The sequence below is a fragment of the Zingiber officinale genome, chromosome 2A, assembly GCF_018446385.1.
Source record: "Zingiber officinale cultivar Zhangliang chromosome 2A, Zo_v1.1, whole genome shotgun sequence".
Taxonomy (NCBI): Eukaryota; Viridiplantae; Streptophyta; class Magnoliopsida; order Zingiberales; family Zingiberaceae; genus Zingiber; species Zingiber officinale.
In genome coordinates, this window is record NC_055988.1 from 20,863,750 (window position 1) to 21,007,928 (window position 144,179).

At 38.6% G+C, this 144,179-nt stretch overlaps 3 protein-coding genes across 4 annotated transcripts; 1 reads left to right on the forward strand and 2 right to left on the reverse strand.

Moving 5' to 3' along the window:
* Positions 1 to 1,693: 1,693 nt before the first annotated feature.
* LOC122044448 (putative phytosulfokines 6) lies at positions 1,694 to 2,429 on the reverse strand. Its single transcript, XM_042604925.1, has 3 exons — positions 2,220 to 2,429; positions 2,028 to 2,095; positions 1,694 to 1,939 (listed from the first exon to the last, which is right to left on the reverse strand). The coding sequence occupies exons 1-3, from the start codon at positions 2,305 to 2,307 to the stop codon at positions 1,826 to 1,828; spliced, it is 270 nt and encodes an 89-aa protein (XP_042460859.1). The 5' UTR covers positions 2,308 to 2,429; the 3' UTR covers positions 1,694 to 1,825.
* An 11,926-nt stretch (positions 2,430 to 14,355) lies between these two features.
* On the forward strand, positions 14,356 to 91,980 carry LOC122040915 (DExH-box ATP-dependent RNA helicase DExH14-like). The gene is made up of 49 exons (XM_042600406.1): positions 14,356 to 14,736; positions 14,904 to 14,956; positions 23,332 to 23,500; positions 24,183 to 24,639; positions 24,772 to 24,837; positions 25,558 to 25,662; positions 25,738 to 26,040; positions 30,539 to 30,655; positions 30,764 to 30,823; positions 30,988 to 31,059; positions 31,132 to 31,248; positions 31,328 to 31,489; positions 34,173 to 34,238; positions 34,334 to 34,486; positions 34,566 to 34,649; positions 37,307 to 37,381; positions 37,455 to 37,586; positions 37,655 to 37,720; positions 42,263 to 42,328; positions 42,420 to 42,542; positions 43,615 to 43,764; positions 44,298 to 44,510; positions 44,596 to 44,751; positions 44,836 to 45,060; positions 45,137 to 45,238; positions 45,325 to 45,405; positions 45,489 to 45,569; positions 54,189 to 54,392; positions 54,473 to 54,589; positions 54,670 to 54,792; positions 55,002 to 55,091; positions 55,154 to 55,279; positions 55,353 to 55,415; positions 60,715 to 60,803; positions 69,927 to 70,017; positions 70,934 to 71,083; positions 71,162 to 71,353; positions 71,440 to 71,505; positions 71,576 to 71,731; positions 71,807 to 71,950; positions 79,802 to 79,869; positions 79,949 to 80,114; positions 80,205 to 80,267; positions 83,294 to 83,389; positions 83,490 to 83,657; positions 87,213 to 87,380; positions 89,836 to 89,979; positions 91,318 to 91,449; positions 91,554 to 91,980. Exons 1-49 carry the CDS (start codon positions 14,630 to 14,632, stop codon positions 91,623 to 91,625), a joined length of 6,249 nt encoding a protein of 2,082 aa, XP_042456340.1. The 5' UTR covers positions 14,356 to 14,629; the 3' UTR covers positions 91,626 to 91,980.
* Positions 91,981 to 92,345: 365 nt separating this feature from the next.
* On the reverse strand, positions 92,346 to 98,357 carry LOC122040916 (probable sucrose-phosphate synthase 4). 2 transcript variants are annotated; one of them, XM_042600408.1, is made up of 13 exons: positions 97,919 to 98,357; positions 97,762 to 97,851; positions 97,452 to 97,672; positions 97,323 to 97,386; positions 97,022 to 97,236; positions 95,477 to 96,101; positions 95,032 to 95,163; positions 94,788 to 94,964; positions 94,666 to 94,719; positions 94,536 to 94,598; positions 93,609 to 94,448; positions 92,981 to 93,108; positions 92,346 to 92,910 (listed from the first exon to the last, which is right to left on the reverse strand). In XM_042600408.1, the coding sequence occupies exons 2-13, from the start codon at positions 97,801 to 97,803 to the stop codon at positions 92,646 to 92,648; spliced, it is 2,826 nt and encodes a 941-aa protein (XP_042456342.1). In that variant the 5' UTR covers positions 97,804 to 97,851; positions 97,919 to 98,357; the 3' UTR covers positions 92,346 to 92,645. The 2 variants fall into 2 exon arrangements, with proteins under 2 accessions (XP_042456342.1, XP_042456341.1); XM_042600407.1 differs by having other exon boundaries at positions 97,909 to 98,333.
* Between the last annotated feature and the right edge of the window lie 45,822 nt (positions 98,358 to 144,179).

Sequence of the window (144,179 nt, forward strand, 5' to 3'; positions counted from 1 at the left end):
TCTGGGGCGTGACACATGGTTTCATCATCTATCTACCTAGCTTCATATTCAGGGATTTTCTGACTCAAAAACTGACTCTTCACTATTCTACAAATGTAATGCGGAGTTTTCAATATTTATTCTGATTTATATGGATGATATATTAATAACTGGTAGTGATCAAAACGACATTACTACTTTACTCCATCTTCTTCGTCAGGAGTTTCCTATTCGAGATCTTGGCAATGCTCGATTTTTCCTTGGCATAGAGTTTATCTCACATTTTAAAGATTGTCTTCTCTCTCAGAGCAAATAAATTACTGAACTTCTACAATGAGCTAAAATGGATGGTGCACGTCCTATCTCCACACCGATCATTGAAGGTGGTTTCATTGCACCTTCATCCTCTTCTTCAATATATGATCCCCGGATCTACCAAAGCATTGTTGGTGCCTTACAATATGTCACTATTACAGACCCGATATCATTTTCGCTATGAATCGTGTCTGTCAATTTATGCATACACCTATTGAACACCATTGGGAATGTGTTAAGAGAATTCTTCGATATCTCAAAGGCACTATTCTATATGGTATTCTTTTGTATCGTAAGTTCTCACGAGAGTTGATTGCCTATAGTGATGCAAATTGGGTTGGATCTTCCGAAGATAAACGTTCTACTAGTGGTTATGACATATTTCTTAGACGAAATCTTGTTTCTTGGCTTTCAAAGAATCAACCTACAGTCTCTTGCTCAAGTACTGAAGTTGTATATAAAGCTATAGCTAGCATGACATCAGAAATTATTTGGCTACAATCTCTTCTTTCGGAATTACACTTTTTCCCAACTGCTACGCCTAAAATCTGGTGTGATAATATTAGAGCAACTTATCTTGCAGCAAATCCTATTTTTCATGCTCGTACCAAGCATGTAGAAATTGATTTTCATTTTGTTCGTGAGTGTGTGGCGACTCAACAACTTTCAGTTTCTTACCTCTCAACTGAAGATCAAATTGCTGATATATTTACTAAGCCATTATCCATACAACATTTCACCAAGTTAGCACTCAAACTCAACATTCAATCACTCCCGTTAAATTTGTCGAGAGATAATGATAATAATGAAAAATAATCTCAAATTGATTTTAATCAATTGAGATTTATTATATTTGACATCACAATCAATTGAGATTTATTATATTTGACATCACAATCAAGGTCACATAAATCAAATATCAAAAATAATAATATTTTCAAATCTGTTATATTTATTGCTATGCTTATAAATTGTATGTCATATTTAATCTTTTCATTATTATTTAAATAATTTATATAAATAAATCTATTGATTTAATAAATATTAATCAAAAATTTATTTTCTATTTTATTTCTTTTCTTCAGCTATTAATTTCAAAACACACCGATCTTAATAAGCTTTTGAATACATGATTGAATGATGTATCCACTATATTGCACTGCCCTCTGCCCACGACTAAAAGCAAGCTATTGATGGAACCTTCAAATTGGCCGTTCAACAACTCGAGAGTCACTTAATGATTACTTGAGCTTTGCACTTTTTTCATGGAAAGACTCATGTTTATGGATATTTTGTTCAGCGTTTCTTTAGGTGGTCACCATCAAAATCACTTTTCTCTTCTTTGTTTACGTGAAATAGAGTTGATCTGTTGGATCTGTCCACACCATTGGTCGCTTCATTGTCGACTCAGAATATGAATCAATATCATGATTTCAACAAAGACAGAAAAGCAGTTCGTGTAACATACAACGAACTAGTCATAATGATAATTAGTTTTTCTAGTAGAGTACTCCTTAATTTCTTGGCCTTGCTATGGCTTAGGGTGGTGCTGCGTGTAGATGTAGTCCAAATGTGCCTCGTACAATAATACTCTTCTCTTTAGACATTCCTCATTTCCATCCTCGCATTTCTCCATTTCTATCAACTGAAGAAGAAGAAGAAAATGATAATAATTTCTTGGTTCACAATTAGTCAAGAAGTATAAACAATTTCAGGATGAAGTCTGCACTCACATTTTCCCAATTGGAGTCCTCTTCCTCCAGTTCCCCTGCATGCTTCACTTGCTGAAGCTTTGTAGCTTCTGTTTGCCAATGAAAGATACATTTGATGAGAAGCCGTTAAGGAGAGATTATATATTACCAGGCAAATTTGAAGACCGATCTGGTGCTCTTCGATTATAAGTATACAGTTAGTTGATTAACAACCTAGTCCAGGACTTGGCGGCCCAAGGAAACGAGAAGCCGTCGTTGTGGTGAGGAGGAAGAAGAAGAAGAAAGGAGTGTAAAAACGCATAGCGCCTGAAGGTGGGAAATGGGAGGGCAGAGAGGAAAGAGCAGGAGCAGACAATATATATAAAAGCCGAAGACAAAGCTAACGGGACAGGGAAGACGACAGCTTTGCAAGGGGTCATTCTCCACTCACTGGGTTAATGTCTATCTATCATATAAGCCAAGTATACATGCATCTGAATATGATAATTGGCGTTGATCTCCAGTCTACATACGTACATGAAATACCCTACCCTAGTTGTGTCCCCTTTAGGGGTACCGCGGTTAAAATATAAGGTGTTATCATATGAGATATTGAGGTCGAAATTTAATTTATCTGAGTATGTCTTCCTCCGTGTCTTGACCATCTACACTGATGACTAATAGTCACTCCTAATTTACCTCCTCCGTGTTGGTATAGGGACGGATTGGTGGGGGCGCTGAAGAGAGTAAATCACATTTTTTGCCGGGAGTAGATCTTCTGATCCATACAAAAATGGACCAGGGGATGGACCACTAGCAATTGCGGCTGGATTATGGCCGTGATTCGATCGTAATTGGTTGTGATCCCTTTCTGGGTTCACCGCCCCCACCAGGTTATAGTTTAGGTCAGAGTGGATCGCCTGAGGCCGCCACCGCTTAGCGTCCGACAACCTAGACACTTGCCCACTTCTGGTGGCCTCCGGCCGTCCACGCCGACCCAAACTATAATTTGGTGGGATGGTAAACTCAAGGAAGGATAACAACCAATTACAGCCGAATCATCGCCACAATCTAGCCGCAATTGCAAGTGGTCTATCCCGTGGTCCTCTTTTTCATGGGCCAGAAGATCTGGTATACATGAAATACCCCTAGTTGTTCCTTCGTGGTTGTGTGATGGTTAAGACATAGAGTATTACCACATGAAGTCTCAAGGTCAAAACTCAGTGTGTTCGAGCATGTCTTCCCATGTGTCTTGGCCACCTACACTAATGACTAGTAATCACCCATAATTTACCTTCTCCGTATTGGCATAGGGATGGGTTGGCGAAAGCCAGATCCTCTGGTCCAGAATTTTCTGAACAAGAAGAGGTCTTATTCATTTATTAGTTGGATGGATTGGACTCTATCTATTTAACAGGTGGGATCCAGTCCACTCAACCAATGGATAAGCAAGGGACCAGGACTGGTCCAGAAATCTTGGACCGAGGATCCCTACCTAGATTGGCGAGGGTATGGGATGAATGAATCATCTTTTATCATATAAAATATCCCTAATTGATACTTACTTGAATATTCATTTATTTCATGATCAATTCTAATATAAAATTTTTAATATAAAATATCACATTGGATATTTGATGTTTTTCATATTAAAAAGTTATTGTGCGAAGATAAAATATCTTTCCTGATTTAGTTGTTCGTATTTTATTATCTAACTGATAATACTGGATCGTTAAGAATGAGTGATATTATTTTTTTCTCCAATGATCGAGTAGGACATGAGAATTAGTGGAGGATAAAATTAATGCTTTGGATGATACTTCACACCCCGGATTAGAAAAACGTGAGTGTTTGGCTTAATTATTGGACGTGCAGGAACCATCACTTTTTCTCCTTTAAAGAAACAAACCCCTTTTTAAAGGTTCAGTCGGATGTCTGTGAGTCCTTTTAGGGAATTCAGCTTTTTTTCCCTTCATCATTTAAATATGGTATTATAGAAAAATGCAAGATAATTAGAACAACACGCTGAAATAATTAATGTTTAGTCCTACTAGCTATTCTCTTTTTCTGTTGTAGTCATGATTGCTGCAATAATAGAAGGATAATATGATATGGGAAACATATTAATAAGTTGGAACTAATTTCTAATTTATGAACATATCGGTGTAATTTAACAAAAGGTTGATAAATAAAAAAGTATATTGAATCTGCTAGCATCGAATCTAAGATTATTGATTTAATTTTATGAAAAATTTTTATTGATCATTAGAGTAAATTGAAAAGTATTTATGATGGATGACTCATAAGTTCAATATCCCATGATTACATGCTCCATTGGGAAAACAAAAGGTTCATAAAAAAAAGATAGATCCGCTATGAATTGATGTGATGGTAATGGGCTTGACACTAGCAGTATGATTCTTCATGCACATACTCATGATGTCAACTCATATGATAAGTTGATGTGACAAATACATACAAACATTAAAGTCTAGCAGTTAATGGGAAATAATATATTATTTTTCATATAATATTTTAATTCTTCTTTCTTAGTATGCGATTACGATTCTTATAACGAGGGTGAATACATATTTTGTATTCAATCAGTTCACTATCTTCATTCTAAAATATCATACAATTATTTATACAACAATCAATTTTCGTTATAAGTAAATTTAAACCCTTGACTAATCTCTCTGTACTATAGAATTTATAAGTTATTAGGTAATCAGCAGAGAATAATTATGACATCAATTGACAAATGTTAACATCGTTATGAGAAATGATATTCTACCTTAATGTTCAATAACTTTGTAGTAATTGATAGTTGAGAATGACAAAATGGAATGTTTTTTCACACTTCTCTTTCATTAGCCTCTAACATGTCATATAGTTGTCAAACTTCATGTGTTGATATTTCATCTATATTAGAATTATCAGCTGCATTTATCGCGTCATGAATCATTGATTGCATTGTATTCTCATTAGATGATAATTCCCCTATATCAATTGTGTCAGATGAAAAAGCAAACGAAGCTCCAAATGAATGCAACAAATAAGGCTCTCAATGATAACTCACAATCATAATAATAGTGCGAAGAGCGAAACACAGCGGTTCGATGGTCGTCACACAATGGCTCGACGGTGGCACACAACAATGGTCGGATCTGCGATGAAAACGGTAGATACAACAGTTGTAAAGCCGCCAGAGTCGCTTGTAGGGATGTCGGAGTCGTCTGTAGAGACATTGAAGGTTGCTGTAGGGGCGTCAGAGAGGACATACAGTGGAGGCAGGAAGAGGGCAATGAAGGTGGTGCTATGAAGCCGACAAAGATCGTGGATCGACCAAGGGTTGCTGTGGGAGACGACAACCAAAGAGGGAGTGTAGCCGGCAGTAGCGACCCGGAGGCTTGCAGCAACGACGAGATTTGACCCGCAGGGGGTGCACGACGGCAGCGACCCGGAGGCTTGTGGCAACAACGGGATTTGACCGTGACTGCTCAAAATGCTGGCCGCTCGCGCACAGGAGGGGAGAGGGGAGCTACGACGCGCGGCGCGTGCCGACGAGAGGAGAGGGAGAGAGGAGAAGGCGATCTCGCTAACCAGGAATAGCCGGCGCCGAAGGCGATGAGTAGAAACAGTGTCGAGGGTGGGGTTGTCGTGGAGAAGGAGAAGATGACGACTCCCTCGTGCATGCCCTCAAGGAAAAAAATTTCTTCTATATCTTATCTAATTTGACGATCAATTATAAATTGATTTATTTATTTTTATATAAATTGGGATGGACTGTGAGATGCTTGATATGAGCATAATAACCTTTATTATAATGGTTATTGAAGAATGAATATTCAATTATACATTAAAAAAAGTGACATAATAAAAATGTTTTAGGTTTTTCGGATTTATGAAACTTAAAAAGTAAAATGAGTAATATGATAATAAAACGTGGAATCTGTCATTCAACGGCTCCACATGCTTGACCCACTATGGTAAAAAGGTGAATATGTTTGCCCCCAGCGCCCCCGTCAATCCGTCTGTCGTTCACTTGGCTACTAAGATTCATAAACTCTAGTACTTACCCTGGAAGTCTAGAGGTCGAATCCTGGGGAAGGCAAAAATCTACTGGCCAGGGATGGGAAGACCTAGTGAGTAACGGCACGGCCGAGGGTCGTCGGTCGACGACATAAGGGGTTGCCAGTTGGGCCGCCCAAGGGCCCGCCAAATGGGCCGCCAGTTGGGCAACCCAAGGGGACGTGTCATTACAATAAAAAGGTCCAACTGGCAGCCCATTTGGCGGTCCCTTGGGCGGCCCAACTGGCGAGCCCTTATGTCGTCGACTGACGACCCTCGGTCGTGCCGTTACTCACTAGGACTTCTCATCCCTGGCCAGTGGATTTTTGCCTTCCCCAGGATTCGAACTCTAGACCTCCAGGCTAAGTACTAGAGTTTATAAATCCTAGTAGCCAAGTGAGTGTCACTGGCCAGGGGTGGGAAGTCCTAGTGAGTAATGACACGGTCGAGGGTCGTCGGTCGACGATATAAGGGGTCGCCAGTTGGGTCGCCCAAGGGGCCGAGGGGCCGGGTCGTTACAATAAAAAGGCCTTTTATTGTAACGACCCGCCCCCTTGGGCGGCCTAACTGACGGCCCATTTAGTGGCCCCTTATGTCGTCGACCTACGATCCTTGGCCGTGTCGTTAATCACTAAGTCTTCCCACCCCTAACCGGTGGATTTTTGTCTTCCCCAGGATTCGAACTTTAGACCTCCAGGCCAAGTACTAGAGTTTATGAATCATAGTAGCCAAGTGAGTGCCTCACTTGGCTACTAAGATTCATAAACTCTAGTACTTAGCCTGGAGGTCTAGAGTTCGAATCCTTGGGAAGGCAAAAATCCACTGGCCAGGGATGGGAAGTCCTAGTGAGTAACGACACGACCAAGGGTCGTCGGTCGACGACATAAGGGGCCGCCCAAGTGGCCGAGGGGTCCGGTCGTTACAATTGCAAATAAATTGTCACACCCCAGGTAGTTCCTACCGATAAAATTTCGGCAGCATCTCCCTTGTATAGGTGACAATATGAATTTCAGAATACATATATCAAGCCATCGACCCACACGACCGGAACAATACAATACAAACACTATAACAATCCACGCAGTTTAATATACAGCCTCTGGCTGTCAACAAAATGTATAAAAAGGAAAGACGATCTAGAAATTATCGTAGATATATGTAAACTCCTACTTCACTACAACAAAGAAAACACAATCAACAAAATAATGGAAATATCGCAGCGGAAAACATAAGAAGCAAACCTAAAGAGTCAAACATAAAGTCCTCAATACAAGAACTCACATCACCGGTATATAACGACATAGAAAGAATACAAAACATCTACTACCGAAAATCGTCGCAACAATGGGGGGCTAGCGACTGGAATCTCCCGACGACCTCAGCCTGAAAAGTGGTAATATAACGGTGTGAGTCCAAGAACTCAGCAGGTAACCAATATATATGTACAGTAACATATAACTACCAGCAATAACCTATGGTATAGTCTCCTAAACCATAGAACCTATAGTACAGTCTCCTAACAGTATAACAGATATGCATAGCTGAATAAACTGTAGTAACTAACAATAAGCATGTAATACAGTCTACAGCAAGAATAATAAGAAATCCATAACTGAAATAAACTGTACTCACTTGCAAATCCTCTAAGCTGTAACTGTGAACATACACAGGTAAAAATAGTCAGAGCAAATAAGTATGTATCCTGTATGCATGTCAATCATATGCAGTCACCAAAATGCATCATCCAATATGCAACAATCACAATAAATGCAATATGTGCATATGATGTCATATGATATGGTCACCCCTGACGCCAGTCAGCTATCTCACACGCGATGGTGAGACCGAGTGGGTAGGGATGTGACACCGTGCACTCTACCGTCACTACCCCTGATGAGTGATCGAGTGGACGGGATGTTGTCGGAGTACACCTATCCTCCTCCCTCATATCATAGTGAGGGAGCGCAATGCTCTCATCTCCCGGTACGCTATGACGGGAGGGACCCCGGGGTGCTACCACGCTGCAGTCACACTACCCATAAGCGGACCAGCGAGCACTACAGAGCAACTGTCATACACACCCTGAGTGCTGTGCCACTACCCATGCAGTGGTCACGTTGTGTGCAGGCCCATGTAACTGGCCGACGAGCTCAACAATAATGGAGTCGTCAATCGCCCAGCATGCAATCATGCGGGATGGTGCATGATGCTACAGTATGTCATACCTGAACATATCCTCCTCCATATACATAGGTGCCGAAAAGATAAACACGTATATAACAAGGATAATAACTATAGGAATCCAACATCACATATCCAACATGTCAATATACTATTCCAGTATCAAGAGAAACACAATAAATAGCTTTATCTCTATGAACACAGATAAGCATAGCGAGAAAGAAAAGCATACTAAGGTATAACAGCTAACAGTAGAAGCATGTATCAGGTATCAACTAAACTAAAATCAGGGAAGTACTAAAACTACCAATCACTAGTAATTATATATAAACTGCACGTATCATAAGACAATATCAACAAGATAAGTCAAAGGGTACCCACCTCAAATATAGGGTCGTATCAATACAAATCAGATTTGTCACTTCATCAAAATTAAATAATATATATATATATATATATATATATATATATATATATATATATATATATATATATATATATATATATATATATATATATATATATATAATTTAGCTAAATCAAATAAATAGCTAAATAAAATCCCTAAAACTAAATTAGGGCAAAACCCTAATCACATCAATCTCACCTACCTAATAAATCTAACGGTTAATTAGAGTTAGTTACCTAATCCATAATCACAAATTAGATTAGTAATCTAAAACCTAAATCCCATTACACATGATCTACAACTAAGATCAATTATCTAAAACAAAGAACAAAACCTATACACCTTACCTCGATCAAGCTGCTGTAAATTGCTGAAACCAAGCAAATCTGCTAGATGAGGTTGCTGCCGGAACTAGAAACGCTGCTGGAAACCAAGCTCACCTTCACAGATCCTCACTGGATTCAATCCTTCCTACTGATCGGATGCAAATAACATCTCAGGCGATCAAGAATCAACACCACAGAATAGAATCAGATGCTCGGCTTTGCTCCCTAGCGAGCACTTGGTGATCTCGGCCAAGAATCTGTAGCCGACAGCCAAGATCCCTCTCCGACGATGGTTCTAGAGCACAGATCAAAGAGAGAGCGAGGATAAATATAGAGAAGAGCCCTAATCTAGCCAATACATAGATCTAGCGACACCCTACCTCCAAGATCGCTCCTCGATGGTGTCTCTTGATCCAAATCCGATCGTGAAGAGGTGGATCACACTGTGAGCAGTGCGAGGAGAGGAAACAGGAAGTTGATTGGTTGGGAGACGACGCGAGATCTGGTCCTTCACCGTGCCCTAGCCACAGCACCTTCGGCGATCGACTACAAACTCCACCGATCAGCAACTCCTCGACCGAAGACAGCCTGAGCTCCGTTGGTTTCCGTTGTGCTCTAGCAAGCTTCGGCGAATGAAGATGATCGTCGAAGGTAGAAGCTCTACTCCCGTCGACGTCGGTTCGTCCGTGAGAGAGGCAGAGAGAAGAGTCGAGGAGAAAGGCCGGGGAAGAGGAGTGGATCGACGATTTGGGGAAGAAAAGTAAAAGAAAATGAATTTATAAATAAAACATTTCCTCACTTAAACGAGTATCCCAAACAGGCCTAATCCGAACCCATTAATTCATCCCCACAAAACCCGTCGTACGAGTTCCGAAAAATTCCCAGAAAATTTCTAAAATTTTCGAAAAGATTCTATAAGGCTATTTCTCAAATAACCCTAATAATTAAATTTTTCGATATCTTACATCCTCCCCTACTAATAAAAATTTGGTCCCCAAATTTCGCTATAACCAACAGTAAACACTAAAATATAACCAAACAGTATAAATGCTGAAAGGAACTCTAACCCACATACCTCAAGTAAACATACGAGGGTATCGAGCTCGGATCGTATCCTCCAGCTCCCAAGTAGCCTCCTCGTCAGAATGATGCAGCCATCCGACTTTAACCAGCGGGGTCGTCTTGTTCCGCAGCTGACGCTCTCTATGGTCCAGAATCTGTACCGGAATCTCCTCATATGTAACGTCAGGCTGAATAGGAACTAATATATCTGACAGAACATGGGATGGGTCGGATACGTATCTCCTCAGCATAGATACAAGGAATACATCATGAATGCCTGCTAGAGATGGTGGTAGCGCCAATCGGTAAGCTACTACTCCAATCCTCTCCAAGATTTGGAACGACCCAATATATCGTGGAGCTAACTTACCTCGAAGACAAAATCTCTTCACCCCTTTCCTGGGTGAAACTCTCAGAAATATATGATCATCAATAGAGAACTCCAGGGGTCTCCGTCTCCGGTCAGCATAACTCTTCTGACGGTCCTGCGCCTCTGACATCCTCCGTCTGATAGTACGAACCAACTCTGTCTCTTGCTGAGCTCTCTTAGGGCCTAACAGCTGGGCCTCCCCAACCTCCTCCCAGAGGATGGGTGTCCGACAAGGTTTACCATACAACGCTTCAAACGGTGCCATCTGAATAGCCGAATGATAGCTGTTGTTGTAGGCGAACTCCACCAATGGCAGGTGGTCCTCCCAGCTGCCTCCGAAGTCCATAACACAAGACCTCAGCAAGTCCTCCAAAGTCTGAATAGTCCGCTCTGACTGTCCATTTGTCTGCGAATAGAATGCCATACTGAAACGGAGCTGCGTGCCCAAGGCCTGCCGCAGACTCTGCCAGAATCGGGACATAAACCGTAGGTCTCTATCCGATATAATGCTCAACGGAACACCATGCAATCTGATAATATCTCGATAGTATAACTCTACTAATCGATCCAGAGAAGCAGTCTTCCAGATCGCTAAAAAGTGTGCGGATTTGGCTAATCGGTCAACAATTACCCAAACCGCATCATGGCCTCATTGAGTCCTAGGCAATCCTACCACAAAATCCATAGTAATGTGCTCCCATTTCTACTCTGGAATAGGGATCCTCTGAAGTACACCAGCAGGTCTCTGGTGCTCAGCCTTCACCTGCTGACATGCAAGACATCTAGCTATAAACTCTGTGATGTCTTTCTTCATACCGTTCCACCAATAGGAACGCCTCAAATCGCGATACATACGAGTTCCACCTGGGTGGATAGCAAATCTAGAGCGATGAGCCTCCTGAAGTAACTCCTCCATGACCGGGTGAGACTGAGACACATATAATCTACCTCGGAAATAAACAATACCCTCATCATCTCGTGTAAACTCGGTCTGCTACCCGGAAGCTATCGGGCTGCCAATGAACTGTAAATGCTGATCTCCGGCCTGGGCCTCTCGGATCCTCATCATAATCGACGACTGAGCAACCATGGTAACAAGAATACCCTGCTCCGTCCGTCCCTGCTCCTCAATGCTTAAATCGGAGAATCCCTGAATCAAGTCCGTGACTAAAACTCGGTGACAAGATAAAGTCCCTCTGGACTTCCTGCTAAGTGCATCAGCAACCACATTAGCTTTACCCGGATGATAGCTAATAGTACAATCATAATCCTTCAGGAACTCCATCCATCTCTTCTGTCGGAGATTGAGTTCCTTCTGTGTGAAAATATATTTGAGACTCTGATAATCAGTAAGAATCTTAAAAGCAATACCATAAAGATGATGTCGTCAAATCTTCAAAACAAAGATAATAGCGGCTAGCTCTAAATCATGTACTGGGTAATTCTTCTCATGCTCCTTCAACTGACGAGAAACATAGGAGACTACCCTACCTGCTGCATCAAAACAGCGCCCAAGCCCTGCAAAGATGCGTCTGTGTAAAGTACAAATCCGTCCTCTCTGGAAGGTAAAACTAAAATTGGTGCCGATACTAATCTCCGCTTTAGCTCCTGAAAGCTGGTCTCACAGGCCTCTGACCAAGTGAATTTCACGCCTTTCCTGGTCAGACGTGTCAACGGCATGGCAATGCTGGAGAAACCCTCAATAAATCGTTTGTAATATCCAGCCAATCCTAAGAAACTACGGATCTCCTAGACTGACTTCGGCTGCTACCAGTTAGTGATAGCCTCGATCTTTTAAGGATCTACTAAAATACCTCAGCTTGACACCACGTGTCCCAAAAAACCAACTGAGGATAGTCAAAAAGCACACTTGTTGTACTTCGCATACAGATGATGTCATCGTAGAGTCTCCAAGACTATGCGAAGATGCTGCGCATGCTCCTCCTCGAAACGTGAATAGATTAATATATCATCGATAAACACAATAACAAACTGATCTAAGTACTCCAGAAAGATACGGTTCTTCAGATCCATAAATACTGCAAGAGCATTGGTAAGCCCAAGTGACATTACCAAAAACTCGTAATATCTGTATCTGGTGCGGAATGCTGTCTTCTGAATATCAGAATCTTTGACTCTCAACTGATGATATCCAGACCACAGATCAATCTTATAATACACTGATGTATCTCTGTGTTGATCAAATAAATCCTCAATCCGTGGCAAGGGGTACTTATTTCTGATAGTCATTGCATTCAGCTGCCTATAATCGATGCACAACTTCAGAGTACTATCCTTCTTCTTGGCGAATAATACCGGAGAATACTAAGGCGGAATACCATGGGGTTCTCCACAAGGACACCGGAATGCTCCTGCCCATGCATGCCATATGCAGCTGCTGCAGGAGGAGCTGTCCTCTGCCGACGATGCGAAGATGGGTTTTCGACCCGCCTCGCTGAGTCCCGGACTGACCAAACTGTCCTCCCAGAACAGAAATCCCGGAAGCTACATGTTGAGCCTTCAGCGAACAATCTCGGCTCAAGTGCCCAGGTAGTTTGTAATAATGACAAACTGACTGTCCCAGGGTGCATGCAGAGGTGATGTGATATCGGGGTCCGCATCAGGTGCAGTAAGGGTCACCAGTGGGTTGTTTCCGGTTCTGCTGAGAAGACCGAGAACGTCCAGATGAAGATCGTCCTGACTTTTGGGGTCGTCTAGATGACCCAGAAGTATCCTGACCCATTTGAGTACGACTGCTCTGCTGCTGTCCCGTAGTTTGTGGTTGCTGGATCTGTCAGGAAGTCCAATCAGTCTACTTCCTCTTCTTGTCTGCATTCATTCTCTGATGAGCAGACTCAATCATAAGAGTTCTATCCAGTGCCTATGTGTATGATGAACTACCAAAACCGACAAACTTCACCTGAAGATGCCCGTCCAGTCCCTGGACAAACTGAAGCATACGAGATCTATCCTCGGCAACTAACTCAGGACAGAATCTGGCCAACCGATTAAATTCGGCATTATACTCCATCACTGAGCAGTTATTCTGCCGAAGACGCAGAAAATCCTGCCGATGTGTCATCTGATACGCACGGGGAAAATACTGACTCTCAAATGTCTCCCTAAATCTCGTCTAGGTAATATGCTGATCGTCTATAATCGAGCACTGTATGTCCCACCAGATCTCTGCCTCATCTCGTACCTCAAGTACGCAGTAGTAGGCACGACTGGAGGGGGTGCCGGGTATACTGAAGGTGATACTACTAGTGGTACAATCGAGGTATGTACCTCTGAAGTCGGAACCATCGAGGTCTTATAATCCGACGTGCCTATAATAACCTGACGAGTCTATCCCTGACAAACAGGCTCGACCCTAGCAGATTTCTCTGGAGACTCTGTCTCCAAAGAATCTATCGACCTCTTACGGGGACGACCACGTCTCAGTACCGGAACACGTGTAGGTGTTATATCTATAAACAAAATGTTACCCAGATATCACTACAGGTATGAGAACTATAAAATTTCCTAATTTACCTATTTACCGTTTGGAGATGTCCTGTCGCTGCTTAATCCCCAAATAGAACCTCGTTAAAATATACCTCGGAATTCCAAAACGAGAAAATCGATGAAAATCCATACAAATCCGAAAATATCCAGATAAGCTCGCAAGACTCGTAAAAACATACCGATATCGCAAACGATGCTCTGATACCAAAAATATTGGTATCAGATAAACTCACAAATCACAAACACGAAGGAGATAAATTACGGGTAACTACTAACCTTTGAAATAATGACTAACATATAAGGAAGATATTTATATCGACTTTATCGAGATTCGAACCCTAAATCATAATAACACCTCATGCATTAATTACTAGACCCATTCGCTAGCAGAAGGTAAATCAGAAAATTATAAACCATTTTATAACCTCCCTAATTCTTTCCTACTCCTCCGTCTGACATATCGATCGGATATCGGATGCATAGGGTTCGGAGGAAATTGCATCCCCAGTGAAAAAGCGCTGCTTCAGAGCATCTCCGCCGTAAACTCTTCGCGTCCACGTTCCTCCGCTTGCTTCTGTCGCAGCGCATTAGCCGCAGTGATCGCAGGAATCCGGCAGCGGTGCGGGTCGTGCACAGCGCCTCTTTGTGTGGCAGCTCACCTGGATCGTCCGAATTCACTCTCTGGCGAAGAAGAAACGGGAAGTTGACCAGGGTAGAGATGTTGGTTCCTTTGCCGCGGTTGACGAGTTCTTTCAGGGCTCCCTACGACGTTGATCAGGCGTACCTCCGCCGCAAGAGGATACTACGGAACCTAAAGTCGAGAAGGTAGATTGGATTTATGCCATCCACCTCTGAACTCAACAGTATATTATGCGTGTCAATTATATACGAGTCTGATTGAATAGCGCGCTTCGATCTGGGGTATTGTGGTGTGGTTGATTGACTTGTTTCTGTTGCTGAGTATAGTTGCTTTCTTTTGCCTCTTCTGTTAGGGCCAACGATGAACCTGAACTTGCTCGGAAGCTGATTCCTCACTGGGACGAAGGTAAAAACTGGTACCATTTGGCTGTAATTTTTTCTTCTTAGTCCGTCTTCCTTCTCAATATAGTTGTCCAATTCGAATTCCTTCCAGATATTGTTAAATCTCTTTGGTAAGGTTGATACCAGGGATGCTTGTATGAGTTGTACTTTATAAGTCTAGGGATTGATCTCCAATCATTGATGAGGAATTTAACATCTTGTGTCTATACCGCTCTTAAACTGGTGTGTATTTATTTATTATGCTCGACTTGTTAACAAAATTGTAAATTGACTCCCACCAAGTGATGTGGTAAAATTTTCAACAATGATTTTTCAAATAAGGAGACAGAAAGATCAATTAAGATTGACATGGGTTCTGATGTATTATTGGTTGAGTTTGTTGGTAGAGGTAACCAAGTAATACAAGAAAATGACTAGAGTGATAAAGATCCTTTGGTGAGAAGACAACCTGATTAACGAGGTAACTCATTAAGGAGAGATAACATCAGGTGAGAACTGCATCTCCCAAGCTTGGGTACATTCATATTTAACATCATAGTGCATGTAATATCAAGTAGATGTATGCTTGCTAACACCATTTTGTTGAAAGTTGTAAACATATATGGTTTGGTGAATAATGTCTTGTGAAGCACAAAAAATGGAAAAGCTAATTCTGTGCAACATGCAAAAATATAACAAGTTGAAAATGCTTTTTTTTGGAATGCATCAAGAACCTTAGAATCAATTTTCATGTAAATTTGTCATACATGTGGAATCATTGATAAAGGTAAAGAAATAATGAAATTAACCATGTATAGAAATTAGACTTGATTTGTGAGATTGAACTATGCTAAAGGAGAAATAAGTACTTTCATGATTATTAGAAGGAAATGATGTGCGCCAATGTTAACCAATCTCATAGATTCACATTGGAGTTTAGTTTGGTGGAATAATAATAAAATCTCTTATTTTGAATATAGAAGGATGGCCAATCTAACAATTACATGGTATAAAGTTATGCTTTTGGTAGAAAAAGTCCTAGCAAAGAGCTGTTTGTCTAAGTAGTAGACTTCACCAAATATTCTCTTCCTCGGCAAATCCTAAACAATACAATGGAATGAGGGATGGAAAGAACCCAAAGCGGAGGCAATCATAACAAAGTTAAATAAATCATTTTTTAATAAAGTTTAGAATTGTTCATACTTGAATAAATTGAAATTCAATTGTTGTTGTTGAGGGAGTTGTAAAAGAGAAAGAGATAATATATTTCAATAATCTAATTTGCTTACATATACGTATTTATATACATAAGGAGGGAAAGAGGATCCTATACTTATGGTATGTCTATCAATCATTAATTACAATAAATCTGAATCCCTATAATCAAGCTAAGCTAAATCAATCGTAATCCCTACAATTAAGGGAATCTTTGAAAGTATTCAACACTCCCCCTCAAGCTGGAGCATATATGTCAATCATATCTAGCTTGTCACAAAGTTCTGAGAATTGTTTTTCTCCTAATGCTTTAGTGACGACATCGACAACTTGGTTGGATGATGATGTGAATAGAGTGACAATTTTCTAACTCATTACACACGAATAAAGAGTGACAGTGAACCTCAATATGCTTAGTCCTCTCATGAGAAACTATGTTTATGTGAATAAGCTGCTTGATTATCACAGTACATTGGAACCTAATTCTTCAAGCAAATTTTGCAGCCATAACATATCGGCTACAATCTATACTTGGCTTCGGCAGTCGATCTAGCAATAATAGTTTGTTTCTTACTATGCTATATTACTAAATTTTCCTCTACATAAGTACAATACCTAGAAGTAGACCGTCTATTGGTCTTATCCAACATAGTCGACATGAGAATAAGCTTCGATCTTTAGGTGCCCATTTCTCTTAAATGACAATCCTTTACATGGAGATTTCTTAATGTACTTGAGAATCCTGATAACGATATCCCAGTGAACTTGCTTCGACTTATCCCAGTGAACTTGCTTCGACTTAATGTAACTTGGCCAGAACACATGAATGACTACGCCAGGTGGTATCAGTTCCACGATCACGACTACTATTATAATGAAAGAACCCACAATCGTCGCGAGCCGCCATAGCCGAAGTGTCAGAAGATGAGGAAAAACTGGTGTCAGGACAGTATGTGGTCACACGAAGAACTCGAGATAGAGTATTCGATAACGTGAGAATGTTATCACTTGCCAGTAGATTATTCACAACCGGTCATAGAGTGGAATCCAAACCGGATAGGAACTTCACAACCAAGAATTCCTCCTATTGGTTCTTTCGAGTCTGAGCGTCACAAGAGAACAGATGGTATAGCGGAATTTCATCGACAACCCCCTTAAGAGTAGCAAAATAGTTACTAACAGATTGACCATCCCGACGAAGAGAGAAGAGCTTTTCATATAATTCGAAAACTCGAGAAACGTTCTTGTCATTCGAATACAGGCCCCGTAAGACATCTCACATCTCCTTAGCACTTTCCACAAAGATAATATTACTACTCATGAACTCCTCCATGCCGTTGAGAAGCTAAGCCATAACATAACAATCGTCTGAAACCTAATTTGAATATTTCAAATCTTTAGGGTCAGGACAGTCTGTAGTCACACGAAGAACCCGAGATAGAGTATTCGATAACGTGAGAATGTTATCACTTGCCAGTAGATTATCCACAACCGGTCGTAGAGTGGAATCCAAACCGGATAGGAACTTCGCAACCAAGAATTCCTCCTATTGGTTCTTTCGAGTCTGAGCATCACAAGAGAACAGATGGTATAGCGGAATTTCATCGACAACCCCCTTAAGAGTAGCAAAATAGTTACTAACAGATTGACCATCCTGGCGAAGAGAGAAGAGCTTTTCATATAATTCGAAAACTCAAGAAACATTCTTGTCATTCGAATACAGGCCTCGTAAGACATCTCACATCTCCTTAGCACTTTCCACAAAGATAACATTAGTGCTCACGAACTCCTCCATGCCGTTGAGAAGCCAAGCCATAACATAACAATCGTCTGAAACCTAATTTGAATATTTCAAATCTTTAGGGTCAGGACAGTCTGTGGTCACACGAAGAACCCGAGATAGAATATTCGATAACGTGATAATATTATCACTTGCCAGTAGATTATCCACAATCGGTCGTAGAGTGGAATCCAAACTGGATAGGAACTTCGCAACCAAGAATTCCTCCCACTGATTCTTTCGAGTCTGAGCGTCACAAGAGAGCAGATGGTATAGCAGAATTTCATCGACAACCCCCTTAAGAGTAGCAAAATAGTTACTAACAGATTGACCATCCTGGCGAAGAGAGAACTTTTCATATAATTTGAAAACTTGAGAAACGTTCTTGTCATTCGAATACAGGCCTCGTAAGACATCTCGCATCTCCTTAGCACTTTCCATAAAGATAACATTAGTGCTCATGAACTCTTCCATGTTGTTGAAAAGCCAAGCCATAACATAACAATCGTCTAAAACCCAATCTGAATATTTTGAATCTTTAGGGTCAGGAGGAGTGGACAGAATATGTTTTTTATTCTTGTGAAATCCTATGAATAATTCAAATGAACGTAACCACAAGAGATAGTTGGTCCATTCAATTTAATAGTGGTAGCCAAGTTGGGTTTAGAATCTGAAGACTTCATCGTAGGAAGAAATTAGAGGCCGAACCTGAGTAGTAGCAGATTAGGGCCGCGCTGGTTGATCCACTAGTGGTAGCCGCAGTAGAAGGCGGCAGCAAGGGACGTCGACGTCGAAATTGGCAGCAAAGGACGTCGGTACCAAAATTGGCAGCAAGGGATTTCAGTGCCGAAATCGGCAACAAAGGACATCAACATTGAATTCAGCAGTAAGTAGGGGTGTAATCGAGCCGAGTCGAACTTTTGAATGTTTGGGATTGACTCGTTTATAATCGAGCCGAGCTTGAGCTTTATTTAACGAATATATTCATGACTCACAAGCTTATTCGATCTTTTATCGAGCCTGAACGAGCTTAATAAATATAAATTATAAATTTAAATATTCATTAAAAATTAAATTATATATTTAGAGAAAATTATAATATTCTTATTAAAATTTATAATTTTATTCTAATAAATAAATTTAATATATTTGTCTATATGTTTCATAAGTAGAGTGTAAAATTTATAAATTCAATATCAAAACTATTATTTTTATATTTAACGAACATGCTCACGAGCTAATGAGCTGAATATTGTGAAGCTTGAGCTTGACTTGTTTATCTTAACTAACCTCATTAAACGAGCTCAAGCGAGCTTTTATCGAATCGAGCTTCGAATAGCTCATGAGCGACTTGATTCATTTACACCCCTAGCAACAAGGGACGTCAGCACCGAAATCGGTAGGGGGCGTCGGTAGTACCGGAGGCGCAACAATAGTAGTGGTGGCAAAAAAAAAAACCTAATTTGCTACCATGTAGAAGAGAAGGAGAAGGAGAACTTGTTGGGATACCATATAAAAGAGAGAGATAATATATTCCAATAATCTAATTTGCTTACATATAGGCATTTATATACATAAGGAGGAAAAGATGATCCTATAATTATGGTATGCCTATCAATATTAATTACAACCAATCTTAATCCCTATAATCAAGTTAATCTAAATCAATCATAATCCCTACAATTAAGGGAATTTTTGGAAGTATTCAACAGGAGTAAACTCAGAAGGTGAAGTGGCTATGGTGGTTTCTTAGAGTAGCTTTTGCATTGAGTGGTTGCTAATTTTTTTTCTCAACAATTTTATGACAGATGGTTAGTGCGACCACAATGAATGTTAGGAGAGTATAAAAGAACTTCTATGTTTACATCTTTGGATCTTTAGCTCCTTGAATTTGTCCAGCTGAGCTACAACTTGATAAGGGGTGGTAGCACATGCTAGAGGTGCATGAAGAACTCATGCCAAGACATTCGAGATTCTTTGTATGATGTTTCAGAATCTTTGGGTCTGTAAAAATAGGATGATATATGTCCTATTTATCTTAAAGTGTAGCACTTTATTTGTTCATAGAACACTCATTTTATTTTAAATTGAAGATGCCTTTGTATTCCTAATATGTGGGAGGCATTTTGCATGTATGAGTACATCCTCTGAACAACATTCTATATTCTTTTAAAGGAAAGAGCCATGCAAAAATAGTAAGTTGCAAACTTTGCCATGCTAAGTAGGTGACATCTTTCTCATTTGGGAGACATGAGATGACTTTCATTTCCATAAGAGCTAACAACAACTTCAAATGCTTGAATTTAGAGGAGATAATTGGGACCATTGAATTTAATATTGATTTCAATAGTACTATTGGATTTAGAAATCATTGGTAGACGAGGATGCCATCATGATAAGAAGATAACAAGAACAAGTTTGTAGATTTCCAAGAAGCATAACAATGGACAAGGAATTAGGTTTAATTTTACATGGTGTGCTAGGGTGTGGATTGAGGGTTATGAAATGTCACATGTGCTGAGGTGGGTTGCTCTTGCTCAGGAGGGGGAAGATAGGAGAAGGGTTAAGGCAGTGATGATCGAGGAAAGGGGTTAGGATGAGAGATGGGCAAGCAAGAAGCGATCTCGGTGAGGTAAGGGTGGAGCCGAGTAGTCTCTAATATTAAATATTAGTTAAATGAAAGTTAAAAGAAAGCTTGATTGTTTTTATTGTAGCAAGTAGTATTATAGTCCATGTAGTTATAAATTCAAGAGTAACTAACTAATTACTAGGAAAATATATTAGGTAAACATGAGACTAAGTTATTTGTACCTATTGTTTTTAACAACAAAAAAGCAATTAAAGTAGGGCTAAAATTTAATGATTTACATACTCATTGTCTCGAAATAGGTAAGTTATGTTGAATAAAAAGAGAGTAGCAGTAAGCGTAGAAGTAGTGGAAGAGGGTTGACTATCATTGTGGTGGAAGAGGGAGGATAGTAAGTTAATGTGGTGAAAGGTTGTTGAGGTTTGTGAATTGTAGTAGAAGATAAAAGAAAGATATGAAAAATGATGAGGGAAGGGAGGCTAGTAAAGATTGACATAGGAAAGTGAGGTTGTTGAAGGGTTGTGATTGAATGGCTGAGTTCTCTTGTCATAATATTGTTGCTACGGTTTGTTGTAGAAGATATGTATTGATGGAAAATTGACAAGTTCCATAAGATTTTTTATCTTGAATTATGTGATAGGTCTAGGAGGACAAGCACCTCGCTCCTTGCTAGACACATGCAAGATTGTTGGTACAATTGTGTCTCGAGTAGTCTAGTGTGACTTTGGATTTTGATGTTTGGATAAAGAGTTTAAGTTATGCCCTTGCCTTGTTATTTGACATGTATGTTTGAGTGTGCAAGGATTTGCAAGAACACATATGAAGCTTGGAGAGCTTGTGCTTGATGAGATCGAACGATGATATGGATAATGACTAGCAAGACCAAGGCGATACTCAGTGGCTTTGAAGTTTGCAACTGATTGGAGAAGGTTGAATGGGGCTATCGAGAGACCGTGGGACGAGAAGCACTAAAGTTGTGTTGGAGCAACTTTGGAGCATGACTTGGCACAAGATTGGCAACTTGATGACTCAAGGTCCTAAGGGATAAGAGAAGGTTGCACAAGTGATCGAGGGGCTGTAGGATGAGAAGCATTGAGGAGCAACAATGACAATAGCCATAGGAGGCAAACTACTTAGGTGGAGCGTAAAGGATGACATGTGGAGTAGCCAAGGGCTTTGCTGCATTTAAGAGATGAAAATTTGATGGGAACAACTTTAGGGCGAAGTCAAGTTGCAATGATAAGGCTTTATGGTGAATTATGAGAGTTGAGTGACCTGTACGAATGGGGTGAGGTTAACTTTCAACTTAGGAAACACTCTATCATTGGGATTATTGTAGTCTGGAATATAGTTGACTGGAACTAGAATTAATCGAATGGTGAATGAATTGACATATGGAATCATTCAGGAGACTAATAAACTCAAAACCCCCAAAGTCACTTTGGAGTTTATGGTTTGGTTCAGTCGATTGATGGCTGAGTTGATTGGTGGAAACATTCATTTGCCTGATAAACCCTGAATTCTCTTCTGGGTTTATGGTTCAACTCATGTGGAATACAGTCAACTGGTGGCTGAGTTGACTAGTGGATGAGTGGACTGATGAAAACATTCACTCGACTCATAAACCTAAAACTCCAAATCTTGTTCGTGGTTTGTGGTGGTTTGTTTTAATTGACTAATGTGGAATCTAATCCATTGATGATTGAGTTGATTGGGCAGTCGATTCAGGCCGAGGAGTTAGGAACAAAATGTTTCTATTCATGCTAAATTGATTGGGTAGACAATTGATGGTAGATCAATTGATTGATGCTGGGATCTAGTGGGTTCATGCTACAGATGGAAACTAGGAAGAGCCATTGATTAGAGGCTGCAGTGCAACAGTCAGATACTCTTCTGTATATAGTCAGATACCGTACTGTATATCAGGCTTTCAGTCCTCGATAGATCAGTGACAGACCAAGTGGAGTATGAAGAGGAGTTAAGGCTATAAAAGGGGAGCTCATCAGAGGCTTGAAGGTTGGAGATATAGAGTTGGTTAAACCCTATTAGAAGCCTTTTGTAATTCCTTGACCTTCATCTTCTATTTTTTTTAATTCTTGAGATTGTAAGAGGGTTCTCTACCTCCAATAGTTGACCGAGAAGGAGAAAGATAGTGACTTTCTTGGAGTAATATATCAACGGAACATTGGCTGTAGTTTAGGAGTGTTGGGGCCGCCAAACCATGTAAACACCTTGTATTAGCGAATGGTATGTGTTCACTTGTGTCAATGCTTTTATTTCACTCTTAATTGTTTGTGACCTTGCTAAGTAAATAGCAAGAGTAGTTTAGGATCACATTTTCAGGTTAGTTTGCTATTTAACCCCCTCTAGCATTTGGCCATCTATACTTCACGGCCCCTACAAGGATGTGGTGTTGAGGGAGAAGGGCAAAGGTTACTAGACATAGGATGTTTGATAATACGTTAGGAGGAAGTGTTTCCAAGTGGTTCTCCATCAGTTTCATTTGGAACTTTCTTGAACTTAGTGTTGTTTTTTAGTGCATCTTCATGTAAGAACAAAATGATGTTTCTGGGTGACTTGACTTTCCATCCTGTTTCCTGACTGAATCAATTATCAAGTATATAGACTGTGTTTCATGATTTATTTCTAGATAGTTTTGGTCTATTGTCTTTTCCCATCAGAATTTTTATGGCGACTAAACTGACAAAAGCTATTCAACTTTTCATTATTAGGCTTCATCTGTTTGAAGTTGTGTATCTTCGAGTTCATTCACTATCATTTTGTTTTTTTTGCAACACCTTTTCTATTCTTTATGCAGCTTCAGCTGAATTGCATCAAGCATATAGGCAATTTGTTGGTTCTGTTGTTGAGTTGGTAAATGGCGAGGTGTCCTCAGAGGAATTCCGGGAGGTGGCAAAGACTGCTTATGATCTTTTTGGTCACTTTCACATGGATAATGATTTGACCAAGAGTGTTACCCAGAAAAAGTAACTGTTTCTGATTCACTCATTATCTTACTTTTTCTTTTGTTGTCTCTGCTATTGCACATCTTGATGTTGTCTCTCCATAATTTATTGTTGATATTGGAACTTAATGAACTGGCTCTTTTCTTTCTTATCAACAGCCATTTTGCATAACTAGGAGAAATAATTAATCATGTTTATTTTGCATAGATCAAAACTGACAGTTAAAAGAATAGAGAAATGATGCAGGATTCATTTTTTTAGTTTAAAAAGGGCAGTCCGGTGCACGAAGCTCCCGCTATACGAGGTCCCGGGGAAGGATCTATTGTACGCAGCCTTACCTTATTTTTTTGCAAGAGGCTGTTTCCAGGATTCGAAGATCTTTTGGTTACAAAGCAACAACTTTACCGTTGCATCAAGGCTCCCTTTCAATCCATTTTTTTAGTTTCCAACTTGATAAACCGGAAATACAGACAACAAAACTATTATGAACTCAACCCTTAATTTTTTTTTTTTGCCTGAAATATCAAATTCCTACAACTAATTTACAATAGTTATTTTGATGCACTGAGATATTAATATTCAGATGTGTAAAATCCAATAGTTCATTAGCCTGTGCATTCATTAATGCATACCTGAAAATCCATTAGTTTTATATCTACTGCACCAACTGGTGGATATTTTCTGAAAGACTCTTGTTCTTCAGGATTGAATTGCAACGACTTATTGGTTACAATATTGAAGATGCAATCCTACAGAAAATGGCTTCTCTAGCTCAGAGGCTATATGTTCTTCAGCATTCACCCAATAATGCTCTAGTTGCCCAGGAAATTGGAGCAGATGGATGTGGTGACAGTACCATTGAATTTGGTTCTGATCTTAGTTTCCAGGTTCCTTCTCGCTTTGTTTTGGATGTGCCATCGGAAAATGTTACAACTTTGTCAAGCGATTTTCTGCCAACCTCTGCATTTGATGACAATCATTACAGTCACACACACTTTGCTAATCATGATTCAACTACTGACCAAAGAACTGGTAGCTTAAAATGGCTAAAAGATGCTTGTGATATGATAGTGCAACATGATGGTGCATCACAGATATCTGGAGATGAGCTTGCAATGGCTTTGTGCCGTGTGCTCCTGTCTAATAAAGCTGGCGATGAGGTGCCTTTTGTCTTGTGTTTTTTACCTCAATTACTCAATTGAACATGTGTACATATTAGTCTGTGCTGATATACAATATCTTTCATGCACTTTGTATATTGTCTTTGACATCTTTGAACTTTCTTTTTTAAGATAGCTGGTGATTTGCTGGACCTTGTTGGTGATGGTTCCTTTGAAACAGTTCAGGATCTATTATTGGTAAGAGCTATAAACAACCTTGTTCCTGTATATTTAATACTGCATCCTTCTGATCATTACTGGTCCCTCTTGATTTGATTAGCTGATTCTATATTCCACGATTTTTGGAATTGACTCTTAAGTAATTATATCATAAACAATTGATAGTGTCAGACCCTTTTCATTACATTGTGAGAATAGTTTCTTTCTTTGTATAATAACTAGGTAGCTTCTATGAGCCATATATTGAGTTTCACATATAACTTCTCCTCATGGCAGTTTGGGAATCATGAGCTTACTATGGTCTTAGAAAGTGAAAAAAAAATCCAAGTTACTGGTTGTGTCTTGTTTTCTTGTATCTTATGTTACAGGATCTATGTGTAACCTACACATATAATGCCATTATTCTTTTCCATTACTTGGTGGGCTTATAAGTGTATGATATAAGGAGAATCCTCTATTGATATTACACTTTTCAAAGCACTTGTTACAATCTTTGGGTTCTATTTCTCTTGATTTTTGGACATGGTATGAGTCTAGAACAGTAGCTTTGACTGTGCCTCTGAAGTCATTGTTTGGGGTTTCAAACTTGTCTATACAACACACTTCTTCTCTTTGGCTTCTTGTAGCTGAGAAACAGTTTGTTGCTGCTGTTATAACTTTCTTTTGGCATGTATCTTTTGCAGCATCCAAATGTTGTTATCTTCTGCTGTCCTTGATAAGTTTGCTCTCGTTTTGTAGCATCGCAAAGAGCTTGTGAATGCAATTCAACATGGGTTGTTTATATTAAAGTCTGAGAAGATATCCTCAAACAATCAACCTAAAATGCCTAGTTATGGCACCCAGGTAACCTGATGCAGCAATAGTTTTTCTTCATTCGATTTCCCTCATTTCATCAATAATTTTGAAATTTCCTTCCAGGTTATTGTACAAACTGAATCAGAAAGACAAATGGATAAACTTCGGCGTAAGGAGGAAAAACGTAATAAACGGTTGGGAGAATATGGAAACACACTAGATTTTCCGGTTGAAAGCTTTTATTCTCTTCTTTTGGCAAGTCAGAAGAAACAACCTTTAGATGATTTAATTGGAATTGGCCATGGGCTTAATTCTGTTTTGATCAGTGCTCTTCCTGAAGGAACTATAAGATTGCATAATAGCGGTTATGAAGAAGTTAGAATTCCACCCACTCCAACTGCTGCTATGAAACCGCATGAAAAACTGGTATTTTTCTCCTTAGTGGTGGAGCTCTTTATTTGTTTAGATGTTTGCCAAAGCCTACTGTTGCTTAGTGAGTGATCAAGGAATTGACATCAATAACATGTTCATGGTTTAAAATCTCGTGCCGTACCGAACGGCATGGGCGAAACATCTCGTTCCGCTAATCGATCGGCACAGTGGCAACACCGGCACACCCCGCGGCCGTGCATGGCTGCATTTTTTTTTTTCAAATTTTTTAATTGTTAATTTTTTATGATTAATTTTTTCTTCTTCTTCCCTATATTTTAATTTATTATTTTATTTCTTTTATCCTTAAACACATGAAAAAAATTCCTTTTTAATTTTTTTATTCCTTTTCTCCTTCAATACATAGGAAAAATTTTTCTCCTAAATTAAATTCAATTTAATTTAAACCTACTTGATCTTGATCATTATGTTTAGACTTTAGTTAATCCTAAATTCATTTTTACTCAATTATAATTTTTAAAATATTAGTTTAACTTAATAATACGTATTTATAATAATCAAATATAATAATAATATTTTTTAAATAATATATTTTATATTTAAAAAAGTATCGAAATCATATAAGCATGACACGATACTATTCCGAAATCGTATTGTTCCGGTCATAAATCGAAACTTTGATATGGTTCAACATTTTAAACCATGAACATGCTATGTTAAAGCATCCCATTGGAACATAAAAATGCTAAATAGGAAAATGTGAAGACATGAATAAATAACTCATAAATCATCTCGATCTGATTTGTTGGGACCCATATAAATGAAACTTAGGGGTGAGTTTGTAATATTTCATATTTTATCAATGACATCTCTATAGTTGATCAACCTATTTTGATAGCTAATTCGTTCTCTAGATTGTTGCACAGGGGCCGAGAAGGCAGATAGAAGTGGAGTAGTGGCCTATTTGAGAACTAAAATGGGCTCTTCTTTTGATGCCATATTTGGACATATTACTGATATTTGTTGTGCTGTTCATGGATTCTCGTAAGTCACCAACTTTATATTACACATACCATTCAATTTAACATCACACCACCACTAGGACTTCTCTGTTAGGGTCATTAGACTCCATCACATCCATTGATGAGGACTCTCAACTTCTTTAGCTTCAAGCGATCACCAATGGATTATTCTAGCCTGTTACCTCCCTTATTTATGTAAGTTCCAATTCTGCTTGCGTAACTCACACTTTTAGATTATCACCTTTGATCTTAGATCTGTGGGCCTCCGAGCACATTTCTGATTAAACATCTTTCTTTTACGTACCTAAGTTTCATTTGAGCTTACTATGTAGTAGTAGCTCACTACATCTTCCTTTATCATATTTGACTCCACTTCTGTGTTATTCACGATTTGTGAATGGGATAGGTGATTCTTTTCAGACATGAGTCTTGTGGACTTTCTAAGTTGGATGTACCTATAACATCCTTGACATTTTTGGCTACACCCTCTTCAAATCTATAGCTTTAATATTTGAAGATTATGGTTCTTCAAACTCTTGAATGTGAGTCCTGTACCTTAGGCAAACATGTTACTTCCTTTTCTAACAGGATTCATAACATGCATGTACACCCTTTTGATCCATTTTGATGTCTATGGTCCTATTCGTGGCTACTCTATTTTTTGGTTTTAAATACTTTGTAACCTTTATCGATGACTATTCTAGAATAACATGGTGTATTTTGATGAGAGAGCATTCAAAGTTCTTTGTTTTTTGTTATCATTATTATTTGTTCCCTCAATCACATTCCATTCTTCACACTTTATGTTCAGATTCCCTTTTCTATCCTCTCAAGATGCTATATACTTTGTTTCACTATGGGTGCTCGGTTGTACTTGTTTGATCCATCTCGTATCCCCTAGGCGGGATAAATAATCTCTTGGGATGTATTTTTATTGGTTACTCTCGTCTACAGAAGGGTTATCAATGTCACTGTCATTTATCACGCCCCACCTTTATTTCGGTATATATAAACTTCTTTGAGGACTCCCTTCTTGTCTTCCCTTTTCCCTTCATTAGAAATTTAGAATCAATCTGGGAGCTTCCCTCTGTTCGTACACCACTATCGGTTCACCCATCATTGTGATTGATCCTTCACCTCCTTCAACTCCACGTACATCACTTCTCCTTGCACCTCCTCCAGCTACCCTCCTTTAAATGGGTATAAACACACACAATAATGTGATGATGCTCTGGTGACTCCTCTCAACTCTGTCGTGCCCTAGTCACCTCCTGCCTTTGTCTTGGTCCCATTGCCTTCTATGGCACGCCTTCTCTCTCAATTTATATCTATGCTTCATTTATCACCAAAATAATTTACTTTTTTGTTTTCCTTATCCTCACAACTTGTTCTTAGAAATATCTCAGATGCCCTCTCAAATCTTGGATGCATGTAGGCTATGCAGGATGAGATGGATGCACTTCACTCTAACATACTTGGGAAATTGTCACTCTTCCTCAAGGAGAATCTACCATGGGGGTGCAAATGAATGTTAATAGTTAGTTGATCCTAATGACATCATCGACTACCTCAAGGCTTGTTTGGTGGAAAATTGACGACTATCTAAACACCTTTTCTCTAGTGATAAAAATTATTTTGGTTTGGATATTTGATATTAAAAATGCTTTTCTTCATGGAGATCTATTATAGGAACTTATATGGAGTAATTTCATGAGTTTGTTGCTAGGAAAAGAGTGTGCAAGTTGAAATCATGATATGACTTAAAACAATTACCATGAGCTTGTTTGGGTCTTCTTTAGTATGATATGACCAAGAGTCCGACATGTTATTTGATGTTTTATATATTTTTTGGTTCAAGGGATATATGGTTACTCAACAATACAAGTGTTAAAAAAATATTTATGTTGATCATAAATGGCATACATATATGTCTATGAGAAACACATTAATCAATCAAAACAAGGTTAGAAGTAAACAAGTTACAGATAAAGACATTGCAAAAAATACATAATGTAGCATTGTAGTTAACAAATAAATTATACTGAATTGAAACAAGTCCTGAGTAAATATGCATACAATTCATAAATCACATCACAAGAAAACAATTAATGTGACAATGTAGTATGCATTTAATGTTTTTAACTACAACAAAACAAATACTTAAATTAACAATTATGCTTCCATAACAAAAAGTCTTGATCTGCATATTCTGTCTAATTTGATCTCCTATCTCACATTTGAAATGAACCATACATCATATATGTGATGTGGTCCCCTTTATGAATCGTCTATATGTAGAAATGTAGATGGATAACCATGAGAATTGGGCAATTTGATACGGGAGTTACTGATGTGAATTTAGTTTTTATCAGCAGCATCCAACATTAGAAACTTATTATCACTTGATTATCCAATTTGTCTGATCATAGAGTTCGATACGACAGTCAGATCAACCCCGCGCATAGTGAGCTTTAGCCTAGCTTCATGATAATCAAACATTTGGAAAGAGATATTGTGATGACTATAACATTCACTTAGGAATTTTTATTTTACTAACATGGATACTTGAGTTGCATTGGCATAGCTTTTGTTTGATTATTTTCTCCTTTTTTACTCTCTGAGTTTGTCTTACTACAAAGTTTCATTGTATATTTTTTTATAATGATAATTTGAATGAATAATTAGCTTATTCTCTGTTTTGAAGAAGAATTTTTTGGTGTTTCTTGAGCAAGGTGGATTTCTTTTCTCTCTTGAAGGTGGATTCCTCCATAGCTATTCCTTTTTTTCTCTTCTTTGAAGATTCCTTATAAGAAAGAACAAACTTTCCCTTGATACCGTCGTTCTATCTAGTATGTGCCAACTACCTTCCTAATAGTCAAGTTCTTCCTCCATCCAATGTCAATCTGGTATCTGAGCATAGTTTGGAATAGTTAGGTGTGACTGATTTCACATAACTTATGATTTCCTATTTGTTTCTCATGGATAAGGTTTGACTTAACAGCATCATTTCGTAGTTTCGTTTTCAATATATTTGACCTATCCCATACCAGCAGAATTACTAATATGATAATATATGCCTTCTTTTTATCCATCACAGAAGAAAATGGACTAACTGCTTTCTTTTTTATTCAAGTTATTCTAATGCAACACGAACATGGCCTGTGTCTTAGTTGGCAATCTCATGAGATTCAACGCAAAGGAATCATTCCAAGGCAATATTGTCTTTGGTCTGTATGCGTTAATCAGCTACCTAACAATAGAATGTACCAAGTCTCTAAATATAAATCTGTTATTAATTGAAGGAATGAAACAATAGGAAGGGATGCTTATTGTAAACCAGTTTTTCTTCAACATGAACTTCATTTTTTTGGTTTGTAATTTGCATGCTATCTGGAAAGCTTGTCCAAACTGATATACATTCTCCATTACTAACAAGGTATATGGACAATTTATTGTTCATCTTTGACTATCTTATTTTAACTAACAGCGACCATGACCTTCTTATGCTTCAGATTGAAATCAAAGAACTGGATGATTTTGCGCAAGCTGCTTTCCAGGGTTACAAATCCCTGAATCGCATCCAGAGCCATATTTATCAAACAACTTATAATACCAATGAAAATATTCTGGTTATCAGCGTTTCCTCTTGTTCTACTGTACTCCTTTATGTAAATTTCATAATTTTTTTGTTTGGAAGAACAAATGAGTGTAAAAGAATTTTTTTCTCCTGTTGACAGGTTTGTGCGCCTACTGGTGCTGGAAAGACGAATATTGCTATGATATCTATTCTTCACGAGGTTATTTTCAGTAGAATCTGTCTGATAATGGTCTTTTTTAGACTAGGCTAGACTTTTTATGAAGGGAAAAATTATTAACAATTGCTACATTCTTTCGTCTTTATCATAAATGTTCTTTTTCCCCAGAATATTTCTTCCTTTAGTAATACTAACTTTTCTTGTAGATCAAACAACACTTCAGGGATGGTTTTTTACACAAAGATGAGTTCAAGATAGTATATGTTGCTCCAATGAAGGTATTCTTCCCTTACAGGCAAGCTAGATCTTTCTTCACATCTCAGCCTGTTCTTACAAACGTGTTCTAATAGGCTTTGGCTGCTGAGGTGACAACCACATTCAGTCGCAGGTTATCCCCATTGAATCTGGCTGTAAGGGAACTTACAGGTGACATGCAATTGTCAAAAAATGAGCTCGAGGAGACCCAGGTAACTCTTTTTGGTGACTCTTCTTTTTGATACATGAAGGTCTTGTATGGGTACAGTATCTAACATGGCATCATATTAGATGATAGTGACTACACCTGAAAAATGGGACGTGATTACACGCAAAAGCAGTGACATGTCATTGTCAATGCTGGTAAAACTCTTAATCATTGATGAAGTGCATCTGCTTAATGATGATAGAGGTCCAGTAATAGAAGCTCTAGTTGCCCGAACACTTCGACAGGTAAGTTTTTGGTGATGTACAAACTGTTTATTAGTTGACCATTTTAATGCATTTTCTACATATTTGAAAAATAACATATCATAATAAATTGCTTTAACAATGGGGTTTTACTTCATCTAGGATGTGAGTCTGTCTATTCTATAAGGATTAAATGCTAATAAACCAGTTCATAATTGTTCTGTCTACCAGTGGATTGTTCTATTTTGCCGTATCTCATTTGTTTCATGTTATATGCACTATTTGAAACTATTTACCGTGCCGGATGTCACAGTCAAAATTAATTGTTTCAGTAAATTATCAAAACTCTATATTATCTTGTGTTATGTCAAGTATGTTGATGAGCTTTGTATCATATGGACATTAAAGATTCTCTCAACATACTACAAAACATGTCAAGATGAATTGAAATAATGTTTGTTATATTTTGGTAACTTGTGCCCCCTATAATACAATGTTAAAATTTGTATCATTTTAGATGAGAAACAAAGTTTGAACTTAGGTATAGTTGTGCTCTCTTATTTATTTATTTTTATTTCCTTCCTCCTACCCTTCCAATTCTCCATTGACACCATACGTCAAAACATTGACATGGTACCTAATCATCATCGTTTTAGTCAAAGTCTAAAACTCCATCATGGTTTGAAATTTTAAAGTGTACTTGGATACTTATCCATAGACAATGTACTTGTTTGAGTAGGTGCAAACATGTTTAAAATAACCATTCTGTACCAATCGACTAGGGAAAACTTATCGCTTTGCTCCAATCAGCATGTAGAATGAATCAAGACTCATGCTTTAAAATGTAGGCATGAGGCTTCTTTTGAGAAAATCTTCAGCTCCGACAATATGAGGCTCCATGCTAGGTGAGCTTCCATGACTCCTAAGTGCTTTGGCTTCTCGCGAGGCTAGCTTGTGCGACTCTGTAGTGCTGACATTACCAGAAGCAAGCTTCTGCAATGGACAACAATATGTTTGGTATTGCAAGGCGAGAATTAAGCCTTCCTCCCCTCTCCTTCTCTTCTATAGTCAAGATTTAGCTACAATCTCTTCATTATCATCTTCATCTTATATTTCTACAACAGTTAGGCTCAAACAAGAATCGATGACAGACTCAATAATGCTGACACAAAACTGGTATATCTCATTCCAATTAGGGGTTTATACCATGGTTTAAAATCTCGTACTGTGCCCGGGTGAAATAGTTGAAACGTATTGTTCCGATAAATTACCAAAATTCGATGCACTTGGCACAAATAATATCTCCTTCCTCTTTCGACCTCTAGTCCATCTCTAGTACCATGCATCAAAATAGGGGTACAATACCAAAGCCATATCATTCACCGAAATTCCAACATAGCTTGAGATTTTGAACCTTATTTTTACATTCCTGCCAACCCCTTCGTTCGAAGGAAACATGGCATTAATATTTCCCTTTTTTGTATTGTTTAGTTCAACATGTTATATAGTGATATTGTGTTTATCCTGATATTTCCTTACGAGTACTCAAAAGCTTGAGACAGGACATGTAGGTCGTAGAAATCTGTAGATAGAGTTACACACAATTGTTTGGCCTATGGTGAGATGGATTTGGAGGTCAGTGTCTAGAGGTTCAAATCTGTATAATAATATTGTTGGGTGAGGTTTAACCTTTTTGCTCATATCCTCTATTGTGTATAACATCCAAAATCTAATGCTAGTGAAAGGAGACTATAATATCTAAACTCCTGCTACTTCAGTCAATAAACTCAGTATCTTCTGTTTTGCATTTTTGAACTCGATATGAACGTCTAATTCTATTGTCTGTCTTACAAACACATGCTGTTTTGATTTTTCATTCTGTTCATTAAGAATTCTGGTGACTTAAAGTGCACATTATGACCCACTTATCTTTGAATTAATTGCTTATTGTATTCGTAGCTTGTTTGTTTTCATTGGTAGATTTGGTGTGTTTGTTTATGAAAATAGTTTCACAATTTTTTATCTTGAATATTCATTTTTTAGCAAATAAGATTTTTTTTTTTAAATTGAAAGAAAATTTGATATCATTTTCTACATAACTTTTTTTTTTCTATACATAGGATGCTTGATGTTCCCCCAAGGCAAGTAAAAATTTTATTCACAAAAAAATGGAAAATGAACAATTTTTAAGAACATAATATAATTTTGGTTTTCATAAACCATGTGGAAATTACCGAAACTTTTATCTTATGTCCTTGTGTTAATCTTGTTGATGAGGATTGTGTTATATTGACATTTGACATACCTCGACATACCACCAATGCGTCTAGATAAATTAAAATAGTGTTTGTTATTTATTTTAACTTGTATCTGTACAATATAATGCCAAAAATTTTCAAATGGGACACCAAGTAGAGCTATAATTGTGTGTTTTTTTTCTTCATCTCCATCTTCCTTCCCCTCCATTCTCCACCAGCATTATATTAAAATACTGGCATGGTACTAGAAATAGTACAGTTCAAAATCTTGAATGAAACTATTGCCACCTTAATTATCTGATGGTAACTCATATAACTTGTTTCTTCAATGGTAGTTGGCATGCTTAAATAATTGATATTGTGCAATATTATTATTCTTTGCATCTCAGTTATGCAACATCTATGTTTGAATTGTATTAGGTATCTCAATTCAATTATCACTGTTAAACATTTACTACTTTTGACAGGTTGAGTCAACACAATCAATGATAAGAATTGTGGGATTATCTGCCACCTTACCAAATTACTTAGAGGTACTTTTGCAATATCACCATATGGATGGTTGAATCCTCAACTTATATATCTTTTCTCTTGTTTCTTATATAACATCTTGATGTACAATTACTAGGTCGGACAATTTTTGCACGTTAATCCAGACAATGGACTGTTCTTTTTTGATTCAAGCTATCGTCCAGTTCCCCTAGCTCAACAATACATTGGGATCACTGAGAAAGATTTCTATAAAAAGAATGCTTTATTTAACTCAATTTGTTATGAAAAGGTTTTACTTGGACTTTTATAATGATAATTAACTTTACTAATAATGTTATCATGGCATTCACTGTGGTTATTCGTAGCAGGTATTGGATTCAATAAAGCAAGGTCATCAAGCAATGGTATTTGTCCATTCACGTAAAGACACTGGGAAAACTGCAAGAACTTTGGTAATCATCTTTATATTATTGTTTTTGTTTAAAAAACATTTTCAATTTGTAATACTTGTCCTAGAATATCTTATTTATTGTTGTGTGTGATCAGCAGGTTTAGTATATCATTGTAGAAAAATGTAAGAGATTTTAAATGTGATTAAAGAATAAAAAGGGATATTATAAATTTTACTAACCAAATGTTTGCTCAAAAAGAGTATTTTGACACATTTCGGTTTCTCATTTTTCCAATGATGTTGATGTAGGACTTGCACTTGGAAAGATAAGAATATTTTTTTCAGTGTTTTCTAGTCATGAATTGAATGGTCGACATAATCCGTCTATTTGTTGCCCACATCAACTTTTCATAATCGTACATAAATTGGCTCAATGACATCTATATTTTTTGATCTTTCAAAAATCAGCTCAAGGGATTTGCCTTCTTAACATCCCTCCCATCCATCTCATATGCTTTTTCTCATTTTTTTTCATAAAAATGAGGTGGTAGGATGTGTACTAGATTGACAAGGAATATATATATAAAAGGTTTTAAATCTTGAGTTGAGCCAAAGTTTCACTCCTAGGTTGCATGAGACATGCTGCTCATGTCGAATCTCGAAGGTGTGCCCAAACTGAATTCTAGAAGACGAGATGAGCGAAGGAGGAATACATGCAGAGCACTCATTTTCAAACACCAATAGGAGGAAGATCTAGGGGTTGTTTCAGGTGGAAACAAAGTCGACGAGGGTAGTGGGAATGGTCATGTGCCTCTTGAGAGCTTACAGAATGGTTGTTGAGTGGTCACCTACATCTTGGAAACTTACGACAGTTACTGGAAGTCTCAAGAACTCATGATTTCTTTGCTAACATTGAACAAAATCACTGTGGACCTCAAGCTAAACTATTGTTGCTGGAAGGCTCGCAAAAGCATTGTTGCAGTGTAGAAGCTTTGTTGTTATCTCAAGAGTCTTGCAAAGAAGTCACCACATTTCAAGGTGTTGCTTGGTAGGGTTTTGTTGGCTCAAGCTTGCCTTGCATTCTGCAGGTTGACCAGTGGAACAAGAAGTTTCACTTGTGTAGGAATAAAATTTAAATCCTTATATAATAAAGTGGTTGGTTGGCATAATACATGCAATGTTTGTTGCATATGTCATTTTTGCATAACACTATATTAATTGATTTTTTTGATAATTGACAGCTATAGTCTCTACTATCCTCCCGAACATAACTTGAAAGGATTTTCTAACTTCCCTCCGTCCATCATTATGCAAATTTAGTCTAAAAATTAGTCGTCTTTTTGTTTGTCTATTTTCATTGGAATAACTCTAATGAGATGAATCGTGAATCTTTGGGTATGTTTGGTGCTCTCACCTTCATCTTGTTGGTTTTGACACTTTCTTTGTATTGTTGTAGCTAATGTTAGTTATTATTATTGGCACAATGAGATATGCCTTACAATTTGTCCAAAGCATGTGCAATAATCCTTAGACTAATTACTCAACATCTCTCTTGCACTTGACCACTGCCATCCTAGTTTTGTCTCCCATGTAGAATTTTGGGCTAAGAACAAAGGCTATTGGCTTGAACAAGGCAATTATTAATGACTTAAGCTTAAGTAATTGGGCTATTGATTATGATAAAGTTCATGTCAATTCCAGCGGTTGAAGTGCTGAGCTGTGCCAATCAACACAAGTAGAATTTACCATTCCACTCACAGACTCGCACGTGAAATGGTTTCAAACTAGAGCTTTGCGTGGCAGAAATTGCTTCAACACTAGATTGGCATAACTTAAAAAAAGCAAAGAGAGACTAGAGATAAGGGAGATTGAGGGAGAGGAGAGAAGGAAGGAGAGGAGAGAAGAAACTAAAGACGAATTTTTACTATGGAGAGAGGGAGACAGGTAGTTGGCGGCACTGTTTGAGATTTTAAACTTCTCATATTAAATTATCTCCCTCTTTGATTTTTAATCAAAAGGGCGCTCCACCCCACTAGCAACCCATGTATAATTACCCAATTGCCCTCTAGTTTTCTACATTATTATTTCCGCCTACTCAGTTCCATCAGCTAGTTGTATTAACAAGACAAGTCTGTCTTGTAGCAACTATGTAGCTGCTACAATGCTGTAGCAGCTATAGTAGCTACAGTTCATAATTGCTACAACGTGAATGCTGTTGAACTAGACAAGTCTGTGTTGTAATGTTACAATATTGTAGTAGCTACGAATCCGTAGTTGCTGCCATATAAATGTTGTTGAATAAGACAAGTTTGTGTTGTAGCAGCTATAAAATCATAACTACTACAATGTGAATGTTGTTGAACATGTCAAATCTTGACACTGTATTTAATGTATGTGGCAGGAGATAATTATACTGAACACTGTATTTGAGGGCAATGGGCAATCTTGTCATTTTACATTGGGGGTGGTGGGGTGGGGCACCCTTTTGATTAAAAATAAAAAAGGGGTGCCCCTTTGATGATTCTGAAAAAATTGAGTGCCCCTTATGATTTTTTTTCTTTTCCTTTTCTAACAAACTCTATAAGGAACTCTTGAGAAGAATATTGTTATTGTGCAAAAAAGAAGAATATTTTTTTGGAGGACTTAATTGTTTAAACCTGTAATGACTTGGTGATGTCCCCTTGGTATATTTCTTTTTGACCATGCTGTGTAATGCAGAATGAGTTAGCACTAAATTCTGGTGACCTGGAGTTATTTGGGAACGATACACATCCTCAATTTGCTTTGATCAAGGTAAAATTTCATATATATACATAGATTAATTTATAGTTTTGCTCTGATTATTGATTGGAATTTCTTGCATTAGAAAGAGGTTAGTAAATCCAGAAACCGGGAACTTGTTGAGTTATTTGAATCTGGTTTCGGCATTCACCATGCTGGAATGCTTCGTTCTGATAGAGCTCTCACAGAACGTCTATTTTCTGATGGATTACTTAAAGTAAGTACAGCTCACAGTTATAGTCTTTGGTTAAAATTGAACTATGCACGCTAACTTTTGTGCTTCAGGTCCTTGTGTGTACTGCAACTTTGGCATGGGGAGTGAATTTACCAGCACATACAGTTATCATCAAGGTTAGTGGCTATCAGATTATCATGTTTTTGGAAATGAAAGCTTCCAAACAATCATATGGTTTGCCTTAAGTAAATGGAAGTGAACACTTGAGTAAAAATATAAATTGAACTGATCTACCATGCACAAGTCTATGTTTCTCCGCTTATACATACTGAAGAACTTGTCAAATAAATTTTTATACTTGGTTTTCCTTTTGCCTACTTGTTAAAGAAAATGGAATAGCAGAGAGCAGGTTGGAGATCTATTCCAGATATAGGTGGATTTGCTTGTTACTTGGAAGAACTCAAAATTATTCTGTCAATCCTCATAATTTTTTTTTTAATTTTACCTTCAGTCTTTAGCTTTTACCGATTATGTAACTCGAACTCAGGTACAAATTGTCAACATGGAAATGAATCTGAATCTCAAATATCTGATTGTTTTTCCCAATACGGGGACACGAAGGCTTAGTAGAAAAGCATCCAAATTTTATACAGATTAGGGACATACAAAGAAAGGAATTAATACAAGAAGGGGCTTTTGGAATGACAATAAATCTTTTTTCCAGCATTTGCAAGCTAAACCCATTTGCTCATTTCCCTTGTAGATTGTTTCTTTTTTGTAGATTATGGAGTGAGCTTTTATTGGCCCCTTAATTCATTAAAGCATTTTTTTTTTTTTTGCTTCAACTTTTTTTTTCATCTCTTCCTCTCAATCTTAAAATTATAACTTCCTCTTTTGGCATCTGGTCTTCCTCTTCTCCACAACATCACATTGTCTTTATGTTGTGACCTCACTGCTTCTTGCTTGTCAAGACAGAGCAGTGTTGGGCTGCTTCTTTGTTGCACAATAGAAAGGTAAGTCTCATCCTCCAGTTCTTCCTCTTTTCTTCCCCTCTGTTTCCTCTTCTTCCCTTCTAGCTCCTCAATCTCTGTTTTTTCCCTTGCTCTTCCTGTCCTTTTTCTCCTCCTCCTGCTCGTTCCTTTCTTCCTACTACATCGAGGTTGTTTTCCTCTTCTGCTTCATTTTTTCCACTGCACCATTTCTATTTCAGGAAATAGATGAGTTTGGTTTGTCGGGCTCATTTGTCATACTCATTCATGTTGTATTGCCACATTTATGAGAAGGGAAAATGTCAAGTCTGAGTAATTTTTGATATTATTGTGTATAGTTCTTGTGCACAAACATATTTCTCTTTAATGTTCTACCAAATTTTAGGTAGCTCTATCTAAACAAAAAGTCATTTTACTCTTCTTTTTATATATATATATATAAAAGGGCAGCTCGGTGCACGAAGCTCCCGCCATGCGGGGTCCCCGGGAAGGATTCATTGTATGCAGCCTTACCCTGTTTTTTGCAAGAGGCTGTTTCCAGGATTCGAACTCGTGACCTTTTGGTCACATGGCAACAATTTTACCGTTGCGCCAAGGCGCCCCTTCATATATATATATATATATATATTTATTTATTTATTTATTTTGTTAATGGATAAATTATTGGGCAAATTCCCAAGTAGTGGTTTATTTTTCATTACTACCTCGCCAAGGTATTCTTTGCAAAAAATGCCAAATAAGCCCCTTTTTTTTCCAAATTTGAAAATATCCTTGTCTGCAATAGAAAATTCATTGAGAGGACAGCTAGTTGAAATGCCATTCAAAATGTTTACTGGATAACATTCTTGATTCTAGTTGGTATATTGGCCATTTAGATATATCTGCCAATATATATAAAAAAAGACAAACTAAGGCAATCTTAGTCACATCATAGAATGTAACTATAGACTCAACTCTCTGTCTTTGTATATCCTTTTGGCACTAATTATGCTTCAAGTCTGTCAATGGAGCCGTTAGGGGAAGCTTTGATAGTAAACACTTATTTGCAACCATTAAGAGTCTTATATTATAATCTCATTCATTAGAGTCCATTTCACCTTTGATCAGATAGAAACCTCTGAGATATTTTGGGGAACACTGGTAGAATCCAATATGCCAAACAAAGTAGAATACAATGGAGTTAGGAAACATAAGAGATGTAATGAGAAAGTTAAGAGGTTCCACTTATAAGTACCTTTCTTTATAACAATAGGAAGGATAAGGTCCACTATTGGATCTGAGACCACAGAAAGTTCTGATAGGGAAAAATTTTGTGAAGCTACTGCAATTGGTTCATAACTTGGACATTTGATGCATGCCTTTAGTGATTGAGACTTTGAGGAGGACAATGAAGTAGACGTGGAAGTACCTCAGGAGAAAAAAATAGATTTGAAGGACATCACATACATCAACAAAGACTCAATGTAACTCAAGAGATAGCAATACTAGTCCTTTAACTAGAATATTTGAAAGACACTTGACAAATTTAGAGAACACATATCATTCCCTGATGGCAAGAAACAAATGAAAGTGTAAACCCAAATAGATGTTGTTTAAGGCTATATAGTTCAACATGAGGAAAGATAATAGAGAATGGATCTGACCATGAAGAATGAAAAAAGCATGCAACTGATAAGTAAGATGATTTGTGAGAATCACATTATCCCAAAATTGCAGCGGATCCATTCTTTATTATATGTAGAAGGGTTATTGTAGTGGTTTCCAAATACCTATTTTTCCTATCTGTAATGCCATTATTTTGAGGTGTATATGAGCAAAATTATTAACAGTGACTGCTTTGATTATAATGGAAGGACTGAAAGATAATGTAGATTTTGGCTTTTTCACTTCTCAGAATCTCAGTACATGAATAGGAGTTGAAAATTGTGTTTTAATTTTCATACAAAAGGTAAAGAAATATAAAATTTCATACTGTTCTTTCACTAAAAGATATTTTGTGTGAATAGGCATGAACAAAAGTAACAAATATTGCAAAAACCCATGAGGAATTTAGCTAGGACACCAAACATCAAATTGAACCAAAGAAAAAGGTTCTGATGAATGGTTTGTAATTAATGAGAGCCAGAAGTGTTACTCAGTTGACAAGATTCACACTCAAGACTGTTTGGTTGATAGGATAGGAATATTGATTCTGCAAGCTAAGATGCCACAAATACTGGTTGCCAATTGATGGAGTTAGGCTATCAACTATTTGGCAACTTAGTGAGTTTTGCTACGGATAGTAGGCTTATAGAAAATTTGATTATATTGAAAATTCAAGAAGGTGGTAAAGATATAGGAATGACCTGACCAATACACTCATTTACAGATGAGATGGGAGTGATGCATCTGTTAGGGCAGAATGGATAGGATTAGATAGTGGTTAAGGCCAGAGAAAAGGGAAATGCTACTAGTGCATCTAGTAATCCAAGTGTTTGGCTAGTGATGACATGTTGGTAGTCTGATGTGTGCCTTATTAGCAGTAGGATTACTTCCATGAACCGTGGATGATGCAGGCTAAGGTGATCCATTCTCAAGTTGCTTCCTACTGAAACAACAAAATCATTTAAACAAAATATCAAATGAATAGAATGGAAATACATCAAAATAAAATCCAAACCAAGAATTAGCATGCCATGGGTCTCTGAGCAACTCTATGTACGAGTTGAAAAGCCGAAACTAGCTATCATATCATAAGAGTGTCTGTACTTGCAAAACTGGAGGTTAAGGGATGAGACAGTAAGCACAAATTGCTAAGTAATTGGCTGAAGAAAGAGGAAATACTATGGAGGTGGTGCTGGAATACTGGCCTTGCTGATGGAAAAATAAAAACAGCAATAAGATGTGTCACTGTTGGCTGGAATTTAGAAAGAGAAGCAGTTGTTAGTGGCTGAAACCAGTCCTTACTGTTATTATTGCTGTTATTGGGTGGTTGGATTTGCTGAAGAAAAGGAAGAAGGAAAAATAACCTACTTGCTGTTGCTGGAAAAGGCAGCAATTAAATTGCTGATGCTTCCGCAAAGAGAATAAGGAGATGGGAAGCTGCTGTGCCTGTTGCTTGCTGGAAAAAGAGGAAGGAGAAGGGGCTGCTGTTGCTGGGAGAGAGCTCAGAAGAGAAGGAAAAAAAAACCATTACTGTCGGTGGCTTGAATCAGCCCTTGCTGCAGTTTTGGAGAAGAGGGAGAGCTGCAGTTTTGCTGCTGGAAGAAAAGAAGAGGAAATAAGGATTAGGGCTGCAGGTGCTGGAAAAGTATAAAGACAGGAAGATGAGGAAGGGAAGAGTTGGTGCGTGGAAAGAAGAAGAGGAGGTGGCGGCCAGCATGCGTGGAAGAGAAAAAGAAAAACAGAGGAGAGAAAAAAGTTTTCCTGAAATTTGTTAATTCCTTTTAAACCTATTGAATCGGTTTAACCCATTTAAAATTTGGTTCAGTTATGATTTGGCCAAATCAAGCCCAGTTTAAACCAATGTAATCTTAATCTCTGTGCCTATTGTTGGATTTTATCCAAACTTAATTAGGTTTCAACTCAACAACCAAATTCTGATTTTACAATTCCGTTAATTTATTTTGTCGATTCAAAATTCTTGAAAATTTTAATTTTACTTTTTTTTTTTATAAAATTCAATATTTAACATTGGTCCTCAACATGTGTTTTTAGAATTTGTCGGTGTTTGAATTGGTCTAACTACAGGGCACACAACTTTATGACCCTAAGGCTGGTGGATGGCGAGACTTGGGTATGCTTGATGTCATGCAGGTACTATTTACTGCAGTTTCACATTAAAGCAATCCTTAAAGATATTTTGCTGATCTGAATTTTTTGATATATTCCTTGCATCTTATGCTAGATCTTTGGTCGCGCTGGGAGACCACAGTTTGACAAGAGCGGTGAAGGCATTATACTTACAACTCATGACAAACTGGCATATTATTTGAGGCTGCTTACTAGTCAATTACCTATAGAAAGTCAGGTGAATTCCTCATTTGCCCTATTTTTTTTTGTTCTTTACACACTTCTTTTAATTAGAACTATTTTGGTACCCTCACATTGCAGATTTCCTAAAGTGTATTTCGGCTATCAACAAATTCAACCTGAAAATTTGAAAACTAATTTTAGTCTCAATAAGATGGAAAAGACTGAAGTAGTCTCACCTTTGAACATGAATTGAACCAGTGAGAGGAATTGGTTATGCTTATCTAAAAATCAAAACTCTGAGAAATCAAATGTTCTTTACTTTTCTTTAGTAGCTATTGCCATGGGCTATCAATCTTGCTTTCTCAGCTTGGTTGAGCAAAATAAGTGAGATGGCATGAGAAAAAAATAAACCTACAAAACTTTTAAAAAGATTTGATATAAAGTACTGGAAGGTAGCCTGCGTCATCAATTGCCATCAACATTGACTGTGGTGGGCACTGCCTTGAGGAGTGATGCCTTGTAGTTGGCAGGGATGCATTCTTGGCCCATTGTTGTGGACGGTCATGGCAGCTGGCTATGAAAGAAGATTTCTGGATGTTGCAACTTGCAAGTGCAATTTTTGACAATTTGTTAATGGATTCACTGGGTTGCTATTGTATTGATGATGCAATTGGAAAATACTCTGTTAGTTCTAAAAATAAAAATGAAACCAACTTGCAAATATGGAGAGTATTGCTACATAATCAAAATTCACCTTTTGAAATCACTCCATATCTTAGCAGTATGTGAATTCTGCCTGTTGCTATTAATTAGCTAACAAATGGCAAGCATGGATGGAATTGATCATTAGTTTAAATTCGTCAGCGACATATTGTTTGCTGCATACTGGTTATATATTTTTAAAATTAGTGATTGAAACTAGGTATATCCCAATTTGCTCTTAGATATTTAACGGAATTAAAATATCGATGCCATAATATAATTAGCTATTAATTGAGTTCGTGTAACAAGGGGTATATTATTGTTTCTTCTGAACTATCTCATGTTATCAGTTTCTTGTTTTGGCTACCAAATACTTATTGGTAGCGTGTGTTTTTAGCATGATCTTTATTGGTTCTCTTTTGCAGTTTATTAACTCAATGAAGGATAACTTGAATGCTGAGGTGGTGTTAGGGACCGTCACAAACATCAAAGAGGCTTGTGCTTGGCTTGGTTACACATATTTGTTTATAAGAATGAAGACCAACCCTCTGGTGTATGGAATACCATGGGATGAGGTATTAAATATATTGAATTTCTTAGATTTCAAACTGTTTCTTGTATACCTTTTACAACGGCTTCTTGTTTTCTAAATAATGCAAAATTTTATTGGTTGTTTAGTTTAGTGTTTAATAGGAAAGGAGAGGAGGGGGAGAGAAAGGAATTAGAAAATCACATAAAATACTGAAATAATCAACAGTTATTTATAAAAATAAAGAATATAGAAAAGAAAATATGATAAACTTATTATCAAAATATTCAAAACCAAGTTACAAGGTTAACTCTCAATCCTAGTTTATGCAAAATGGGTCTCAAGAAAAAAAGGGGCAGCTCGGTGCACGAAGCTCCCGCCATGCAGGGTCTTGGGGAAGGATCGATTGTACGCAGCCTTACCTTGCTTTTTGCAAGAGGCTGTTTCTAGGATTCGAACCTGTGAGCTTTTGGTCACATGGCAAAATGGGTCTCAAGAGAGAATTTATAATGTTACAACATCAGTTTCTTATGGTCCTATTATTTTATCTTTGTTGATATAACACTTTCTCTTTTGTAGGTGATTGCTGATCCATCCTTAGTTTCCAAGCAAAGATCTCTTATAACCGATGCTGCACGTGCTCTGGACAAGGCAAAAATGATGCGTTTTGATGAGAAGAGTGGCAACTTCTACTGCACAGAGCTTGGCCGAATAGCCAGCCACTTTTATCTTCAGTACTCTAGTGTTGAAACTTACAATGAGATGCTTCGGCGGCATATGAGTGACAGTGAAGTATGATAATTTCATGTTGGGATCTTTTTATCTGAATTTTTCTTCTTTCTGATTTATTATTTAGAACCTTCACAATTCTTTTCAGGTGATTAACATGGTTGCTCATTCTTCTGAGTTTGAGAACATTGTTGTTAGAGAGGAAGAGCAGGACGAGCTGGAAAATTTGTTTAAAATGTTATGTCCATTAGAAGTTAAAGGTGGACCAACAGACAAGCATGGAAAAATTGCAATCCTTATTCAGGTGCCTACCTTTAGTGTGATTACTTGATTTTTTTACAAGTGAGCTGAAGCCTTCTTTTTAATTCACAATGCTGGCATTCTGTAGGTGTACATTTCACGTGGTTCAATTGAGAGCTTCTCTCTTATTTCAGATGCTGCATATATTAGTGCTAGCTTGGGTCGTATTATGCGTGCTCTATTTGAGATTTGTTTGCGCAGAGGCTGGTGTGAAATGTCCGCTTTAATGTTGCAATATTGCAAGGCTGTTGATCTGCAAATTTGGCCTCATCAGCATCCTCTTAGACAGTTTGAGCGAGACCTCTCAGCAGCAGTTAGTTTGATGATCTTTTTAAATATCTCATATAATATTAACTAAGTTGGAAGTATCATGAATCCTGCTTTTTTAGGTTCTGAAAAAACTTGAAGAAAGAGGCACAGATTTGGACCATCTATTTGAGATGGAAGAGAAAGATATAAGTGCTTTGATACGCTATGCTCCAGGAGGAAAGGTTTATTGTTAGTTAAATTTGTTAATGCTGATGCTCTTCATTTGATACCAAGTTTAGCATACATTGCATTTCTTTTGCTGTTGTAGTTGGTCAAGCAGTATCTGAGTTACTTTCCAATTATTAACTTATCTGCTACGGTTAGCCCAATTACCAGAACCGTTTTAAAGGTAAAATTTATTTCTGTAACCTGTTCCACTGCCTACACTTGCTAGAAGTGTAACACTATCATCTTGTTATTTCATATCTCCAGGTTGATCTTCTTATAACTCCAGAATTTAATTGGAAGGATCGGTTTCATGGTACTTCCAAACGCTGGTGGATTCTTGTTGAGGTGCATATATCAGTTATACAATTTACTCAAACTAGTGAACTTAAGAGGATCCATATAGTTGACCTCACTAAGTGGATAAAAGCTGATTGTTGTTGTACTATTTTTTTCTTCAGTATTAGTTGCTTTTGTCATGATTTTAGAGGATCGTTTTCAGGTAGTGGAAGGACACGGCTAGATATATAACAATTTACAATTTAAAGATTTCATCAAAATGTCGAAGTACATAAAAAGTTCGGATAAACCACCGCTCATCCATAACAGTGCATGAAAGACATACCATGCTGCACAAATTTTGAACTATTTTAACACTATTGAACATAACCAAATATTACGTTAGACATTTAGAGAAAACATACCTTTTAATTAGGTATTATCAAGAGGACATAACATAACAATACTGTATCTTATAAAACAAAATTTATATCTCAAGAACCCTTTTTACACCTCTATCTGACCTCTGAAAAATAACATTAAGAGAAACTCGAAGAATGTCTACTTGAATGGAAACATAGGTTTTCTTGCTAACACTAGTAAAGAAAGCAATATGGAAATGAGAATGGCTGAAATAAAATTGAGAAATAAGAAATTTAGTAGGTTGAGTGATCCTTTCAAGCCAACTAAAATACCAACCTCTTCTATGAGCCAGCTTTATGCCTATTGATCTGTAGGGAAAATGGGATGAGCATTGAAAATGCTAGTAGGTTGTAGAAGGTAGGAAGATTCAAAAAATACAGATAGAAGAAATTGCACAAAATCTGTCTTTTATGAGTGCACATTGTTATTCCATTAAATGTAGGCATGCTATAGCCATATCAATTCAAACATTACTGCATCTAGACAAGTAGGATTTAGCTACACTCTTGCCACTGAGCAGATAAGGAACATACTACTTTTTCGCTTAAAAACATGTATGACTACCAAAGAACTGTGTAGATTTAGTCATGTTTCGGCCAATATTCCTACACCTGATTACTAGTCTGTCTGATCAAAATAAATACTTTTTTTTGGAATACCAGAGTTTAATGTGTTGACAAGTATATTGATTAGCCAAACCCCCTCATCTTCATGATTCAACTAAATCTCCAATCTTGAACCCCTAATTTCTTTTACCTATATCATATGATCAGGTCAATCATCAATATTTTTATGTTGTAATGTAACACAACAGGATCAACATTACAACAAGCATAACAATTTTAGTATGTAAATTTCACCGTACAGTAAATGTACCAAATATAGTACACATTTGATCTCATGCCTAACAACTAAATCATGCATGTGAACATGTCTCATGAGCAGAGAAATTATAATGGATTCCAAGTGGTAGAATGAATCAAGACAAGCAACAAAGGAACAACATAGTATCATGTTATAATTATTAGAAGGGATTTTAAGTTGTTAACCACCAAGATACCAACCCTTTTTCAAAGATTTAGTTATACCTTGACTCTACAAATTTCTTATAGTAGGAACTGTAACTGAACAAAGGCTCTTGTCACAGGCAACAATTAGGTGAAAGATCCACCTACCATTCATTATCTTAAATTGAATTCCGACATTGTCAAGGGTTTAATCAACCTTTTACTACCACACTAACTCTTAACTCTCTTTAGAATTTAACCTTATTGGTGATGTATCATGATATTTTACTTCTTCAGCTCTTTCATTTAACACCATCTGCCTAATTATCTGTATGTTACTTAGAACTAACCCCTGTATACATGTAGCTCATGAATTACAGAGTTAAACCAGCTGATATTCATACTCTCAGCTCACATGTAGCTCATGAATTACACTATGTTTCGACCTATGATACCCTTTATGGAAACTAGGGACAACTTAAGAACAGATTCAACTTATCTTCTCATGACTCGACTCCCGCCTGCATGCAACACAACCTAACCCTTGACAATTTCCAAATTACAATCCTACTGTTGCTTGGGAATAAAATTGTGCATCACCCTAATTTATTCCATAAAATGTATCAGCACTATAAAGAATACATTCTAGAACACATGCATACATACTCAAGACAGGTATTTCTATTAAATTCCTTGCCTCTCTAGAACACAGCACAATTCTAATACTTTTATATGCAAAAACCATGCCTATGAAGTATATTTTCTTAAACAAAAATTATCTAAGAACACATTCCTATGAATAAAAAACTAAGCTCTTATTAATCAATAAACCATATGTTAAACACATTTTCAATACCCCTGTGAACCTTTCTATTAAAATACAACCAAGGAAATACTACAACCAAACTAACGAGCCTCAGTAACACTTCAAGGTCTTGTCTCTCCCTGCAAGTTTGTAGGCCAAAGAAAAATAATAGGTGAGCACAAATGTGCAGTGAGATTTACAATAGATGTGCATGGTAAAGAATAATTCAAATAGCTTAGCAAGTTTGTGTTTTTTTTTCTGATTCTCATCATTAAAATGGACAATATTCAACAAGAGAAAATTTAACATCCGTTTATCATCTTTAAGATTATCGACATCTTAGCAACTTTTATGTCATCAATGGTTGTATCATAATCAGATGAACTCTGCTTTCAATACTACCAATAGTGTGAATACTAGATCTGATACATGAACCTAAGCCCCATCAATATAATATAAAGTCTGAAACCGCACTTGGGTGCAAATAGGACGAGGCTCCACCTGGAGCATTTGGTTGAAGCTACAATAGATAATGATTATTTGGGTTGATGACCCACCTGCAAGCGAAGAGGCTATATCCCTGCTTGACATGCTTTGAGCGAACACTCAAAATTATGTAGTTTGACTAGTAGTGTTAGCCTTCCAGTTTTATTTCTTTTTAATAATTATCACCATGATATAAACTTTTTTGTTGCTTCTTTAAGTTTTAGTCCACTTATACTCTGTTCCACCTGATTCCAACTTTGGACAAATTAACAAGGGCTAACCAAAGTCATCCATCATTTTGGTTTCACTAAAATTTACCAATGCATTATGAATCATTTTATAAATAGTCAAGAGGATATAACAATCTAATAAAATATATTATCTATAATTTAGATTATTTATCAAGTACTAATCATGCACATTGTCTTGTAAACAAAGTTCTAAAATTCGCTAGGCTTTAGTCGGGCGCCAGACCCGCGCCTAGGCCACCTAGGCGAAGACTAGGCGCTGCTAGATGGATTGAATTAATATAAATTACATAATAAATCACATACTACAACTCTATCACAATAACATCAAATTTAAAATGAGTTCAAAATTACACAACTAATCAAATATCATATATTTATTCTACTTCTTCATAATTTTTAACAATTTGTTCTTCATCGGATACAAACTCAATATCATTATTGTGGTCCTCTTCTTCTTCGGATGCAAAATCATCCTTGTGAAGTTCTCTCACTATAGAGCTTCTTCGGGTTATAGATTTTCATCTACTCCACTCGCTTCATCAACGATTTTCCATGTGAGCCTGGAACCTAGTTCAACTTCATCATCTTCCCCGCCATCCACAATCCAACTTTGTCCATTTGAAGCATTTTTTGCAAGAATAATATCTACATTCCTTTCTTTTTCTCTTTTTTGTTTGTTCAACAATCAAACATTAAATTGGACAAATACTAGATTGTTCAACCTGTTGACATCCAACTTATTTCTTTTCTTTGTATGAATCTTAAAAAAAAAGAGAAGTAAATATTCTAGTTAATAACATGAATATAAACTTTAAAAATAATACTTTACTTTTAATTAAAGACTTAAAGTTTAAAACCTACTCCTTTAAATGCTCCTAGATAAACTTATAGTTAATGAAAGTATCCTCAACGCCATGCTTAGCAAGTTCGGTGTGTGAGCACCGTATGTACTCCATGCACATGGATCAAATGTATCATTATTTTTTTCACATGCTTTTGCTGTCAATTTTTTCCAAAGAACCGAGTCTTATCTCTGTATTTTGCAAATTCCTTTTTAATAATTGTATCTAACTCGTTGATATGTAAAATTTTCATGCATGCAAAAATCTCCATCACGGCCTCCTCATAAAGAGCAATAGAACTATCTTTATAGTAAAAATAGTGATTCGACAAAAAGGCAATGATATGAAATGATGTATTAAATCTATCCTTTATTTTTTTAACTCAATAATCATTATGATAGGCTGATAATTTGATTCCACATTGTTTAGGGCCACCTTGATGTCTTCTTTAGCTTAAAGAAGTTCCTCATATAGAAACCCCATGGATGACTTTCTATTTCCATCTATCAATCGAAGAACTCTTACCAATGGAGCAAATATTTTCAATTAAAGTGTCACCCCATTCCAATAACTCCTGCCAATTTTCATTTGTTTGTTTTTGACCATTTACATTTCTCTCACATATCACTTGTAAACATGACCCTTAAACTTGATTTTTTTTCAATCAAACTTTGCAATGTGAGGAAATTTGATGTAAACCTAGTTACTCTTGGCCGGACTATGTCTCTCTTCTTCATGAAACTTCTCATTAATGACAAAATCTTATGCTGAGCATAAATGAAAATGGTAAAAGACTTGGATTGTTGAATAATCTTTTTATATCGTGGAAGCTTGCCAATACTTTCAAGCATGAGATTAACAGTGTGTGTTGCACATGAACTCCAAAAGATCCTAGGTCGTTTTTCTTTCATCAATTTAGCTGCAGTTATATTATTGGTGACATTGTTATAATCTGAATAATATTATGAGCTCTTACTTGTTCAACACACTTGTCAACATGCTCAATGCCTCGTCTGAAGACTCCTTGGACTCTAAAAATGTAGACACTCTTTGTAATTAACACACAAATTTTAAGATTCTTCTTTTTTCTCACTCTATGCATCTGTCATGATCGAACACCTATTCTTTACCCATTTTTCTTCATGTTTCTTCAGCAGTTGCTTTGTTCTTTTAACTTCGGCTTTCAACAATGGCTCCCTAAGTTGATATTGAATTAGAAGCTTGAATGCTGGTCCAAATTGACCCACTAGCTCCATTAGTTGTTTGAAGCTATCATTATCAACAGTATTGAATGAGATTCCATTTCCATATACCCATCTCCTAATATATTGTTGAACTTGTTGAGTTCTCTCTTTGAAAAGAGTCTCATTTATATTTTTTTTGGCGAAGCATTTTACTCCCATTTAAACCTACATTTTCTAGAGCAATGACAGATGCATATTTATCCATGGGGCCAAGTGGAAGATATTTCTTAAGTCCATCTATCCCTTCAATTTCATTGCTACCTTCTTCATCTAGAGGAATATTCACCTCTGCTCTACAACTCTCTTCTTCCATTCTTTTGTTCTTCTTTCTGTTTCTTCCTTCTAAAATAGTCTGTTTGTCCTTATTTTTATATTCTTGAGATGCTTTTTGACAACTAGATATATTTCCAGGTATATTTCATGTGCTCCTTGATCCTATACACTCCTCGAACATCATTTTTTCACACCACTTGCATTTCATTTTGTCGAGGTTCTTAGGATCAATCAAGATCCCAAACTCCCATCCGGTGTCATTTGACTTTTTCCTAAGAATCCCGGATTCGGGTTGAGTGATAGATGTTGAAATGGATTGCTTGCCATTGTGATAAATGAAAATTGATTTAAGAATAAATTTAGGAACTTTGGAATAATTAACAAGTCTGCGAAAAAAATTACATATATATTAAGATATAATTATATGGCACAAAATAGCATTAAAAAGCTTGAGAATATATTTTTATATATCTTAATCTAATAAATAAAATTTATTAGAGTTTTAAAAGAATTTTTTAAATTTTAAATATATTTTTTATATATTTAAATCTGATTTATATAAATTAATAATATTTATTACATTTTTTAAATTTTAAATATATTTTTTATATATTTAAATCTGATTTATATAAATTAATAATATTTATTAGATTTTTTAATTTTAAATATATTTAAATCTGAGTTATATAAATTAATATATATTTTATTGGGATAATTTAATTAGACTTTATGAAAGCCTATGGGAACTATCCTAGTTGGGAGTTGTTAGAATTAATTAAATAAAAAATTTTATCTGCAGTACCCCACGGGGGCTCATGATGCGATGCTATCGGCGATTGCGAATGCATTGCGAGAGGCGTCCAGCGGTGTCGGAAGCATCGTCGGACGCATTCGGCGACATCTTACGACAGCTGCGGACGCCTCCCATGACACGTCTGGTGCCGTTGGAGGCATCCTGGACGTCCGGGATGACGGAAAATTGAAAAAAAAAATACTTACTAGTTACTAGAATGATCAAAGAGATGAAAAGGCAAATGTAGACCTTTCGCGGCGGTGAGAAGACGAAGAGGCAGACCAATTAAAGATGAATTAAAGCTTTTAATTGGTAGGGCATACCTCGTTTTTTATTAGGATTTTAGATTTAAAAGCCCAAAACGTGCAGCGTACAGGGACACGCCTAGCAGATCCCAAGCCGCTTAGTGCTGCATAGGGCTGCCTAGGTGGCTGGGCCGCCTTCTACCTTTCCGGTGCGGCTGATGTCCACCTAGCACCTAGGCGGTCGCCTAGGCCAAAATTTAAAACATTGCTTGTAAGGGAAGGCAAACAAGAGACACCAACCTTGAGGTCGAATTCTCAATTAACCTACACCATCATGAACATTTAACTACTTACTAGAGTCCCAACAGAACAAGGCAAAACTAATCTAAAGAAACTTACCACAAGGAAAATGGGATACCGGATTTGGATTGGCCTCTTCAATTATGAAAGAGAACTTCTATCAAGCTGATGGAATCACATCCAAGGAGGGAAAACTCCGTCAAGGCTGCTGCTCAGGAGGAGTACTGGATGCTTCTCCCTTACTATCCAATCCCAATTATCATAGAAGTTGAAAAGCCAGACGTTGCTGAGAAAAGATGAGAGGGCTCATGTCAGGAGCGAGGGAGAGAGATCAAGAGTAAGAGAAGATACCTAGAGGGATGTTTGGCGCTGGGGGATTTATGCTCCTATGAACTGATGAAATTAACCTTGTCCAACTTTGGATTGACCCAAACTCAACCAATTTGTGCCCTACTCAGAACCAATGTATACCCTATTGGAGCTGTTCCTATAAGGACCAAATTACTCCCCTAATAAAATCAATTGATGTCCAAACCACCTGAAAATTTATTTGATTTAGCCCCTGATTAGAAAATATAATTGCAGTTAACCCTGGTTTTATATCAATGTCAGGTCATTAACAGATCGATCATTAAATTCAATTTTATCAGTGTATCATGATTTTGAAGGAAATGAGTTGAAAAATCCTATCTTAGGCACACAAATATGACCAGTTTAGCATCAAATAGAACTGAACTGATTAATTCAAATCATTCCCAAACAACTATCCAAATCAGTTTCCCACAAATCCTGATTGATGAGGTCACTCTTTAGAAGATTTAAACAAGATAAAAATCTGAAAAAAAAAAAGAAATAGTAGGTGAGCATTACCTCACAGAAGAGTGAAGTACACCACCACAACTTGTTATTCCCTTTTGACACAGCCATAAACCACGATCCTTACACTAGTTCCAAGACCATTTAAACCAAAACAAAGGATGCACCAAAGCCAGCCACATTATATAGAAAAGGAAAGAAGAGAAGTAACGAAGGAAATAGACAATGAAGAGAACGAATGTTATCTCAACCCTCACCTAGATCTTCCACAAGATCAGGTTGAGCATCAAATGGAGTTGGACAAGTCTGTTCATAGCAAAATGACCCCCAATTGATATCCTTATAAAGGGACCCCAAAAGAACATCTTAACCAGTTTGGCCCAGAGTGTTCATTCACAGGTGCGAACAAAACACGTCCAAGACTCTTAACATGCCTTCCATTTGGAGTTAATGGCTCCAGTTTTTTAAAGTTTATGATGTTAAACTAAACATTTTGCTTCCTTTGTTGTGGTCTTTCATAAAAAGATAAACAATCTGATATGTGTATAATAATGATCTCAATTGTCCTAACCACAAGTGCTAATGGTTTGATGTGTCACATAGCTGTAGAAGCTCAATGATGTTCTGGTTCAATTGACTAGAGGATGGTAGATTTGCTATAATGGGGTAAGGGATTAATTCCCGACGGGCGCATGCCCTCGGAGAAAAAACCCCTCCCACCCTCTAGTCTAACTTGATGGTCGGTTATATGTTGACCCCGTGATTTACCCCCTCATATAACCTGGAGACGGGTTGTGAGGGGCGCTTGGCGTGTGCATAATCACTCTTTGCTACAATCAATGATGTTTTGGAGATTTTGGCATTGCATTTGAATTGTTATTATGATATGTCCTATCCAAGTTCACATTTGCAACTTAACAATGTTGCCAACAGTTAGTGGCTTATATTAAATAACTTTTATGTCTTTATCTACTCTATTATTGTAATATTTAACAAAATTTATTTAGTTACAATTTAGCATGTTCCGGTGTTGTGCCCCTGTTAATATTGTAGGCAATTGTTTTTTGCTCATTTTTAAATGTGTTTAATAAGTCAGCATTCTCCCTTTTTTTTGCTTTTAAAAATTTATATGCACATGTATAACCATTATAGTAACAATCATATACAACCCAGAAGCAAATTAACTTTCCATTTTATTATCAGGATTCAGAGAATGATCACATTTATCATTCAGAGCTTTTCACATTGACTAAACGAATGGCAAGGCCTGAACCACAGAAGCTTTCATTCACTGTTCCAATATTTGAACCACATCCTCCACAGTACTACATACGTGCTGTTTCTGATTCTTGGTTGCATGCTGAATCACTCTATACTGTGTCCTTCCACAATCTCACATTGCCAGAGGTATGAGTTATGAAATTACTTGCATTCATTAAGAACTAGTAATGGGTTTTTGGTGATACTATGAAGGTTGTCACTTGTAGATGCAAATATCACACACAGAACTTCTTGATCTGAAACCTCTTCCTGTTGGTTCACTTGGCAACAAGACTTACAAAAATCTTTATAAATTTTCTCACTTCAATCCGATACAAACACAGGTTCTGTTTCTCAACCATTATGTTTTATTACTCTTTGTTCTCTAGTTACTCTATGATAGTAATATTATGTAATATTTCAGGCTTTTCATGTCCTATATCACTTGGATAACAATGTACTTTTGGGAGCTCCAACAGGCAGCGGAAAGACAATATCAGCAGAGTTAGCTATGTTGCATCTATTTGACACTCAGCCAGATATGAAGGTTCACTACAATCCAATTGCAGAAAAAGACTCGAACTTTCTTTATGTTCCATCTTTTTTATCTGGCTTGATGGAACCATAGTTTGTACCCCATCTGCATGCCTTTTATGGCTTATTTTTCTGTTACACTTTGTATGCCCATGTGAATAATCATCTGTGACTTGTTTTTTACTTGATTTAGTATCGTTTTTTAATACTTTTATACTCTAGGTTGTTTACATAGCTCCTCTCAAAGCAATTGTTCGAGAAAGAATGAATGACTGGAAAAGGCGTCTTGTTTCTCCACTTGGGAAGAAAATGGTATTGTATTTTTGGGTTGTTAAATTCTTATAATTTTGAGTGCTGTAATGGTTCTATTTTAGGTTGAGATGACTGGCGACTTTACTCCTGATCTTATGGCATTATTGTCAGCTGATATTATTATTTCTACTCCTGAAAAATGGGATGGTATCAGTCGTAGCTGGAAAAACCGCAGCTATGTGATGAAGGTATTTACTTTTACCCAGTGCTACTTTGTCATCCTGTTTAATCTTGCTACTTAGACCTTTAGCTAACTATTAGGTCGGGCTGATGATATTGGATGAGATACATCTTCTAGGAGCTGATCGAGGACCAATTCTTGAGGTACTTATTGAAACAATCATCCCATCGGTGCACAATTACCATTTCATTTTGCTTCAATACATTATTTCATTTGCAATTTGTAGCATTCCTATTTTTCAAGTTTTTGTCTTAATACAAATAAATCTGTTATATTATCAATGTAAAAGTAATACATTGTAGCTGCACCAGAGCAGTGCATGATTTTAGGAGCATCTAGATTCTAATATCTTGTTTCTCTACATCAATGATTGAAGTCTTGTTCTAGTGTCTGGTTTTTTGCCCACGAAGGTTGTCTTTGAGCCAACTGCCAGCTTATGTAACCATGGGTTAGTACTAGAATTTGAAGCATTGATCTGGATTGCTTACCACGCTCAGTAATTGTTTGCTCCACGAGAGATTGGTTACCAAAACCACCCAATTTTGGATCAGCACGAGAAAATGTACTGTATTTCAAGTGGCATACAATATTTTTCCTTGTATCAAGAGAGATGCCATTTAGTACCAAGTGGTACTACCAATTAATAAAGTTGTCGGATTTTTTAAACTAGCAGAATGATCCGCACAAATGCGAGGAAACAATAGACTTCAATTTGGATATAAATTAAATCTGTACAAATATTAACACTATTATATTATACTATCCACATGTACACTGAAAACTTTTCGCTTTTCTAATAATACTAACAAAAAAGGAATTGTCAAGAATAATGTTCAAATAGATGGGCTCACAAGAAGAAATGGATGTAACATGAGACAAATGCATCAAATCAAATAGAGTTGGTGGTAGAGGTTGGTGTGTACCACACCAATATTAGGAAAAAGCTGATGGAGGATGTGATCAAACTAAGTTGAAACTTGTACACAGAATGTCACGTGGTGTAAGGATGTCATCTTTTTTGCTTGTCTGATAACATAGAATGGATAGATAAAGGATGAAGGACCCATGCATTGCTTTCAATTGTTGCCTGATTGGGTAGATCAATCAAATCGAATGGAGGATGGTGAATCCAAGCATTCTCTCTTGATGCCTCCATGTGTAGCATGTGAAATGACCCAAGCAATGCCTTTTGAAGGTACATATATAATACAATTTATTTATATTGTAATGGTTAACTTTAAACAACATTTATCATGTGAATCTCTCAAGGTTGAGCCCACAAAGCAAATAACAAAAACACCTGAAAATCTACAACTATGTTTTAGTGTTACTTTTATAATAAAATTGAAGAATATTTTTACATTATGTGAGTTGAAAATATAGTGCACCCTTTTCTTGATCGTGGTAACGGAAGGAGTTGTCTCTTGCTAATCACTTAACAAAATTAAATCAAACAAACATGCAACGAAAAGTAAATTCAAAGAAAAACACAGGCTAACACCTTAATGTGGTTTTGTTGCCTCCAACTCATACTCCATGACCTATGATCCATCAATAGTTCGTCCCTGAATTCCCACTACTTTTTCTCCTTCTTGGACAACATTCAGTGGTGTAAAAACCTCTTACAAGCATTGAAAGTTACCATTGAGAGCACAAGAATGAGGAGATTATGATTACAATATCTAGGAATGTTTGCCTTCCAATCTCCTCCAAGACCTCCTTATATTAGCCTTCAACTAGCTTCACTTTGTTCTTGACCATTTGCTATGTTGATGCCAATCAGTCGACTAGAATGCCCCATCAGCTGATTGATGTATTGTAGTCGTTAGCTGATTTGACTATTGTTGTGTAACGTTTTCTCATTAATGACTTAACTTTTTTTTATTGTAATAGCAGTTGACTGGATCTGATCATTAGTCAACTGTTTAATTGACTCAATCACGAAAAGAAATATTCTACTCTCCGATTAATTAACTTGAGTTGACTGCCTAGTCAACTCAACCCTCATCAATCGATAGACCTGTAGAATGACACCAACTATAGCCCCTAACAAAAACATTTTGTTCATGAGTGGACTACTCAATTGACTTAGTTATGTATTGACTGAAGGCACCCTTCAGTAGATTGATACATCGACAATGACCATTCTAATGGTCAAGTCGGCCTATATTGAGATCTACCCTCTCCTAGGTACATGGTCTTTCAACACTTGACTCACCAAAAGTTATACCTTTGACTCGAAGTCATCTTTTGTCAAGCTACTCGTTCCTCTGGCCCTCTGCTCGATCTTCATGAATTTTGAGCCATCAATTCATCAATATACTTGGACATGCCATGTCTTCATGCGTATCTCGATCAAGTCTTGCTCAACTTCATACACATATTAAATACAAATATATCCTAACTTAAACTATTTTCCCAAATATCAAAACCCAATGTTCGGTCTGATCACAAATGGCCCAGTTGTATCAACAATTACAATATGGCTTGAATGAGCAACACATAGTATTATAACAATGCAACTAACATTCGATTCGACAATGTAAGATGCAGGTAAAACTTCGAAGTCTAGGGTGGCTTTTGATCTTTTAATTGGTATTTTGAAAAGCACATGTTTTTATTAGTATGGATTCAACTAAATAACCAAATCTTATTTTCAGCTACACTTTTGATTATTCTTTTCTTCAAGAATATTAGCTTTTTTTACTGATAATATAACCAAGTGGTCTCCATAAATATACTTTCACAAGCACCCCCTTGGAGCACTATGATATTATGTGTTTATGCTGACGTTCTCTCTAGGAGGATTGCCAACAAGCTCAGAATTCATCCAATTGACCTTTTCTACAACATTCAGAATTTTATGATAGTGGATTTTTGTTGTGGATTACAATGATGGGCAGGCAGAGACCTACAAAAAGAAACCATCAGAACAAATATAGCAAGTGAGAAATATTTGTCAATCCTATTCCCTTACAAGGTAGGACATCACTGTATGTTTAAAAACATCCCTCATACTAAGAGGATGTTTGGAAATTGTGATAATTTTGAGAATTCAATCCATTTGAATTTATTTCATTGTGGATGAAGTAGTCAATTTGTAGATAATTAGTGTCTGCCATGTCGGACTATCTATTCCCAAAACGGATTAATAGGGCCACAAGTTTACATGACATAGTAAGAATAACAGGCTCAGCTATGTAAAGTTGGTCTACAATTTCATATTTGCTACATAACTTAAATCTATTATAGAGCTTATCTCAATACTTATAATATTAAATTGTTTATTGACATATAAGGGAAATACACTGGTTGACAGGCAATGAACCAGCTTGACAATGTGCCTGATTGTACCATTTGCCAATACAATATGGTTCTAAATCAGCATTCTACCAATATTTTAATCATGGTTTAAAGTGTCATGCCGAGACGGTCGAAACGGGCGAAATATCTCGTTCCGCTCGGCGACTGACACCGACACGACCTTGACATCAGACCCACAACAGCTGCGACTTGTTGCGCGACCCCGTGGCCGTAGCAGAGGGGTCCCTCGACCCCACAACAGCAGCAGAGGGGTCGCATAACCCTTCTGTTGTCGCTACGTAGGCGTCATGTGACCCTGCGACCGTTGTAGAGGGGTCGCATGATCACCGCAGTAGCGCCGGAGGAGTCACGCGATCCCCGCGGCCATGGATGAGGGATCGCGCAATCTCGCAGCAACGCCGAAGTCGCGTGAGCTTGCGAGTGGTGTCGGATTTAAGATATTTTTAATTAAAGTTAGGTTAATTATTTTAATCAACTCATAGCTATGATGGATATAATCTAAAGAGACTTTATTAAACCCTAATAAAATTATCTAATTAATTTTATATTTCATTTATTTTAATTTAAAAATTATAATAAATTTTTTTTTAAATTTATTTATCTATTTTCATATCTTTTCCTTTTTTAAAGATTATTTTTTATATTATTTATTTTTTAAATATTTATGTTAAATATTTTATTTTTAATTAATATATTTTATATTTAAAAAATACCGAAACTATATCGGCACGGCATGATATGGTACCGAAATCGTATCGTTTCTGTTTAGGACCGAAACCTCGGCACGGGTCGAAATTTTAAACCTTGATTTTAATATCTGAATAGTATATGTTGATTTTGGTTGACACCAAACAGGAGGGGAAGCAAAAGAACAAGAGATGACAAATACAAAAAAGAAGAGATGGAAAATGAACAAATGCCACCATTTGTTGCAACTAGTGTAGGATCTTCTGTTTTCTGGTCGCTGATTTAGTAAGCTAACACTGTCGTGATGCAACTTCAGGGAGATCATTGCCTAAGATTCCCTTCTAACCAAGATGGGATGAGATCTAAAAACTTGGTCTACACTGTCACCTTTCTTAGCTTTATAGTGGGTCTCAAGTTGCTAAGTGTGGGAATTGTTTATTAGAGTATTGCACATAACCTGAATGATATTTGAAATGTGACACTGAGAGCTCAGGTAACTCAGTGGTGTGAGCAGGTTTGCTTCAAAAATATTTCTGACAAATCACTTGATGAATTGAATGAGTTTTCCTTGCTCACTGATGACTGACTACAGTATGATTCTTCATTGACAATGAACCATTTGCCTTGAAGAACCATGGTAATAATTCCAGGATGTGATCTACATCCCAATTTTGCTCTATGTACTTGGTGAAGCTTCTTCATTTTGCAATCTCACTCTGAGGAGCTCTTTTATTTTTTAATTTTTTTTGAAAAGTTGGCATAGAGTGAACAACGAACGAATAAAGGATTTAGAAAGACACAGCTGCTGAAACTTGAATATTATTTGATTTGTTAATATATAGATAAGATGGAAACTTGATATAGTCACACAATTGTCTGATGTTTTTTCTTCCAATTGTTCGAGTGTTTCTTGTTGTCTACCTATACTAGTATTGCTTAAATAGCCATTTCACATTAGTAATTGCAGGGATCACACTGCCTGATAAGATGTGACAATGAAGGGTTGCTTGACTCTATTTTGGTATCATATTAATCAGTGCATGATTCCATTTATCAACAGCTATTGCATGTTAACATTGCTTGTACGGTTTCACTTTTCATAATGTTTCTGATTTTTTTTCTATATTTCTTCTTTTGTCAATATGAAGCACAAAGTAATAAAGTATACATTGAGCATGTTTCCAATCCTACCTTTTATGTTTTCTAACTTATCATTATGTTCATAATAACATTGCATTGAGAAGTTTAGATTTGAGTATCTTACCTATATCATTGTTGAGTGCTTATAGGTAATTTTATTTGCTATAGGACTTCAAAAATCCTACTCATGCTATGTCGCTCTAATATGAGACTCTTGTTGACCATATAACTATATGATTGTGCTGTCAAGATTGACTTGTAGTGCTCAATTTATTTTTTCATCACTTTCAGGTTATAGTTTCTAGGATGCGATACATTTCATCACAGACAACACGTTCAATCCGCTTTGTAGGTCTTTCAACAGCTTTAGCAAATGCCTGGTAGGTTTTATGGATGCTTTTGTTTGATGATCTGCTAATTCCTTATTTCAATGTATAATTTGTTAAGCAAGTCTCTGAATTCACGACCTCAAGAAATAAAGGAAACCTTGCCACTAACCTTGCTTGCTTTGATCTATTTGACAAGTTTATTTATAATTTTTTTCTGAATGATTTTAAAAATATCTACTGTGAATAAAAATCTTTCATTTATGTCGTTATTCCTGACTAGTTTTTAAATCTTTGTTTCTGATCCACGATCAAAATGATTCATGTTCCTCTGATGGCAGATTGAGATTGAATCACCTCAGCATCTCTAGCCAAAATGGATTTATCTTGACTTAATTGGTTGAGACATTTTTTAACATTTCAATCTTGATGGGTGAAAAAGGCCATGTTTGCAAAGCTATCAGGATCAAGATCCCAAGTAGCATACCAAAGAATCAAACTCAAGGATCAAAAGATTCTGCAAACTAATTGAAATATATGTTAGGAGTAATATGGTTAAATTGCCATCATGCTGATCTTTGTCAGTGTCTATATGGTTAGGGATGTTATACTCGAAACTTAAACAGTCAGTATAAACTATTCAAAAATCAAGCATCAATTCGTGCATTGCAATATTTCTCATGACATTTCTTCTCTCTGATAATATCTCAAATAACATAACATTGCAGTTTGAAAGTTCAGGGAAGTGTCAACCACCTACCGCCTAGAACTACTTTTTAATGCCATTGGTTAAACATTTCTTCGGACATCAAGATTGGGTCGTAGTGATTCCTTCTATGTCGCTACAGGAATAAAGGAGAATTCCTCAGTCTTTTTTTTATTCCTCTTAGCCACAAATTGCGTTTTCTAGTTTCTAGTGGCCTTGATAGTCTACTTCCATTTCCCACATTATTCAAACTGTGGATTCCTCTCAGCCACGAGTCCTGTTCCTCTCATGTAGTCTAATCCACTTCCATGTTCTGCAAAAAGCAACTTCAATACCTTCATCTTTTCATTAACATATGTCCTCTGGGTTTCTCCGTCTATCTTTCTTGGTCAGATTTGTATCCATCTTATTCCCATGTGTATGATGCTTTGTCCACTACATTAGGTTCTCAACGTTAAGTGTGCATGTTGGATGTGTTATAACCGTAAGTGCTCGGTCGTGGTCAAGTAATAAAAAACATCGATCCCGCAAAGATTGTAAAATCGAATATTGATCAAATTAGTGGAACAAGTTATCTATAGAATCGCAGGCTATGTGAGTTAGAGAGAGAGAGAGAGAGAGAGAGAGAGAGAGAGAGAGAGAGAGAGAGTCAAGAGCACAACATGCAAGAAGTCGAGGGTGAAAGCTAAAATTAGGAGAACGATTCTAGGATTTCGGTTTCGCCGCGATGATTGACATTCTAAGTATTGTCTACTTTCCTATCTATTTTGTTCTTATGTAGGTGGTCTATTCTGAGATACCGGTATAGACTTTTGGATTATATTGGTGTGGCGCCTACTTTCAAGGTGGCGTTGCTAGTATGACCATTTTCTCAGGGAGGCTTATGTTATGATGCCCCACGATCCCCTAGTTGCCCTCCTCTACTACGTGACACCGAATCGGAGCAAACCTATTAAGTTCTGTGATAGCCAATGCTTCTCTTGGCTGCCACAAACCCTCGTGGAGTTCTAGCCTACTTTCATGGTTGACTCCTCACGTCTCGATCATTTATGGGTCGAAGATTTGGGTTCATCTTTTGGTCCTTCCCTATGTCCCGTGAGATGCGAAGGTGCAGGTTAGTGTCACAATTGTGTATGTGCAATAAAGACGGATCATGGAATAAACATGCAATGCAATAGAGAAAGATAAACAAATACTTAATTCAAATGTCAACAATTACATCGGGCGATTATGGAGAACTACTCCATAGAGATGGAGTTACAACCGGAAGACATGAAAGAAAGCATCTAACAATTCCAAACAGAGAAAGAGGAAAAGAGAAAGCTTAGTGAGATAGTTGTCGGTCTTGGAAGGAACTCTAAGCTCCAATCGATTGACGGATCGCTTAGACGACTCTTGGAACGACAGCTCTAGGGTTACCTGTGGTAGGGAAAACCCTACTCTAAGGGAAGGGGGCGGAGCCCCAAATCCCAGATGCCCTAACAAGAGTTCCATTAGTTCTTTTATAGCTTCCCCAAGCCTTCTAAATCTATTAGACCCTACTTAAATCGTCAGGCCCTGCCAAAATGAGATTTTTGGCCCTTAGACTAGGTTTTTACAGCCCTGAACCAAACTTGTAGATCTTGAAATTATCTTCAATTTGAGATGCCGTACATCTCGTGGCTTGATCCAAGATAAATGTTATGCCCATTCGAAGTTTGGTCTGCTGCTTGGGCTGCCTTGGGATAGAATGACACGGTCGTGCCAGAATCGGAATTTTCTTCGCTTATTTTTTTGCATAATGTGCAATGCTTTCTTTTTGAACACGATCTTTTTCTCATTTTTTTGGGATTTGAATTTTTCCCAATAAGTACTATGATCCAGTCACTAAAATGTAGTGGGTGGTCACCTAGGAAATAAGAGTACTTGAATCATAACTATTTTCAGATATATCAACTATAAAAAATCAAGTATGATGTGAATAAAAATCCTAAATAACTAGGCCAACACTAATACTCTAACAACGGAAACACTGCTCAAGTCATGCTACTATTGATAGATAAAAAGAGATGCATACTAGCAAATTACACAAGAACATAAAGTTTATCATGCTAATGTTATGCATTAAGTAATGCAATATTAAAAACTAACAAAATCTAAACTAAAAACTAAGCTAACAAAACATCACCCCTACTGAATAAAGCATTGCCCTCAATGATTTCAAACATTATTCTAGAGGATGTGGAAAAGGGGGTTACCAAGTAATGCATGCCAAGCATATAAGTCATTTAATTGCCGACAATACTCCTCCGTCTCGTGGTCGCACTCCTCATGACGATAACGATTCATCGACTCTCTAATAGTACAGCTCCACCATCCGTTTCTGAATGCTCTACAGAAGAACTAACAAAAGAAAGCAAAGAACGTCTAGGTGTGGCAACTCGTGTGGATGAGTGAGGTGGGGGTTTAGGATATGGGGTAGATGGTCCTTAAGAAGCAAGTAGTAAAATTACCATCCCTAACAATCATATGTATAGCAAGGCAATCCTCCATATCCATCCTAGAGCTACCTCTAGCGTGCTCAAGTCATAATCAAATCATACTCAAGGGCTCAGGTTATGGTGGTGATCAATCCTCAAATGATAATATTCCTCCACTACAAGGTAATTTAAAATCAAATCAAATTTCTTTCATATAATGATAATTCAAAAATTTAAGGGTAATCCTAAGATAAGTAGAATATGTCATACTCATCAATTCATTCTATTCTACTCGATGTATCATTCATTCAATATCATCCTTAAGGCCTAGACTACTCAAAATATGACCGCTTGACCCCCTAAATACCAAGAATTGCAATAGCAAGTATACCATAATGAATTTTATGATTAGCAATCCCAAAAACAATAATGCCAAAGGGGTTAGAATCGTTACCCTTGTCCCGTACTTTGTCCTTGTCTTTGTTACGCGAGCTTAAGCTCTTCCTACGTCATTTGAACATCTTTATCCTAAACAAAATTCTTCCGAACTTCTAAAAGGTCTTTTAAATAATATTTTTTGGGTTTGAAACTCGGTCATTATAGATTGAATTTGGTATTAAATTGTAGATTTTCGAAACAACTTTGATTTGAGTGGTTGTACGCCGCGTAGTTCATCTCAGATCAAAAGTTATGACTGTTTGAAAATTCGTTTGTAGTGAGACACAGGCGTGCCTTCCTAGCCATGTTGGATGTTGTCTGTGCGGACACGGTGATGCTCGAGGGCACGAACAACCTGTGTTGCTTGAGGTTTTTGATGTTTTTATGGCCAGAATCTGGCACGACCTTGGTTGTTGACATGGCCTACTTGTGCACATCACTAAAAAGCTCCCCACACCCATGGCAATTGCCACGACCAGCTCATAGATCTCTCTAACCCAAGTGATTGCTTTCGGAAGTCCATCTTGCCTATTAAAAAATAACGCAACATTCAAAAAGAAAGGTTAGGATTATTGGTGGAAGGGGAGAAGAAAAAGTGGAAGAGTAGAGAGGCTCTCATAAAGTAAGAGAAGGTGGTTTTTGAGGAAGAACGACGGTGGGCACGACTTGGAAGTGGGGGAAGACACGGTAGGCTTAAAAACCTGACGGAGTTGAGGCACGACCGTGCTCTATGGCATGACCTGGCACGGTCGTGCCCGGGAGTTGCAAATTTTCAGCCAGGGATGGGCACTGTCGTGCTTGGTAGCATGACCTGCTCGTGTTTGGATCGGGTCAAAGGCATGACCTGCCTCGTTCTTTGCCGATCTTTCTCCCACACCCGTGGCGGTTGCCACGGATAGCTCATGGGTGCTCCTAACCCTGAAATGAGTTAAAATAAAAGCTAAGACTATTAAATAAAAGAAAAACTTAAATGAAAACAAAGAAAGTAACTTGGTATACCTTCCAAGAAGTGCTTGTTTATGGCCATAAGCTTGACCCCGGTCAATCTCAATTGGGAGAGCATGGTTTGAGGTGGTCGCACTTCCCCTCTTCTCTTATTGGGTTCATCAACGGAGTGTCTTTTAAACCTCGCTTGTGTCAGAGTAAAATACTTCTGAACTCTTTTGCCAAGGGTTATTGACTTTTCATTAAATATGTTCATCTCTGTGAAAAATCTTTCCTACCACAAAAAATACTTGAGAAAAGGTTGGTTAGAAATCTTAGATAGATCAAATGAAATTTTACCTTCACCAATCACCTAAGGGAGTATAACATCGATCAATGTCTCAGCTGTGGATAGGAAAGACTCTTTTGAATTCTTTAGATTTGGATGTAATTGAATTAAGTAGTCCACTCCTTTGTTCTCAATTTCATATCCCTCGAGCTCCTTTTCATGTGACATCTAAGTGGCTTACATCTCTTTATTTCTAGTGTCGTCCACATTATCCTCGCTCATTCTAGGCACCTCCCAAGTTGAAAGTATTATTGAAACTCTAGCATATGATGAGGCTACTTCATCCAACCTAGCACCTACTTGTTTGATTTCCTTGCTTTGCTCGGTTTGTTACATGATGAGGTTCTCTAGTAATGTTTCCAAATTGTGTAACCTCCTGTAATTTTATGTGGCAAAAAGGTGAAACCTACTGTAATTATCGATTGTATGTTTATTGCTTTGCAAATCTCAAAATAAAATTGTTTTGTAGTCGGAGAGGACACCCTATTTTTCCCCATGTACTCCATATGCAGGGCCAATTAGTAGTAGACAATTATCGACTACATGCCTTACTGCACCACAAAGCTCATAATAACAGTCAGCAAAATTCACAACATTAAATTGGTTGAACCATTGAGTTTGAGCGTCTATCTTGCTTATAAGGGAACTTATCCACCTGAAATAGAAAGGTCAGACATGTAGAAAAGTAGTAAAAGATAGAAAGAGAGAAATTGTAAGAAAGAAATAAAGAAATTTAGATTAACCAAACTACTATCCAATCAATATCAATCTTGAGCGATGCTAAAAACTTGATGTGTTACAACCGAAAGTGCACGGTAGTCGTCAAGTAATAAAAAACATCAATCCCACGAGGACCGTAAAATCGAGTATTGATCGGATTAGTGGAACATGTTATCTAGAGAATGTTGTGTGAGTCGAAGAGAGAGAGAGAGAGAGAGAGAGAGTGAGAGAGAGAGAGAGAGTCTAGAGCACAACATGCAAGAAGTCGAGGGTGAAAGCCGAAATTGGGGGAATGATCCTAGGATTTCGGTTTTACCACAATGATTGACATCCTTAGTATTGTTTACTTTCCTATCTCTATGTTTCTTCTCATGCAGATGGTCTATTTCGAGATACTGATATACACAGTTGGAATTATATCGGCGTGCTTACCTAAACATGAAGCCTACTTTCAAGGCGACATTGCTAGTATGACCGTTTTCTTGGGGAGACTTCTGTTATGATGCCCCACGATCCCCTAGTTTTCCTCTTGTACTTCGTAATGCCGAATTGGGGCAAACCCATTAAGCTCTGTGATAGCCAATGGCTTCCTGTTTGTGTTTCGACTTAGTTTCATAGTCGACTCCCCGCGTGGTCATTTATGGGTTGGAGATTTGGGTTCACCTTTCGGTACTTCCCTGCATCTTGTAAGATAAGAAGGTGTAGATTAGTGTTATAATCGTGTACGTGCAATAAAGCCGGATCATGGAATAAACATGTCATGCAATAGAGAGAGCTAAACAAATACTCAAATGTCAACAATTTCATCGGGCTACTCCCGTATCATAGAATTTGGAGAACTACTCCATAGAGATGGAGTTACAATCGGAAGATATGAATGAAAGCTTCTAACAACTCTAAACAGAGAAAGAGAAGAAGAGAAAGCTTAGTGAGATGATTGTCGATCTTCGGAAGGAACTCCAAGCTCCAATTAGTGGGCGGATCGCTTCGACGGCCCTTCGAATAAAACCCTCCTCCAAGAGAAGGGGGTGGAGCTTCAAATCCCAATTTCCCTAACAAGAATTTCATTGGTTCTTCTATAGCTTCCCCAAGACTTCCAAATCTGTTAGACCTTGCCTAAATCATCGGGGCGCTGCCAAATCGAGGTTTTCGGCCCTTAGACTAGGTTTTTATAGGTTCGACCTTGAGCAAAACTTGTAGATCTTGAAATTATCTTCAATTTGATAGGTCGTAGGCCTCGTGGCACGACTCGAGCTAAAAGTTATGCCTGTTTGAAGTTTGGTTTGCTACTTGGGCTGCCTCAGGACAGAATGACATAACCGTGTCAGAATCGGGATTTTCAGACACAGACGTGCCTGGGGCACGGGGAGGTTGTGTCGGAGGCTGTGGATTCCGTTTTTACTCCGTTTGTGTCTAATTTCATTTGGAGGAACACACCCATGTCATGGGACAGGGCTAGAGGGTGTTCCTTACTGTGAGCTCTTGTATCAAGGCTTTTTAACTTCGTATTTGCTTCGAATTTGTGTCCTATCAACAAAATCATGCAAAGAGCAGTTTTCCGAACAAGAAGTATAAAAATAGTAAAAAGATGTGAGTATGCAAAATATGCTTGAGATGACACAGAATGTATGTAAAATAATACTAAAAATCACGTATGAAACACATACATCAATGTGTCATGAAGTATGGCATCCAAGTGGTAATAATTCTTGCACCCACTCTAGTAGCCATTTTATTTTTTGTGAAATCTACTTCTTTCAACACAGTTTGCCTTTGGCTATTTCAGTAGAGTCTATATAGTTTCAGCAGCCACAAAGTTCTTGCAGCACAAGTTCTGGCTCTCTGCCTTGAATCTATCTTCTAATAGATTTGCATCTTTCATGCCTTCCTTTAGTATATTTTGCCAGATTTCTTTCCTCCTGACTTTCTTCATCGTCTTCCATTATCTACTTAATGAACAACCTTCAATCATTGACCCGATTTGTTGTTGAGTTTTTTATTCTCTCCTTTTGAATGTTTGACTCGTGTTGTCTATGCTTCTGCAAGGAGTAGCCAACTCCGGAGATTGTCTCCTAGGCTAGGGCTTGGACTTATTCTCTTTGCTGTTTCCAAAATCCTCATTTGTGCATTCTCTATCTTTTGATCAATCTGTTGCGTGTTGTTAATGCCATTGCAAGGAGAAGTTCATTAGAGACCCAGATTATTCCCTGATTCTCTCTTTAAGGAATTGGCACCTATCTGCTTTCTCATATCTTAGCCAATTTGATTTCCATGTGAGATATTTTTTAGTTTGTGTAACAAGTTTGAAGAGAGTGTTGGAGTTATTGTAAGTCATTCGTTATGAATATTGGGTTTAGTCTTAAATTGAATGTTTTAGATTTAAGAATTATGAGTTGAGTCCTATATATAGCATGTAACAGTCCTCTTACAATAAATGTTAACAAAATATTTTAATTCATCCCTCTTAATGCAGGCATCCATCTAACGAAAATTCAAATATTAGCTATTCTTTTGTTGATGAGCCTTTGAAATGAATGAAAGGAAGTAGCAAATATCTTAGTATCTTATTTTATAATATAATCCTTTTAGAGAAGTGCCCCATCATGCCAAAAGTTTAATGATAAGTTGCCTTTTCAAGTACATTCTCTATCTCATCCCTTACCAATTTCTTCATATGTTCTGAACATGCAGAATGATATATTTTTTTATTTTCTACAATTGTTCTACAACTGCTAGATCTGTTGATGTTTTGTTTCTCTTTGTTACTAGTTCAGATCAGACACAAGTTCATTAAACGTTCTTTTTTATCTATCTATGAATCAATCACTATAGAATACTAGGTCTTTTTCCATGAATCAGTCAATAGATTAATGGTTTGGGAAGAAATCATCAATCATTGACTAGTCGTCACTCGACAATGCTTGTGAAAGAATGCAGGTACTTAGCTCTTCGACAAGTTCATCACTTGAGTGGGGGTTGTCAACATGTGTCCTATTGGAGTGCAAGTTGGTTAGTGTGTGAGGTGATTGAGTGTTCCAATGGAGAAAACACAAATTGAGGGGTGGTTTTGTCATTATGGCTTGCATGGGAACTCTGTTGTCTATTGTTGAATTGTTGAACAATAACAGGAGGATGAGATGGAAAACATGCAACGTAACTCTTGGAGAGGTGGTGACTCTAGTGGAATTTCTCTCTATGCACAGCTGCATTTGTAGCATTGCTATGACTTCGATGTCGTTGCTTCTTGAATCCATTGTCTTGAACTTCTTGTCCTAGACGACTATGTTATATGCCTTTTATTGAACCAGAAAGGAGAGTAAAATAGAAAGTTTTATTATGGACCTTTATAATCTTTAATCTTTCTATTGTAGGTTGGAAGTTAGCATGCATTTCACATCTCTTTCTGATTTTGGTGACTTTCCTTACATGAACCTGAAATATCAAGAATGACCTATTTTTCTTAGTGGATTTCTTTTTATCCCATGTTTGTCAGCTAAATGTAGGATAATACTTCCTTTCTCCTCAACTTTTTGGTCTTAAAATTTTCTCTGATGAGTTTCTTTTCTTTTTCTTTTTTGCAGTGATTTAGCTAGCTGGCTGGGTGTTGAAGAGAATGGTCTATTCAATTTCAAACCTAGTGTTCGACCTGTACCTCTTGAAGTCCACATACAGGCAAGACCTCCTAATTGCTTCAGTAGCTTTTTTACTTTGCCTCTTACATGGGTCATCAATTTGATTCCATGCTCTCAGATTACTTCATTATATCTTACTTAGTTATCTCTTTACCTCATAATTGTGTGAAGTTTATTTTTCTTGAGTTTTATCATTCATATTGCTAGGTTATGAAGGTATAATTGAATGCACTTATCTTTTCCAACTGATGTTCATTTTTTTAACATGCAAAGTCTCATCTCTAATGAACTAGAGTTTTGGTCTCTGGCCAACTCGAGATGGTGCCACCTGTCACTATCAATATTGGAGGTATGCTGGAGGAGAAAGAGGTGCTAGTGTTGGAGGAAGAAAAAGAGTAGGAGCAAGTGTTTGTGTCAGAGACTCAGAGGTGTGGCAAAGGAGAAGAGGGTGCCAGTTTTAGAGGAAGAGGAAGAAGAGGAGGAAGAAATGACGGTGTTAAGAGAAAGAGGAAGAGGATCTAGAGTGGTAGAAGCTAGTTGATGCTGGAGGAGGAAACTAGACTGCTAGGGTTTGTTTCAACGTGGAGGAGAAGGGTTCAGCTTAGATGTTGTCAGCAAAGAGTTTGCATTGCGACTTCTGTCAAGCTGGAGGACGCACAATGCGGAGAAGGTTCCTCAATGTGGAGGAGGAAGCCACAAAGAAAAGTGTGTTAATGAAGGAAGCTGTGCTTGTGACTGCTCGCCGCCTCGACATATTGTCAATCTTGTGTGTTGGTCTGTGGGTTGAATGAAAAGTTTTTACCCATCTTGACCAGAAGAGCTTGAGATTTTAGACTTTGCTCAAAACTGACCCCTTGTTTGAACTGAAATGAACAGCATTAATGTGCTCTGGTATGGGAGTTTTATGTTTAAATCCAATTTGTTGATTAATAATTTTAGAATGACTCTTCAAACAGGGATACCCTGGGAAGTTTTACTGTCCGAGGATGAACAGCATGAACAAACCAGCATATGCTGCAATATGCACCCATTCACCTACAAAACCAGTTCTTATTTTTGTCTCTTCTCGTCGCCAGACAAGACTTACTGCACTTGATCTCATTCAGGTAGGACATATTTATTTCCACTCAGGTTGTGTTTCATGTTTTTACCTGTCATTCACTTGCTATAATTTTCAATCCTAGCTTGCTGCATCAGATGAAAGTCCAAGGAAATTTCTTAACATGCCAGAAGAATCACTTGAAATGATTCTCTCGCAAATTACTGACAACAACTTGAGACATACATTACAGTTTGGAATTGGATTGCATCATGCTGGCCTGAATGATCGAGACAGATCATTGGTTGAAGAACTCTTTTCTAATAACAAGATTCAGGTAGTATTGTCTTCAATAATATTGATTCTTATCTCCATTACACTGTTCTAGCTAAATCCTCAAAAACTTTGTTTATACATTCACAGATTCTTGTGTGTACAAGCACATTAGCATGGGGTGTTAATTTGCCTGCTCATCTGGTTATCATAAAGGTTAGGTTATTTTTTGTTTGAGAAACTGTATACACACAGCCTTTGCTCATTACATTTGTGTTGGTAACAGGGGACTGAATACTATGATGGAAAAGCCAAGAGATATGTTGATTTCCCTATAACTGATATATTACAAATGATGGGCCGTGCTGGTCGTCCACAATATGATCAGCATGGAAAGGCTGTAATCCTTGTCCATGAACCAAAGAAAAGCTTCTATAAGAAGGTTAATTTTGTTACTTTTCAAATCTGATGAACATTGTTAAAAGTTTGGATATGACATTTTGTTTGATTGCGGCAGTTTCTTTATGAACCATTCCCTGTTGAAAGTAATCTGCGGGAACATTTGCATGACCATATTAACGCAGAGGTTGTTTCGGGTACAATCAGCCATAAAGAGGATGCAGTTCATTATCTCACATGGACTTTTCTATTTCGTAGACTGGTATAACTTTCTGTTGCTAGAAGCTCTGAAAACAATTGCTTGCATTCTTTGTTTGTATCATTCTACTTGTTTTTTCTTTAACATATAGAACCTTTGCTTATATTCTCTTTGGAACACACACATGAGCACGCAAAAATACCGATAGAATGCATGTTGTTATCACTAGTAATCAGCAATGAATCTTCTATGTAATTTGACTCCTCTCATTAAATAGCTAAGCTGTCAACTAGACTGCTTAAGCTATGTCTACTATTTTTCCATTTCTTCTTGCTTTATTACTTTCTACCATATTGGTCTTTTTATTTTGCATGCATTTCACAAATTTGTATCTTGAACATGAATTTGGGAGAAGTGTTTTTAATTTACACTAGAATTATCAATTTTTACCAGTCGATTGTGCCTTCTCATCTATTGCTTGTGTTTTAATAGTAAGATGCCATGATGACCTGTGCTGACATATGGTAACTCTTCATTTCTAAATTATTTCAGTATGTTGTAGTCTAGCCTTGTCTGTGATCATCTGTTCAAATATGAATTTTCTCTTTTGTGATTTTTACTCAGGGTGGCTTGGATCTGATATGAATTTGAATATCCAAGTTGGGAACTGGACTTTTTTTCTTCTTGCACTTGTTTTTCAGTTAGATGATGCCAAGTCAAAAGTTGCATGAATTTAGTAAAGTTAATGATGGTGTTTCAAATCTCTAGCCGTGTTAGTTGAGAAAAGCCAAAATTTTCATTTCGCTTACCAACTGACATGCAAGAAGCTCTAATACCTCAATACTTGAGATAGAACTCCTTATGTTATTCTGCCATCATCACAAGCATCTTCTTCGATTGTCGTTCGCGACCATTCCACAAGGTCGAATATCATTCACTGTTCCTTGACCCTGTATTGTCTTCTGTCATGTATCTGTGGCCCTTCCCCAAGCCTAAGTATCTTCCACCGTTTGGACGTGATTCTTTACTGATCCCAAGCGTCTTTCGTCGTTAAACGTCATCTACAACCCTTGCCTAAGTCCGTGAGCTCCTTCTTCCTCACGGAACTACAATGTTTTGAAACAATAAACAATATGGTTCTGGTCTTTGGCCAAAACTCTGAATGGGGTTGAGATTTTAAACATTGTTCTTTGACTTCATTAATATCCTATATATAAGGAACAAAATATCAATTGATTTATGATTTTTAGATTAAATTGAATTGGCCTTAACCGCTGTCCATTCAACTCAATTGATCCATATAAAAATCAAGCTACTTTGAAAACATTAATTGCTGGGACTCAGTTACAGGTAACAATCAATTTTGAAAAAGTTAGTTAATTGAACTTCGGTAAAGTGTTTGTTAGGGTATGGGTCTTGGTGTTTCTAACTGTCTCTTTTTTTCCCCTTTTTTTTTTCAGTTTTCTTTTTCTTTTTACATTTCATCAAATGCTGATTGTTTTTGATCTGATTACAAATACCATATAGTATAGGGTGAAAAAGTTATAAAAGATGAATCATAAGTATAGGTAGAGGGGACTAGCTGGGTTAACTCCTAACATGGTATTAGAGCCACCGTAATGCACTTTAAGTTGAGAAGTAGATCTTTAAGCAATGACTTCACCTACTTGAGTTCTAATTTGGCCAAAAGGGGGAAGTTTTGAATTGAAAATCAATCAGATTAATCCGTTTGATTATGTTATGAAAATATCTATATTTATGGCTTTAATCTAGCGTATGAGCCAACTAAACACACACACACTATTATTTTGAAAGGAAATGATAAACTAATAAGAAATTACCCATCCTAGATCAAATGTTAAGACTAGATAATATCCTATGTTATCCTAGAACTTAGTAGTACATACTATGAAGCTTAGGCCTTAACAAATGGGTTGGGGTTGTGAAATCAGTTGGGGGCAGGGGTAACCCATATGAAGCTCTAATTGAAAATCACTTTTGTGTTCAGATTGTCCCCATAACCTAGCTAGGTTGTTTGCCCCACAACTCAATGTGCTCAGCTGGGAGCTTGAGCCCCATATATCCCATTGTATTGCTTTGTGTGTCACTTATGCTCCCTTTCAGTAATCTTACATCTTGATATTTAGTTGAAAGGAAGTGACCATCAGAATCTAATCTGCTCATGCACACAAATTCATCATGGGGTGCTTCATCAAAGCTAACCACTAGCCATGTCACATTGTATTTATATCTTGTTACTGTCGGCAGTTAAATATAGCACCATTAGGTTAATTTATTCAATTGGTCTTGGGCTAGTTCACTCCATGCCCAATCTACAGTTAATCTTAAAAAATATTCATAATCATCACCATCAGTTGTTTTGTTTAGGCTTCTCCTTTTTTGGATAAGTAAAATATATATATTAAAGCAAGACCAAGCTACAATACCCTGAAATCAGTATCAGATCAGAAAACACTCCCAAAGTCTAGTAAACATGGATTTGTACATTTCTAAAAAATTTATCTCTCCAACTGTCCCTCATCAAAAGATGCAACTGTTCCTAGATCTCCATACAAAGTGTATCAAAGCTAACATCGCAAGGTGTCTTGATTAAATCAAGAGACGACCTCCTTTGAAGACTCGTCCAAAGACTTGTAGCATTGCTGGTAGGTAGACATCTTCTGCCTCATATGTAACCACTCTTTGATCCTCCGCCATAAGACCGCTATAGGAGGGCACCCAAAGAACAAGTGCTCCTGTGACTCTGTCTTTCGCTTACAAAAGGCACAACACCGATCCTCCAGGCAGTCCAGTCAGTCTCTCTAGTGGGAAGTCGCCTTTGCGTAATTGCATGGTTAGGTTGGATGTAGGGCTTCCACAGTTGAAACCAATCTGTCAACCTCTGCATAGCACTTGCTAGCGACCCAATAGCCGTAAGGATGAGGTCACGGATCTACAACTACTACTTGATCAGCGGGGAATCCGAGTGCACCATCTCCCAAGCCCATACGTTCGCTCACCTCAAATATGTACGACGCATCCACTTGATCCAAAGAGCATCCTCCTTTTCCTGTATCCGCCAAAGTACGTACCTTAGCCAGTAAGGCAAGGTTCTAAGCTTTCAAGTCGCAGAATCCCAATCCTCCTTCCTTGAGCCAGCATGTATCCTCCCAAGACACTCTGGGGTGTTTGGATGCCCACGTAAAATACCTACAAATGTTATAAATGCGGTCAATAATACCAAGGGAGATAGGAGGTATAGAGAGTCAAAAGCACTCCACTCCTTGTAACATCGAGGTGATGAGTTTTCTTTCGCTCATAAGAGAGTGTCTTCTTCAGCTAATAGTTAATTCAACGTACTAGAGAGTCAAGGAGTGAGCTATAATCCGATATTTGTAGACCCTCAATAGCAAGCAATATCCCCAAATATCAAAAGGGCATAGTCCCCTCCTAGAAGTTCGTAAGAGAAAGGAGCTGCATGCGCGTCGAGTCATCCACTCTAGCTAGATAGATGTTCGACTTTCGGTGATTAACTTGAAGTCTTGTAGACACTCCAAATATCTGCAAATAAGAAGATAATGCTCCCACTGATGCCTCATCCCCTGAATGAATAATAATAAGTCATCCGGGTATACCAAGTGCACTAATCTAAGATGACCACATCGAGGATGGAGTCTAACATCTGAACTGACCGTGCACTGGTGTATCTATCGAGTAAGGAGAGAGAGGATCCCCTTGCCGTAGCCTTCTTGCTCCTCTGAAGAATCCAAAAGACCCCATTAATGGCCAGAGAGAATGATATAGTGGTTACACACTCCATTATTTAGGATGTGAACTTTGTAGGAAATTGTAAATCAATAAGCGCCTCACATAGAAACTCCCTGAGTTAAAGGCCTTTTGATGGTCAACCTTCATAATGCATCTTGGGAAGATGTGCTTCGTATCTCCGGAAAAGCTCTCGGTGGATATTCTTTGTAATGAGACGTCCCTGAACAAAAGCTGCTTGAGATTAATGAAGTATCCCTCCATACTACCTCAGATAATCTCGAAGCCAATATCTTAGAGATGACCTTGTAGAATACCATACAACAGGAGATTGGTCTATAATCGGTCACCATGCTAGCATGGGCTGATTTCGGGACAAGCGCAATCAAAGTGTGATTCCATCTCCGTAGTAATCCCTCGCTAGTGAAAAACTCCATAACCACAACAGTGAAGTCCGGCCCCCACAATGTCCCAAGAGTGTTTGAAGAATTTAGAGTTATACCCATGAGCTCATATTGTTTGTTACTGCGTTCCAATTGTTACTTGTATTCCACCCATTTCATTTCTACTAGTTGCGAGAACGAGTCATGTTGGGTCCACATGTTAAAGAATTTGAATGACTTCTGAATTCAGACTCCTTCACCCAAGATAGAGACCAATGATTTGATAAACATCCAGGAGGTGGGAATTCCATGAAGCTCTGTAACTCAGCCTCTAACCATTCTCTATTAATAAGCGCTCGATCCAGTTTGCTACATATATTACCATTTGTCCATGTGTATCTGCAGCCTGTATATGATAAATCCTCCAATCCAGCAAGGCTCACAAAATTATGAAAATTCGCAATGCAATGTTGAGTGACTGGTAACCCTCCGCACTTGTCCTTAGCCATTAAGTAAGAATTAAAATCCCCAAGGACCAACCATGGCATTCCCATATCTGCAGAAATGTGCTGAAGCCTTTCCCACAACACCTTCCTCCCCACCATGGTAATCTGACCATAGATAAACATGATCACAATGAACTTAAGAGACGTTCTGCAACGAACCTCACAGTGAACGAATTGCTCATGCCACTCCATCTCCTCCAAATCAACCCTCTGGTCATCCCAAATTAGTAGTATACGGCTCCTACTCCCTTGGTTGTCTTGTTGTTTCACTTGTAGATGTTGGAACCGGCGTAACTTCAACTTTTGATATCCCTCATCCAATACTTTTGTCTCCAACACACCCAATATACATAACTTTGCACTGCGAAAGAGGGACTTCACCCCCTTTTGCTTGAGGCCTTTATTAAGGCCTCAAATGTTCCAAGAACCGATCTTCATGCGGTCTGAAACGGCTTGTGCCGTCCAGAGGTATGTGTATGCTGCAACCCTCTATTTGTCCTACCTGACACGATGAGCCAGCCATGGCCCTCTGTCGCTAGGGCCTTTACTTTGTGTGAGTAACTGGAAGATATGTTTTCTAAGTTCCCTCCGGAACAGGCAGTAACATTTTCTAGCAGCCTATTTTGTTGCACCATAGGAATCTGGTTTTGTCTTCTATAGCCTCTCCTCCGATATTGGACTCCCATTTCCTGATGTCCCCTTGCAAAGGTCCTTACCCTTCTGAACAACCTAATGAGAAGCAACTCCCACACCTATCTGCAAAGCCGGTTGTTCATTAACTTGACTCACCGGCTTTGGTACTGCCGGAACTGGATGATGAGTGTTCATTGGATTTTCTGCAGTGATTAACACCTTTGCATTCTCAATCATCTTAGGGCACATCGAGTCATCATCTCTCTGTACAATACTCTCCTTGCCTACCAATGTATTTAGTTGCTGATGATGGACAGCAAGCTCCTTTCCTAGTGGAACCCAGATTGTTTAGCAAAATCATTAGGTCCTTGTACCAGCAGTGCTTGCCTACTCAAACCTTCCGTCCAGTGTGGATGTTGCTAGCTTGTTATCACAGTCCCTGAATGTTGAATTAACATGTGATGCTGATTGGATTTCAGTCCCAACTCCGCACTGATTTTGGTAATGTCCCATGTGATGGCAGTTTAAACAAAGTTTGAATTTGGATTCAAAGAAAAGGGGAAGATCTGCCTCCATGCCTCCAAGGAGGATTGTAGGGATTGTATCCGGTGGTTCCTTCGTGATGTCAACCTCTACTAGCACCCTCATATAATTAATTCAATTACGTTGACACGTCATTTGATCAGTGAATAATGGTCAGCCAATCATTGAAGCCAACTTGCTTAGGGCACGAATGGTCCAACATTCTAGTGGTAAATTAAATATTTGTACCCACACAGGTAATCTCTGGAGCGGAAGAAGAACCTTGTTGGAAGTGGTTTCAGGTACAAAGGACAACCGAATGCAACATAAGGTCCCCCACGCATGACCTCTGCAGATTGAAATTTGAAGATCAGCCACATAGTTTTGTGGACATTTTTGTCATATTTGACATTCCAACACTTTGCCATGGCTTTGATTGCGGGCCAACCAGGGAAACAAGCAACAAACCTCCCTACCAAACAATCTCCCATCGTCGTCTTGATTGTGTCAACATCTTCATCCTCCAATGTCACTCGTTCCTTATTTCAGAAAACATGTACTGGAGGGCATTATCTTGGGCAAATAACCTATTTGAGGAGAAAAGATCAGCCCATCTTCTTGACCCCTTAGGTCTCCCATCCATCCCCTGAGCCTGTGATACGACTGGATGCCCATCTTCTTCCGGTGATTCAGTTGATGTCACTCCGGTTTGTGACACCGCCGGTGCCACTTTCTCTTGTAATTGTGGCCTATCATCAACCTGACCTGATTCTCCATCAGCTTGTGCAATAGGTTGAGGAAGAGGAAGAGGTACGGTTACTGTCCTCGATGGAGGAGCCACCACAGCATGGCTCCCTGTTGCTTACTGCCCCTTGCGTCGCATCAGATTTGGTAGGTTGGCAACTTTGGAATGTTAGTGACAAATTCTGCTCCTTTCCAAGTCCGGATGGAATATCCAATAATTCTGAAACTTGCCGTTTAAGTGAAGGAAAATCAAAATTGGATATGAAAGCCTTTATGGATAGAATTGATTGTTTCCAAAGATAACCAAGATCTGCCCTCCCAAATCCAGAAATAAAAGGAGAGAAACTGCTAGCCTTCCAAATAAATCTGCTAACGAGGATTTTCCTTGTGCGAAATCCAGCCACAAGGATCCAATGTAGCCACTGATTGGGTTACACAAGGCACGTCAGCCTCATCTTCCACATCACCTGCCCACGTCAGCTTTCTTCCTCAGTCCAGCACTGGCAGGAGGAGTTGTCACTGGCGTCTGAGAGGATGATTATCCATGGTTCACCACCCACAAGAACCCCGCCCAGATGAACCAATTCTAGCGACAGGAGGAGCTTTCTTCCTACATGTTTACAAAATTTCAAAGAACCAATTCTGAGATACCTTAACTTCCAAGGGATACCTCCTTCCCCACGTGAGAAGATCTCACTCAGAGAAAATGTGGTACAAGGAAGCTAATCACAAACCCACCCTCTTGATTAGAACCCAAAGGATATGAGCACTTGTACCATCCAGATCTCCAGAATGGTTTGCCATCGACTTCTCCCTAGAGAGAAGGGAGAGTTTCTCTCTCTAAATGTGACACCCTCGCTTAAGCTTCTCCTTAGATAGAGCTCAGTGCAAGAATATAGCTCTAGATTAGACCTAGCTGTTTCCTTATATTTCATATTTTCAGATAAGTGATCAACTAATTTAATTAATCATTTTTTTGTTTAAAAATTTAATATTCTAATCTGCTAGTCATAGTATCCCTAAACATAAGTTTCCCTATTAAGTTAGCATTATATATTATTTTATTATAACTTGAATTTAGTACTTTAGCAATGGAATAAATAAATATAGTGTGAAGTGGACGGTAAAAAATTCCAGAATTACACTTTTGAACACATTAATAATGACATTTCTTCATAGAAGAATAGCAAATTGTAAATTGGAGAGGTCAAGATAACACTACTCGACTCAGAAACTACGAATGTGTTTAGGGCTCATTTATGATGAACTTTTGTGATTAAAAAATCAACATTAACTGAAATTACTTAAATTATGCTTGTTTTGTTTTTCCAACTCATTAAAAACCTAAACTTCCATGACAGGTTTTGAATCCTTCTTACTATGGATTGGAAGATACTGATGCCAATACTTTGAATTCTTTTCTCTCAAGGTATCCATCAATAGCTAAATGTCACAATCTTATTTTCCATTTTTTTGGCATTCAACTTGTTTATAACTTTATCCCACAGCTTAGTATTAAATACATTTGAAGTTCTTGAGGATAGTGGTTGCATCAAGATAAATGAAAATTCGGTGGAGCCTTTGATGTTGGGTTCCATTGCATCTCAATATTATCTAAGCTACAGAACAGTTTCTATGTTTGGAGCAAACATAGGCCCTGATACTTCACTTGAAGTAAGGAAACTATTACATGATCTTCTTTACATTTTCCTTGTAATTGGAGAAATTTTAAGATTTACCTGCTTCTGACAAAAAAAATTGTAGACATTTCTGGGTATTCTTTCTGCAGCATCTGAATTTGATGAGCTTCCTGTACGTCATAATGAGGTCTGCCCTGCATCTTCATCACTCTGTTTTAGTAGATCTTGTCTAGAAATTTTTGTTATACTTTTCCCCTGCTAGTTTCTTTTGTTGAATAGATACATAAAATGTGAAATAATCTGACACATCAGTCTTGAACTATTGGTGCTTTGAACCACTCTTAATTTCCAATTTGTGCATTGGTGTGCTAGACAAAGGGCACTCATCCGTAGCTTCAAGCATTTATCACCTTTTTTTCTTTGGGGTTTACTTGTTGGATGCTAAGATGCTTACAATGATTCTTCATTCTTGCATAGTATGCTAGTGGAAAAAATAGTTAAGATCAATGGTTGTGAAAGCATATCTATTGTGGCTTGGTTTAAGTTTTGGCAAGGCTTAAAGCTGACAATTAATTTAGTTCCAAAAATATAAAATAGGATACTCCAAGAATAATAAAAAAACAATCAATTTGAAGTTAATAATCTTTGAGAATATTATTAGAAATATATCACTGTTTACTAAAAAGATAATGGTTCGGTTTTTTTTACACTGAAATTATCTTTGGGTGAAGGGTACTATTTGCATTGCTTCACAGGAAGCCTGTATGCACTTGCAATCTCTTTCATTTGAGTATGATTAAGAACCATGTCATGGATTCAATTGCCAAGCTATTTGTGTCGCTATAGGTTGGTAAACGAGACACTTCAGTAGCAACTCCAACACTGGAGCGGTAGTTAACAGTGGAAAGAAAGAGGGAGAGAGAGAGAGAGAGAAGAGAGGCTGAGGAAGAGAAGTCACCATGGAAACACAGTGGAGAAAGTGGGGGAGAAGAGGAACTAACGAAGTGAAGGAGAGGGAGAAGGCTTTGAAGGGAAGAAGATTACTTTAGCGGGAGAGAATTGGCAATGGGTGCTGCAATGATGACAGATAGCAACAAGAGGAGGACGTTGTTGAAGAGTGAGAGAGATTGGGGCAGAGAAGAGAAGAAATCAAGCATTGAGAGTATGCAAGAAGCTTAGGGAATCAAATATAATTCTTAACCTCCAAAAAATAACTCTATCCCAATTAAATACGATTGAACTAGATTACATAATTTTGAATTACTTTAGTATATCCAAGAGGCTTTTTATGTTTTTTCAAATAAAATACAAGGAACAAAGGGATATTGAATGATCAAAGTTTTTATTAAATACTTACCAAGAAATTTCAAATACAGCTATATAAACCTATAATAATATACATTCATTTCTAACAAAAAATAGAAGTTTCTCACACCTTCAAATGTAAAATTTCTCCAAGATTTCAAATTTCAAAGTCAAATTAGGGGTCTCATTTTCTTTTTGCTCATTCCAATGTTCTATCTGCAAAATTATTTGTGCAAATCAAATGAAAGAAGTTTATAGTTTACAAGTGTCTAAAGTTACATTTTTTAAAAATTTCACTCTAAAAATAGAGGTGATTTCATTATCTAATCAATCAACAAATGCACACAAGCATTATGTATTAGCAATCTAATATATTAAAAAGTTAGTCAAAAGTTGCGACTAATATTAAGCAAAGTTAATCATGTTAGTATTAGTAATTCAATTAAATTAGTATAAAAAATATGATACGATACCAAAATTGTATTGTTCCGACTAGACTCAAACTCTAGCACGATTCAATATTTTAAACCTTAAACCACATGTGGTCAATAGAAAATTGTGACAGGATTAAGATGAACTATTCACATTAAGATGAACAATTCTTAGGTAATTTTGGAACGCCCATGTTGAATGTGAAATTTTCTTTTAAGCAAACAATATTTTTTGTCAACAAAAAGTTTCTTGGTTGCACTTTGCCTAAAATTTAACCATCCAACATGGCCCAACATTGCCCTAATATGCACCGCTCATTCCTTTTTGTTAGAATATCCAATAATTGATTTCTTTTGATGGGAAAATATCAAGCCGTTTCTAATTAACCTTGGATAGTGAAGATAGTGTCCTCAACAACTCTATCCTTTTGATTGTTTTTGATAAATGTTGTAGTTTTATATTTTCCTACAAAATTCCACTAAGTTAGTGTGAACTTAATGTATTGTGATCTTCGTCTTTTCTATTGGTTTTAACACTTCCATTTGAGTTTCCATTTAATTTCCTCGTGTGGATGTTGAAATTGTCATGTGCAATGTGTTCACACTCTGCAACTCCATGCTCCTTCATGGCCACTGTTAAAAAGATGCAGACGCTCTTAACATAGGTACAAAGCTACAAAAAGATTTTTGTGGGAGTGACTCCGTTGGGGTATTCATCAACGTGGCACTTTCTCATTTCTCTTTGTATGAATTCTTAAGATAAATTACAATTTCTTAGAATGGCAACACTACGGGATGAAGCAAATAGGTGCAACAATCTATTAGCTAGTTTAGTTGATTACTCGCCTCTCTCATTTGGTAAATTATTTCAATCATTTTAAATAAAATGATTACACATTGAATTATTAAGCATAAAGGTATATAGATTGATCCTTTTCCTAATAGCTTGAGCCAAAGATTGAAGTGTCGAGCTATGCCAATCGGCACAAGTGAAATTTATAGTTCCACCCGTTTATCGACATCAACACGCTTTAGCACCAATATTGGAGGGGAGGAACGACGAGAGAGAGAGAGAGAGAGAGAGAGAGAGAGTAGACTACCTTTGAGAAAGACACATGGTGGGTGTGATAGCAGTTGACGGGCTGAGATGGATCTGGCGAAGAGGGACCACGGAGAGGGGGAAATGAGTATGTGAGTATGTAGAGATAGAAGCTTACTAGCATCTAGAGAATGATTTTTCTGTCTATTTCCATGTAAGCTCAGTATGTATTTGTTAATTCTTTGTAGCCTTAGTATTGAGTTGTATACACAAGTATGATACAACTTTGCTACTGGTCTTCTGCTTAGGTAATTTACACGTCTGTTGATTTTTGGTGTCATGATTAGGTCATATCCATGTAATCACAGCAACACTTCATTCATCTTCATCTTCTAAGGATCTGAGTATTTGACCTTTCTACTGTTACTACAATTCTAGGAAAATCACAATAAAGCACTATCTGAAAAGGTTCCATACATGGTGGATGAACGGCGCTTGGATGATCCACATGTCAAAGCAAATTTACTCTTCCAGGTTAGTGGAATTATTTAGATTGGAATGAAGTGATTTAATCTTGTATATGCATTCTATGATCTAATTACTAGCTTGTGCTTTTTTATCTTGCTGCATGCAGGCACATTTCTCTCGCATTGAATTGCCAATCACTGACTACGTTACAGACTTAAAATCTGTTCTTGACCAGAGTATACGTATCATCCAAGCAATGATAGATATATCTGCTAATAGTGGATGGCTTTCAAGCACAATGACTTGTATGCATCTTCTACAAATGATTATGCAGGTAGAATTTCTAATTTTTCCCTCAATTAATTCCTTGATATTCACTCAAATTTTGTAAGACAGAAAATAACAGGAGTAGTTTCATAGCCTGAAATTTTATGCTGGCATATCTAGCATTGCATTTTCCCATAAGTTTACTTGATATCGTTCTTATAAGTCCAGAGGTTCTTAAGACTGTGGCAAGGGAAAATATTATTATTCAAATTTGAGGTGTTAGAGTGCTATGCACCATATATATGCTAGCAATAAATTTATATATATAAAATCCTGCACTGGACGAATGCCAGTATTCTATTATCTGCTCTAACATTCCCTAATAGTCTATCATAGAATTAATTATACAGTTGATGTTTGAATTTGGTAATGGAATGTTATAGTGTCACAACATCCGTGTATTCTTCCATGTAGTAGGAGATACCCCACCTAATAACAATTTGTTAGAAAATATCCAGATCCAAATGACAACAAATACAAGTAGATACCATTTTGCAAAGTATATATATTATTACTTTCTAAGTAGCAGGGGAAATTTACAAATGTAAACAAAACCATCTTGTATAAGAAAGGTGCTAAATAAAAGTAACCTTTTCACTAGAAGAAAGTACAACAAGATGTACAATAACAAAATGTTAAACAGAAAGAATGATAAGTAAAACATGCACCTGAAACCTAAATTGAGTTTTCAACACACTGGAAAAAGTACAACAAAATGTACAATGACAAAATGTTAAACAAAAAGAATGATAAACAAAACATGAAGAGTGAAACCTAAACTGAATTTTCAACATGTCAGAGAATCTCTTAACTAGAACTTGAAAATTGTGAACTTGGAGGTAGAAAAAAAATGCAAAGGAGCCGCAAATTGCTAAGTATTTAAATAAGAAAGATGTGCAAGAATTGTAATCTTAATTAGAAATCCAAAAATCCAAATGAATAATATAGATTTTTCAGCTTTAACACTCCACTTGAGCATGTAGTTAAGTAAATACTTATTAATTATGGTGCATATATTTGCATGTACCTTAGTTATCTCACATTTGTTTACAACAAGTAAATCAATGTAGCAGCATATGTAAAAATGAATATTGATTTTACGTGTCCATGCTATGGGCATTCAGGAGCTATAAAATGTCCAGGTTTAATATTTTCATAATTTAGTGTTTATTTCACCATTTGTAATAGTCATTTACCCTCTTTAGAGTTTTTACATTCAAGTGTTATACCACTTTGAGTTTGCACATTATATTGTAAATTTCACATATAATTGTTAGTTTGAGTAACTAACCTATATATCACGAACCCATTTCATGAGTTAAGCATCCTTTAATCCTCTTCTTAAACATTTGTTACTCTTTTATTTTAATTTATGCACAAGGATTTATCAAAAAATGTATTTATCCACCTCAAATATGTATTGGAGGAAGACTAGGAGTCTATGAGGTCAGTGTGTTCATTTTGAAGGATTATATACAAATATACATACACGAACCAATTAGAAAGGCTCAAGATGATACTATACATGACAATAAATTTAGGGATCTACTAATAATCTGGACCATTGGATCTAATCTTGATCTGCTTACTATATCACGACTCAAATTACAGTAAAATACAACAACTATAACAAAAGAACTCTTACACTCTCTTCTACAATGAAATACATCGATACTAAAACCAAAACAACCATAAGACAGGCATACAAAAAAATCAACTACTTACCTAACTACTTCCCAACTGAGGGGAAAGAGGGTATGGTGAAGAGTAACAACTTGGATTTCTAGTATGAACTATCAATAGCCATTGGATGTAGATGTAGGATAGACAATCATTGAACAGTGTAAGTAACGAAAACCTACAACTCCCTCTCACCACAATAAAATTGAACATAGTTTGCAATGCCAACGGATCCAAATTGGAATCAAAGAACAATGTCTACCACTGAAATCAACCCAAAGAACAAGGAAATTCACAACTTGATAAGATAGGGAATCACACACAAACAGATGAATCCAAGATTCACTTACACAATCTAAACAAACCCCGTCTGTTCTCTGATCCAGAAGATTGGATTTGCATGCTCAATTTGGAATCAAAAGTGGAGGAGAGCCCCTACCTCTATGTTGCCATGAAGGGATGGTTGATCACCAATGCCTACAAGAGGGGAGACTAGGGGGTCACAAAATCAGGGTGCCGCAAAGGGAAGGATGGGCACTAGAAGGGAAAAGGTTTGGTACTCGCTAATGGCTTCCCGCTCTGGCTGGGCAATGTGACACCAGGAGGGAGCATGTGAGAGATAAAGAAACAGGAAGAAGGGAAAGACAAAATAAGGGAAAGAAAACCCTGTATTGATTTGCTGGAGAAGAGGGGAGGAAGAGGAGTTGCTTGCGAATGGCTTTGGCCGATATCTTGTACATGCAGAGTGGGGTCCAGGTGGTTGGCAATGAGAAGTGAAAGAAGAGAGAAGGTTTAGGAGGAAGAAGATGTGGGAAGTGGAGAGAAAAGAATATATATAACCCTAAGATCTCAAAAACTCTACTAAATCCAACCATATATGATAGGATCATTCTATCTAAAGAATAAATTTGGTTCAGCCCTAAATGCTCTAAATTGACGAAATTAAGTTTAAATCGAGCTCAATTTGAATTAATTTGAACCTAATCACCATGTAAATTATGTTTAAATCAAGCTCAATTTGAATTAATTCGCCATGTCTATCTGATGAGCTCAACCCAACTCACTCTAATCTAATGTTAAATGGACCCCCAAAAATATTTATTCGGTTCAGCTCAATTAGTTGTTAAATTTTGAAATTAAATTATGAAAAAAATAAATTAAAGGTGATAAAATTTATTATATAACAATTAGTTATCACAATGACACTGAATAAATGAAAATTTAGCGTGGATATGTTTTTTCACTTGTCAAAATAAGGGTGTTAGTGATGTAGATATTAGCTTGTTAGTCATAGGAACATGTGGTTGCATTAAAACTCCAACTTGTACCTAGATACATTACCTCACTTGATGTTAGCCATGAATTGGAAGAGGCAAGAACATATTGTTTTTGCTTCCCATGTGACTAAGTTCTCACCAGGATAAGCATATGCCATATATGAGGATTGTGCAGTCTCTTTCAAAATCCATTTAGACAGCCACTAAGTGGTCCAAGCAGGGGTGTACAAGACCATGATTTATTATTTATTCTAACAGGAATTATCAATGCGTACAAGTTAATAACCATATACAAATGTATATGTTTCAGAATTTACATTATCCACCCTTAATCCAGAATGATCCTTCATTTTATTTTTATTTATTTAATTTTTTGCTTCCTAGGATGGTTTTGTAAGATCCATGCAGCTAAAACCCAAATATCCAGAATTCATTGGCTGTTGTCTGTTACGATTGTGTCATTAAGGCAAAGCTTCTCTCTCTCTCTCTCTCTCGCGCGCGCGTATCATCTTTCTTCTTCATGTCTGTTTCTTCAATCTTTTCTGTATGATTGTTCCAATATTGCACCAATGGAAAGGATCTAATTTCTTACCCATTTAATACAGGGCTTGTGGTATGGTAATGAATCATCATTGTGGATGTTGCCATGTATGAATAAGGATCTTCTAAGTCACCTGAAAAACATTGGCATCTCTTCATTGCAAGACCTATTGGAACTTCCTAAAGAAAAATTCAATCAGAAGCTTCAAAAGTTTGCTACTGACTTGTATAAGGTGAGTTTTTCATGTATAATATTTATGGATGTTTTAGAATTCAACTTCTGTCATTCTCTATTTTTTTATACTATTGGATTTTGAATCTCATTTTCGTTTGTCACTTCACAACATACTTGGGAGTTGGGGTGGGCTAAAATCCGGCATATCCAACCCAAGCCAAAAATCATGGTGTAGGGTTAGATACTAGATATCGGGGATCTCAAGGTCAGTCTAGTTTTTGGATTTTGAAAATAGCCCAAAAAAACCCAACATGAACTGATTTCCATAGATAATGTTAAGTAATGTTATATATTTGTACTATAACAAGTAATACGCTAAATAGTAATTATAGCATGTTTTAATATCTATGGGAAAACTTGTGAAGTCTTGAAATTGTAAAGGAACCAAAATTCTCAAAAAAACTCGACAAGTCCTACGATGCCCTAGAAATCAAAGATCCCAAAACCCAACCTAAAAAACATCAAGTTTGAGTTTTATATATATTGATATAAATATATTATTATTATTATTATTTTTATTTGTAACATTGATTCAATTTATGTAGGGTTTGGTTTTTCCTAGAATTTGGCCTGATCCTTGCCCACCCCTACAATATATGTTGAAGTTGGGATTGATTTATTTATGGACTTTATAAGAAATGCAAATATGAGACATCAAGGACTATGCCTTGTCTCTTAAATTCTAGTTGTTTAACTTTTTGCTCCCTCAGACTAGTCAATCATCTTCGAGACTGCTCCTAGTTCAACATAGTATTCATAATTAAACTTTTGTTTTATATCACATTAGATGTCTGATACAAGTTGTTTTGAGCAATCTTCTCAAAAATGGACAAGATATTAAACCAAGTTCAGCAATTTGATGGTTCAATGGGTTGATTCTTGCAAGTCATGACAAACATGAAAAATTATTTTATAAAATATTTTTTTCTTTTATAAATATAATATTAACTTAATATAAAAACAATTATTCAGGATATAAAAAACTTATATGTACTAAAAGATATACAATATATATATATATATATATATATATATATATATATATATATATAAATGCATATACAAAATACTTATAATAAAACTTGTATATGTCAGTATATAAGCTGCTATATAGAAGTATATAATTAGATAACAATAACTTGGATTCAAGCCTGGATCAGTTTCCTCAAAGTATGTCCCCCAACTCCTTCATGATGGACTGGGTTATGTATATATTGGTTTTATTTTTTTTATTTTGAAAAAAAAAGGGTTCTATCAGTTATACAAATTCGCAATTTTTTAGCCTGTTCATGTCTTTGTCACATTTATTTTTCTTCCAAACCTGATTTATATATATTAAACTGGACTGAATTGGGCTCTGGTTAGCCATTTAATAGATTGACTTACATATTCAGTACTACTATAAAAAAGTAGCTTCAGGCCCACAGTGAGACTCAAAACAATATTAATTGTAGCATGCATTGTATTTCCCACTCGACCTCAAGTTGTAGAATATATTTGATCTTTGTGCAGCTTGTTACATAAAATTCTTTGGAGTAATGAGAAGTCACTCAAAGATGATAAATGCAATTCTTGTACAATAATTGAAATACTTGATCTTCTAAAGAGTTATCAGTTGGAGTGAAGTTTATGACAATCTTCAAGAGTGATATCTTTAAAAGATGGAGTTGATAACAGTTAAGGCATTAAGGTAAATGCCTAGCTAGGATTTACAGAGAGTTTTAGTAAAGTTTGATATTACTTTGAGAGATATGCAGAAGATGATAGCAATGAAATTGAGTAAACAAAGACTAATCTATGTTACTGAAAGCATGTTGTAGTCTCTCTAGTTTGTTCATCATTTTACGGATACTACAACAATTTTTTGATGTACAACAAAACTGGGAGATACCATGTTTTACCTTTGGAGACTATTCTAATGAATAAGTTCCTCAAAAAGGCAAACTGAGTGTTATTGTTACATATCTGAAGAATGGGATACACTAACCATTAAGTTGTTCAAGTAAATAAGTCTTACCAATTAGCTATCCCTCCTGTCATATACCCTTTTTCGGATCTGTTGTATTTATTTGTACACTGTCTGATAGTTCTTTGTTATTGACTGCTGCTTCATTTTCCACACCTGTAAGATTTGAGTTAGAGAACTTCAGTTGCTACTTACAGATTATCCATCAATTGGCAAATAATTATATTTTCTTTGATATTTTTCCTTTGTTTTGGTGAGACGACAAAGATCCATCTTCCTAAATAGCTGTGTAATAGCATTCTCAACTTCTAATTCTTGACCAATCAACTGTGTAATTTGGGGAAAAATGTGTAAGAAATATTGTTTTAACTTTAATCGTAGGCTAATACTGTTGATTTGGTTTTCTATATAGAAGCAGTTCAATCTTAAAGGAATCTGACATTAAAAAACTGGAAGTTATGTGTAGTCTTCTGATTGTTGGCTGCAGGATCTACAGCATTTTCCTCGCATCAGAGTAAGAGTAAAGCTACAATATAGAGATGGCAAAGCATCAGAACCTGAAGCACTTAACATCAGACTTGAGAAGATAAATTCTAAGCATTCACGAGCTTTTGTGCCTAGATATCCCAAGGTGAATGTTTATTTGATTCCTTTGAGATTTATTCGTTTATAACCCAAAAGGTTTTCAGGATCTCTTCTGTTAGGTGTGATCTTTAGAAAAAGGTGTTGATTATCCTTGCACTAATATAGTGAACTGGAATGCTCATCCAAATGAATGCAAGTGATGCACTTTCCCAGATGTTGGATATAGCCACCTAGAAAATAGTTAATCTTATTTTGAAAGTTTTTTAAGTTATATTTTACAAGACAACAGAGAATTCCAAAATGAAAAGAAAACTAAAATTATACTTTATGGATAGTTCAAAATATCCTCTATGCGAAATCAGATGTTGACAGAAACGAAAACCAAATTACTCAGTCACTAAATTAAGTTTTTTAATGAAAGAAGATTGACATGGTTTTCATATTATTAAAAATTTTGTTATATCCCATATTTATGGTCATCAATTTCAATAATTTTTACTAAACTTTTTATTTATTTTTTAATATTACTTGTGTAATCTTGATGCAACACAAGAAGAGGATTTGATTGTTTGAAGATATGTGGAGTAGGTATCTAAAATTTATTTTAAAATGTATTGGAGGACAATAGTAACTTAGGCATGAAACCCAAAGAATCCTAGGCATCATACTGTAGGCAGATTTATCATACAATTTGCATTTATTTTTAAACTTCACTTTTGCTACTTCGTACTCAACAATACTGCAACAGTAAAGCATACACATATTTACTAGCAGGTGGGCATCTAGAACATAAACCGGACACAAAAACTTATAATATACTTTTGATTGATTCTTAGGATTTCTTACAAACAATAAAGACACTTGACTAAATTAAAAACTCTTTAACAAACAAGAAAGAGCATTATTTCCTCAATAGGCTCATCATTATTAGAATGTTAGATTAAAAATTGAGCTTTGGAATCCTTCTTTCTGCACTTTTACAGAAGACTCACTTGTCTCCATCAAATCTTCAATATTATATTATCTTCATCTTGTTACAGCATTTAATTAATTTTTTTCATGCTTGTAATATTTTGCATTAGATAATGGGAAGAGTTAGATAGTTTGCACTTGAGACCACTCCTCCAGCATTTGTGCATACTTGGTTGTTTTAGATTGTTTACGGTCTACACTGCTCCTCCAGCATGTGTGCCTATTTGATTGTTTTAGATTGTTTGAAATTGACACTGCTCCAAGCATTTATTTGTGCGCTTAGGGGTTCTTTAATTTCATTGTAACTTTAGCGTGCAGAACAGAGAATCCAAGTCTAACTCCAGCATATCTACCCTGCTTGCTAATTTCATTTTAGCGTCTTAAATTGTCTTGTTGACATTTTGCCTTTCAGGTAAAAAATGAAGCATGGTGGTTAGTTCTTGGCAGCATTACATCCTCTGAATTATATGCTTTGAAAAGAGTGAGTTTCTCAGGCCAGACTTTTACTCGTATGGAGTTGCCTCCGTCTAAAATCAACTTTCAGGTGAGACTCGGAAGGATAGCTGACATTCCACTGCATGGAATTCCTTTTCCTGTGCTTTCTTGCCTAGTTAATAAGCTTACTAATTGTGTGTTATTTTTGTTCAGGAAACCAAATTATTTTTGGTATCAGATTGTTATGTCGGATATGAACAGGAATGCCCCATTGAAATAAGCTAATCACCACGCCCTTACCTGGCTTGTTTATCTGGTGCTGATATCTATCAGATGGAAGTGAATATATTAAGCCATTCTACGAGTACAATGACCCAAATGTAGGATCCCTATAAGCTGGTAAAAAATCGAAGCAATGGTGAATCCTTCTCTTTAATAAGTATTTGCGCTTTCTCTGCTCTGCACTTTCCCTTGTTTTTTTGTTCACGTTATATTTATTATTTTGAAGCCACGGCAGTTGTATGGTTGCTGCGCGGTGTCTTTTTGTCTTTTTGTACTGGGGATATTTATTTGATGAAGGTATAGCAGATTACTCAAAGCCCCAATGAAAATGCATCATCTCTTATTTTGGCCGTTCTTATTTTAGTGATCAAAGTTTTATGATTTTTCAAAAATTTAAAAATATAATTAAATACTATTTTTCTTTAGTAAAATTGACCGCAAGGTTTTTTTAAAAATTTTTTTAGAGTCTCCTTGATGGCCCAGTTATGTTGTTCTGACCATGGCTTTTGGATGCTAAGTGGATTGTTCCTATAATTTTGAGCCTGAACAAATCATTAAGGTTGTTTTGACAAGAACCTGTTGAATTTATTAGAGGTGAATGATGTGATAAATATTTATTTTTAATGGTTTTGTTTTAGTTTTTCAAAAATTGTAAATTAGGAAAAAAAAATAACGAACCAACTAGTATATTACTTGAATAAATTCCTAGTTATGAATTTATAGTGAATGTAAATTTGTTTGAACTCTTAATTAAAGTTCCCTTCATACTTGGGTTACATCCATTATAGAGAATGTCTTAGCACTTCTCTATAATCACTAACAATCAATCCCTTGATAAAACACTTTAAAAAGATGAAAACTCTCAGAACATTTCATTCTTTATGCCAAATGTGTGTTTCTTGTGAATTATGAATGCAAAACTCATCCATCACTAGAGATGATATTAGCAATTCTATGTTTCCTGCGTTGGTAACATTCACCTTGAATATATAGCATGTTTCTAGGCATTAATTCGAGTCATATTTATCTTTGTTGGATGAAGCTAAGGATTTCAGATGCGATATTGCTTTCACATAGAGAAACTGTGTGGCTTTCTGAAGGCACTACGTCTTCTTTCTTGTAGCTATCCTTGTCGCGCAGAAGCCTTTCGCTGCCTCGAGCTACCAAACCCTGCACCGTTACAGTTTTCTGTATCCCAGGCAGGAGCTGTTCATAGTCCGTGTCTCCTTTTTCACCCATAATTACCAAAAATTTCGTGAGATCAATGCTCCAACGCATCGATAAGTATCTGTAATGCATGGCATTAGTGAATCAAATATGTAAGAAAAAACCTAACTATGCATAATGCAACAACAAACCTCAAAGCAAACGCCCTGGATGCAAAGAGAGGAATGACATTAAGCCGCGTGCCTCCGCGTGCATAAACAAGGTTGCAGCGAAAGCCCCGCATCCGCAGCCTTTGCCTTATGGCGTCGATTTTTCTAATCTGGTACAACAATAAATTTCAATAATCTTTTTTTCTTGAAAAAAAACTCAGTATATTATGAACTTGAAAATAGTGGATTTAAATGTAAAAACAAGTGTGCAAAAATTGAGATTCAAACATTCAATCTTTAACATCCTTATGAAATATTCTAGTCATAAATACCTCTTCAACTTAATACTTAATTTTAAAATAATAATTATTTTAAATATTAAAATATTAAATTAGTCAAGTTCAAGTCAATATTACATGAGTTCGAAATCAGCTCGAATATTAAACGAGCCGGCTTAAGCTCGATTAATTCTAAGCTCGAATTGAGCTCGATCAATTCTGAACTCGAGTCAAATTTTGATCGAGCTATTCGTAAATGACTTGACACATTTAGGTTATAGTGTCAGAGGCACCCACACGTTATTTTAGGATATTGTTAAGTTAAATAAATATAATAATTTCAGAAGTATCCAATTTGGTAGGACGGAAATAATGAAAATGGGGGAACTCACTTTGTCTCCTGCTTTGACCGAGAAAGCGTGGCAACGTGGGCGGCAAGCCGCTTCGTCGACCGCCAGATCGTCCTCCTTCGCGCCGTCCAGCCGCGCAAGCTGGAGCACCGTTGACCTCACGTTCTCCGCCGGCCACCGGTACTCCACGTGGCTGTCGTAGTCCGCGTCCTCCGGTGCATCTCGAGACGGGTAGTAGAGTTCGCTCCCGCTTCCGCACACGAGCGCGTCGAACGTCGCCGCCGGTTCCACGTTGCAGCATCGCAGAGCCTCCATCGTCTCCTCGACGGTGGACCCTGTGGCCAGCACGTACGCCACCCGCCCCGCCTCGCTTACGGCGGCCATCGCGACCTGCAGAAGGCGCCTGAGATCGGAGACCCCTGGCCGCCCGTCCTCGTCGTAGCAGTCGGCGGCGATGACGACGACATGGCGGCGGCGTCCGGGGCCAGCTGGGGCGTGATCTTTGACCGAGGAGGCGTGAGGGGTTTCGTGGCGGCGGCGGATGTCGTCTAGGATAGCGGCGGAGGCGAGCTCTCCCGTGGGGTCGTCAAGGGAGAAACGGAGGGAAAGGTCGTCGCCGAGGTCCCGGAGGGAGTCGCTCATGGGTTCGGGGACAGGCGGGGGGAGATCGAAGCAATGAGAGGATGGCTGTCCCAGCCCCCGGCAATGCTCGACGTGGGAGAGGTAGGCGCGGCAGTGCTCCGGCCAGGAGAAACAGTGAATGTTCTTGAGTCCGTTGCGCCGGCACTCCAGCCACAGCGACTTGTCGGCCACCAGCTTCAGCAGCGCGTCCGAGATCGCGCCTTGGTCGTGAGGATCCACCAGCACTCCATTGTTCAATACCTGAATTCAAATTCATCATTTTGTCTGAAAATCTTCGATCCCAAAACCAAAGATCGACAATCATGTAAAAAAAAAAAAAAACAAAACCTTGAGAATGTCGACAGGACCGCCGTTCCTCGTCGCCACCACTGGTAATCCATAAGCCGCCGCCTGCAGAAGAACAAGCATTGCAATCGCAAATTCAAAGAAACACACAGACTAGACGCCCATTACGTACCTCTATGAGCGTAAGGCCAAAAGGTTCCACGAGGGCTGGATTGATGAAGACTCCCTGCTCAAACAATTATGGAATTAATACGAAGAAACAGGAAGATCGAAGAACACTGCAGTTGACAATACCTTAGTCTCTGCAGCGAGGCGATAGATTTGGGGGACGTCGCATTGTTTGTGATGCTTTGGGTAGGACACCTGACCGTAAAGATCATACTTGTCGATCGACTTGAGCACCATTGCCAGAACAGCCGCACTGCCGCCGGACATCCCTTCGATGTCGTCTCTGTTTCCGAGTATCAGAGTCTGCCACGGCGAAACAGAATGATCGTTTGCTTCCAGATTTCACAAATATACATGATTGAGTATGCACCAGATTTGCGAGCTCTCGTAGACGGTGGCACTCCCCGAATGCCTTCAACAGAGTCATCACGTTCTTCTTTGGGTCCGGTCGAGACAGCGCCAGGATCATCGGCTTGTGAGGGTTTGTGAAGAACCTCATGATCTGCTCTCAATTCACCGATCAGAAGTGAGCAAAAAATTAAAGTTTACCTTATTGAACAAGAGCCCAGATCAAGAGATGAATCAATTGTAATTATTGTCAGATCGTGGCTACGATCCGACTACAATTGATTACGATCCCTTTCTAGATTCATCATTCTCCAGGTTATAATTTGGATTGGGATGGATGACCGAATACCTCCGCTCGGTCCTAGGCTGTCTCCGGATGACCTCCAGACGGCTTCTGGTCACCCGTCCCCACCCAAACTGGGAGGACGATAAATTTGAGGAGGGAGGCAGGTTGGATTGTTACTTACCTCTGACCAGATGGGAGGCAGGTCCCTTCTGCTTTGAGCTCGGTCTGAGCTGATCAAAGATGATATGTCTCCATCTCCTTCGATCAGGTCCTGCGTGTTCACGTAGCTGAAATCCATGCCCGGCGGTATGACCACCATCCTGGGCATGTACCGTCCGAGGCAACTTACGCCTCTTCGCCTTCTCACCCGGAGCTTCCTCTCGAGTTTGAGATCGAATCCGTCGTACGACCCCCACTGCTCCTCAATCTCCTGGCGGGTGCTGGTGACCACCATTTCTGCGGCGTCGAGCGCCGCCTCCTCGCCCTCGATCCTCCTCATGATCCTGTAGGTGGAGTTGATATCCTGCAGGCTGAGTCGCCCCTGCTTCAGCAGCTGCTCTAGCTTGTTCCGCCCCAGCGAGTGGCCCGTCATGACCATCGGCACGTTGAGCGCGCCGGCCAGCCGGGCCGCTACCTCGCCGCCGTCGGCGTAGTGGCCATGGATCACGTAGGGCCAGATAGGCTTGGCGGCGCCGCCGTCTTCGGTCAGTTGCTCGGAGATCGCGCGGGCCATGTTAGTTATGTGAGTCAAAGCTCTATCAACGAACTCTGGAATGTGGGGCCAGAGAGACTCCTTCGGAATGTAACTGCCAAATGAAAATACTTTTTTAATAAACTTTTGACAAGGTCAAAATAAAGTCACATTTTTCTTAACCAACAACGGCACCTCTTACACTCCGCTAAAAGTTAAATAATAAGATAAGCTTATAGCTATCCCTCAAGTTAACTAAAGGGGAGATGTTTTTTTTTAAGGATATATCGAGAATTAATTTTTTATCTCATTATAATAAATTTATTATCATCTAACCAACTTAAGGACATTCTTTTTTATGGTTCAATAATATATATGTATCCTCTTACGTTCTTGTACTATTCTTATTATTATATGTTATTTAAATATTTGATCTAATTTCTACATAAATCGGACACATTATAGTAGTTAACTAGTACACCTATTGTTATGATTTTGTAGTTGATATAAAATTAATATTAGGTGAACAGGTTGAATCTGTTATAGTATTGTAACAGTTATAAAATCATAGTTGGTACAACGTAAATATTTAGTTAGATTGAATTGACATTATAGTAATTATAATTTTATAGTTGTTATAATGATGACAAAAGGTAAATATGCTCGTCCCCTGTTTCTCATCAATCTGTTTCAACATCAACACAGAGGAGATAATTTATAGTTGCTATAATGATCAACGTGAATGGTGGATGAATATACTGAATTGTATTATAGTAAATATGAAATCATATTTTTAAATTTAGATGGATGGGTGATAATAATGAAAAAAGAAAGATGGGAAGGTAAATGTAAATGATTAAACAGTGCTAGATGAGGTCATTTTCATTAAAAAGTAAAATGGGAGTCCATTTGAGAAAAAATATTATTTCCTTCGACTTTTACCTTAAAATTTACATATAAATATTCGGGGTTGTTTTTTTTTAAAATTGTCTATAAATTAAAAAATAACAAAAGTAAGAGTAGCGATGAACTCGCCTATCGCGGGGTCCACACGGAAGGCGAATAACGTAGGCTCCGCAGCCGTCGGCATCGGCGCCTCTGTCAGCGTCGGCCGCACGGGACAACATCTCCACCGGCTCGCCGTACGTCGAGTCCACCTCCGGCGATGAGATCTGGCGAGTCAACAAGTCGACACGGTAGACGCCCTTGGTGGCCGCAAGCGCCCGAGCCAACTCCACCACGTACTTCACCTGCGCGACGCCGCCCAGTACCAACCCAATCCAACGTATTACAAAGGAACAGAGCAACAGATCCATCGTTCACAAATGAAACAAACCTGGCCGCCGGTGTCGGAATCCCGTCCTAATTCCATGTTCTCCCCGCGCACCAATCCATGCAAACTGCAACCATTTTTCACATTGGAGATCATCACGACTGATTAAGCTCTGAACACAGAAGATCATACCTGATCAAGACAATGTAGAGATGCTTGCTCTTGCCGTGCTCCTCTTCCTTCCACAATTGCATATCGGAGTTGATGCGCGAGGGGATGTTTCTGGCAGTTCCAGCCAGAAGCTCTGTCTTTTCGCCCTCCGATAGCTCCGATATGTCCTCCGCTGCATCTCTGCTCCCCTGTTCCCACTCTCTCTTCTTCTTTGCCAGGCGCCGTGCTTCTTCCCACTCGATCTAATTAAATAAAAATTTCATTTTTTTTTTTTCCAAGTTCTGAAGAAACCATCGATCTCTGCTTCTTCCCTTTGATCAAATCAACTCACCTGCTTCTTTTTGCGAGCCAGATGCCAAATCCTCCAGCACATGTTCTCCAGCCGACTGTTCCGCTCTTGGCTGTTCCTCGTGGCCACCACCTGCATGCTGTGTCGATCAGCACGCAGAGATTTAAGAAGATCGTATTCAGTCTGTACCTTAACCCACGTCTTATGGAGGTCGGTATCGTCGAACCGGCTGACGACCTCCTCGACGAAGTACTTGGTGGTGCTGTAGCGTTCCCCGGCGGCGGCGGCCTTTGCTCCGCGTCCGTTGCCTTTGTCGTGTAGCTCTCCTACCAATTGCGTAAGGGCAGAGAAGGAGAAGCGGCGGTCACGGTGGAGAAGAGTCTGCTTGGTGCCGGCGTCTAATATGGCTTCCAAGTACCCGTTGATCCATTCGTTTCCGGCCATCTGGTATCCTTCTTCAGAGACCAGGAGTCGTGTGTAGAAGAGAGGGCAGAGGTCTCGTTTATATAAAGCAAGGAATACAAGAAAATTGTATATTTTTTTTCTCATTTTTGTGCCTCGAGAGTTTATTCGATCGATTATTCCCAGCACATAACTAGAAATAGTTACAGTTAACTGATGCATTCTGATCTGTGTGTTTGATTGTTCATATCATATATATATAGATGTTAGGACGCTTGAATTGATGATCAATGACTAAAGGGGGTACTTTATGTTCTTATTAATAACTTAGAAAGGCCAACTAAACGTGTAATTAATATGCAGCTAATTAAGGAAAGAAAAAGACAAGCGCTGATACTTCATATAATATAATATGATTCGATGAGTAACTCTTGAAAAGGCCTACCATCCTTCACTGACTTCTTCAGAAACCTCTTACAATCTTCTTTGCAAGATAATGAAAGATTAGGATTAACATTAATCAAGAATTTAGAATATGAATACAAATAAACTTGAAGAATCGCTCCGCGTAATTCTCTTTTTATAGCCTTTAAGTGTCTTCAACTTCACTTTCTATTCTATTATTCTATCTCTGATTATCGATCCACTTTTTCCTTATAGACGGAGGTGCAATTAGAATATGAATATTGATCCGGTCTAAGATCGAGGACGGGTGAACCGTTTCTATACCGATCCCGAGAGAGTAAAGACTGTTGAAAATTGGACCAACAAACAAGTAAATAAATTACTTGTCTTACACTAACAATAACAACACTACAACACCCTTTTTGTGGATCACTCACAATTCTAAGACAAGAAGAAAAACAAAAATTTTGACTCATAAATTGATACTTGATTGATTGATTGAAACTCAATACAAGGTGGAGTATTTATAGTACTCTTTATACAATTTGGACCGTTCAATTAAATTAAATCCTAGCCATTGAAATTCTAATTCTTATCCATGAAATGAGAAAAACACTCTTGACCACACATTTAATTTTATCTTTTACCAAGTCGTCATCTTTATCTATTAGAAAAATAAATAATTAAATAGCAAATCTTATCTATAACTCTTATCTTTTATTGGATAAGTTTTATCCTTTATTTGGGTTGGAGTTGATATTCAACACTCCCCCTCAACACCAACCCTTTGTACTATGCCGAGTTGATCACGAAACCTTTTGAATTTGCTGGCGCTCAAGCCTTTTGTGAACAAATCTGCAACTTGATCATCTGTACTGATTTGTCTCATCTCAATTTCTTCTTGGAGAACTTTTTCTCTGATAAAATGATAGTGCACTTCAACATGTTTAGTTCTTGCATGAAAGATCGGATTTTCCGCCAAACGAATTGCCGATTGATTGTCACAATATATTGGAACTGCATAATCAACTGGTTGATGTAGGTTATTTAATAGTTGAATCAACCATGTGGTTTCTTGAGCTGCCATTGCTGCTGCTCGATACTCAGCTTCAGTGCTTGATAATGATACAGTTGGTTGTCTCTTGCTGCACCAGGAAATTGCTCCAGAACCAAGCTTAAATAAGTAACCAGTTGTTGACCTTCTGGTGTCATGATCTCCTGCATAGTCAGCATCACAGTAACCAACTAACTTACAGTCTCCAATTCTTTTATACACAAGACCATAATCAATTGTGCTCTTCACATATCTTAGTATTCGTCGAACTGCTTCCAAATGAGGTTTTATTGGATTTTGCATGTACCGACTTATTACACTAACTGCATAAGAAATATCAGGTCGAGTTAAGGTTAAGTAGATGAGACTGCCTACCAATTTTTGATACATAGTTGTATCTTCTAAGCTTTTTCCTTCATGTGCACACATTCTGAAATTTGATTCCATAGGTGTTGAGATTGGTTTGCAGTCGAGCATTCCGAACCTTTTCAACAAGTCTTTGGAGTACTTTTGTTGACAAAGGAATATTCCTTTTTGTGTGCGGTCAATCTCTAAACCAAGAAAATGCTTGAGTTGTCCAAGTTCTTTCATTTGAAATCGGACTGATAAATTCTCTTTTGTCTGAAGAATTTCTGATCCATCATCACCGGTGATGACTAAGTCATCAACATATACAAGCACGATAGCTAGTTTTCCTTCATTTGATTTGACAAATAGACTAGAATCTGCAGATGTTACTAAATAATCACTCTGAGTTAGAAATTCAGCAATCTTACCATACCATGCCCTAGGTGCTTGTTTCAATCCATAGAGCGCTTTTCACAGTTTACACACATATTCAGGATGATGTTGGTTCTGAAAGCCTATTGGTTGGATCATATGAATTTCTTGATTCAATTCTCCATGAAGAAAAGCATTTTTCACATCCATTTGCCACAGATTCCAATCTTTGTTGGTTGCAAGTGCAAGTAGAACTCGTACAGTTGTAAGTTTCACCACTGGACTAAACGTTTCATCATAGTCTAGTCCGTACTGTTGAGAGAAGCCACGAGCTACCAATCGTGCCTTATACCTTTCAATTGACCCATCTCGACGACGCTTTATTTTGTAAACCCATTTGCACGAAATGGGTTTCACATCTCTTGGTTTTGGTATGAGATCCCAAGTCTGATTTTGTTGCAGTGCATCAATCTCTTGTTTCATGGCTGTCATCCACTCAGAACTTTGTGATGCTTTTTCAAACGTCTCAGGCTCTACTGCTTCTTCAACTATGGCTGTATTTGCATATTTTGGATTTGGCCTTCGTGTTCTTGTTGACCTTCGGAGTTGAGATTGTGGAGTTAATTCTTCCACTTCATTAGGCCTTTCTTCTTCATTTGGATGTTGATATATGCCGGTTTGCCAAGGACTCTGAGCCACTCTTTGCTCTGCATCATTATCATTTGGACCTCCTAATTCATCTGAACCTGATTGAAGTTGAACTATATGCTCCCTCATTTTCTGTTGTACTTTATCTTCAAGGTCTTTAGATTCTGGGAAGACCTCCTTCTCTGTGGTCCACCAAGAAGATGCTTCATCGAACACTACATTTCGTGAAGTGTAACATCTTTCGCTTGTTGGATCGCAGCATTTCCACCCCTTTCTCTGGCTATCGTATCCCACAAAGATGCATCTAATAGCTTTCTTGTCAAACTTGCTTCGTAAGTGATCAGGAACAAATACATAACATACACATCCAAATACTCGAAAGTAACTAACTGTAGGTTTTTTGTTCCATAACTTCTCAAAGGGTGAAATAAATTCTAACCTTGGTTGAGGAAGTTTATTGATGATAAAAGCTGCAGTCCTCATTGCTTCAGCCCAAAAACGTCCAGGTACATTCTTCTCATGCATCATACTCCGACAAATTTCTGCAAGATGTCGGTTCTATCTTTCTGCTACACCATTCTGCTGTGGTGTGTTGGCACAAGTGTATTAATGATATACTCGACTTTCTCTCAAGTATTGAGAGAACTCTCTTGATCTATATTCTCCTCCATTGTCTGTGCGCAAGCAACATATCTTTTTTCCCAATTCTCCTTCGACTGACTGCTTGAACTCTTTGAACATTGAGAAGGTATCAGATTTTTCTTTCATAAAAAAAATCCACACATACCTTGAGAAATCATCAATGAATGTCACCATATACCGCATACCACCAATTGACGACTGCTTAACAGGCCCGAATACATCAGAGTGAACTAACTCCAATGGTTCCTTTGCTTTGAAGTTTGACTCCTGATATGGTAATTGGTGTGCTTTACCATACTGACATCCTGCACATATTGTGTCTGTTCGTATGTCTAGTTGAGGAAGTCCCTTGAGCATTGACTTCTGCATCATCATGTTTAATTTGGAATAGTTAACATGACCTAGCCGCATGTGCCATATAACTGCTGTCTCATTTTTTCTTGTCTTGTCTATATATGCAGACTCTGCTGACATCACGTAGAGCGACTCTAATCGTTGACCCTCCATTGTTGGTGTTTCTGAAATTTTGAGGTTTCGATATACCTTTACATTTTCAGGACCAAATAGAACATAATGACCTGAAGATGTTAATTGGGCCACAGACAGTAAATTCTTCTTCATTCCTGGGACATGATAGACATCTTGAAGAGGCACTTGGTTAGAATTATATCGAGGCGTAATTACCGTCTTACCAACATGTGCTATTGGTAACCTTGAGTTGTCGGCTGTAACCACCATACGAGCTCCTTTGTATTGAGATAAGTTTTGCAATTTTTCTTTATCACCCGTCATATGATTTGAGCAGCCTGAATCCACGATTCAATCATTTTTGTAGTCAATCTGTTCTGGCGTTGTTGTGAGAGCCAAGTCTTTTTCCTTCGTAGCCATCAAAGCTTCAGCATCCCAATCATCTTCGCTATTCTCTTTAGAATTGGAAATAGCCATGTTGCTTTGAACGAACCTTTTCTTGGACCAGCAATCTTTTGCCATGTGGCCCACCTTCCCACAATTGTAGCACTCGCCAAAAAATTTTTTACGATCACCATAATTCTTCGAGGCTCCCCCTGGATGAGAGCCTCCATTCCCATGATAGATTTTTCCTTTGTCGCCATCCTTTTTAGATCCACCAGTGTGCCGTTTGAAGTTGCCTTTATTTTTGTTGGTGTAGAGTGCTTCTTCTTCATCTTTTAGTGAGAGTCCTCCCATTTGCTTAGCCATAGCTTCTTGACCTGCAAGTAAATTTACAAATTCAAGAAGCGATGGCTGTGTTGGCCATCCTTGTATAGCAGCAATAAATCCTCGATATTCTGGCCTCAAATCATGAATAATTATTCTTTTTATCCTTGCTTCCCCAATAGGAGCTGATGGATCTAGCTCTGAAATTTCGCGACATATCAACTTCACCTTGTGGAAGTATTGGGCAATCGTCTTGTCACATTGCGCTATTGACAATAGCTCGTTCTCCAGAAGTTGCAATCTTGTATCATTCTTCTTTGAAAAAAGTGTAGCAAAGATATCCCACACTTCCTTTGGTGTTTTGGCATCTCGGATGTGCTCCAACATTTCTTCTTCAATTGTGATCTTTAAGGCAAACATTGCTTTACCTGCCTTAATCTTCCATTTTCGCAAAATGCCATTGGCGTCTTCTGCCGGCTGCGTAGCTTCACTACCACCAACAACCTTCCAAAGATCTTGACCTTGTAGGTAAGACTCCATGCATGTTGCCCACGTGTTGTATTTTTTGTTGTTGAGCTTCTTGATACCTCCTACTACTTGAAGGTCCCCCATCACGTCGAAAAGCTTTGATTATACCAAACAAGTTTGATTAAAAAAAAAAACTTGTAAAGCATAAAACTCCTCACAATCTAAGATAGCTCCACCAAGAATAATCCCTGATTAACTTGGCTCTGATACCAATTGTTGAAAATTGGACCAACAAACAAGTAAATAAATTACTTGTCTTACACTAACAATAATTGTTGGTGCAATTTCCAGTAGGTCAAGGTTGACCTAGTTGACCAAGCGTAAACCTTGGTCATGGTTTCGATGTTTGACAATACAGAAAGACATGTAGACATGGACAATGCAGGTGCAGTTGTCCATGCGGAGAGATACTGATCAGGGTCTGATCAGGTTGGATGAAGAAGAGTCAAGTAGGTCAAGGTTGACCGGATACTTGACTGGGAAGTCCTAACTGGGATGTTAGGCAGTTCGGAAAGTCCTGGTGAGTGAAGCCAGGTGAAAGTCCTGGTGAGTGAAGCTAGGTGAAAATCCTGGTGAGTAAAGCCAGGTGAAAATCCTAGTGAGTGAAGCTAGGTGAAAGTGAAAGTCCTGGTGAGTGAAGCCAGGCAGGGGAAAGACCTAGTGAGTGAAGCTAGGCAGTTTGGAAGTCCTGGTGAGTGAAGCCAGGCAGATGGAAAGTCCTGGTGAGTGAAGCCAGGCAGTTGGAAAGTCCTGGTGAGTGAAGCCAGGCAGTTGGAAAGTCCTGGTGAGTGAAGCCAGGCAAGGGAAATCCAGATAAGTCAAGGTTGACCAGACATCTGGTGAAAAGTCCAAGCAGGGAGCTTGGCACGAGAAAAGTCCAAGTGTGGAGACTTGGCACGGAAAAGTCCAAGCAGGGAGCTTGGCACGGGAGAAGTCCAAGTATGGAAGCTTGGCATGGGAAGTTAGAGAGGGCTCGGTAGCTCGTAGCTCGGCAGCTCGCTCTCCGGACTAGGTCAGAGAGGGCTCGGTAGCTCGTTCTCTGGACCGGATGGAGTCGGAGAGGGCTCGGTAGCTCGGTAGCTCATTCTCTGGACCGGACGAAGTCGGAGAGGGCTCGACAGCTCGTTCTCCGGACTAGGTCAGAGAGGGCTCGGTAGCTCGGTAGCTCGGCTGATCGGTCTGGTGACCGATCAGTAACCAAACAGAATGCTTCTGTGGATTATCTGATCGGTCTGGAGACCGATCAGAAAGCAAACAGAAGAAGAAGAAGGAGAAAGGCTGATCGGTCCAGGGACCGATCAGACTCCTCCTGGACCGATCAGGACATAGCCTGATCGGTCCAGGCTTAGCCTGATCGGTCCCCAAGACCGATCAAAACACTCCTGGACCGATCAGGAGTGTGCCTGATCGGTCCAGGCCCTAGCCGTTGCGACACAACGACTAGTTTATGTGTCTTCTTCTTCGCAGGTTATATATCGAGATCGAGGGCCTCTATAGGAACAACACTTCTTCTTCCTCCTTGAGCTGCTGTTCTTCTGACTACTGTAATTTGAGCTTTGCTGAGCTCGCTTCTGCTTGAAGCTTCGTGTGAGCTTCATCGGCTGGTTCCTGCTGTTGTAGGCGTCTCGTGAAGTTGCTGCTTCATCCAGTCGACAAGAAGGCAAGCTAGGGTTATTACTTTTGTATTGTACTTAGTTTCTTGCTGTATTCTTGTACACTCTGATCTTGCTGTTGCAAGAAAGTATTGTGGCGAGGTTTCTCCACCCAGAAGGAGTTTGTTTTAGCCTGTTTTCCGGGGACTCATCCACCGACGGATTGATAGGGCTCGTCCACCTTACGGACACGCCGAGGAGTAGGAGTTTCATCTCCGAACCTCGTTACATCGTCGAGTTCGAGTTTGAGGTTTGCTCTTCCTTATTTTCGTTTCTATTGGTTTATTTTCTGCTGCGCTAACCTGGTTTGTAGAAAGAAACGAACGATTTGGGGCGGCTATTCACACCCCCCTCTCTAGCCTCCGTACGAAGGATCCCAACAAGTGGTATCAGAGCAAGGTTGCTCTTCGTCGGATTAACACCCGGGGGAGCACAAGCTAGAGAATGGATCGACTCGGAGAAGACATCACGATTCCACCCTTCTACGAGTGCTGCGACTTCGCGTATTGGAAGGTAAGAATGAAGTATTTTCTTATGACTAACCTAGCAAATTGGAATTGTGTACAAGTAGGTTTTATTCCTCCGGTGGATAGAAAGGGAGAACTTCTCAAGGAAAAGAAGTGGACGAAAGAACAAATCCACCAATCCACAATCAACGACGAGGTAACGAAAATCCTTGAATTTTCATTACCTAGTGATATCTTGTGTAAGATAGGTAGATACAACAATGCCAAGGAGTTGTGGAACAACTTGGCTAAGTTCCATGAGGAGAGCTCCAATTCAAGTCATGAAGAGGAGTCAAGTGAGCCAAGTAGCTCACATCATGGAGGTAAGGAATTAGAAGTTGAGGGCTACTCAACATCTATGGAAGAAGAGGAGGAGAGTTCTTCTTCAAGATTGGAGCAAGAGGAAGAAGCTTCTACCTCCGCAAGGGATGAAGAAGAAAGTCTTCATACATCCTCAACCCTAGGTAACTCAAGCATTTCAATTTCAAATAAATTACATATAATGTGCTTTGAGTGTAGGGAATTTGGGCATTACAAGAGTAAGTGTCCAAAGAGGGTTAGAAAGACTCCACCGGCGCCAAAGGTCAAGGAAGCCGGAGTCCCAACACGCAAGGGCAAGGAGCACGTGGTGTGCTTCCAATGCAAGCGAAGGAGACACTATAGGAGTCAATGTCCGAGGGGGAGGCAACCTCACAAGGACAAGAAGACGAGCACATCGATAGGGGGAGCTAAGGCAAACCCTAAGGTAATCTCTAAGGCACATTATTGCAATAATAATAGGACACATGCTAGTAGCCTTATTGCTATTGTTAATAATGGTAAGCATGATAACATTAGAAATCGATACACATGCTTAGGTGCCAAACATGTGAGCCTAGATAAGGACAACACTAGAAATACCAACCCTAGGATTAATTCATCTAAGGCTAAGGAAAACCTAGGTAGGAATCCCAAATCAACTAGACACATGCCTAGGAATACCTCAAAGAAAAATGAAAAATTAAAAATTGAGGTATTAGAGAAGGAGAATCAAGTCTTGAGGTCAAGACTTGATACTTTGGAAAAGGCTCTTAAGAACTTGGAGAAGTCATCTCTAGGGTTTAAGGGTCAAAAACCAATGTCCAAGGACAAGAAAGGTTTGGGTCACAAACCTAAGTCCCAAATGGTCAAGCCCACTTATCACAATGTTCCATTCGATTATGGAACAAAATCTAGGGCTAGGAAGACCATCACCAAGGTCACAAGGGGAGTCACCCCTAGAGTGGATCTTGATGAGTCCCAAATGAGCAAGGCTTTAAAGCCTAGGAGGGTCATTAGGAGGGTTGCTAGGGAAGACATCCCTAGTGAATATTTAGTGAACCCAATGAGCTCCAATAGGTATTGAGTTCCTAGGAGCGTGATTTCATCACGCTAGATGAGTTAGGGTGTGCCAACCTTACTTGAATAGGTAGTTAACCTAATCATGGCAAAAGGTGGCACTTTAGGGGTTTTCAAGGTATAATCAAGCCTTGAAAATGAAATTAAGAATTATTCCTAAGATGATTAGAATGTGACAATCAAATTTGAGAAGTTTTCTAGAGTCAATCTAATTGGCACATAGTGATCTAAAAATCTTTGGTATAAGATGCTAGGTCTATTACACTTAGGAATATAGAACCTATGGCAAAATGATCAAAATTATCAAAAATGGCAACTAAGGCTAGAATTAGGTATTTTCTATACCTTTATGTGCTATTTGCCATATATTGTTTGCCATATGCCATGTCATGACATCATATTTATTTTATGATCTTTTAAAACGTCATGATAATGCTTAGGTTATTTATATGTCATGCTTTATTTAAGTTTCATACTTTATGTCATGACATCATGACATTGGCACATGTTATTATGTATGATATCATTTTATGCCATGTCATCATTTCTTGCATTAATAATCAATGAAATTGATTTAAGGTTAAAAACATAATTTGATATGGAGATCAAATTGATGTTTAGAAAATGCATGAGACCTTAGCCTAAGATAACCTAAACTCATATCTCACATCAGAATTGACTTGCATGCGTTTGATACACCTTAGATGTGTGTGAGATATTAGGATTGTGAGTTAGGATCAAGGTACATAGTTCTTGTACCTAGATGAGCCTAATTCTAATTGGGGATCATAGGGAAAGCTTATGTACAAGTCATGTACATTTAGCCCTAAGATTATAATCCTAAATTGAAGGGTTTAAAATCATTTCAAAATTGATTTGAAAAATCTTGATGAAGCTTTTCTAGTGATAGCATTCATCATTGAACAAGTTGATACAAAGATAAGTAACTTTGAGCTATTTCAAAAATTTTTGAACTTTGTATCAAGATTTGAAAATGGAACTTATTTTCATAGAAAACTATTTTTCCATGATAGTATATGTTATGAGGAGTGTATCCTCAAAATTTTACAATTTTTAGAATTTTCTGTGATTTTCCAGAGGTTTCTGAATTTCGGGAGAAGAAATCAGAAATCAGAGTTGTGGACTGATCAGAGGGGATTCTGATCGGTCCAGGGGAGCCTGGATCGGTCACCGTGACCGATCCAGGGAATCCCTGATCGGTCTGGTGACCGATCAGGGCGTGCCAACCTGCTGAATTTCGACTGTTTGTCTGAAATTGCAGCTGTGGAAGTGATGTTTTAGAGTTCTAAAGGTTTGAAACTCTCCAAGACATTGTTGGTGCAATGGTCAAGGGGGAGTTGATCTTTAGGGGGAGTTTTACGTATTAGTCAAGGGGAGTTGACTTTTAGGGGGAGTTTTTACTCCTAAAGACTTGAGTGATATGGGATTATCACTAAGTTGATTGTTGAATTTAGTATCAAGGGGGAAATTAAGGGTTTCAATGAAAGGTATGGGACTTTCATTAGGAAGAAACTCTTGACCTTGATTCACTCCTTTTGATGTGTGTCAAAAAGGAGAAGAATGTATAGAGAATGTTCAAGGAAGAACATTGGAATTAGTGGGAGAGTTTGTTGATCACGACGAGTGAAGTTGTGAACAACGATAACTCACTCTTCAGGGGGAGAGTTTGTTGATGTGTGCCAATAGGGGGAGAATGAAGGGTTTAAGTTAGGCCTTCATTATCTAAGAAGGAGGTTGTCTTCTTAGAAGGAGAATGTAAGCTTATAACTTATGTTTCATTACCTAGTGGCATGAAGAAAGTTGAGGCTATTGGATTAGCCTAACTTAAAGGTATTGTCAAACATCAAAAAGGGGGAGATTGTTGGTGCAATTTCCAGTAGGTCAAGGTTGACCTAGTTGACCAAGCGTAAACCTTGGTCATGGTTTCGATGTTTGACAATACAGAAAGACATGTAGACATGGACAATGCAGGTGCAGTTGTCCATGCGGAGAGATACTGATCAGGGTCTGATCAGGTTGGATGAAGAAGAGTCAAGTAGGTCAAGGTTGACCGGATACTTGACTGGGAAGTCCTAACTGGGATGTTAGGCAGTTCGGAAAGTCCTGGTGAGTGAAGTCAGGCAGTCGGAAAGTCCCGTGAGTGAAGCCGTGCAATGGAAATCTGGTGAGTAAAGCCGTGAAAATCCTAGTGAGTGAAGCTAGGTGAAAGTCCCGTGAGTGAAGCCGGGAGGGAAAGACCTAGTGGATAAGGCTGATCGGAAATCTAGTGTGAGAAGGTCAAGCAGATGGAAAGTCCCGTGAGTGAAGCCAGGCGGTTAGAAAGTCCTGAGTGAGGCAGTTGGAAAGTCCTGGTGAGTGAAGCCAGGCAAGGGAAATCCAGATAAGTCAAGGTTGACCAGACATCTGGTGAAAAGTCCAAGCAGGGAGCTTGGCACGAGAAAAGTCCAAGTATGGAGACTTGGCACGGAAAAGTCCAAGCAGGGAGCTTGGCACGGGAGAAGTCCAAGTATGGAAGCTTGGCATGGGAAGTCAGAGGTAGCTCGGTAGCTCGGTAGCTCGGTAGCTCGGCAGCTCGCTCTTCGGACTAGGTCAGAGAGGGCTCGGTAGCTCGTTCTCTGGACCGGATGGAGTCGGAGAGGGCTCGGTAGCTTGGTAGCTCATTCTCTGGACCGGACGAAGTCGGAGAGGGCTCGACAGCTCGTTCTCCGGACTAGGTCAGAGAGGGCTCGGTAGCTCGGCTGATCGGTCTGGTGACTGATCAGTAACCAAACAGAATGCTTCTGTGGATTATCTAATCGGTCTGGAGACCGATCAGAAAGCAAACATAAGAAGAAGAAGAAGGAGAAAGGCTGATCGGTCCAGGGACCGATCAGACTCCTCCTGGACCGATCAGGACATAGCCTGATTGGTCCAGGCTTAGCCTGATCGGTCCCCAAGACCGATCAGAACACTCCTGGACCGATCAGGAGTGTGCCTGATCGGTCCAGGCCCTAGCCGTTGCGACACAACGGCTAGTTTATGTGTCTTCTTCTTCGCAGGTTATATATCGAGATCGAGGGCCTCTATAGGAACAACACTTCTTCTTCCTCCTTGAGCTGCTGTTCTTCTGACTGCTGTAATTTGAGCTTTGCTGAGCTCGCTTCTGCTTGAAGCTTCGTGTGAGCTTCATCGGCTGGTTCCTGCTGTTGTAGGCGTCTCGTGAAGTTGCTGCTTCATCCAGTCGACAAGAAGGCAAGCTAGGGTTATTACTTTTGTATTGTACTTAGTTTCTTGCTGTATTCTTGTACACTCTGATCTTGCTGTTGCAAGAAAGTATTGTGGCGAGGTTTCTCCACCCAGAAGGAGTTTGTTTTAGCCTGTTTTCCGGGGACTCATCCACCGACGGATTGATAGGGCTCGTCCACCTTACGGACACGCCGAGGAGTAGGAGTTTCATCTCCGAACCTCGTTACATCGTCGAGTTCGAGTTTGAGGTTTGCTCTTCCTTATTTTCGTTTCTATTGGTTTATTTTCCGCTGCGCTAACCTGGTTTGTAGAAAGAAACGAACGATTTGGGGCGGCTATTCACACCCCCCTCTCTAGCCTCCGTACGAAGGATCCCAACAATAATAACACTACAACACCCTTTTTGTGGATCACTCACAATTCTAAGACAAAGAAGAAAAACAAAAACTTTGACTCACAAATTGATACTTGATTGATTGATTGAAACTCAATACAAGGTAGAGTATTTATAGTACTCTTCATACAATCTGGACCGTTCAATTAAATTAAATCCTAGCCATTGAAATTCTAATTCTTATCCATGAAATGAGAAAACACTCTTGACCACACATTTAATTTTATCTTTTACCAAGTCATCATCTTTATCTATTAGAAAAATAAATAATTAAATAGCAAATCTTATCTATAACTCTTATCTTTTATTGGATAAGTTTTATCCTTTATTTGGGTTGGAGTTGATATTCAACAAAGACTCGGCACTTAACGTCGTCCGTGTATTGATGCACCATAGAGTCATTTTTGAATTGGCATAGGTAATCCTCAGGGTTCCTTTCTTCAATGAAGAGGGCGCTCTCCTCCTGTTGAGTTTTCGGGGAACAATTCCTCGACCATGGATTTGTAAGACCGTTTCTCTTGTTGTACTGACGTCCTAGTGGGAGTTGCGGCTTGGGCTTGTGGGGGTTTGACAACAGCTAGAGGTATTCGGCTGGGGTTTGGAGGTACATCAACTGAAATTGCAGGTACATGGGCAGGAGTTAGGCCAACAGGGGGTGCATTTGCAATACTTGAGCACAATAGTAGATACAACTTGGTTGAAATCTTCTTCCATTATGGTGATAGTCTCACTGTGACCTTTTTCACCAATGGTGTCATGATTTTTTCAGTGTTAACTATCTCAACGTCTTAGCTCAGTTTCCCATAGACAACACTAATTTATTCTGGTCTAAGATCGAGGACGGGTGCCACCAGTGAGATGTCTTCAAGGTTAACTAGCTACGATGATTTGACGAGGAATGGATTTGGTGGATCTTTTCAAAATTCAACAAGAGTTAGAATAGGAACCAAGGAGGATCTCGGCTCAACTACTCCGATGCTCAAATCAGACTCTTGAGGGCAAGGAGAAAAAGGAGTGAAAAGTGGAAGAAAGTTCTAATCGTTTGTTTTCGTACCTGCACCCACAGGAGCAGGTTCTCTTTTATACAATTACAATCACGGTGGAAGCTTGTTCCATGTTCTCCACTTGTTCCACATTCAAATCAAGGGGGTGTCACTTCATCCCTCGTATTGTGGCCTCACTTAAGCACATTCAGATTGAGGGGATGTTCTACCTATCCACGTTCTCAGTTGGCTACGTCTTCCAACATAGGCACCGAGTGGTAAGCATCTCGAAATTGGGAGTCGGGAGTCGAGTAGCATTGGTATCGGAGTCTAGAATCAAGCGCCAAGTAGCATTGGTCCCGGAGTCAAATCCGTTTATGGCATAAATTTGATCTAGGTAGAACATGACTCAGAAGGCCTAGACTTGAGTCTCACCTTGACCGGGCTCAACATTGTTTGACTTCTGATTTACAAGTAAGCTTGATTTTTAACTTCTCTATGCCACGTGGGTGCAAACTATCTTTCCCATATCAAATATAAATAATTTTTTTGGTTCATCCCTCCCAATCTCCTAGTCAACATATTCAATACACGTGACCATGGATACTTAAGTTATAAACAAAAGAAAAATATTATCCGGTGATTCCCTTTAAATCATTGATATATATTTTTTTAATTCACTTATATTGAATACAATGGATTTGTACAAATATATAAACACCGACTCCAAAGTATGAGAGATGATAGTTTGAATTCATTTTTAGAAAAGGTTCATTATTTTTGTCAACAATATTACATTGATATTCTCAAAATGTATGATGATATGGGTTATGGCAAGCGGCCTCAAGGGATGACGTGACAGAGTCAAGATGACAGGGTGGTCAAAGTCATGATGGCGTAGTGGTTAAAGTTGAGAAAGGAGTATCTCCTCACCCGCCTGTGATTGGTCGTCCAAACTTGACTGAGTTACAAGCTAGCCAGGCGAGTAGTAGTCGACTCTAGACTCGACCGAGTTACAGGCTAGTCGGGCGAGTAGTGTCCAACCAGCCTTTAAGCAGGTCAAACGTATAGAGCCTAGTACTTCACTTAAAAAATAACATGTTCAGTCATTCAACAATCGATCGGGGTTTTGAGGTGGATGACCTCCTAGGCCGGCTGGGATGTCTGAGCCATATTAGCCATGGGGTTGGTTAGAGTATGGGTTGACCTCCTTGAGGATTGCAAATCCCTCTATGCACGCTTGGTCAGATAAAAGATCGGCCAGCTTCGAAGTATTTATCCTCATATCACTACCTGGATGGATTTCTAGCAAAGAATAGGTTGTAAGATGAACTTCCAGGAATCACGGGGCATCACATTATTTCTTAAACGAATTCTTGGCATTGTGGTTGGGCATCACATTATTCACCGAACGAAGGTCTCAATGCTGTACAGAACATAACTGAGCGACTTAATGCTGAGGCAGGTATAAAGGCGGTCAGTCTTATGAGCCAGCCAAGATACATGCAATACAATACATAACAGAGCAGACCATACAGAGTGTAACCGAGCAGCTTAGCAGAGACGACCGACCTTCAGGATCGATCGAGATATACTTAGCAGATAACATCCTAACAACCTGTCAGAATAACAACTATATGTCAGAAAATATTCTTTTGGAAACTTATTTGGGGACCATCGTGTCTCCCATCAGCAGACCATTTATGACAATATATTCTCTCATCAACCCCAGCAGTAACAGAAGCTGTAAACGACAAAAGAGGTATACATATAGGTAAAAGAAGGATTCCTCGAACAATTATGACGTATTGTCTAACAAATTTTGACACACATTACCACCTTGCGATTACAGAGGTTCTGAGAGGTGATATATAAAGGGAGAATCTTCTCCGTGACAAAGGTATGCTCTCTGACATCTATAACTCTACTCTCAGGCGCATGTTCCTTACTATTCTTCATTCACCCATCCGGACTTGTACTGACTTGAGTGCCTGAGGGTTTTCGTTAGGGACTCCCCCTGGTTTCTAGGTGCTGATGTTTTGTTGGCTCGTCTCCGTGTGCGTAGGAGGGGAAGGAAGTTTTTTCGTGGTGTAAAAGGTCTTTTACTAGTCAACCACTGAACCACCATGCCTAACGCGTCATCTCTGTAGTCTTTAAATAAGATCAAATTTGGCATTGTCTGTGGGAACTTTTGCCTAAATCTGAGAATTAGAAATGGAGGAAACCGGAAGACTCACTACCATTACCTTGATGCAAGAAGACTTACATATGCTCATCAATGCCCAAGCACAAAAAATACTGCAACAACAACAAGTGGCTAACGGTGGCACCCTACCACCACCCAATCCTGAGCCCATTAGAGGGAGTGAGGAACTAGGGAGGAAGGCCCCATTCCTCTGCCTCAGGCATCCCGCTCACCGTTTCCATGCCATCGCGCGCTCTTTCATATGTCGCCTGAGTATTTGGGCCAAGAGGGACCATATCAAGAATCCTCTTGAGAAGCGCATGTCTAAGAAGGACACAGGGGAAAGGCTCCAGTAAGTTGCGGTTCCCCTGAAGAAATTAGCATTCTGTTCTCTCAGAAGGCACTAGAAGACAAGCTACCGAAGCATTATCAAACGTTGGCAATAGGGGAATACTCATGGTCGACTGACTCTGAGAATCAACTCCTTAAATTTGAGTACACTGTCCGTCTCTATCAATTTACCGATAGGGTAAAGTGCTGAGTGTTCCTCACCACATTTGGTGGCTCGACGCAAAGATAGTTTAAGCGACTACCGGCTAAATCCATTCATAATTTTAAAGATTTTCGTAAAGCTTTTCTTCACCATTTTGCCAACAGTTGACGCTATCAAAAGACTCTCCTAAGCCTTTTCTCACTCAAACAGGGGCTCACGGAATCACTAAGGGCCCATATTAAAAAATTCAATGAAGTGACCATGGACGCACCTACAACCACTACTAAGATCTCGGTAAACGTCTTTTCTCAAGGGCTTAGCAATAATGATTTCTTTGTCTCCTTGGTTAGGAGACCTCCAAGGAATTTCGATCATTTGTTGGATCGAGCAACCAAATTTATCAATATTGAAGAGGCGCAAATCACTCTAAGGAAGGAGGTCACCGCGTCGATTGTAACTCTGACACCTAAATGTCGAGCATTGCCCGGTCCTCCACCTAGGGGACCTCGAGCAACCTCATCATCAATAACCACATCCCCAGGTCATGCACCCGCAGAGCTCCGCGACGGTGGTGTACCCTCCACCGATCGACTACTCATGACACACAATATTGCTACACTTTAGCCAATTGCCAGAGGGCTAATCAGAGATTTTGCCGGTGCACTCCGTCGCCCTTATCGACAACCAAATGGATCGCCTAGAAGAAATCAGCAAGAGACCGAGTAGCGCCAAAGAACACCTCCACCGCTAGCAGACCAGGCTCAAGTTCTAGCCCGGATTCAACTAGAGCTACCAAGCCTGTAGGAGGAGAACCACAATAATGTTGCCTAGGGCAACATCAACATAATAGCAGGGGGTTCGACCAATGGAGACTTCAACCGAGCGAGAAAGTCACCCTGCCTATACTCACCAAGCCAATAGCAGGTGAAACTTTGTGGGTATATTTGTCAGCTAATGACCACGCAGTCGAGTTAGTATTAGTGAGGCAAGAGGGAAGAGAGAAACAACCTGTGTACTTTCTAAGTCATTTATTAAAAGGAGTCGAGTACCATTACACCGCACTCGAAAAATGAGTGTATGGATCAGCCTTGGCAGCACGGAGGTTAAGTTCCTATTTCCTTTCTCATCTGATCATAGTACTTACCAATAGCACTTCGGGTCAAGTACTTGTCAACCTTGAAGCCTCTGGAAGGTTAATCAAGTGGACCACTAAGCTCAGTGAGTATGATATATAGTATCAATCTTGAGCAGCCATTAAGGCTCAAGCTTTAGCAGACTTCCTAACAGAGGTGCAAAACCCTGAGCTGGAAGAAACCTAGAAAGTATATGTGGATGGATTATCCACTCGACAAGGCAGTGGGATAGATATTCTTATGGTGTCACCCTAAGAAGATAGAATGCAACTATTCATTTGGCTGAATTATAGAACCACCAACAATGAGACCAAATATGAGGTATTGATAGCTGGTTTGCAGGTCGCCCGACGTGTGGGCCCTGATCAGGTTTTAATTTATTCCGACTCCAATTAGCTGCACAGTAGTTATCATGTAACTTCAAAAGTAATAATGAGTGGCTCAAGCTCTCTGCCGAAGCTTTTGAAAACTTAGAGTTGAGTTTCAGGAGGTAATTATCCAGAAGATTCCCTGATCCAAAAATCAACCGGCAAATGACCTAGCCAAGTTGGCTTTCACTATAATCTCTTGGACCATAGATTGGTCTGCGGAGCAAACACTACTAGTAGCTTGCATTGAGAGTTAGGCTGACCTTGAGTTGCAAAGTGATCAGAGAATGCCCATAATTTTATTTTTACAGCAAGACATTTTACCAATAGATGGTGAATAGACACGTATGATTAAGAAAAGAGTCGGTCAGTTTACTATGATTGGTGATCATCTTTACAATGAGTTTTCTCATGTCCATTGCTCAAGTGTATTGGGTTGGGCGATATTCAATACATTTATAGGAAGTGCATTAGGGCTCATGTGGAAGTCATGCAAGTGGCTGATTCCTTGCTAAAAAAATTTTACAAGCCAGGTATTTTTGGCCTACTTTGCAAGCTGATGTAGCTCAGTTAGTAAGAATTTCCTTATCCTATCAGAAGCACTAGAATGTTCCACATCACCCCATGAAGTTGCTAAAAATTTCCATTATCTCCTGTCCTTTTGATCAGTGGGGTATGAATATAGTAGGACTTTTTCCCTTGGTATCTGCCAAGAGAAGATTCTTGATAGTGCCAGTGGATTATTTTTTAAAATGGGTGGAGATTGAGCCATTGGCCGAGATAATCGAATAAATGGTTATAAAATTCTTATGGTAGCATATCATCTAGAAATTTGGAGTCCCACACAAATTGGTGTCAGACAACGGAAGGTAGTTCTAGGGCAACAAAATTCAAGAATAGTGTTCAACCTATGACATCATACAGGCCTTTACTTCTGTAGCTTATCCCTAGAATAATGGCCAGGCAGGAGTAGCAAATAGAGAAATCGTCAAAGGGCTCAAAACGAAGTTAGAACATGTCAGAGGGAGTAGCGTTGGTGAATTACCCAGCGTATTGTGGGTGTATTGTACAATCCCGCGGGAAGCGACATGTATTACCCCTTTTCACCTGGTTTATGATGGTGAAACAATAGTCTTGGTCAAAATTAGCGTGGAGTTTGATAGTAGGTGGATGTACAACGAAGACAATGATGACCGACGCCTTATGGAGCTCGATTTGATAGAAGAAGTCAGGAACAAAGCGGCCACACGGCTAATGGCATACCGTCAAAGAATGAGGTGAAATTATAATATAAGAGTCATCCATCGATTTTTTTCAGATTGACAATCTAGTTTGGAAGCGGGTCAAGCTGGTCGGAGACATCAACAAGTTGGAGTCACAACAAGGAGGACCCTACAAAGTGGTGCAAAAGCTTACTTCGGGCTCTTACTACATCGAAGATACAGAAGGGAAAAGATTAGAGAGGCCCTAGAGTGCAAATCATCTATAGTCTTATAGGGTCTGAAAAGTACACCTATAATTTGTTCCTGTATTATGTTAAAATTTTACATTTAATGAGAACGAAGGCAAATTCATCTAAAGAGTTCTTGCAAATTATAGCCCCCAAATTTCAGTCCGAGTCTGTCCCAGACTCCCACGTGATAGGCAGAGTTATAAGCGAGCATACTCTGGTGCTTACAAATTATAGCCCCCGAGTTTTAGACTGGGCCTATCTCAAACTCTTGAGCCACCGGTCGGGTTATAAGAGAACATGCTCTCACGGCTATAAATTTTTAGCTCCCGAATTTCAGACCGGGCCAGTCCCAAACTTCTAAGCCATATGTCAGGTTATATGTGAGTATACTCTCACGACTATAAATTTTTAACCCTTATATTTTCAGACCGGCCAGTCCTAGACTTTCGAGCCACTGGTCGGGTTATAAGCGAGTATGCTCTTGTAATTATAAATTTTTAGCCCCCGGGTTTCAGACTAGGCCAGTCCCAGATTCCCGAGCTACCGACAAGATTATAAGTGAGCATGCTCTCGCAACTATAAATTTTTAGCCCCTAGGTTTTAGACTAGACCAGTCCCAGACTCTGGAGCCACCTGCTGGGTTAGAAGCGAGCATGCTCTGGCGACTATAAATTTTTAGCCTTCGAGTTTCAAACCGAGCTAGTCTCAGACTCTCGAGCTATCGATTGGGTTATAAGCAAGTATGCTCTCGTGATTATAAATTTTTAGTCGTCTGGTTTTAGACCGGGCCAATCCCAGACTCCCGAGCCACCGGCTAGGTTTTAAGCGAGCATGCTCTTGCAATTATAAATTTTTAGCCCCTGGGTTTCAGACCAGGCCTGTCCCAGACTCTCGAACTACTTGCTGGGTTAGAAGTGAGCATACTCTCGCGACTATAAATTTTTAGCCCCGAGATTTCAGACCGGGCTAGTCTCAGACTCCCGAGTCTCCAATTGGGTTATAAGCGAGCATGCTCTCGTGACTGTAAATTTTTATCCTATGGGTTTCAGATTGGGCCAATCCCAGACTCTCGAGTCACCAGCCGGGTTATAAGCGAGCATGCTCTTGCAACTATACATTTTTAGCCCACGAGTTTCAGATCGGGCCAGTCCCAGACTCCTGAGCCACCTGCCTGGTTATAAGAAAGCATGCTCTCGCGATTATAAATTTTTAGCCCTAGCATTTCAGACCGGGTCTATCCCAGACTCTCGAGCGATCGACCAGATTATAAGTGAGCATGCTCTTGCGACTCAGAGAAATCCAAAAATTATAGCCCCCGAGCCTCCGGCTAGGCTTGTCCCAAACTCCCGAGCAATCGATCGTGTTATAAATGATCATTCTCTCGCGACTCAGAGAAATCCAAAAATTATAGCCTCCAAGCCTCCAGCTGAGCTTGTCCTAGACTCTTGAGTGATAGGTCGGGTTATAAGCAAGTATACTCTTGTGACTCAGAGAAATCAAGAAATTATAGCCCTCGAGCCTCCAGCCGGGCCTGTCCCAGACTCCTGATTGATCGGTCGGGTTATAAGTGAGCATGCTATTACAACTTAGAGAAATATAGAAATTATAGCCCCCGAGCATTCGACCAGGCCTGTCCTAGACTCCTAAGCAATAGGTCAGATTATAAGCGAGCATGTGATCACGCTTATCCATTTTGGACTCTTAAATTCCCGTTCAGTATCATTATTCCGCTTGATTCTATTATTCAGTCTGACAAGCAATGATAAATGGAAAGTATTGGGTGTTATATTCTAAATTTCCTAGTCATCGCTCGGGTTATAAGCAAGCAGGTCTTCACACCTTCAAGTTTTGAACTCTTAAGTCTTCCAACGCGTTCCAATTATACTATTATTATTTTATTCAACCTGATTATCATGCTTGGTAGTGTTATTCTACCTTGTTTATTGTTAAACTCCAAAATCTACTATAAAGGATCCACTCGCAATCTCATTATTAAATGGTTGCAAATATTTGGTTTGACGGACATGCTTTGTGCGATTACCTCATCCAGGTTATCATTTAGTCCAACCAACAATTATGAATTGGTCACTCAAATATTATCTCATAAATGAGCTACAAGGTTGATTACTCGGATTATCATTATTACCACACTCAGTCTATGGTGCGGGATAGAAAATGACTTAAAAGTACCAGTGACTCTAGAGATAGGTTGGAGGTGCACAAGAAAGCAGGTATAATTTAACAATATTCAATGTGCATTTTATCCATCTTAACATTTTGATTTGTGATTTATGACCAATTAGGGGCTATGACATGATAAATATGGATATGCCCCTAGTCAAACTCACTTAAGATGTCTTCGGGGAGTTCTCTATTGAGGTGATGGTGATCTATGAATCATGGGGGAGGTTGTGTGGACAAATAACTACCCTCCCTTAATTGTCTGGTAGCCCCCTCAGCTGCATGCGTGAGTGTCTTGGAGATGTGCTTGGCGAATGTTGTCCCAAAATTAGGAGAATTGAGATAAGCTTTTTGTCTAGCCTCAAAACGTTCATCCTCCCCAGCCTTATACGTCTCCAGCTCAACATGGTTCAGTTTAACTCAGCTTGAAGCAATCCCAACAGGGTCGTTTGTGTTTCTAATTTTCTCTGTTGTTCAAGTATTGTTAAGTCCTTGGAATATGATGTTGTGGTTTGTGCAAAGAAGCTAGCCATGTGAGAAGCTCTTAGTTGCTCCAACAAGGCAATTTTTTGATTTAGGTCTGAAACGACCCTGACTCTCATAGCCCTCTCCGCTCGAAGCTGAGACTCGCTAGTTTGTAATAAGACTTCCAACCTTTTATTGTACGTATAGTAAGACTTTGCTAGTAATTGAGATTCCCTCAGATTTTACCTCACACTTGAGAGGTGCTCGGCTTGAGCTTTAACCTCTCTTTGTAAGTTAGTCCCTTCAGTGCTGGGAATGAGTGCTGCAAATTCTAATTCTTCTACTCACTCTCTCAAAACTTCGTTTGCATGCTCTAAGTCCACAACCATTTGTCTTAAGTGCATCCCAGAAGTGAAAAACTAAAAAAGAATAAGGAGGTCTTAGTCCATAAGGTTTGTCAATGAAGTCTTAGTTTATAAGATGTACCAAATTATAAGCTTACCACTATCACATTCAAGGCGTGTTCATCTGCACATACTGATACAGTAGATCCTCTTGACTGTTCACGAGCCTTTAACCAAGATTCGACTAAGGAGCCGTTTAACTTTAATACCCCATATGAATATGAAGCAGTAGCCTCTATCCCTTGCTGATTGGACAATACATAAGATTATTTAAAATGACGAGGAGGACCAGTTTGAGAGCTGGGTCTTAAAGGGAGTGCGAGGGAAGTCCTAGGTGACTTCGAACGAATGAAGGTCGGCTGAACGGGCAAAAGTTCTAGTGCTTTCCTGACTAACCTAGGATCCCATACAGCGACTGGACGTGCAGGTGTATGACTGGCCTGTCCTGTATCAGAAGTTTGCTCAGAGCTTGAGGCGAGTGAAGAAACACCCAGAGCTTGTGGTGGAGTTGGTTGAACAAGTAACAGTTCTGATACTATCTCGATTGGTCGGATATCTGTGGCAATCACCTAAGATGCAGGTGTAAGAATGACCGACCTCATCATAGCAATTCTAGAACAAGTTTGATGATATTTTTGAGATCCAGGCTCTTTATCTCAAGCAAAAGAAGCCTTAATCATATCAAGAGAAGTCGGCACGATGGCTAGTTGCTTGGGTAGATCCAGACCCAAAGTCCCCGATTGGGGCCTTTTGTGTTTAAATGTGAGAGGAGTATCTAAATCAGAAGAGCTAGAAGAGGAAGTTCCTTTAGAAGAATCTATAGGGGCAAACAGTCGACAGAGGGCGAAGCTTGCTCAGCTTCGCTATCCTTTAGCAGTGCTTCCCCCCATTGGTTCAAAACATCTTTCTTCAGCTAAGTACATTTGAAAAGAAAGGCTGGGGTGATAGCCTCCACTACAACAATAAGCAAATATCATAAGAAAAATCTTTACAAATAATTAAGGGAGAGATGAAGATTTCTTACCAAAAGTGGCGCTTAGCCCATGGTTGACCGGGGTAAGCCTAAAAATATATAATAAGCTCTCTATAGTTGGTCGGTCCGTAAGACCAGCCATATTGCTTGTCGTTGTATTTTATTATAGTATCTCGACCTATCTATAAGGATGGTCATATTGCTTGCCATTATATAAATCTTCCCTGTCATATGTTAAATACTGTAGGTATATGTTTTAGTATAGTGCCCACAATGAGCCAAAACTTCATGCAAGAGATCACATGGTAGATTATGTATATTCGAGCTTTATTTCAGAGACAAGATGACATTAAGTAATTAAAAATCGGTCGACCTATGCCTGACTGAGCAGATATGCAGAGTTTTCTAAGGATAAGTATCTTTAAGCTCGCCTAGACTTTGTTTGGTCGGGTATTCACAGAGAATCTGTAGGACCCTTGGCGGCTGGCTAGAGGGGGTGAATATCCCTGCAAAAATAACATGAACCTTCCTTGAACATTATAGCTTAATTAAACTAACACTTATATAAATTAAATAAAAAACTAGAAAGAAGAGGCATAACGAGGTTTACTTGGTTATAACCCGGGAGGTTGTTAATCTAAGAAAGTTGAAGCTCACTATCAAAGTTTCCTTTAGGCAGAGAAGCCTCTTATAGCAGTTAAAGTACTCAAAATGCAAAGCTAGACAAAGGAAATTGTTTACAAGTGTTTTGTTTAAGCCTTTGAGACTAGGGCTGTATTTATAGCCTTGGTCAGGGCGCTTGGAAGGGTTCCAGGCATTTGAAGGGGTATAAAACTTTATCCTCATCACAACGGATAACGTCAAATGTGATCAGGATAAAATTCTCATTCCGGGCGCCTGGACTCAGTCCAGGCGCTCGGACCAAAGTTAACCTTATGTTAGCTTGTTTGGTCCGAGTTCTTGCTCCCGATCCGCTTACTTGGGTCCGGGTCTTCCGCTCTGGCTCTGGCTCCGCTTGGTTGGGTGATTTTAGTCATCCGGAATAGGGCTCAACCGAACTCATTTTTTTGGCCTTCAAGCAGTATTTCACTCTGGCTTCTCATCCCTCGAAAATGTCATGCACCTCCTTCTTGTTGGAGTGTATACTGAAAGCCTAAGTTTTGTAAACATTCATTATGAATAAAGAATCACATTTGGTCTAATTATCTACATTTGTTTGTAGTTGTTCATTTAATTTATATTGTAGATAACATAGTATGTGGTGTCACATACAGAAGATGATGTTATCAGTACCTTATAAATTATAAACAGTAGCTCACGACCAGAATGGAAAGGAACAAACCATTAGAAGGTCGTAGTGTAATTAGGTATTAGTTTATCTTGACTATATAATTACACTATTACACTCAGAGTGTATTGAGTAGGACCATTTGAGGTCGTTCCTTTTATACTGACTTTATAAAGGAACAAAGACCTCAGTTATTATGGAAGTGTGTGCTCTTAATCCTAATATAATAACAAGCACACATATTTGATATTTATTTCTTTAATTTATCAATGGGCGAGATTTAGTTCGTTGAATCAATAAACCCGATAAGTTGAGAAATGGTATTACTTATAGTGTGTGTTGTTGATTATAGAAGGAAACTGTGTCCTAGAGATACTAGGTTGATAATGTCCTCAAGAGGAGCTCATAAAGATTGTCATGTTAAACCCTGCAGGTGGACTTAGTCCGACATGATAATAAGGTTGAGTGGTACTACTCTTGGACTTAGATATTAATTAAATGAGTTGTCAGTAACTCACTTAATTAGTGGACATTCGATATCTTAAACACAGGGAGACTAACACACTCATAATAAGAAGGAGCCCAAAAATATAATTTGGGATTGGTGCGGTAGTTCAATGATAGTTCTCTAGTGGAATGAATTATCATTGATAAAATTAAGTTGTGTGTTAGGATGCTTAATTTTATCGGGAGACCAAAACCAATTCCTCCTCTCGGTCCCTATCGTAGCCTCTTATTTATAGAGTACTATACCCACATATACCCACCTTCTATACCCACCTAAAGGGGGCCGGCCAAGCTAGCTTGGGAACCAAGCTAGGGTCGGCCTAAGCTTGGGTTTAAGGTGGCCGGCCCTAGCTTGAACCCAAGCTAGTAGGGCCGGCCATAATTAATTAAAAAGAAAATTTAATTTTAATGTTTATTATTATGTGGAAGATTTAATTTAAAAGAGAATTAAAATTAAAATATCTCTCTTGTAAAAGATTTACAAAAGATTAAAGAAAGAGATTAGATCTCTTTCCTTATTTGTAGATTGGAGAGATGTTTTATTTTCTCTTTAAAATTATTCACATGTTAATAAAATTAAAATTATAGATATTTCCTTTTATTAACCATGAAGATATTTTAAAGAGAAATTTTATTTTTTAAAATTTTCGGAAACAAATAAGGAAAGTTTTAATTGTTGATTGAAACTTGTCCAATTTGCTTCCTATTGATTTGGCCGGCCATCATTGTTTAATTGGGGAAATATTATTTTTCTCAATTAAATCATGTCAAGGAAATTAAGGAAAATTTATTGTAATTAAATTTCCTAATTTACCTAGGCCAAGGAATATAAAAGAAGGGGTGAGGGTGCCTTCACAAGATACAACATCTATTATTCCTCTCCCTCTTTTGTTCCTTGGTGTGGCCGGCCATCATCTCCTTCTCTTCCTCTTGTGGTGGCCGAACCTCTCCCTCTCCCTTGGAGTTCTTGTGGTGGCCGGATACTACTCGGAGAAGAAGAAGAAGGAGAGAAAGCTAGCATCTCTTGGAGCTTGGTTAGTATTTTGGTTTTTCTCCTTGGTAAAGCTTTTCTTTTGTGGCCGAACCTTGCTTGGAGGAGAAGAAGGTGGTTGGTGGTTTCTCATCTTGGAAGATCGTTGTCCACACAACGTCCGAGGTTAGAAGAGGAATACGGTAGAAGATCAAGAGGTTTTTCTACAAGGTATAACTAGTAATTTCTATTTCCGCATCATGCTAGTTATTTATGGAAATAATACCAAATACAAAAGGCTTACGTTCTAGTATTTCGAATATGTTTTTTCGAAGTTGTGTTCTTTTGTTTCTTTCTTTTCCTTGTGATTTGATTGTTCTCTTTGGTTAACCTAAAGTTATTTTAGGAAATTAAATATTAGCTTTCTATTAAAGGTTTTGTCTAGTCGGTGGTGGTTGCTCCCATATCCAAGAAGGCCATGTGCCTCGCCACGTCAGTACTGGGAACCTTTTATGGAAATTAATATTTAATGGAATTAATAACTTAAGGAGACTTGGGTCGAACGTGTTAAGTTCCGCAGGAGATCCAAGTCAAAACCTAAAAGAACAAATAGATTAAGTTTTGGATCAAACGTGTTAAGTTCCGCAGGCGATCCAAAATTTAATTTAAAAGAACACATGGTAGCTAGGAAAAGGTTCAGACCTTTGTACAAAATTTTTGTACAGTGGAACCTATAGGTTTTCCGAGTAGCAACCAACAATTGGTATCAGAGCTAGGGTTTTGCCTCTGTGTATTTGGTATTTAGTTTAATTATGCACATGTCATACATAATTTAGGCAGGATAATAGTAGGATGTGCTAACTTTGTGGATGCAGGATCCAACTATTATGGCTTTTAGTTAATTATGTGTGTGATTGGACCCTTGGACACGTCAAGGGCAATTTATATGTGTGTGCATGATTGTATTAAAATACAGCAGGAGCTGTATTTAGTTTTATTAGAATTTTATTTTTGATCTAGATACATGTACATTCCTTTTATGGAATATAGGATCAAAAATGTAAAATTCTATTTATGTCGCGGATCGAATCTTGCAAAGCGTGGAACCTTCTAAGGACCAGAGGCGCAGCGAAACTAGGAGCAAGATGGATGCGACAGCTAGACCCGGTGGCGGTGGTCAAATATGGCAGCAGCTTGGGATGACAACACACGGAGGACAATTAGAGATAAAAGCCATAATAGTTGAAAATTAAATTTTCTATTTATTGCTTTTATATTGTGTTGTGTGTGCATGTTAGTTTACAAGTTTAAGTAGGCTAGCATAGTTAAAATTCCTCATTTATAAATAACTAAGTGGGAGAGGGATTTTTAAATAAATCCCATGGTCTCCATTACTGGTTTGTAAGTGATGCAAACAAGCTTGCGCGTTGGCTCTGAGTGCCTTCCTCCATAACGGATGAGCTTGTTTGCGGATCACTAGAACAGACTTCCATTTTTGGATGACTATAGGAAGTTAATTAAGAGCGTGTGATCTTCCCCAACGGAAGGGGCATAATCTTATTAATGGACTTAGTGTCAAGTAATGGTATACACTTAGACACATCTAATAGTATCCTCCCTAACGGAGTCACTGCTATTATTTGTGTGACCAAATGATACCAACTATTAATTTTATTTGTCAAAAAGTTAGGTTGACAAGATAATAAAATTAATGGGTTAAAACCCTCCTTTTACAAATGTTGAATTTGTATACGTCCACACTAACGTGGCATACAAAATTCACGGTGTTATGAGGTGTTGGTTAATTTAAAATAGTATTGTTTGAGGAATCAATATTATTCTAAATTTAGAGTTCGACCAAAAGTTATTTGTGATTCTTAGGATGTCTTTCAACCCACCGTCCATCATACTTCAACAGAATAGACTTACTGGACCAAACTACATAGATTGGAAAAGAAACACGGACATTGTTCTTCTTCTGAAAGCTATAAATATGTCTTGATCGATTACGATGCACCCATCTGGTGAATCTACCCAAGAGGAGATTGAATATCATAGGAAATGGGTAAGCGGATGAGATGGCGCGGTGTTACATTTTGGCTTCAATGTCAAATGTATTGCAACATCGAGATCAAGATTTACAGCCTATGATATTATGAACAATCTCAAGGAACTCTTTGGTCATCAAGATAGGGCTTCTAGGCAAGAAGCCATGAGAAAGATAATGACAGCCATCATGCAAGAGGGTACTCTGTGAGGGATCATATCCTAAAGATGATGGCTTATCCGAACGAGATACTGATCCTTGGAGGAGAAATTGATGGGAAACCCGGATCGATATGATCCTCCAAACGCTACCTAAGTTTTGCAGTTCGACTGAACTATAATATGAATAAGAGGGTTTATTCATTAGCGGAACTACTGACTGCTTCAAGCGCAGAAGGATTATTTCGTCACAATGCTCAAATTCACTATGTTGAAAATGGTTCTACTTCTAAACCGAAAGGAAAGAAGAAGAAGAAATAAGTCGGTTCAGAGTACGGGATTTAAAGCTGGAATGAAGAAGCCGAAGGGCAAGTGCTTCATCTGTAAGCAGGCAGGACATTGGAAGGCGGAGCCTCGTGGGAACCAAAACAAAGGTATATCTCATACTCTAGTTGTTGAAACATGTTTAGCGGTGTTATCTACCAAAACCTGGTGTGTAGATACGGAGCCATCGATCATGTCTGCAATTCCTTGCGGGGTTCCAGAAACCCGACGACTATCGAAGGAGAAATTACCGTCTACATGGGCAATGCTACTAAGGTGGCGGTTATTGCATGGGAGACGTCTACTTATCTTTTAGTAGAAATAGGAATTTGGTTTTAAGAAATTGTCTTTATGTACCCAGTTTTAGAAAGAATTTAATTTCAGTTTCTAAACTGTTTATAGATGGATATTCAGTTTCTTTCAGTAACGATGTAGTTATTAAAAGAAATAAAGTGATTATCTGGTGCATTAGTTGGTAATTTGTATATTTTAAATCCAATTTCTTCCACAAAGCAAAACATGGAAATTTATAACTCATCTTCTAATTCTAATAAGAGAAAAGAACCTTCAGAAATGAACCAAACATATCTTTGGCATCTAAGGCTTGGTCATATTAACTTAAGTAGGATTCAGAGGCTTATAGCCGATGGATTTTTAGGTTCATTAGAGTTGGAAAATTTTCCAACTTGTGAATCCTGCTTGGAAGGTAAAATGACCAAGAGGCCGTTCAAGGCCAAGGGGTATAGAGCCAAAGAAGTGTTAGAGTTGGTTCACTCTGATTTGTGTGGTCCTATGTCTGTCCAGGCAAGAGGAGGTTTTGAATATTTTGTCTCTTTCATAGACGATTATTCAAGATATGGATACATTTACCTAATGCGCAAGTCTAGGTGCTTTGATAAGTTCAAAGAATACAAGGGCGATGTGGAGAAACGACTAGGTAAAGTATCAAGACACTACGGTCGATCGTGGTGGCGAATACCTCTTAGGAGAGTTTAGGAATTACTTATCGAGGTCGATTCAATCCCAATTATCGCACCTGGAACACCCCAAACGGAATGGTGTAGCGTAACGAAGGAATAGGACTCTTATGGAAATGGTTAGATCGATGATGAGTTATTCAGAATTACCAAATTCATTTTGGGGATATGCTCTGGAAACAGCAGTATACGTTCTGAACTTAGTACCTTCTAAATCAGTTTCTTCTACTCCCATAGAATTGTGGAATGAGCGAAAACCCAGTCTAAGACATATTCGGATTTGGGGTAGTCCAGCACATGTGCTGAAACCAGATGCTGATAAGTTAGAATCTCGTACAGAAGTTCGCGTGTTTGTAGGATATCCCAAAGGAACGAAAGGTGGTTTATTTTATAGTCCTAAAGACCAGAAGGTCATTGTTAGCACCAATACCCAGTTTTTAGAAGAAGACTATATAATGGATCACAAGCCCAGTAGTAAAGTTGTTTTAGAAGAACTTAGAGAGGACATGTCTACTTCAGTACCAACAGTACAAGATGAAGTACCACAAGAGACTGCAACACGTGTCACACATGATACACAACCACAGACAGTGCCTCGTCGTAGTGGGAGGGTTGTGAAGCAGCCTGAAAGATTCATGTTTTTGGGAGAGTCTTCGGACTTGATCCCGGGTAAACATGAACCTGATCCCCGGTCATATGACGAAGCACTCCAAGATATAGATGCAGCATCTTGGCAAAAGGCAATGAATTCTGAAATAGAGTCTATGTACTCTAATAAGGTCTGGGAGCTTGTAGAACCACCTGATGGTGTAAAAGCCGTTGGATGCAAGTGGATCTACAAAAGGAAAAGAGGGACAGATGGGAAGGTAGAAACCTTGGCTTGTTGCAAAAGGGTACACTCAAAAAGAGGGAATCGATTATTAGGAGACCTTTTCACCTGTAGTTATGCTTAAGTCTATCTTGATACTCTTAGCCATGGCTGCTTATATGGATTATGAGATTTGGTAAATTGATGTCAATACAACTTTCCTTAATGGAAGTCTTGAAGAGAACATCCATATGAAGCAACCGGAAGGGTTCATTGAAAAAGGCAAAGAGCATCTAGTGTGCAAGCTCAATCGGTCCATTTATGGACTGAAGCAAGCTTCAAGGTCTTGGAACATCCGGTTTAATGAAGTAATCCAGTCATATGGATTTATTCAAAGTCCGGATGAGTCTTGTGTATATAAGAAGTGTAACGGAAACGTGGTGGTATTTCTTGTACTATACGTAGATGATATTTTGTTAATTGGCAACAATGTCAAGGTATTATCGGACGTAAGGGTATGGTTGTCCAAACAATTTGATATGAAGGACTTAGGAGAATGTGCACACATTCTTGGGATCAAAGTTATAAGGGATCGTAAGAAAAGAATGTTGTGTCTATCCCAAGCTTCATATATAGATACAATCCTTGCTCGTTTTAGCATGCAGGATTCCAAGAAAGGTTTCTTACCTTTTAGACATGGAGTAGCTCTATCTAAAGAGATGTCTCCAAAGACATCAAAAGAGATAGAGGACATGAAAGCAGTTCCTTATGCTTCGGCTGTAGGAAGCCTAATGTATGCAATGCTATGTACGAGACCTGATATCTGTTTTGCCGTGGGCATGGTCAGCAGATATCAGAGTAACCCTGGACAAGGACATTGGACTGCGGTAAAGCATATATTGAAGTACCTAAGAAGGACTAGAGATTATATGCTAGTTTACCAAGCAGACGATCTGCTCCCTGTGGGTTACACGGATTCAGATTTCCAATCAGATAGGGATAACAGTAAGTCTACATCAGGCTATGTGTTTACTTTAGGAGGTGGAGCCATTTCATGGAGGAGTGTTAAGCAGAAATGCGTTTCGGACTCAACCATGGAAGCTGAGTATGTAGCAGCCTCTGAGGCAGCTAAAGAAGCAGTATGGCTCAGGAACTTTCTAATGGACTTAGATGTGATTCCTGGTTTGCCCAAAATCATCACAATTTATTGTGATAATAGCGGTGCAGTTGCAAACTCGAAGGAACCACGAGCTCATAAGGCGAGTAAACATATAGAGCGCAAGTACCACCTGATACGAGATATCGTGAAGCGAGGAGAAGTTGTCATCGCCAAGATTGCATCAGCGGATAACCTGGCATATCCTTTCACTAAGGCCCTTCCGGCGAAAGCTTTCGATCGGCATGTGGAGGGAATGGGAATCAAATGTATGGTAGAAGATATGGCAGCTTAGTCATTAGTATAAGTGGGAGATTGTTGGAGTGTATACTGAAAGCCTAAGCTTTGTAAACATTCATTATGAATAAAGAATCACATTTGGTCTAATTATCTACATTTGTTTGTAGTTGTTCATTTAATTTATATTGTAGATAACATAGTATGTGGTGTCACATACAGAAGATGATGTTATCAGTACCTTATAAATTATAAGCAGTAGCTCACGACCAGAATGGAAAGGAACAAACCATTAGAAGGTCGTAGTGTAATTAGGTATTAGTTTATCTTGACTATATAATTACACTAGTACACTCAGAGTGTATTGAGTAGGACCATTTGAGGTCGTTCATTTTATACTGACTTTATAAAGGAACAAAGACCTCAGTTATTATGGAAGTGTGTGCTCTTAATCCTAATATAATAACAAGCACACATATTTGATATTTATTTCTTTAATTTATCAATGGGTGAGATTTAGTTCGTTGAATCAATAAACCCGATAAGTTGGGAAATGATATTACTTATAGTGTGTGTTGTTGATTATAGAAGGAAACTGTGTCCTAGAGATACTAGGTTGATAATGTCCTCAAGAGGAGCTCATAAAGATTGTCATGTTAAACCCTGCAGGTGGACTTAATCCGACATGATAATAAGGTTGAGTGGTACTACTCTTGGACTTAGATATTAATTAAATGAGTTGTTAGTAACTCACTTAATTAGTGGACATTCGATATCTTAAACACAGGGAGACTAACACACTCATAATAAGAAGGAGCCTAAAAATGTAATTTGGGATTGGTGCGGTAGTTCAATGATAGTTCTCTAGTGGAATGAATTATCATTGATAAAATTAAGTTGTGTGTTCGGGGCGAACATGGGATGCTTAATTTTATCGGGAGACCAAAACCAATTCCTCCTCTCGGTCCCTATCGTAGCCTCTTATTTATAGAGTACTATACCCACATATACCCACCTTCTATACCCACCTAAAGGGGGCCGGCCAAGCTAGCTTGGGAACCAAGCTAGGGCCGGCCTAAGCTTAAGGTGGCGGCCCTAGCTTGAACCCAAGCTAGTAGGGCCGACCATAATTAATTAAAAGAAAATTTAATTTTAATGTTTATTATTATGTGGAAGATTTAATTTAAAAGAGAATTAAAATTAAAATATCTCTCTTGTAAAAGATTTACAAAGATTAAAGAAAAAGATTAGATCTCTTTCCTTATTTGTAGATTGGAGAGATGTTTTATTTTCTCTTTAAAATTATTCACATGTTAATAAAATTAAAATTATAGATATTTCCTTTTATTAACCATGAAGAGATTTTAAAGAGAAATTTTATTTTTAAAATTTCCGGAAACAAATAAGGAAAGTTTTAATTGTTGATTGAAACTTGTCCAATTTGCTTCCTATTGATTTGGCCGGCCATCATTGTTTTGGGGAAATATTATTTTTCTCAATTAAATCATGTCAAGGAAATTAAGGAAAATTTATTGTAATTAAATTTCCTAATTTACCTAGGCCAAGGAATATAAAAGAAGGGGTGAGGTGCCTTCACAAGATACAACATCTATTATTTCTCTCCTCTTTTGTTCCTTGGTGTGGCGGCCATCATCTCCTTCTCTTCCTCTTGTGGTGGCCGAACCTCTCTCTCTCCCTTGGAGTTCTTGTGGTGGCGGATACTACTCGGAGAAGAAGAAGAAGAAGGAGAAAGCTAGCATCTCTTGGAGCTTGGTTAGTATTTTGGTTTTTCTCCTTGGTAAAGCTTTTCTTTTGTGGCCGAACCTTGCTTGGAGGAGAAGAAGGTGGTTGGTGGTTTCTCATCTTGGAAGATCGTTGTCCACACAACGTCCGAGGTTAGAAGAGGAATACGGTAGAAGATCAAGAGGTTTTTTCTACAAGGTATAACTAGTAATTTCTATTTCCGCATCATGCTAGTTATTTATGGAAATAATACCAAATACAAGAGGCTTACGTTCTAGTATTTCGAATATGTTTTTTCGAAGTTGTGTTCTTTTGTTTCTTTCTTTTCCTTGTGATTTGATTGTTCTCTTTGGTTAACCTAAAGTTATTTTAGGAAATTAAATATTAGCTTTCTATTAAAGGTTTTGTCTAGTCGGTGGTGGTTGCTCCCATATCCAAGAAGGCCATGTGCCTCGCCACGTCAGTACTGGGAACCTTTTATGGAAATTAATATTTAATGGAATTAATAACTTAAGGAGACTTGGGTCGAACGTGTTAAGTTCCGCAGGAGATCCAAGTCAAAACCTAAAAGAACAAATAGATTAAGTTTTGGATCAAACGTGTTAAGTTCCGCAGGCGATCCAAAATTTAATTTAAAAGAACACATGGTAGCTAGGAAAAGGTTCAGACCTTTGTACAAAATTTTTGTACAGTGGAACCTATAGGTTTTCCGAGTAGCAACCAACACTTCTCGTCCGCCCGCGTACTCTTCCGCAGTACCTTGTCCCTCGGACGCACCGAGTCTGTCGGCTCTCTCCCTTGTCATCCTTCTCACTAGCTACATCTTTTGCTCCACTTCCTGTGCTCCTAAGTTCCTGTACACTTAGACACAGGGGTTAAAAGCCAACATGACCTAACTTGACTTTGTTGATCACATCAAAACTACCTTGAGATACTAACAGACTACCTTGAGGTACAAACAAAACCTTTATGTTTGTTTGGTCTTCATTCGACCGATCATATACTAAAAAATTTATGTAAGGTTAAGTATCTCTGGGTTCGCCCGGACATTGACCGGCCGGGTGTTCACAGAGAACTTTTATGTTCTTTCATCCTTCGTCTGACTAATCGTATACTAAAAGATATATGTAAGGTTAAGTATCTCTGGGCCCACCTGGGTTTTGCCCGACCTGGTATTCACAAAGAACTTTTATGTTCGTTCGATCTTCGTCCGGTCAATTATATACTGAAAGATATATGTAAGGTTAAATATCTCTGGGCCCACCCAGGCTTTGCTCGACTGGATGTTCACAGAGAATTTTTATGTTCATTCAGCCTTCGTCCAGCCAATCGTATACTAAAAGATATATGTAAGGTTAAGTATCTCTGGACTCGCACGGACTTTGCCCAACCCAGTGTTCATAGAAAAGTTTTATATTCGTTCAGCCTCTATCCGACCGACCCTATATTAAAAAATATATATAAGGTTAAGTATCTCTGGGCTTGCCCAGACTTTGCCCTGCCGGATGTTCACAGAGAACTTTATGTTCATTCGGCCTTCATCCCACCAATCGTATACTAAAAGATATATGTAAGATTAAGTATCTCTGGGCCTGCCCTTGCTTTGCCCAGCCAGATGTTTATAGAGAACTTTTTTATTCGTTCGACCTTTGTCCAGCCGATCGTATACTAAAAGATATATGTATGGTTAAGTATTTCTGGGTCCGCCCATGCTTTGTCTGGTCAGGTGTTCATAAAGAACTTTTATATTCGTCCGACCAATCATATACTAAAAGATATATGTAAGGTTAAGTATCTTTGGGCCTACCCGGGTTTTGCTCGGCCGAGTGTTCACAGAGAACTTTTATGTTCGTTTAACCTTCGTCCGACCGATTGTATACTAAAAGATATATGTAAAATTAAGTATCTCTGGGCCCGCCCGGGTTTTGCTCGGTCGGGTGTTCATAGAGAACTGTTATGTTCGTTCGACCTCTATTTGGCCGACCCTATATTAAAAGATATATATAAGGTTAAGCATCTCTAGGTCCGCATGGGCTTTGCCCGGTCGGGTGTTCATAGAGAACGTTTTTGTTCGTTCGACGTTCATCTCGATTGTATACTAAAAGATATATGTAAGGTTAAGTATTTCTGGGTCTGCCCGGGCTTTGCCCGGCTGGGTGTTCAAAGAGAACTCTTATGTTCGTTCAGCCTTAGTCCAGCTAATCATATATTAAAAGATATATGTAAGGTTAAGTATCTTTAGGCCCACCCGGGCTTTGCCTAGTCGGGTGTTCACACAGAACTTTTATGTTCATTCGGCGTTTGTTTGGTCGATCGTATACTAAAAGATATATGTAAGGTTAAGTATCTCTAGGCTCGCCCGGGCTTTGCCTAACCGAGTGTTCATAGAGAACTTTTATGTTGGTTCTCCATTTGTCTGGCCGATCATATACTAAAAGATATATGTAAGGTTAAGTATCTCTGGGCCCATCCAGGCAAAGCCTAGACAGGTGTTCACAGAGTACTTTTATGTTCATTTGGCTTTCGTTCGGCCGATCGTATACTAAAAGATATATGTAAGGTAAAGTATTTCTGAGTCCACCCGGGCTTTGCCCGGCCGGGTGTTCACAAAGAACTTTTATATTCGTTCGACCTTTATCCGACCGATCGTATATTAAAAGATATATAAGGTTAAGTATCTCTGGGCCCACCCTGGCTCTGCTCAGCCACGTGTTCACATAGAACTTTTATGTTTATTGGGCTTTCATCAGGCCAATCTTATATTTTTAGTAGGCTAAGTGTTGGTAAGCCCGGCTGACCCTTTGCTCAACCCGACTTTCCTTAAATTCGGTCGGTCGTTAATGGACCAAACATCCTACCTTTTTGTTTTCAAGGTAAAATCCTAAACTTTTTATATTCAACCAAGTTCACACTCGATTGTACTTATCTGGACGTTCTGCTATAGAGTCACACGGGCAAGATCCGAGAATTTTGAGGCTGGACGATCAAAAGAACTAGGTATGGAATGCTCATTCATCTTGTCTTTAATAACCCCATCATCTTGGCTTTAACTACTACTTCATCTTCTGGATCCACTTGTTATGACCCATATCAAGTATGGAAAGTAAGAGAACAACGAAGAAGAAGAAGAAGAAGAAAAGAAGTTAAAATTCTTGAAGTCTTTCTTATGAAAATCCCTAAAAGTCGCCTTTCAAGTAGAGCCATTAGATTTTAACAATAAATAGGCAGGCTAAATTTTGGATCGTGGGATAGGAAGACAAAATTGTTGGGGGCAATTTCCCTAGGTCGAGTTTGACCAGTTTGACTAAGCTTGAGTTGAGTCAAGCTTGAGTCGGGATTCGAGTTTTGATGTTTGACAATATAAGGAGTTTGACAATATATGGAGATTGCGGGAGCAATTGTCCGATTGTGGAGATGGTCAAGGGATTGACCAGGTTGATGAGAAGACAAGTCAAGTGGGTCACTGTTGACAGGAGACTTGATTCGGGAAAGTCATAATTGGAGATTAGGCAAAGGTAAGTCCAACAGGAAGGTTGGCAAGAGTGAAGATCTAAGTAGGTCAGTGTTGACCAGACTTGGTGGTGGAAGTCTTAATAAGTGAGATCAGGTAATTGGAAAGTCCAAGTGTGATCTTGGCAAAGGAGAAAGTCCTGGTGAGGATTCAGGCAATTGGGAAGTCCTGGTGAGGAGCCAGGCAACTGAAAGTCCAAGTGTGAGCTTGGCAAAGGAGGAAGTCCTGGTGAGGAGCCAGGCAATTGGGAAGTCCTGGTGAGGAGCCAGGCAACGGAAAGTCCAAGTGTGATCTTGGCAAAGGCTGTAAGTCCAAGCATGTGGTTTTGGAAAGGTAAGTCCTAGCGTGACTTGGCAAGGAGAACTCGACAACTAGGATGAGGACGAAGGAAGCTCCTGAAGGCAAGGCGTGAAGGATGTGAGATATCTGAAGGACGCAAGACCGATGGGGGAGGCTAGAAGGCTAGTTTGAGGTTGGTCGGATGTGGCCAAATGTTAGGCATGGAGACCCAACAGGTCACGGTTGACCTGGAGTTGGGGTGGAGACTTTGGACTTGAGTTTGAGTCAAGTCCAGGATGTTCAATCGATCGGGCGATCGATTGAATTAGGCTCCAATCGATCAATCAATCGATTGGAGTGTGCTGCGAGTGTGGAATGGCTCCAATCGATCGACCGATCAATTGGGAGCATTACTCGCAAACACAGAAGCTATCCCAATCGATCGGTCGATCGATTGCGAGCTACCAATCGATGGTTTGATCGATTGGGGAGGAGGAGCTCTCGCGCGGACACGAGAGCACAGAATGGTTCTGAATCGATCGGCCGATCGATTCAGATGGTCCCAATCGATCGGTCGATCAATTGGGAAGTGACCGTTGGGTAGGAAACGAGCGATAGATGGTTGGGATGGAGCGGTGCTGACGTGACAATCGATTGAGGATGGATTGGATCGATTGGGAGCACTGTTTAAAGCCTTGGCGGAGCATTTTCTCCGTAGAACTTTGCGTTCTTTCCTGCGACTCTTCTGCGACATTCACAACGATCTTCTCCAAGCTTGCAACGCTAGTTCTTGAAGGTTCTTGGAGGCACGTCCAAGTCAAGAGGCGAGTTACAACAAGAATAAGAAGCTAGGGTTAGAGTTTGGTGTATAAATCGTGTAAAATTTTCCTTGTATCTGCTTCTCTTTATATTTGTGTTGTATTGTGAGCTTGTAAGGCTTCTCTGCCTTCGGTAGTTACCATAAAGGAGTGATTTTATAGTGGAGGGGGCGTGAGTATGTGGATCCTTGGACTAGTCACCTCTTCTTGAGGTGGATATCAAGTAAATCCCTAGAGTTAGCGGTGTTTGTGTTTGTATTGTATTTTCCACTGCATATCAAGACGAAGCAAGCACAAGCGCGTGACGAGATGCTATTCACCCCCCCTCTAGCGGGCACAAAGGTCCTAACAAAAACCTTGGGTATGAGAAAATATGTGCACTTATAATAACGCACACATACGCGTCACTCACAGAAAGCCTACAATGGTAACTGATTCGATAGCTAGTCCTATTGAAGCATCAGTCCTTTTATCGAGGTGAGCCTTATTTTTTGTGCCACTCTTTCAAAGGCCCGACCAGTCTAAGATCGAACAAGCATTAGGGCTCGCTCGGGAAGAAAATAAGTAAAATAATAATAAGGGAAAAGTTTGGCCAGAAGCAGGCTAGACTGGTTCTAACCTTTAGTGGAGTCATACTGAACAGGTTTAATCCTGATTGGACTCAATAGGTATTATTTGTTATTTTCCATATGATCTTGAATCTCGGATAAGTTCAACCCTAGGTAGAAGTAAAATTAGATAAACTTATTCCCGAACGATTTTTAATAGAGTTGTACCAAACTATAGACATCATTCGATATAATGCACTCAGCCTTTAAGATCAGGTGAGTGGTTTCTAAAACTATAGCCATTCGAACTTTGATCCAGACGAATTTATGTCATCTTAGGTCAGCACACATGCTCAGGAAAGCACAAATTATTAAGCAATCCAACCGTATCATCAAGATACGTGACAAATTTAACAGAAACTTGATCATATAGGTTGGTTATGTCACAAATACAAATATAGAGTCCTAGTTCATCACCAAAGAAAGAAAGGATTACAGAGTAAATTATAGCAAATCAGAATAATTTTGGAAACATGTCAAGTAGAGCTTTACGATTTATCCCCTTGTGGTCAAGAAAGTGGGCAGGAGGATTGGAAGCTAAGTGACCAACTTCTTTTAATTGTTCCACCACTCCTTTTGCTCCAAGAAGAAGTGCTTTGGTGATGGAGTGGGCGATGAGCAAATTGAATCCAGGTGTTTAGAGAAGGGCTATCTTCCTCGCTTCGAAACACCCATCTTCTCATGCTCGATAGGCTTCCAATTCTGCCTGGGCAGCAGCTAGCTCAGCTGAAATACCCACTAACTCTGATTCTTTGGTAGATAATGCAGTCTAAGTAGTTAATAGATCCGTGTGTGAGATACCTTGGTTAGCCTCTCGGGCCACCAACTCAAAAACTTTGGCAGCTGACTCTGCGTCATGAGTAGCCTTTTACTCCTACAGTTGAGAAGATAAGCGATTAGATTCTATAATTTTTTTCAGCTAGCTCTCTCATCATATTCACTTAGAGGATCGTCTCTGATTAAATTTTAGCCTCAGAGGTATCCAGAGCAGTCTTTAAGCTGGTCGCCCTCTCAAGTTTAGCTTTCACCAAATGTCGAGCCCCTTGGAGGTAGGCTTCTAGCTCACTCATCCATTTTGACGAGGGGGTCGTAGTAGCTTCAGAGATTTGTTCCTTCAACAATTCATTTTCTTGTGCCAAAGAGTATAATCATTGGTCGACACTCATCTTAATCATCCATCTTTGAAGGAAAAGAAAAAGAACATTAGAAATAGTCAATGTGGAAAATGGTAGGTTAAAATACTTTACCTTGGTTCGTATGTAAGCGTATTCGTCTGCTAATTCCTTATGAGTTAGCTCGCTGAGCTGGTTTCCAGCATCCTCCCAGACCTCTGTTAAACGACCCCTGACAAGTATCTGGCCTGTCGGAGTAGTTGATGGAGAAATTATGGCTTGGGCGGACGACATATCAAAAGTGGTCGAAAATTGATGAGGCTGTCTCTGCCTGGTAGAGCCCGAAGGAGTCTTCGTTCGAGGAGATACAAAGAAAGCTGAGTCTATCAGCTCATCTGGCAAGGAAATGACTTTCTGAGTCCGAGAAGCCTCCGATGTTGGGCTAGTAGAAGGACGAGTGGACAGAGTCCGCTCAGAAGATTGCTCTCGTACTTCCTCCTGGATGGGCTTTGCTCGAGCAGGAGATAAGTGAACGAAAGGCACTTCACCAAAGGGTGTTTCAGTCGAGGGTGCTAGTTCTTTAGGAATTTCAGAGTGGACAAGTTTGCGCCTTTTGTATCTTTTTAGAGGAACGTCCTCCCCCGCTAAGGGAGAACCTTCAAACATTGGAGGTGTAAGGAAAGGCAGTTCCTCTGAAGCAGCAACCACGCTGGACTTAGCCGTGAGACTCTCGGATGCCTCACTAGTAGGGGTGGCTAGTTGTAAACCTCGCTCGGGCGGTAGTTCTTGCTCCTTAGCAAGGATTTCTTGCTCTTCCATGTCGATCGAGTCATCGACTAGAGCAGAGAAAATGACATTCACTACATAAAATAAAGAATACCTTAGTTAGTGATAATATGGTGACCAAGTTGTCGGAGCTTACCAAGAAAGTCGGGAAGCTTCTTTTGTATAGGACTTAATCTAAACAAGTGTAGGAGGTCTTTGCGCAACCACTGGTGTATTTTAAAGCGTTGGCTGCTCAGCTTGGGAAAGTACGAGATATAGGTAGCATCATGTTTGTAATTCCCTATGTCGAGAAGGAAAGGAAGAGAAGATTGTCATTCAGTCGGCCAAGAGACAGGCTCAGACATTTCAAGGAAAAAGAAACACAACTTCCAACCCTTATTCGAAGAACACCGATTTCAGATGAGATTGAAAGAGAAAAACTCCCGATTCTGATTTTTTGGGATAAAAAAATAGAAAAATAATTTTTGAGGTGTAGGGAGAATGCTATACAGACAAAATAACATGAATGTGCCACATAGGGCATGGATGGCGTTCAGGGTGAACTGTTGTAGAGGGGATACAAAAATACAGACTCACCGCTGATAGGAAGGGGGGGAACAGGGAAACAGAGGCTAATTGCTAACTGGTCTATAAAAAAGGTGATGTGATTATCAGGAGGATGATGAGGATGGACATTAGGAGAAGGAATAATAATTTGATAGCTCTCGAGGATTTCATACCGGACAAGGATATACGCTTTATCAGTGGCGTCAAAAGCCAAAAAAGTTAAGGTATACTAAGGGGAAAAAGATTCTTCTGCCATGAGAAAATATGAAATAAGGAAAGAAAGAAGGACTTACTGATGGCTAAAGGGGAAAAAGAGAAGAACATCGTAGGTGAAAGGTCGCTAGAGAAGAAAGCGGGGAAGACGAAAAGTAAAGTGTTGAGAATATAAGTTATTTAAGGTTTTTATAAAGTATCATTTAATTGTGGTCGCTGGATTGAAATGACATGCCACAGATCGTTGATCTGATTGAAGATAGAGACCGTTTAGCTATACAAGGAGACGTGCGTCAAAAGTTGTTTCAAAAAACAAAAAGGGGGGCTACGTGGGATCAACCCATAAATAGGTATTTATGATAGAAGTGACAACCAAATCATTTCTCTATCCATGCACCACTCCACGCGTCCTTGGTAATCTATTCTGAACAGCTGGCTACTGGCAAGTAGTTTTTGAAAAAATCACTAAGTCTTTAAGGCATAAAGGAGAGTGCAAATTATTGGACGACCCTGATGAAAGGGATGAGTGGCCAAAAATTAAACTTGGGTTTAGTTAGTCGGTTACACCTCTTTCGACTAGACTTGGAGGGGAGGCTAGTGATACAGGTTATGACAAGCAGACCCAAGGGATGACGTGACAGTTAGAGTCAAGATGATGTGGTGGTCAAAGTCATGATGACGTGGTGGTAAAAGACGAGAAAGGAGAGCATCTCCTCACCTAGCTGTGATTGGTCGTCTAGACCCGATCGAGTTATAAGGTAGCCGGGCGAGTAGTGGCCGACTCGAGACTCGGCCAAGTTATAGTCCAATCGGGCGAGTAGTGGACGACCAGCCTTTAAGCCGATCAAACGTATAGAGCCTAGTACTTCACTTAAAAGATAACATGTCCAGTCGTTCAATAGTCGATTGGGGCTTTGGGCCGACCTCCTAGGCCAACCGGGATGTCTGAGCCATCTTAGCCATGGGGTTGGTTAGAGTATGGGTTGGCCTCCTTAAGGATTGTGAATCCCTCTATGAACGCTAGGTCGGATAAAAGACCAGCCAGCTTTAAAGTATTTATCCTCATATCACTACACGGACGGATTTCTAGCAAAGCATACGTTGTCAGATGAACTTCCAGGAAACACGGGGCATCATATTATTTATTAAATAGATTCTTGGCATTGTGGTTGGACATTATTTTATTCTCTGAACGAAGGTCTCAATGATGTACAGAACATAACTGAGCGGCTTAACGTCAAGACAGGTATAAAGGCTATCGACTTTATGGGCTGACCAAGATACATGCAATACAATACATAACAGAGTAGACTATACAGAGTATAACCGAGCAACTCAGCAGAGATGGCCGACCTTAAGGATTGGCCAAGATATACTTAGCAGATAACATCCTAACAACCTGTCAGAATAACTACTATGTGTTAGAGAATATTCTTCTAGAAACTTCTTTAGGGACCATCATGTCTCCCATCGGCAGACCATTTATGATAACATATTCTCTCATCAACCTCGGCAGTAACAGAAGCTATAAACGATAAAAGAGATATACATGTGGGTAAAAAGAAGATTCCTCGGACAATTATGACATATTGCTTAACAAACTGTGACACACATTGCCACCTCGCGATTGTGGAGGTTCTAAGATGTGGTATATAAAGAGGCAGCCCTCTTTGTGACGAAGGTACGCTCTCTGACATATGCAACTCTACTCTTAGGCACACATTCCTTACTATTCTTCATTCACTCATCCAGACTTGTATTGACTTGAGTGCTGGGGGGTCTTCTCCAGGGACTCCCCCTGATTTTTTGGCATTGGCGTTTTATTGGCTCATCTTCGTGGTAGGAGCAGAAGGAAGTTTTTTCATGGAGTAAAAGGTCTTCTACCAATCAACCATTCATCCATCGTGCTCAGCGCGTCATCTCTGCAATTTTTAGACATGATCATATGATATGTTCAACATTGGGCATCACATGGTCATCCCCATCATAATCTACCAGAAGTGATAAATTGCATCACTATCGTGTTGATTTATTTTATAATGTTATTGATATGCAACTTTGAGAGTTAAATAATTATTTCTCAGAGGCAGATATGAAGTTACTCCTTCACAAAACTCATTTTTAATTTTTGACAATGAAAAAATTTATACAACTAGTTGAGTTTTATCCATAATATTTCTCAAGATTTGAATTCCTCTGACTTGATGATCAACTTGAAACTTATATATATGTAATATGTCTTCTAGCAAAGCATTTCAAGGATTGAAAGAGCTTGATGATCTATCAAAGAAGTTAGTTGTGTCAAAGAAAAGTATAATATACCTATTGATTTATAAGCGTTTAATATTAACATTAATTCTACCAGTTACAACTGCGATGTAAAGAGTGGTTTTTGTCATGAGAATTATGAAAAACATGTTCCACAATAGAATGAGTGATGATTAGATGAATAATAGTTTTATTGTCTATATAAAGAAAGATATATTTTTAACCGTTGATAATAAAATTATTGCAAAGATTTGAAAAGAACAATTATAAAGTGATATTTTGTAGTGTTTTATGATTATAAGATTTTATACGTTTTATTTTATTGATTATATTATATTATTGTCTAAATCAAGAAAGTTCCTAGCTGCGCCCTTGCCTCGGGCATGGTGCAAGAACAAAGTGTTCCAAATATCCACGATTTGAATCCTAGTTACGACGCATTGTAGGGTGTTCTTCTCAAGTGAGATAAAAAATTTAGGAAGTTGGTTGTTGGATATGAACCCGTTTGTACTTCCAGATTTATTTGGTTCGAATCCTAGGTACGACTTATTGCAAGATATTTTTCTCAAGTGAAATAAAAAATGTAAAAAGTTGGCTGCCAAATATAGACCTGCTTATACTTTTAGATTTATTCAATGGGTGAACTAGAGTCAGTGGGTGGATCAAAGAGAGAAAGACATCCATCTCCGATTAATTGAGCCTAATACCCAGATACTTAGATTATAAAAAAAACAAATAACTTCTATATGGCTTCTTCAAGTATCTATGCCAATCAAGTGTGCATGCATCCAACTCCTAGAGCATCCTATTCACTACTTTCGGCCCTACATGGTGAGTGAGTAGTTAGCCAATGACAAATTTCCATTCCATAAAGTAGAAAAAGGAAATCAAGTGGAGCAAGAAAAACCAAAATACAGTGAAGAAAACAAGACTGTGTAGCAACAATAGTACTGGTTCAAGTCACAAGCCAAGGATATGAAGTGGGAGGGAGGTATGGAAGGATGGACTCAGTGGTGGATACCTTTAAGGAATATCCAATTCTCAACAGGCATCTCTGTCTAGTTCTCTAGACCCACCAAAACTAATGAGACTACCTAATTGACTTAACTCTTTGAACCATCCAACTCACTTGGCTAACTTGGATAATTGAAATGAGTAGACCAGCCAACCTAGCCAAATCGATCGATTTCACTAGATTAGTAAACTTGTTTGACCTACTCAAGTCATCTAAACCAACCAACTTGTTTCACCTCATAGACCAAGGCACCCGACCCACATAGTTAGATAGGTCTAATTGACTTGAATGATCGAAACAACCAGCTTGCCCAACCCAACTAGCTCATTCAACCTAATAAATTAGTCTAGCCTGACCTACTCAACTAGCTCAGCTAATCGATTAACCCAATTGCACTAAAAGGCTCATTTGGCTCATCTAACTAAGGATTCAAATGACCTATGTAGCCTATCCTGTCTATCTAGTCTAATTAGCACGAATTGGTCAGTCAATCAGCCCAACAAATTAGCGCGAGTTGATATTAGTTCACAAGAATTGCGAGACGAAATTATTTTACAGGTAGTCGCAAACAATTGAAGGTACTCTAATAACATTGAGAAATTTCAGTCTCAGGATTTAAATGGAGCCGAAACAAAGAATTTAAAGCCACTCTCATCTATCACATTTCCAAAAGGAAAAAAAAAACAAAGCAAGGTAACTTTTAAATAGTTAACTGTTTCCTATTTTCTGATCAAGTGAGGTGGTGCACAACAATGCTGAAGAATCTTTAAATAAACATTCAGAATAAAAAATCGAATAATTTGATGGGTAAGTGGAGAATCAGGTTCTTACAGCACTGACATCATGGCCAAATAGCATGGAGATGGGGAAGCTATTCCAGGATTCAAGATGATTGGCACATTCTGGGAATGGTTCTCAACTCCACTCCACTGTCCTCCAATTCTTCAGTACTAAGAATGACTAGTTGCCCTAATAGCACCAACAAAGAGAATGTTGATGGTTTATAAAGTTTTTGCTAGTGCTCAGCAATCTTTTAGCAACTATATCTTTCCTTTACTTAAACCTTTTTAGGCTTGATTATCAAGATGGAAATTGACAGGGGCTGAATCAATACTTTTAGGGGTTGAGTTATTTTCATTATGACTCTAGTTGTACTTCATTAGAAGACATGTAGACTCTCATAAGGTAGGGTTAGGTTTGAATTAGTTAAAGCCTAAGTTGGATTCAACTTGTGCTTGAACGATTCAAAAGTAAAGTTTTTGTTGGTTAAACATAGCCATTCGCTAATAGTGATAGTGAATGATAAGATTAGATGATATGTGTATTCATAGTGATAGACTACTAGACTAGCCCTTTACCCCCATTGTCTCCTTTATCCACATCAACCATAATCTTTATATGATCATGAATAATTAGATTTGATTTTAAAAATTTAAAACTTTAAAACAAATTATTATTTATATATAGGAGAATTAATTTGAAGTAGAAAGAATTGTAAAATTTGTTACAAGAGGTGTAAATTCTTAAAAAAAGATTAAAATCTTTTCAAAATAAATCATTTGGTGAAATAAATTAGGAATTATAAAATTTTTACCTTTAAACCTAGCCACTCACCATTTCTCTTTGTTGTTTGTTGTTGATCCTTTGTATCTCCTCACATTGGAGGCTAGCTAGCACCTCCAACCAATGAGCAACCGGGGT

Bases quoted from the DNA above. Each gene is read 5' to 3' on its own strand.
- LOC122044448 (XM_042604925.1), bottom strand. From the start codon at position 2,307: ATGCGTTTTTACACTCCTTTCTTCTTCTTCTTCCTCCTCACCACAACG. The intron at 2,096-2,219 runs GTTGTTAATCAA...ATTGGCAAACAG, and splicing joins GCCGCCAAGTCCTGGACTAG to AAGCTACAAAGCTTCAGCAA. The intron at 1,940-2,027 runs GTGAGTGCAGAC...CTTCTTCTTCAG, and splicing joins AGGACTCCAATTGGGAAAAT to TTGATAGAAATGGAGAAATG.
- LOC122040915 (XM_042600406.1), top strand. From the start codon at position 14,630: ATGTTGGTTCCTTTGCCGCGGTTGACGAGTTCTTTCAGGGCTCCCTAC. The intron at 37,721-42,262 runs GTTAGTGGCTAT...GTCTAACTACAG, and splicing joins CACATACAGTTATCATCAAG to GGCACACAACTTTATGACCC. The intron at 45,570-54,188 runs GTGCATATATCA...TTTTATTATCAG, and splicing joins GCTGGTGGATTCTTGTTGAG to GATTCAGAGAATGATCACAT.
- LOC122040916 (XM_042600407.1), bottom strand. From the start codon at position 98,268: ATGAGAAAAAAAATATACAATTTTCTTGTATTCCTTGCTTTATATAAA. The intron at 93,109-93,608 runs GTGAGTTCCCCC...TTGTTGTACCAG, and splicing joins CGGTCAAAGCAGGAGACAAA to ATTAGAAAAATCGACGCCAT. The intron at 92,911-92,980 runs GTTTGTTGTTGC...CATGCATTACAG, and splicing joins TCCAGGGCGTTTGCTTTGAG to ATACTTATCGATGCGTTGGA.